General features: G+C 38.6%; 2 protein-coding genes across 2 annotated transcripts; one reads left to right on the top strand and one right to left on the bottom strand.

Annotated features, from left to right (window-relative positions):
* Positions 1-17365: 17365 nt before the first annotated feature.
* LOC118799150 (NACHT, LRR and PYD domains-containing protein 12-like) lies at positions 17366-66487 on the bottom strand. The gene is made up of 10 exons (XM_036558872.1): positions 66288-66487; positions 64414-64503; positions 63738-64277; positions 60663-62573; positions 50065-50238; positions 49373-49546; positions 44582-44755; positions 37688-37861; positions 18137-18183; positions 17366-17907 (listed from the first exon to the last, which is right to left on the bottom strand). The coding sequence occupies exons 2-10, from the start codon at positions 64458-64460 to the stop codon at positions 17366-17368; spliced, it is 3783 nt and encodes a 1260-aa protein (XP_036414765.1). The 5' UTR covers positions 64461-64503; positions 66288-66487.
* Positions 66488-84247: 17760 nt separating this feature from the next.
* On the top strand, positions 84248-90182 carry LOC118799142 (adenosine receptor A1-like). The gene is made up of 2 exons (XM_036558861.1): positions 84248-85565; positions 89197-90182. Exons 1-2 carry the CDS (start codon positions 85234-85236, stop codon positions 89849-89851), a joined length of 987 nt encoding a protein of 328 aa, XP_036414754.1. The 5' UTR covers positions 84248-85233; the 3' UTR covers positions 89852-90182.
* Positions 90183-103116: the final 12934 nt, after the last annotated feature.

The following is a 103116-nucleotide window of genomic DNA, read 5'->3' on the forward strand; positions in this document are numbered from 1 at the left end:
ACGAGCTGAATTTAGCTTCTTTTTTCGCAGCCTCTTGTTTGAATGTTCCGTTCCACCTTAAGGTGCAGCAGCTGTGACTAGCCATCACAAACATTCGCAAACGAGACAAAATACTGACCTGTCGCTTCTGTGAAACAGCAAAAAAAAGTTAATGTTACTCAGCTGTTAAGCGGAAATAGAGAAACCTCCTCATATCATGCCTTTCATCCCTCCATGAAGCTGAAGTCAGCTTCTTTTTTGCCTGCTGCTTGTTCGAATTTCCCCGTTCCACCTTAAGGTGGACCAGTAAAAGTTAAACAAAAAGCTGGCGAATGTCCTGAGAAAACGTCCTCAGAAAAATGTTACGACCATTAAAATAAAAATTAGGATATTCTGAGAGCCTAAATCAGTTTATCAGGGGGTGATAATACAAAAAAAATACAAATACACACTCAATATGTCTGAATTGTGTTTAAGATTTACATATTTTATTTAGGCAGTTAATAAATTATTTCTAAAGGATTTGTGGTGTAATCAATTCATGTATGCTTACCTGTGAACAATTTACGGATGTTGAGCGAACAAGATAAATCTATATATGTACACTAAGATGTAACAATTGGCCGCTGGGGTGTTTCTAGGTTATTGCTAAGGTGAACTAGTTGGTTACCAGATAGTTGCAGGTGGTCATTCGGGTGGATTAGTTGGTTGCTAAGGTGTCTGATTGACTGGAGGCATCTGCGCATTTAAGCTACAAGTTGACGGATGTCCTTTTCTACCTTTCACACCCAAACTTTATCAATTAAAAACGTGACCAGCAACACTGTATCCCAGGTTTCTGGTTTCTCCTATATACATTTTGGAGCCCAGTTTAACAGTAGAAGGCCTTGTGTTTATCTTTGTGTGGGCATCATGCTCCAGCACTGACCAATCTAACTTTGCTTTGTTTCTGTTTTCTAGCTACAGAGAGGGTCATGCCTGTCCATAGTGAACACCTCATGGTCAACATCATGCAGAACTGGTGACAGTACACACTAAGTTCCAGTCATCATCCAACATCATGTCCATGTGAGACTCTATCCCATGTTGAGCCCCCTCTTCGGTCAAGTCTGGACTCTGTGACTCAATATGCTTGATCAACCAGGGCAAGTGGCTAATTTTTTATGTTTATTTGTTTTATTAATATTTATTAATTCCACCATGGATTATCCTTTATATATATATATATATATATATATATATATATATATATATATATAGTCTGTACCTTTATGTTATTCATGTATATTTGTGTTGTTTGTTATTTCCTTTGTAATTTATCATTAGCAGTTGTTGACTGTTAAATCTATACTCACTAATTAGTAATTCCTTATGTGCTGTACAGTATTTTTGCAATGAAATTCTGGCAACCACAGCTGGACAGCAATAAAATACTGTAATGTGTCATACGGTTGTACTGTTTTATCACTGATAGACTGTAATTATGTTAACAGTATATCTGTTGTTTTTAATGTAATTTACTGCATACAGATTTACAGTGTATGCTTTTTTTCACAGTAATTAACTGTAAACAAACAACAGTTCTCAGCAGAGAATTTTACAGTTGCCAAAAAAGCATACAGTAATGTTTTATACATTGTCACTATATTTTTTACGGTGAAATTCTGGCAACCACAGCTGACAGTATTTTACCGTAAATTTCACCTTTTTTTTACAGTGTAGTTTTTCAAGTGTTCTGATCATTCATGACATTAACATCAGTCACCAGTGATGTTCTGGCTAAAATTGAGGATTTTGTAAATTGGCTGACTCGTTGGTGATTAGGTGACATTGTGTAACTATTTAAAATTAGTAATAAAAATGATAAAATGGCATCATTTGACAAAATTTCAATTATCCAGCCATTAAAGCACAGAACACCAGTGACACACAGAAGTTATGAGCTGCCTGATAAACAAAATTATTTATAAATTCATGAAATATAATCAGCAAGTATGGACTCACCTTCTCACGCCTTGAGATGTTTCCTCTCTGATGAGCCTCGACCCAAAGAAGCAGTTTAACAGAGCTGAAAATACTGTGTTAAAATGTAATATAAGAGTTCTGATAACACCAGTGACCAAAATCTCTGAGACAAATGTATTTTTTACAAAATGTAAATATTTAAAATGTAGTATAACATTAATGATATAAAAAGTAAATATGAATGAAAAATGGTTTCTCAAATGTTGAAAATTGGTTTTGTGTTGAGTTGTTTTACACATGCAGAGCGGATTTGAAACAGGATTAAAAAGAAAAACCAGAGAATCATAAGAGAAAAGTATTATTTAATCTTAGGGCACTGTGTAAATGTACATACTGGCTTTTGGAGCTGTGCCTCATATTTTAAGCATCTTTTTAAGCCCTGCAGCCTTTGTGACCTGGTTTCCCCTCCAAATGGAGAAAGACCCATCTGCGCTTCTGTTTCGGCATCAAAAAATGACAAAATGTGGTAAAAATGTGAAGGATTTTTTTTTTTCTTTACACAAAACAAAACTGTATTCATAAAATAATCCTAATTGAATTAAAGTCATAACAAAATAACTCCTCTTTTAGTTACAAATACAAATGTAATGTATTTATGTTTACAGTATTTTCAACAGAATTTCCCCTCTTATTTCAAGTGAGAAGTAGTTAATACTGTCATGCTTTATTATAACTGCTATAACTTATGATAAATGTAATTTCTAATGAGCTCTTAAAATCACACACTGAGACACTTTGAAAGATGTTAAACACCAAAATTTAAAACAACAAATACAACAAAACCCGGTAAATTGACTACCTTAGAGTTCAGTAACTGAACTGCTCTCCTTTTCCTCTCAGTTCAGTCTCTCTGTATAATATCACTGCAGTCATCTGTTCTGTTGTGATTATCGCTGATTATTGTGACGCCGCCGAAATGGAACTCAAGCCGATCTAAACGGTAAGAAAAGCCCGTTGAGCCTCAGTCGGTCACCGACACCCAAAGCAATCAGCTGAGCTTTCTGTCTCTCCGGATAGAGAAGCTTCACTCCATGATGAACAGCCTTGTATCCAGCATGAAGAGCCGTTGGCGCCCCCTGCTGTTTGTGGCTTAACCCCCCAACAATGTCAGAGCTTATTATCTGCTCTCATCGACGTTTGGAGCGGACAACGGTCGACTGCTCGGTCCAGACCACGGCTGAAGGTCAGTTAACTCATTTTAAACCTTTAAAAATGAACAGACACAGATATTCATACATACAGTGTTTGTAAGGGAGTAAATATGAATAATTACATGCTACATCTGCAGCTAACTCAGCTAGCTAAAGTTTACACCCCCTTTAGAGCAGTGATGATGGACATGCCGCAGGACATTTGGACTTTCAGAGGATAGAAAGTGTCGGAAGCTTCAGGTTCAGGAATGTCTGTAACATGTTTTTCAGAGTCGGCTTAGAGACTCCGAGCTGCTTCTCGAGCGTTTTATGTGAGCTGTACGCCGGTTTGACCAGACAGATCTACAGAGAGCAGCCTGAGGTCATTATCCAGCTCCACTCACATGAAATAGACTAATACTGCAGAAACTAACTTCACTGTTCAACATAATGTCTCAGCCTCTAAAATCTACCTTATTCTCCCTTCACTGCAGCTCAGCACAGAGGAGAATGGTCAACTGATGGTAATTCCTCAACACCCGGACCTGTGATTCTGTATGTAAGTGGAGATATACTGTTGATTGATTTGGTGGACTTCAGTTCATTCAGGCTGTCTAAAGATTATGAACTAGAATATATTGTGATTTTTACCTTTTTTCAAAAGTTTTGTGTAAAGAAAAAAAATCCTTCACATTTTTACCACATTTTGTCATTTTTTGATGCCAAATCAGAAGCGCAGACGGGTCTTTCTCCATTTGGAGGGGAAACCAGGTCACAAAGGCTGCAGGGCTTAAAAAGATGCTTAAAGTATTAGACACAGCTCCAAAAGTCAGTATGTACATTTACACACAACCTTATTATAAGTTTTTTTAAACTTCAGAATAATTTCAAAGCTTATTGTTAATGTTAAACATTTGACAGTTTAACTTAAATGTCAGTTTGTAATAGCATTTGTTATATTGTTGCACCACTGTAACACAGTATGACAATAACAACACCACAACATGTTCAATATTCCAAATGTAAAGACATACTTCTGTTTCCTAATCAAGTAACAATCGTTACTGTTTCTCAGACACTGCCTCAGTGTTTAAGTCTAGGCTAAAAACCTACTTATTTAGTTAAGCTTTTGGTAAGTTGGTGATTTGTTATTTGAGGGGTTTTGTTTGCCTCCTTTGAGAACAGTCTCTAACTCTGAGATTCTTGAGGACCACACAGAGGATCTCCTGGACAGGTTTGATCTTTAAATCCATTATTTCTTTAGATTTCTCACCCTTTTGTTTTTTCATTCATCTGTACCAACAAGCACTCCCTACTTTTCCTACACTGTAATTTTTTTCTAAACAGTAAATCATGTTGATGATTTGATAAATGTTTTGATAATCACACAGTTTGGAAATCAGTGGTGTTTTGACTGGCTTTCTCTGATGTGTCATTCTTGGAACTATGTTATAACACAGTTGAAGTATATTGAAAAATGAACTAACAAGCCAGTTTTGACTATTGCAACAACAATTTACCCAGTTTTTACTGTCTATGGCATGCGCCCGTCCCCCGCCCCGATAACTGCCACAAGGGCCAGCATGAAGTCTGGGCCTGAGCTCTGAGTGGGAACAAAGTCCCGCAAGGATGGCGGGAAGAGAACCGTGAGCGAGTGGGGGACGGTGCGCGAATCACGAGCACCGCTGAAGGATTTGAGTGACAGCTGGAGGAGGACGTCAGCCGCCAGAGAGGGGATGACGACAATGATGGCCACGAGAATCACGAAGGCGGGATGATAGTCCTGTTATATATTATTGTAAACACTTCACTGTGTAGTAACAAGTCAGGTGGATTTACTGAATTTACATGACAGTGAAAAACATTAAAGTAGGTTTTTTTTCATTTCAACATTATGATGTACTTATACCTGGTGACCCCTTGTAGCAAAATAAGGGTGGGTATAAAATTAGAGTAATGGCCAAAATTTAATGGTTATTCCTTTATTTTCAAGGACTATTTAAAGGTTCTTAATCTTCAGGGGGATTAATAATGACCTAGAAAGCAGAAACATATTATTTTGTCAGCAGTTTAGAAATGTGATATAAATGCACTTATATGATGCATTAATAAGAGATTTTCTAAACTGGTTATTAACTACTTGTTGAATAATGAGTTAAATGTTAATCAACTGTAATCCTTCTGATGTAAGCATACTTAATGAAGAAGAATAAACAGTAAATAATGATCTGAACTCACTGTGAACAAAAAAGGCAGAAAATGCAAGTAAATGGTCACATTAGTTGCGGACACCTGAACGCAGTAGTTTTACAATAACTTACAATACAACTTGCCACTTTTCCTTAAATTACAATATTTCATTGTACTTTGCAGAGTTCATGTCTATTCCTAACAGTTTATTACATGGAAATATTATTTGTTTGTTATTTACACACTATTTTCTAGGGAATTTGTAAAGATTTGTAAGCTCCTCCTTTCACCATCATACAGATCATATGGTTTGCTTTCAGTCATTTCTACTCTTCTATGCTTGCAAATGAAATGTGACTATTTACTGTCATTTACTACCCTGTTTGTTCATTGTGAATCCAGATAATTGTTGCATGTTCATATTTGTTGATTAACATGTTACAAAAAGATATTTCAAGTCTGCTTGTAACTGAAAGATTACAATTAACTTTGAATTCATTGGTCAACAAACAGTTAATTACTCATTAACAGAAGACCTTATTAACACATAAATACATTTATACCACATTTCTACACCTGCTTATGAATAAAATGGTCTATTTATTAGGTCATTTTTAAGTGTTTGCTAATAGATAAGTAATCATTAAGAAGCAGACCTTGAAATAAAGTGTTACCGGTTAATTAATGGTAGTGATTGGATCACAAACATTTTCACAATATTGTGCTGCACAAAGGTTCAAGTCAAAGGTTCTATTCCCAGTCCAGGAAGGAACGCCACTGTGGTATAATAAGAGTCTTTGGGAAAGACTCCTAATTCTACATTCATGTATCATTGTCACTCAGTATAAGAGCATCTTCTAAATACCTCAGTATATCACTGCTGTCTGAAAAAACCCATATCTCTGTTTTTGTCAGTTTTTTGTGTTTTTCATCAGTTTTTGACATTTACATGGTACATGACCTGCCAGTGATAAGTCTTTTAATATTAATAATCAGAAAATATTGAGTCATTAATCAGGAGCAAATGAATAAGTCAAATATTAATAACCATAAGATTAAATTACTCAGTATTAACTAATGATGTACTAATCAATGATGATGAAGCATGAATTGTGTGTTATTTCAGCATTTAAAGAGAATGTTAGTACACATCGGCCCACTGCTAAAAGCTCTGCTATACCAGCTTCAGAAAAATGAAAATGTGTTTCCCATTATACATCTGTTAATGGAAATGAAACTCTTCAACTGTTTCTGCAGCTGGAAATTACAGCTGTTTTTCTTCGCCAGTAGGTGGCAGTAATTGTCTTAATTGCTGTATGTCAAGCGGCCATAGTCTTGAGGGAATATCTTCAGAGCTGTTTATGAGGAGCCTGGCCACTTCCTGTTTCCCCCGTTATATCAAAAACAGACTGCAAAACACCAGGCACCCGCGATCGAGTCCTCAATGAATGAGTCTAAATGGAGCTCAATGGTTAGAAATGAAAAGTTTAAAATAGTTTCTAATCACTTGACCAGAACTTTCCTTTAATTTTAGAAAGTAGAAGCATGTATTTCACTAAATAAGCATCATGACTCATTTTGGGAATTCAAACCCAGAAGACATTAGTGAGGTAATTCTCCTCTCTACAGGTTCTCTGATATCTCTATGAACCCGTTTGAGAAAAGTGAATGAAAATCATTAAAATAAAAAAAGTCCAAAATGAAAGTATTTTTCTTCCTTTTACAGGTGAGATATTCATACGCAGACTGGATTATATACGCAGTATGCATCGCAGATATAATGTGTACACATGGTATTGGCTGGTTGTCTGAGTGTCGAGTGTTTGCTAGTGTGTGTTTTCGTGCCTCATCTTTTCAGACTAACGTGTAAAACATGCAGCTGTTATCTGTGGTGAACAGATGTGCAGATGCTGTTATTACTGAATTCATTGTAAAGTAGCGTATTAAACATTTGGTGTTACTTTTGCAGTGTTGGGTCCAGCCAGGCACGTCAACGGCGCCGCATTTTGTGGTGGTCAACATCGCTGCTGGACCCCATTCAGTACCATTACAGAGCAGCAGTTTAAGAAAGATACTGTCCAAAATTGCACTATTTCAGGAATATCGCTCTCAGAAAGTGGGACAGGATTATATAACAGAGGGAACTTAGTGATCCACACTCATGTCTGTGTGATGCGTATTGTTTGTGTGATGTTAATGTTTATGGTCATGTGGTCGGTGATGCACAGAGAACCTGTTGATTTGATTGTTTTTCCTCTGGTTTTATATTAAGCTTATTTCATTTAATAGTCTATTCAGGGAATCTTAACTTTATGTAGTAGTTATTTATTCACAATCATGGTTAAAGCTTTGTAGTGGTAAATTATATACTTCAGGAAAAATGTTTTTCAGTAGTGAAATTAAAATCACAAGAATGAAGTTCTTGTTCAGATTTTCCCATTTCACCTTAAACGGTGCAGCAGTTACATTCACATTCTCACGTGAAATATGGCCCCCCATTAAAACATACTGTAAAGCAGATATTACATAACATCCATAATTATTGCTACCACTGAACACAGTGTTAAACACGAGAAAATGATTTGAAGTTCTTAATCCGTTAAACTCATTTTCTTAAAGGGGAACTTCACTGATTTTCCAAATTTTCTGCATCATTAAAAAGTTAACATGTAAACAAAGTCATTCAGAGTGGTTTGGTGTGAAATGCTCCGTTCTAGAGAAACTTACCAAGTCAGAATTCTTTACAATGGTGGTGACAGGAACCAGATGTCCACCTCTAAAACCTCCTGGTTCCTATCAGCACCACAGTAAGGAAATCAGTAAATCAGTAATTTTCTCTTCAAATGAACCATTTCACGTCAAACCACTCTAAAAAACTGTTTGCATCTCAACCACTGAGTTAAACAGAACTTTTGGGAAATTCCCCTTTGCTGCCATCACTATATTCCGCCTATAGATGGCACTGCCAGCCAATGTTCATCATTAATCTGTGTAATCATTGTAAAACAGGACTATCTGACAGATCTATGTGTCTTTTTTTGAACTGCCTATTTTATATACCTGAATAGCAGTGCATTAATAAAATAGTCAGTAGCAAACAGACAGTGGTGGATGAAGTAAACAAATCATGTATTTCAGTTAAAGCAGAGATACCCAAGGTAAAATATTACTTCAGTAAAAGTGGTAGTCCTCCCTTTAGACCTCCACTTGAGTAAAAGTACAAAAGTATTTGCCTTCAAATGTACTTAAGTATCGAAAGTAAAAGTACCAGAAGATTAATTATGACTCTAATGTCCTATTATCATTTTTATAACAAGACTCTTGCTTCATTAACTAGTTTTAGGTGAAAATACTCCAGTGTCACTCTTGGTAAACCAGTCTTTTAATAGAATGTCATTAATTAGTCTGACGCTGATGTCTATTAAATTGATCATAAGCACAAAACAATGAAGGCAAACAATTTCCTTTAGGAAGAACTGAGTGACTCTGAAATAACTTTTTGCAAACAACAAAGTTTCAGTTTAAGATTTATTTGCAACTTAGTTACAAGTTTAATAAAAACTTGCTTTAAACTCAGGTTCACCAATGAGTTTTCCTTTACTATATTGCATTTGTAGGTCTCTGTTCATAAACATAAACCAGCCAAAACAAATTTACTATAAAATGAAATAGTATTTGTATAAATTCAGAAAAAAGACACGTTAGTCACAACTGCATATGTGTACATATTTCTATATTGTGATCTATTTACACAAAGTTAGGTTAGTTCATCATTTATGTTGGAATAGACACTCCCAAAATTTGCTGCACTGATGTTGAACCGTGTGCTTACACTGTGTAGGTACGTCCAACAGGTCAAAACAAGCTCAAAACAAAGTGCGCGCTGTGCCCTAATTGGTGTTCTTGCTTTGTTTTTTTTTTTGACACGTTTTTATACACACATAAGCCAAAAGGAACAATGGATTTCTCATAATGTAGTGGAGTAAAAAGTAAGATAATTGACTTTGATATGTAGTGGAGTGAAAGTAAAATGTCTGAAAAAGGCGTTTGGTTTCAGACAAGCCCACAGTGTTCCATCATTACTTGTATAAGTAGGTCTCATTTCCCCATGAGAATCAATATTCAAACAGTATAAGGTAAAAAGGGACCTTAAATGGAAATGCAAACAAAGTCGTTTAGATTGGTTTGATGTGAAATATTTCATTGTAGAGAAACTTATCAACTCTGATTTCTTTACAGTGGTGGTGACAGGAATTAGGGATCAAACCACCAATGAATCTATATGTCTTCTGAGTTTTAATATGGAATGTTGATCAGAATCAGTGTCACTTTATTTCACCAAGTATGTTACACACACAAGGAATTTGTCTTGGTGAGTCACACATGTACACTGAACAGACCAGATGGCTTTGAAGAAGTGTATTTTTTCTGTAATATTCAATATTTTATTAGAGTAGATGCAAATAAACATAAATGCAGTAAAAAGTAACATTAATTTTACTTAAAAAATTTTAAAAATTGTGTGTTTCAATAAATGATCGTCACTGATAATTCTGTTTAGTGCTTTTCAGTCATTTTCCTGGTCAATAATTTCTTATAGGCTGTAAATTAATAATATATGGATGTATTAACTAATGATTTGTAAATACATATTTGCATCATGACTGTACTTGGCAGGGCACATCATAATGAATTAAAGATGAATTTAAACAAGTTGCATGAAATATAAATGTAATGACTAATGATGCACAGACATGTTAAGCAATGAATTGTATCATCTATCATTATCAAATGTATCGTTACATACTGTCTTTTTTTCCTGGCACATCATTACTGATTAAGTAAAACAGCATTACATTGCGAGGGCATGAAGCTGAGTCCAGTCCTTGTCATGTAATTGTAATGAAATTTCTGATAATTTATTAATTAATATAGTTAGAATTATGTTAGTAATTAATGACTGCCTTTATTAATGGTTATTCCTATTTGATTCAGTTCTTTATTGACATATACACTTCATTATTTCCTGATGTATTAAGTGGACCAGTATTGTAAAGTGTTACCCTTTAAACTTAGTTACCTAAACTTGTAAAGTAACTTAAAACTTTAACTTAACGCTGTAACTTTGACTCATCACCCTCCTCACGTGTTTGACTGAAATCCTGAAATCCATAAGGTTAAGATGTTTTATGCAGCTGACCACTACAGTCCTCTCTGAGGGGAAAGAGGGTTTTGGGAAGCCGAGAAGACAACAAGGCACAAAGTCCAGCCACCTTGGCTTGTATGGTTTGGCAGCGCATCACCAGCCCAGAGCTTCAAAATGATACTGTAGTGGGCTCAAAGCAAATTTAGGAGGTTTGATGTAAATGTTGAATTTGTTTTCTCAGTTTTAATTGAAATGCTTAACATTTCAAACATACAAACAGACTGTTTTATATAAAACTTACATTAAGGAATAATAAATCTTACTGTTCCAGTCTTTGGTTTCTGACAGTGAAAAGATGTTTTTTTGTGAAATTCTCGCAAAACAACATGAACAGAGAATTTGATGATGTCTTCTGTGAATATAACTGAGCTGTAATGTTTTGAGTAATCACTGAGTTTTATTTAACAATGATCATTTGTAAAAACATATTTAAGTACATATATGGAAAATAAAAGGGATTAATAGTGAATAATAAATGTATTAATTGGACTCTGCTGGTTGAAAATGTAAAGAAAATGAAAAAGATTGTACATCATGGAGGAAAAGTATCTTTTATTAATTGGGTAAATTTAGCTGTGCTGCTCTCTCTGAGACTGATCCTCTGTCCGAGATCCTCAGTGAGCTGGTTCTGGTTTATCTTCTCCAGGATCTTCAGGCTGATCTCCACAGCTCCATTCAGGCCATAACTCTCCACCATCCTGTCCACAGTACCGTGTTTGTCAGGGTTCTCCATCAGACCCTTCGGAATGCTTTCAATACCCTCCACTCCTTTGATCAGATAGCGCTGGAACTCTTCCAGATCCGTCACCTACAGCTCTTTTAGAGCGCTGAGTAAGTGACATGTAATGTTCACCATCGTTCATCACTGAACATGAAGAGGCACAACAGACTCAGGTTTAATGGAGAGTTTTCTGTGATCTTATTAATTAAAACCAGAAACACAAAATATTCAGATTTTTAAACACTTCTCTCATCTAGTAATCTCCCACAAATCACTGCTCAAGTTTATTGTACAGGTTAACAGCAGACAGAGTTTATTGTCTTTTAATTAAACTCTGCATTCACATCTCAGTCTTGTGTCAGAGTGTCAGATGACCACTGCCTTTTTATCATTTTTAATTGTATAATAAACCATTTTATAATTATATGGTTAATATATCACTGCTGTGAACAAAACCTCGTATCTCCATTTTTGTTGTTTTTTGACAATGTGAAAATACCTGTTGTCTTTTATATTGTTGTCATTTTGGAGATAAGAGGTTTTGTTACAACAGCAGTGATATGAATAAGAAATGCATAAAAAATGTCTAGCAGAAGTGTTCACTTCATCCTACTAGATAATAAAACGGGTAAATTAACACACACACACACACACACACGCTCAGCCTGAACACTGCAGTCTTTCCACACTGAACTAAAACTCACTGTCATGAAGAACCACAGTAAACTAGGTTAATGTACACACACAGTACCTGAGAGCAGAGTCAGCTGTTGTGGATTCAGTCCTCAGTAAAGAAGTTCAGGTCTGTGTTCATCAGGATGAGCAGGATTAGTTTAGAGAGAACAGTTCAGAACAGCTCTCATCAGACCTCTCTGTTCCCTTACATACACACAGTCTGTGCTTCACCCTGTCCAGACCCAATGATTATCTGATAAGCTTTCTAAATGGCTGGAACCGGTCAGAACACATTCCAGTCTGCTGCCCTGGAGTAGAGGCGAATCATTTGTCCCGCTCCCGCCCGCAACCAAAACATTTTGTCCCGCTCCTGCCTGTGCAGTCTCATCAAGGCAAACTGACATCTAATATCTGACACAGTCTAATCACAGATACATTATTCTCTGCTGAAATAACACAGCAGTCGTGGTCATCAGGCTCACTGTGAGTAACTTCACCAAACGGCATTTATTCACCATTTAAGAGCAGGAATTAAACCACAGTGTTACTGTGAGCGATGTGGGCGTGTTTTTCTCTCTCTCATCTTTTCAGCCTGATAGTGGACTGAAGTGATGCGCTGTCTCCTTTTGACCAATCAGAGAGCTCGAGCGGACCAAGAGGGGGCGGGACTTCGTGCTACAGCCTCTCGGCTCCCTCGTTTAGTGGTTGTTGTGCTGCTCTATTTATTAGTAAACACTGACTTGTTCGTTTACTTTGTTTGTTTGATCTATCAGCTCTTAACTACACTGTCCTGACAGCTCTGTTACTGTCGTCACTGTCACTGTTAGCTCTTTGTTTACTGGGTGACGTTAATGTCTGTCTGTTCTTAATGTTTTGAGGTGGTTTCCTCTGGGAGAATGAATCTGCGTGTTGTTCACGTGATCGGCTGCTTCACAGTTCTTTAGAATGACATTTTAATTGTTTTACTGTTTTCCTTCTATATTGTTTATATATATGATTTAGTGATCATTCTACTTTATTTAGGCTGTTCATTAGTTTGTGGGATTTCTCTTCATGCATGCTTTTTTCCCCGCCTGCTCCTGCTCTTCAGTGTCTCTAATAGTCTTGATTATGTGGTTTCTGACTCTGTATGACTCACTGTTACTAGAAACATGGACTAAAGATCATTAGCATGAAGCTAAAAACAGAAGCCTGAATTACTTTCTGAGAATACAGTGATCAGAGGTCAGACTCTGGTAGGGGGCGTGGCTTTCAGGGTTCATTACAGACTGAACTCAAACACACCAGCAGACTCTTAATGCAGTAGATGTTTTAAGAGGAATCAGCCCCGACCTTCTCTGGGTGATCTGGAGTAAACAGAGGACCTGATGTTCTGAGCTTTTAGATCCAGTTTCAGGTGTAAATCTGCGAGTTCTGTATGAAACACGAGCCTAAAGAACAAATTTACCAAAGTTTTCTGCACCATAAACAGCACCTACTCTGATTTCTCTCACAGTGGGCTGATAGTGAATACCAGTAAATACTGACTGTGTGCAGTTTCAAACTGCTGTTCCTGAAACTTTGGGTCGATTTACACTCAACAAAGTGTCTAAAGAGCAAGTTTTAAAAAATGTTCAATATCTCAGTTTCCAAATGGACTGAACTCAAACTCAAACTCATCTGAGATGAGCAGGTGTTCCAAATCAGAAAGTCCAAATGAATACATATTTTCCAGAATTTTCTGACTCAAATAATCTTATTTTCTCAAAATAATTACTCATTATAAAATAATTATGCGCTTCCTTAATGAGTAATAAGATTATTGAGATGTTACTTTTAAAAATAATTATTTTAACCTAATGAATCAAAATATGAACCAAAACTGATTTTTTTCTCCTACCAGCAGAAAGAGCTCTTTCAGGGGTCTGTATTGTGTTGGTCAGATGTTAATTACAAAGTTGTGCCTGTGTTCATTTGTATGGAAGCTGGTAAACTGGCCACTTCACATTTGACCCTAACCACACAGTTTATGAGCTGTGTTACATACAACTGTATAAAACTGTATAAAATGAATTAACATTAACCTTAGATTAATGTGATGTGTAGGACATTAAAGATTGGATGACATCCTCCTCAGACTCAGTTCAGACAGTCAGAGGATCATCTAAGCCCTGCAGTGCAGCATCAGCTGAAGACGTCATGATCTTGATATGCGCAATGAGGGGAAACAGGGGGACTGAATTTACCGTAACACCGGTCACCACTGAACCAACACAGTCATGTGAGCTTTATCTTACAATTTCTTTATATGGTGTAGGTTTATATTTCCTTCAAAATACTTTATTACTGACTTTAATTTATAATTGATTTAGATTATTTAATAAAATAATAACATTTCTCTGGTGAATGAGATTCATGCGTGTGTATTGTGTGTGTATATATATTAGTGTGTGAGTGTGTGTTTGTATAATGTGTCTGTGCAAATGTGTTTGTGTATAGTGTGTTTGTGTAAATGTGTGTGTAAATGTGTGTTTGTATGTAAATGTGTGCGTTTGTGTGTGAATGTGTTTGTGTAAATGTGTGTATGTGTGTGTGAGTAATAAATGTTTGTGTAATGTGTGTGTTTGTATAATGTGTGTGTAAATGTGTGTGTTTGTATAATGTGTGTGTAAATGTGTGCGTGTTTAAATGTGTGTAAATGTGTGTTTGTGTGTTTGTATAATGTGTGCATGTAAATGTGTGTTTGTATAATGCATGTGTTTAAATGTGTCTGATTGTGTAATGTGTGAGTGTGTAAATGTGTTTGTATAATGCGTGTGTAAATGTGTCTGATTGTGTAATGTGTGTGTGTGTAAATGTGTTTGTATAATGCATGTGAATGTGTGTTTGTGTGTAAATGTGTGCGTATAAATGTGTGTGAGTGTGTGTTTGTGTAACAGTGAATCTGAATGTGTCTCATATATAAACTCATATCTGTGTGTTTTTGTTCTTTTTAGTGAATCTTTTTCTGAATCACATTTTAGAGAAAACAGTTTATTTTATTCTCTTTATTTATTCTGAATAATTTAAACACAGAAAGGTTTGATTTCTCTCATATTTACAATCTGAGATCAAACTGATAAACAACAAACACATTTTCACCAAACTGACCCCACCCCCCCACCTGTATCACTTTCTCTGTCTCTCTCTCTCTGTGTGTGTGTGTGTGTTTGTAGTGTGTGTGTATTGTGTGTGTATATATATTAGTGTGAGTGTGTGTTTGTATAATGTGTGTGTGTGTAAATGTGTGTTTGTGTGTGTAAATGGTGTTTGTATGTGTGTGTATCTATGTGTGTGTATAAACGTGTATTTGTATGTAAATGTGTGTAAATGTGTGCGTTTGTGTGTGAATGTGTTTGTGTAAATGTGTGTGTGATAAATGTGCGTGATAACTGTTTGTATAATGTGTGTGTAAATGTGTTTGTGTGTAAATCTGTGTCTAAATGTGTGTTTAAATGTGTGTGTCTAAATGTGTGTAAATGTGTTTGTATAATGTGTGTGTTTGTGTTTAAATGTGTGTTTGTACAATGCGTGTGTAAATGTGTCTGTGTAATGTGTGAATGTGTGTTTGTATAATGCATGTGTGTGTGTATCTGTGTGTGTATAAACATGTGTATTTGTATGTAAATGTATGTGTGTAAATGTGTGCGTTTGTGTGAATGTGTTTGTGTAAATGTGTGTGTAATAAATGTTTGTGTAAATGTGTTTGTGTGTAAATCTGTGTGTCTAAATGTGTGTTTGCATGTGTGTGTGTAAATGTGTTCGTGTGTTTAAATGTGTCTAAATGTGTGTTTGTGTGTAAATGTGTGTTTGTGTTTAAATGTGTGTTTGTACAATGTGTGTGTAAATGTGTCTGTAATGTGTGTGTGTGAGTGTGTAAATGTGTATTTATATAATGCGTGTGTGTAAATGTGTGTGTGTGAGTGTGTAAATGTGTGTTTATATAATGCGTGTGTGTAAATGTGTGTAAATGTGTGTGTAAATGTGTGTAATGTGTGTTTGTGTAATGTGTGTGTGTGTAAATGTGTGTGTGTAAATGTGTTTGTGTAATGTGTGTTTAAATGTGTGTGTATAATGTATGTGTGTGTGTAAATGTGTGTGTGTGCAACAGTGAATCTGAAATGTGTCTCATATATAAACTCATGTCTGTGTGTTTTTGTTCTGTTTAGTGAATCTTTTTCTGAATCACATTTTAGAGAAAACAGTTTATTTTTATTCTCTTTATTTATTCTGAATAATTTAAACACAGAAAAGTTTGATTTCTCTCATATTTACAGTCTGAGATCAAACCGATAAACAACAAACACATTTTCACCAACCTGACCCCCCCCCATCTATCTGTGTCACTCTCTCTGTCTCTCTCTCTCTCTTTCTCTGCATGTGTGGGTGTGTTTGTAGTGTGTGTATTGTGTGTATATATATATATTAGTGTGAGTGTGTGTGTTTGTATAATGTGTGTGTAAATGTGTTTGTGTGTATCTGTGTGTATAACTGTGTTTGTGTAAACGTGTGTTTGTATGTTTGTGTGTGTGTAAATATGTATGTTTGTATGTAAATGTGTGCGTTTCTGTGTGAATGTTTGTGTAAATGTGTTTGTGTTGTGTGTGTGTAAATGTGTGTTTGTATAATGTGTGTGTGTGTGTGTGTAAATGTGTTTGTATAATGTGTGTTTGTGTTTAAATGTGTTTGTGTGTAAATGTGTGTGTAAACGTGTGTTTGTATAAATGTGTGTGTGTGTAAAAGTGTGTGTGTGTGTGTAATGTGTGTGTGTTTGAGTAACAGTGAATCTGAAATGTGTCTCATATATGAACTCACGTCTGTGTTTTTGTTCTGTTTAGTGAATCTTTTTCTGAATCACATTTTAGAGAAAACAGTTTATTTTATTCTCTTTATTTATTCTGAATAATTTAAACACAGAAAGGTTTGATTTCTCTCATATTTACAGTCTGAGATCAAACTTATAAACAACAAACACATTTTCACCAACCTGATCCCCCACTCTCTCTGTTTTCTCTCTCTCTCTCTCTCTCTCTCTCTCTCTGTGTCTCTCTTTCTCTGTCTGTATCTCTTTCCCTCTCTCTCTATCTGTATCTCTCTCTGTAACTCTCTCTCTCTCTCTTTATATGTCTCTCTATCTGTATCTTTGTCTCTGTCTGTATCTCTCTGTCTCTTCTGTATCTCTCTCTGTATCTTTGTCTCTGTCTGTATCTCTCTGTCTCTTCTGTATCTCTCTCTGTATCTTTGTCTCTGTCTGTATCTCTCTGTCTCTTCTGTATCTCTCTCTGCATCTATGTCTCTGTCTGTATCTCTCCATGTATCTCTCTGTCTCTTTTTCTTTCTGCATTTCTCTTTCTCTGTCTGTATCTCTCTCTCTGTCTGTGTCTCTGTCTGTATCTCTCTCTTTCTCTCTCTCTGTAGAGGTTATTCTTTCTCACATAGACTCACTGAGGAGTTATAATAAACTCCAAATCCAGTGTAGAGCGGTTCAGTGAATGTGGTGCTGAGTGTGTGTAGGTGGGTCAGTATGTGTGTGTTAGGGGAGATGGTGTAGAAAGACAGAGTGCCGGACCCCCAGTCCAGATACACTCCTACTCTTTTAGAGGGGGAGTGGGGGGCAGGTAGGACAGTTCTCTGTTTATTGTGCCAGACAGAGTAACTGTTATTAATGCAGCTCAGACTCCAGGAGTGTTTATTGAATCCAAACACACAGTCTTTACTGTCTCCTTTCCTCCTGATTCCTCTGTATGATACTGATATATCAGCCCTGATTTCGCTCCACTGAACCTCCAAGTAACAGTGTCCAGTCAGACTCTCCACACTCAGAACCTGAGGACAGCTATCAAATCTGTCTGGATGATCTGGATACGACTGATCTTCTCTCACCCACTTCACCTTTCTGTTCCTCTCAGACAGAGAGAGACGACTGTTCACTGTGTTTGAATCCAGAGTGAGATTAACAGCATCTGTACACACACACACACAGAGATACACACACACACACACACACACACAGATATACACACAAAGTATGTATATATATGTCTATATACACGTCATATATGTCATATTTATTTGTGTGTGTACTGTATTATGAGTGTAAGGTGTGTGTGTGTGTGAGTGTGTGTATCTGTGTGTGTGTGTGTGTATGTGTGTGTGTGTGTGTGTGTGTGTGTGTGTGTGTGTGTTTGTTACATTTCTGTGGTCCTGGTTTGATCCTGATCTTCCCTCCATGATCCATCCTGAAGAACAAACACACACATTTATACATTCATTAAACTTCATATCAAATCAAAACTAAACTAAAATGGAGACTAAAACAGATCATTACAGTATAAAACACCCTTCAGACCTTACAGTCCAGATAAAACTAAACTAAAATGGAGACTAAAACAGATCATTACAGTATAAACACCCTTCAGACCTTACGGTCCAGATAAAACTAAGCTAAAATAAAGACTAAAACAGATCATTACAGTATAAAACACCCTTCAGACCTTACGGTCCAGATAAAACTAAGCTAAAATAAAGACTAAAACAGATCATTACAGTATAAAACACTCTTCAGACCTTACGGTCCAGATAAAACTAAACTAAAATGGAGACTAAAACAGATCATTACTGTATAAAACACCCTTCAGACCTTACGGTCCAGATAAAACTAAACTAAAATGGAGACTAAAACAGATCATTACAGTATAAACACCCTTCAGACCTTACGGTCCAGATAAAACTAAGCTAAAATAAAGACTAAAACAGATCATTACAGTATAAAACACTCTTCAGACCTTACGGTCCAGATAAAACTAAACTAAAATGGAGACTAAAACAGATCATTACTGTATAAAACACCCTTCAGACCTTACGGTCCAGATAAAACTAAACTAAAATGGAGACTAAAACAGATCATTACTGTATAAAACACTCTTCAGACCTTACGGTCCAGATAAAACTAAACTAAAATAAAGACTAAACTTCTAAATCACAGTATGAGGCTAGTTAGCTCTAAATCACACTGCTAGCATAATTAGCTGGAAATTGCAGTGATATGCTAGTGAACTCTAAATCACACTGCGAGGCTAGTTAGCTCTAAATCTCACTGCTAGAAAGTTAGCTCTAAATCATGCAGCTAAATTGCTAAGCAAATTAGCTCGAAATCACCATGCTAGGCTACATACATCTAAATCACACTGCTAGGCTAGTTAGCTTTAAATCATGCTGCTAGATTACTAGGTAAGTTGGCTCAAAATCACCATGCTAGGCTACATACCTCAAAATCACACCGCTAGGCTAGTTAGCTTTAAATCATGTTGATAGATTGTGAGCCTAGTTAGCCCTAAATCACACTGCTAGGCTAATTTCCTATAAATAAATCTGCTTGGCTAATTAGCTCTTAATCACAGTGCTAGGCTAGTTAAATCTACTCTACACTGCTTTGATACATAGCTCAAAATCACACTGCTAGGCTAGTTAGCTTTAAATCACAATCCTAGGCTAGTTAGCTCTAAATCACACTCCTAGGTTAGTTAGCTCTAAATCACACTGCTAGGCCAGTTAGCTCTAAATCTCACTCCTACACTAGTTAGTTCTAAATCATAGAGATAGGCTAGTGAATTCTACATCACACTACTTGGCTAGTTAGCTCTAAATCACAGTATTAGGCCAGTTTGCTCTAAATCACATAGCTAGGGTAGTTAGTTCTAAATCACACTGCTAGGCTAGTTAGCTCTATATCACACAGCTAGGCTAGTTAGCTCTAATGTATACTGCAAGGCTACACAACTCTAAATCAAACTGCTAGGCTAGTTAGTTCTAAATCACATTGCTGGGTCTGGTTAGCATCAAGTCTCACTGCTAGGCTAGTTAGCTCTAAATCACACTGCTAGGCTAGTTATCTCTAAATCACATTGCAAGGCTAATTAGCTCTAAATCACAGTGCTAGGCTACTTAGCTCTAATTTACACTGCAAAACTACACAGCTGTGTATCAAAATGCTAGGCTACTTAGTTCTAAATCACATTGCTAGGCTGCTTAGCTCTAAATCATATTGCTAGGCTAGTTAGCTAAAATCATTGCAAAGCTAATTAGCTCTAAATCAGACTTCCAGGCTAGTTAGCTCTAAATCACACAACTAAACTAGTTAGCTCTAAATCACATTGTTAGCGATTTTAGCGTTTAATTATTTTTCCATTGTTGTTTCTTTTGTTTTTACTGGAATATTACTATTACTTTTATGTTGGTGTTAACTGTGTTTCATTATTTCTTTCTTTTGTTTTATCTTGTGTTTTTTAAATTGTATTTATTAATATATCCATTTTCTGCTATTTATTATTTAACATATTTTGTTTTTGTGATGATCTTTTTTCTCTTCTTCCTCTGTTGTTTTTATTTTATATTGTAAAGCACTCTGAACTGCATTTTTAATGTATGAAAGGTGCTATATAAATAAACATTTAAATTGTTATTATTATTGTTATTATTATTATTATTATTGTTCAGTTGTTCAGTTGTTTATGTGTGAAAATAATGGTTAATCCACACTTTTCCTTTACAACAAACAGCACGACAGGACCTAAAGCCCAACATAGAGTCTGGCAGTGACAGTTTAGTTTAATGTACCGAAGGCACTGGTTGTTGGTGCCTCACTCAGAGATGAGTGATGAGAGTGTTGGTGAAGAAGGAGACACAGGAGAGGCTACAGAATAACGCAAATAACACACACATACATTTTAGACTAACAGAACAACAACATGAACAACATTAAACCACAACACCATCCCTTTTTACGGGGTGGAGCCACAGCTCAGCTCTGCATAACAAACCACTAAAGCTCCTTCCCAAAACCGGAGCTGCCACAGTATCATATGAACAATATGAACACAGGACAGCGGAGCTCACAGCTTTAATTCATAAGTCTGGAGCTGTAACAGTCACTATGACGAAGTTTATAATAAGTTTATGTAACTGTGAAACAAAGTTATTTCCTGATTTTTCCACTGATAATAACAGAATAAAAAGGAGAATTGACCCATTTTCCTGTTTTTCAATAATGTTTTTTAATTGAAAATGGAATGACCCAAAGATACACAGACTTCTATAGCACCAAAAAGACTTTGATCATATGTAGAACCATCTGCAGCACATTGTCTATCAATCTGAAGAACAATTTCACCATGAAAAAAGCTCTTTAATCATGCAAATTGTTCTTTTTGTGTTCCCAGTTCTATATAGAACCATTGTCTTTACTAAAGTACCCTTGAAGAACCATCTTTTTTCAAGAGTGAACTACTGCATGGGGGGATGGGCAAATTTGACTATGAGCAAATTAGAAACTGGTAATTTAAATGATAACTCTCTGGGCCAATCAAAAAACGTTACCAAGTTCTCTCAAACACTATCAAACTCTCTCACACTCACTATCAAGAATGCCTAAGAGTTTGATAGTGAGTGTGAGCGAGTTTGATAGTGAGTGTGAGAGAATTTGATAGCGAGTGTGAGAGAGTTTGATAACGAGTGAGAAAGTTTGATAGCGAGTGTGAGAGAGTTTGATAAAGTGTGAGAGAGTTTGATAGAGTGTGAGAGAATTTGAAAGCGAGTGTCAGAGACTTTCATAATGAGTGAGAGCAAGTTTGATAGTGAGTGTGAGAGAGTTTGATAGTGTGAGAGAGTTTGAAAATGAGTGTGAGAGAGTTTGATAGTGGGTGTGAGAGAGTTTAATAGCAAGTGTGAGAGAGTTTGATAGTGTGTGTGAGAGTTTGATATTGAGTGTGAGAGAGTTTGATAGAGTGTGAGAGATTGATAGCAAGTGTGAGAGACTTTGATAGCGAGTGTGAGTTTGATAGTGAGTGTGAGAGAGTTTGATAGGGTGTGAGAGTATGATAGTGTCTGTGAGAGACTTTGATAGTGAGTGTGAGTTTGATAGTGAGTGTGAGAGAGTTTGATAGGGTGTGAGAGTTTGATAGCGTGTGTGAGAGAGTGTGATAGGGTGTGAGAGAGTTTGATAGTGGGTGAGAGAGTTTGATAGTGGGTGAGAGAGTTTGATAGTGGGTGTGAGAGAGTTTAATAGCGTGTGTGAGAGAGTGTGATAGGGTGTGAGAGAGTTTGATAGTGGGTGAGAGAGTTTGATAGTGGGTGAGAGAGTTTGATAGTGGGTGTGAGAGAGTTTAATAGCAAGCGTGAGAGAGTTTGATAGTGTGTGTGAGAGATTTTGATAATGAGTGTGAGAGATTGATAGCAAGTGTGAGAGACTTTGATAGCGAGTGTGAGTTTGATAGTGAGTGTGTGAGAGTTTGATAGCGTGTGTGAGAGAGTTTGATAGTGAGTGTGAGAGAGTTTGATAGGGTGTGAAAGAGTTTGACAGTGGGTGAGAGAGTTTGATAGTGGGTGTGAGAGAGTTTAATAGCAAGTGTAAGAAAGTTTGAGAGTGTGTGTGAGAGAGTTTGATATTGAGTGTGAGAGAGTTTGATAGAGTGTGAGAGTTTGATAGCAAGTGTGAGAGAATTTGATAGCGAGTGTGAGTTTGATAGTGAGTGTGAGGGAGTTTGAAAGGGTGTAAGAGTATGATGGAAGAGAATTTGATAGCGAGTGTGAGAGTTTAATAGTGAGTGTGAGAGAGTTTGATAGGGTGTGAGAGTTTGATAGCGTGTGAGAGAGTTTGATAGGGTGTAAGAGAGTTTGTTAGTGGGTGAGAGAGTTTGATAGTGGGTGTGAGAGAGTTTAATAAAAAGTGTGAGAGAGTTTGATAGTGTGTGTGAGAAATTTTGATAGTGAGTGTGAGAGATTTTGATAGTGTGAGAGAGTTTGATAGCGAGTGTGAGAGAGTTTGATAGTGAGTGTGAGAGAGTTTGATAGTAAATGCGAGAGTTTGATAATGAGTGAGAGCATGATAGCAAGTGTGAGAGGATTTGATAGTAAGTGTGAGAGAGTTTAATAGCAAGTGTAAGAGGGTTTGATTGCGAGTGTGAAAGTTTGATAGCGAGTTTGAGAGTTTGATAGCAAGTGTGACAGATTTTGATAATGAGTGTGAGAGGTTGATAGCAAGGGATAGAGGGTTTGATTGCGAGTGTGAGAGTTTGATAGTGAGTGTGAGAGAATTTGATAGAGTGTGAGAGTTTAATAGCAAGTGTGAGAGAGTTTGATAGTGAGTGTGATAGAGTTTGATAGAGTGTGAGAGTTTGATAGTGTGTGTGAGAGAGTTTGATAATGTGTGTGAGAGACTTTGACAGTGAGTGTGAGAGTTTGATAGTGAGTGTGAGCAAGTTTGATAGGGTGTGAGAGAGTTTGATAGTGGGTGAGAGAGTTTGATGGTGGGTGTGAGAGAGTTTGATAGTGAGTGTGAGAGAGTTTAATAGCAAGTTTGAGAGAGTTTGATAGTGTGTGAGAAATTTTGATAATGAGTGTGAGAGAGTTTGATAGTGTGAGAGTTTGATAGGATGTGAAAGAGTTTGATAGTGAGTGTAAGAGAGTTTCAACATTTATATTAATGTTTTAATTAATTAATTAATTAATTAATGTTATATTAATTAATTAATTAATATATTTATTCAACATTTATATTAATGAATTGGCCACAGCTTTAGAGCGCTCTGCAGCACCTGGTCTCACTCTGCACGACTCTGAAATCAAGTTCCTGCTCTACGCAGATGACCTGGTTCTGCTGTCCCCCACAGAGCAGGGCCTACAGCAGAACCTGGACCTGCTGGAGTAGTACTGCCAGACCTGGGCCCTGGCAGTAAACCTGAAAAAGGCCAAAACAGTCATTTTCCAAAACAGATCTCGGGGAAACACATCCAGTTTCACACTAGGGACACACAGATTAGAAAACTGTAAAGAGTTCAGTTATTTAGGATTCAAGATCAGTTCAACTGGAAACTTCAATCCAGCAGTCAATGAGCTGAGAGAGAAAACGCGGAGGGCTTCTTACGCAATCAAACGACAAATTCACTTTCAACACACTAACACTGTTACCCGGCAGGACCAGCCTGTAATACACACAATCAGACCAAACCACATTATAACACTTCAAAAACAAAACTACCCCACCCATTGGAAAGCACAGACACACACACAGAGCACAATGCAGTGCTATCTGGCCCTAAAACGTCAGTACACTGTAGCGGATTACCTGAACACAGTGACTGACACTAAACACAGAACCACGCTGACAAAGTACAGACTCAGTGACCACAGCGTGGCCGTGCAGACCGGCTGCTATAAGAGATCCTGGCTGCCTAAAGAGCAAAGACTCTGCCAGCAGTGGACAGTAACACTGTAGAGACAGAGCTGCACTTCCTTACTGAATGTAGCAAATATAATACACTACAGAACATTTATTTTTCAGTAATAATGAGAAGCTGCCCATCCTGCTAGGCGAGAAGAGAGAGAGCAGCGCCTTAGCAGCACAATATATATCAGCCTGCCACAATATGAGGGACAGTGAGTGACCCACCCAAACACACACACACACACACACACACACACAGAAACACAGACACACACACACACACACACACACACACACACACACAATATCCAAAACTGCCCTGTTTGTAATCTTTATGTATCTATTTAAATTTCTATTATTTATTTATTTATTTATTTTATTTTCCTCTTAATTTTCTTTACAACTTAATTCCAAATGACTATTTTACTGTTCTTTTATGTGATTCTTTCATAATTATTTTTGCATCAAATGAAATTAAGAGTTCATACACTCTGTTCTAAATGTTCATTTTTCTTGTTCCTTATTGATGATGATGGAAAAACTGTAACTGAATATGGTCATGCCAATAAAGCTTACTGAATTGAATTGAATTGAGTTTGATAGTGGGTGTGAGAGAGTTTGTTAGTGTGCGAGTTTGATAGCGAGTGTGAGAGTTTGATAGTGAGTGTGAGAGTTTGATATTGAGTGTGAGAGAGTTTGATAGTGAATGTGTGAGTTTAATAGAGAGTGAGAAAGTTTGACAGTGTGTGTGAGAGAGTTTGATAGTGAGTGTGAGAGTTTGATAGTGTGAGACAGTTTGATAGGGTGTGAGAGAGTTTGATAGTGAGTGTGTGACAGTTTGATAGTGAGTGTGAGAGAGTTTGATAGTGTCAGAGTTTGATAGCGAGTGTGAGAGAGTTTGATAGTGAGTGTGAGAGAGTTTGATAGTGAGTGAGAGTTTGATAGTGGGTGTGAGAGAGTTTGATAGTGAGTGTGAAAGAGTTTGATAGATGCGAGAGAGTTTGATAATGAGTGAGAGTTTGATAGCAAGGGTGAGAGGATTTGATAGTGAGTGTGAGAGTTTGATAGAAAGTGTGAGAGGGTTTGATTGCGAGTGTGAGAGTTTGAAAGCGAGTTTGAGAATTTGATGGCGAGTGTGAGAGAGTTTGATAATAAGTGTGAGAGGTTGATAGCAAGGGTTAGAGGGTTTGATTGCGAGTGTGAGAGTGTGCTAGCAAGTGTGAGAGAGTTTGATAGTGAGTGTGAGAGTTTGATAGTGAGTGTGAGAGAGTTTGATAGAGTGTGAGAGTTTGATAGCAAGTGTGAGAGAGTTTGATAATGTGTGTGAGAGACTTTGACAGTGAGTGTGAGAGTTTGATAGTGAGTGTGAGCGAGTTTCATAGGGTGTGAGAGAGTTTGATAGTGGGTGACAGAGTTTGATGGTGGGTGTGAGAGTTTAATAGTGAGTGTGAGAGAGTTTAGTAGCACGTTTGAGAGAGTTTGATAGTGTGTGTGAGAGATTTTGATAATGAGTGTGAGAGAGTTTGATAGTGTGAGAGTTTGATAGGATGTGAAAGAGTTTGTTAGTGAGTGTGAGAGAGTTTGATAGTGGGTGAGAGAGTTTAATAGCAAGTGTGAGAGAGTTTCATTGTGTGTGTGATAGATTTTGATAATGAGCGTGAGAGTTTGATAGTATGAGAGAGTTTGATAGCGAGTGTGAGAGAGTTTGATAGTGGGTGTGAGAGAGTTTGATAGTGAGTGTGAGAGGTTGATAGCAAGGGTTAGAGAAATTGATAGCGAGTGTGAGTTTGATAGTGAGTGTGAGAGGGTTTGATAGGGCATGAGAGTATGATAGTGTGTGTGAGAGAATTCGATAGTGAGTGTGAGTTTGACATTGAGTGTGAGAGAGTTTGATAGGGTGTGAGAGTTTGATAGCGGGTGTGAGAGAGTTTGATAGTAAGTGTGACAGAGTTTGATAGTGTGTGTGAGAGATTTTGATAGTGTGAGAGAGTTTGACAGTGAATGTGAGAGGGTTTGATAGTGAGTGTGAGAGTTTAATAGCGAGTCAGAGAGTTTGATAGTGTGTGTGTGAGAGAGTTTGATAGTGAGTGTGTGAGTTTGCTACTGAGTGTGAGAGAGTTTGATAGTGAATGTGAGAGAGTTTGATAGAGTGTGAGAGAGTTTGATAGAGTGTGAGAGTTTGATAGCAAGTGTGAGAGAAATTGATAGCGAGTGTGAGTTTGATAGTGAGTGTGAGAGGGTTTGATAGGGCATGAGAGTATGATAGTGTGTGTGAGAGAATTCGATAGTGAGTGTGAGTTTGACATTGAGTGTGAGAGAGTTTGATAGGGTGTGAGAGTTTGATAGCGGGTGTGAGAGAGTTTGATAGCAAGTGTGAGAGAGTTTGATAGTGTGTGTGAGAGATTTTGATAGTGTGAGAGAGTTTGACAGTGAATGTGAGAGGGTTTGATAGTGAGTGTGAGAGTTTAATAGCGAGTCAGAGAGTTTGATAGTGTGTGTGTGAGAGAGTTTGATAGTGAGTGTGTGAGTTTGCTAGTGAGTGTGAGAGAGTTTGATAGTGTGAGAATTTGATAGTGAGTGTGAGAGAGTGTGAGAGAGTTTGATAGTGAGTGTGCAAGAGTTTGATAAAGTGAGAGAGTTTGATAGTGAGTGTGCGAGAGTTTGATAGCAAGTGTGAGACAGTTTGATAGTGAGTGTGAGTTTGATAGTGAGTGTGAGAGAGTTTGATAGTGGGTGAGAGAGTTTATTAGCAAGCGTGAGAGAGTTTCATTGTGTGTGTGATAGATTTTGATAATGAGCGTGAGAGTTTGATAGTATGAGAGAGTTTGATAGCGAGTGTGAGAGAATTTGATAGTGTGAGAGAGTTTGATAGTGGGTGTGAGAGAGTTTGATAGTGAGTGTGAGAGTTTGATAGCAAGGGTTAGAGGGTTTGATTGCAAGTGTGAGAGTGTGCTAGCAAGTGTGGGAGAGTTTGATAGTGAGTGTGAGAGTTTGATTGTGAATGTGAGAGAGTTTGATAGAGTGTGAGAGAGTCTGATATAGTGTGATAGTTTGATAGCAAGTGTGAGAGAAATTGATAGCGAGTGTGAGTTTGATAGTGAGTGTGAGAGGGTTTGATAGGGCATGAGAGTTTCTTAGTGTGTGTGAGAGAGTTTGATAGGGAGTGTGAGTTTGACATTGAGTGTGAGAGAGTTTGATAGGGTGTGAGAGTTTGATAGCGGGTGTGAGAGAGTTTGATAGCAAGTGTGAGAGAGTTTGATAGTGTGTGTGAGAGATTTTGATAGTGAGTGTGAGAGTTTGATAGTTTGAGAGAGTTTGACAGTGAATGTGAGAGGGTTTGATAGTGAGTGTGAGAGTTTAATAGCGAGTCAGAGAGTTTGATAGTGTGTGTGTAAGAGAGTTTGATAGGGAGTGTGTGAGTTTGCTAGTGAGTGTGAGAGAGTTTGATAGTGTGAGAGTTTGATAGTGAGTGTGAGAGAGTGTGAGAGAGTTTGATAGTGAGTGTGCAAGAGTTTGATAAAGTGTGAGAGAGTTTGATAGTGAGTGTGCGAGAGTTTGATAGCAAGTGTGAGAGAGTTTGACAGCAAGTGTGAGAGAGTTTGATAGCGAGTGTGAGAGTTTGATAGTGAGTGTGAGAGAGTTTGACAGCAAGTGTGAGAGAGTTTGATAGCGAGTGTGAGTTTGATAGTGAGTGTGAGAGAGTTTGATAGGGTTTGAGAGTATGATAGTGTGTGTGAGAGACTTTGATAGCGAGTGTGAGTTTGATAGTGAGTGGGAGAGAGTTTGATAGTGAATGTGAGAGATTGATAGCAAGGGTTGGAGGGTTTGCTTGCGAGTGTGAGAGTGCGCTAGCAAGTGTGAGAGAGTTTGATAGTGTGTGTCAGAGAGTCTGATAGTGAGTGTGAGAGTTTGATAGTATGAGACAGTTTGATAGGGTGTGAGAGAGTATGATAATGAGCGTGTGAGAGTTTGATAGTGGGTGTGAGAGAGTTTGATAGTGTGAGAGTTTGATAGCGAGTTTGATTGTGAGTTTGATAGAGTGTGGGAGAGTTAGATATTGCGTGTGAGAGAGTTTGGTCATGAGTGTGCTAGAGTTTGTTAAAGTGTGAGAGAGTTTGATAGTGAGTGTGCGAGAGTTTGATACCAAGTGTGAGAGAGTTTGATAGAGTGTGAGAGAGTTTGACAGCAAGTGTGAGAGAGTTTGATAGCGAGTGTGAGTTTGAAAGTGAGTGTGAGAGAGTTTGATAGTGGGTGAGAGAGTTTAATAGCAAGTGTGAGAGAGTTTCATTGTGTGTGTGATAGATTTTGATAATGAGCGTGAGAGTTTGATAGTATGAGAGAGTTTGATAGCGAGTGTGAGAGAGTTTGATAGTGTGAGAGAGTTTGATAGTGGGTGTGAGAGAGTTTGATAGTGAGTGTGAGAGGTTGATAGCAAGGGTTAGAGGGTTTGATTGCAGGTGTGAGAGTGTGCTAGCAATTGTGGGAGAGTTTGATAGTGAGTGTGAAAGTTTGATTGTGAATGTGAGAGAGTTTGATAGAGTGTGAGAGAGTGTGATATAGTGTGAGAGTTTGATAGCAAGTGTGAGAGAAATTGATAGCGAGTGTGAGTTTGATAGTGAGTGTGAGAGGGTTTGATAGGGCATGAGAGTTTCTTAGTGTGTGTGAGAGAGTTTGATAGGGAGTGTGAGTTTGACATTGAGTGTGAGAGAGTTTGATAGGGTGTGAGAGTTTGATAGCGGGTGTGAGAGAGTTTGATAGCAAGTGTGAGAGAGTTTGATAGTGTGTGTGAGAGATTTTCATAGTGTGAGAGAGTTTGACAGTGAATGTGAGAGGGTTTGATAGTGAGTGTGAGAGTTTAATAGCGAGTCAGAGAGTTTGATAGTGTGTGTGTGAGAGAGTTTGATAGTGAGTGTGTGAGTTTGCTAGTGAGTGTGAGAGAGTTTGATAGTGTGAGAGAGTTTGATAGTGAGTGTGAGAGAGTGTGAGAGAGTTTGATAGTGAGTGTGCAAGAGCTTGATAAAGTGTGAGAGAGTTTGATCGTGAGTGTGAGAGAGTTTGATAGCAAGTGTGAGAGAGTTTGATAGAGTGTGAGAGAGTTTGACAGCAAGTGTGAGAGAGTTTGACAGCAAGTGTGAGACAGTTTGATAGCGAGTGTGAGAGAGTTTGATAGTGGGTGTGAGAGAGTTTGATAGTGGGTGAGAGAGTTTAATAGCAAGTGTGAGAGAGTTTCATTGTGTGTGTGATAGATTTTGATAATGAGCGTGAGAGTTTGATAGTATGAGAGAGTTTGATAGCGAGTGTGAGAGAGTTTGATAGTGTGAGAGAGTTTGATAGTGGGTGTCAGAGAGTTTGATAGTGAGTTTGAGAGTTTGATAGCAAGGGTTAGAGGGTTTGATTGCAAGTGTGAGAGTGTGCTAGCAAGTGTGGGAGAGCAAGTTTGATAGTGAGTGTGAGAGTTTGATTGTGAATGTGAGAGAGTTTGATAGAGCGTGAGAGAGTGTGATATAGTGTGAGAGTTTGATAGCAAGTGTGAGAGAAATTGATAGCGAGTGTGAGTTTGATAGTGAGTGTGAGAGGGTTTGATAGGGCATGAGAGTTTCTTAGTGTGTGTGAGAGAGTTTGATAGGGAGTGTGAGTTTGACATTGAGTGTGAGAGAGTTTGATAGGGTGTGAGAGTTTGATAGCGGGTGTGAGAGAGTTTGATAGCAAGTGTGAGAAAGTTTGATAGTGTGTGTTAGAGATTTTGATAGTGTGACAGAGTTTGACAGTGAATGTGAGAGGGTTTGATAGTGAGTGTGAGAGTTTAATAGCGAGTCAGAGAGTTTGATAGTGTGTGTGTGAGAGAGTTTGATAGTGAGTGTGTGAGTTTGCTAGTGAGTGTGAGAGAGTTTGATAGTGTGAGAGAGTTTGATAGTGAGTGTGAGAGAGTGTGAGAGAGTTTGATAGTGAGTGTGCAAGAGTTTGATAAAGTGTGAGAGAGTTTGATAGTGAGTGTGCGAGAGTTTGATAGCAAGTGTGAGAGAGTTTGATAGAGTGTGAGAGAGTTTGACAGCAAGTGTGAGACAGTTTGATAGCGAGTGTGAGTTTGAAAGTGAGTGTGAGAGAGTTTGATAGTGGGTGTGAGAGAGTTTGATAGCAAGTGTGAGAGAGTTTGATAGCGAGTGTGAGTTTGATAGTGAGTGTGAGAGAGTTTGATAGGGTTTGAGAGTATGATAGTGTGTGTGAGAGACTTTGATAGCGAGTGTGAGTTTGATAGTGAGTGGGAGAGAGTTTGATAGTGAGTGTGAGAGATTGATAGCAAGGGTTGGAGGGTTTGCTTGCGAGTGTGAGAGTGCGCTAGCAAGTGTGAGAGAGTTTGATAGTGTGTGTCAGAGAGTCTGATAGTGAGTGTGAGAGTTTGATAGTATGAGACAGTTTGATAGGGTGTGAGAGAGTATGATAATGAGCGTGTGAGAGTTTGATAGTGGGTGTGAGAGAGTTTGATAGTGTGAGAGTTTGATAGCGAGTTTGATTGTGAGTTTGATAGAGTGTGGGAGAGTTAGATATTGCGTGTGAGAGAGTTTGGTCGTGAGTGTGCTAGAGTTTGTTAAAGTGTGAGAGAGTTTGATAGTGAGTGTGCGAGAGTTTGATAGCAAGTGTGAGAGAGTTTGATAGAGTGTGAGAGAGTTTGACAGCAAGTGTGAGAGAGTTTGATAGCGAGTGTGAGTTTGATAGTGAGTGTGAGAGAGTTTGATAGTGGGTGAGAGAGTTTAATAGCAAGTGTGAGAGAGTTTCATTGTGTGTGTGATAGATTTTGATAATGAGCGTGAGAGTTTGATAGTATGAGAGAGTTTGATAGCGAGTGTGAGAGAGTTTGATAGTGTGAGAGAGTTTGATAGTGGGTGTGAGAGAGTTTGATAGTGAGTGTGAGAGGTTGATAGCAAGGGTTAGAGGGTTTGATTGCAAGTGTGAGAGTGTGCTAGCAATTGTGGGAGAGTTTGATAGTGAGTGTGAGAGTCTGATTGTGAATGTGAGAGAGTTTGATAGAGTGTGAGAGAGTCTGATATAGTGTGAGAGCTTGATAGCAAGTGTGAGAGAAATTGATAGCGAGTGTGAGTTTGATAGTGAGTGTGAGAGGGTTTGATAGGGCATGAGAGTTTCTTAGTGTGTGTGAGAGAGTTTGATAGGGAGTGTGAGTTTGACATTGAGTGTGAGAGAGTTTGATAGGGTGTGAGAGTTTGATAGCGGGTGTGAGAGTGTTTGATAGCAAGTGTGAGAGAGTTTGATAGTGTGTGTGAGAGATTTTGATAGTGAGTGTGAGAGTTTGATAGTGTGAGAGAGTTTGACAGTGAATGTGAGAGGGTTTGATAGTGAGTGTGAGAGTTTAATAGCGAGTCAGAGAGTTTGATAGTGTGTGTGAGAGAGAGTTTGATAGGGAGTGTGTGAGTTTGCTAGTGAGTGTGAGAGAGTTTGATAGTGTCAGAGTTTGATAGTGAGTGTGAGAGAGTGTGAGAGAGTTTGATAGTGAGTGTGCAAGAGTTTGATAAAGTGTGAGAGAGTTTGATAGTGAGTGTGCGAGAGTTTGATAGCAAGTGTGAGAGAGTTTGATAGAGTGTGAGAGAGTTTGACAGCAAGTGTGAGAGAGTTTGATAGCGAGTGTGAGAGTTTGATAGTGAGTGTGAGAGAGTTTGACAGCAAGTGTGAGAGAGTTTGATAGCGAGTGTGAGTTTGATAGTGAGTGTGAGAGAGTTTGATAGGGTTTGAGAGTATGATAGTGTGTGTGAGAGACTTTGATAGCGAGTGTGAGTTTGATAGTGAGTGGGAGAGAGTTTGATAGTGAGTGTGAGAGATTGATAGCAAGGGTTGGAGGGTTTGCTTGCAAGTGTGAGAGTGCGCTAGCAAGTGTGAGAGAGTTTGACAGTGTGTATCAGAGAGTCTGACAGTGAGTGTGAGAGTTTGATAGTATGAGACAGTTTGATAGGGTGTGAGAGAGTTTGATAATGAGCGTGTGAGAGTTTGATAGTGGGTGTGAGAGAGTTTGATAGTGTGAGAGTTTGATAGCGAGTTTGATTGTGAGTTTGATAGAGTGTGGGAGAGTTAGATATTGCGTGTGAGAGAGTTTGGTCGTGAGTGTGCTAGAGTTTGTTAAAGTGTGAGAGAGTTTGATAGAGTGTGAGAGAGTTTGATATCGAGTGCGAGAGAGTTTGATAATGAGTGAGAGCGAGTTTGATAGTGAGTGTGAGAGAGTTTGATATTGAGTGTCAGAGAGCTTGATCGTGAGTGTCAGAGAGTTTGATGGCAAGTTTGAGAGAGTTTGATCGTGAGTGTGAGAGAGTTTGATAGTGCGTGTGAGAGAGTTTGATAATGAGTGTCAGAGATTTTGATAATGAGTTTGAGAGAGTTTGATAGTGCAAGAGAATTTGATAATGAGAGAGCTTGATAGCGAGTGTGAGACAGATGGACAGTGTGAGAGAGTTTGATAGTAAGTGTGAGAGAGTTTCATAATGAGTGAGAGCTTGATAACAAGTGTGAGAGGGTTTGATACCGAGTGAGAGAGCTTGATAGCAAGTGTGAGATGGTTTGATAGCGAGTGTGAGAGGTTGATAGCAAGCGTGAGAGGGTTTGATTGCGAGTGTTAGAGTTTGATAGCGAGTATCAGAGTTTGATAGCAAGTGTGAGAGACTTTGATAGCGAGTTTGTGAGAGTTTGATAGTGTTTGTGGGAGAGTTTGATAGGGTATGACAGAGTTTGAATGTGAGTGTGAGAGGGTTTGATAGTGAGTGTGAGAGTTTGATAGTGTCAGACAGTTTGATAGTGTGTGTGTGAGAGATTTTGATAATGAGTGTGAGAGTTTGATAGTGTGAGAGAGTGTGAGAGAGTTTGATAGTGAGTGTCAGAGTGTTTGATAGTGGGTGTGAGAGAGTTTCTTAGTGTGAGATTTTGACAGCGAGTGTGAAAGTCTGATAGCGAGTGTGAGATAGTTTGATAGAGTGTGAGGGAGTTTGACAGAGTGTGAGAGAGTTTGATAGTCTGAGAGACTTTAATAGTGAATTTGATAGAGTGTGAGAGAGTTTGATAGTGAGTGTGAGAGAGTTTGATAGTGTGAGAGAGTTTGATAGTGAGTGTGAGAGAGTTTGATAGGGTATGACAGAGTTTGAAAGTGAGTGTGAGAGGGTTTGATAGTGAGTGTGAGAGGGTTTGATAGCGAGTGAGAGAGTTTGATAGTGTGTGTCAGAGAGTTTGATAGTGAGTGTAAGAGTTTGATAATGTGAGACAGTTTGATAGGGTGTGCCAGAGTTTGATAGTGAGTGTGTGAAAGTTTGATAGTGGGTGTGAGAGAATTTGATAGCGAGTTTGATAGTGAGTTTGATAGAGTGTGGGCGAGTTTGATATTGCATGTGAGAGAGTTTGATAATGAGTGAGAGCGAGTTTGATAGTGAGTGTGAGAGAGTTTGATATTGAGTGTCAGTGAGCATGAGTGTGAGAGAGTTTGATGGCAAGGTTGAGAGAGTTTGATCATGAGTGTGAGAGAGTTTGATAGTGCGTGTGAGAGAGTTTGATAATGAGTCTCAGAGGTTTTGATAATGAGTGTGAGCGAGTTTGATAGTGAGTGTGAGAGAGTTTGATAGCGAGTGTGACAGTTGGATAGTGTGAGAGAATTAAGTGTGAGAGTTTCATAATGTGTGAGAGCTTGATAGCAAGTCTGAGAGGGTTTGATAGCAAGTGAGAGAGCTTGATAGCAAGTGTGAGATTGTTTGATAGCGAGTGTGAGAGGTTGATAGCAAGCGTGAGAGGGTTTGATTGCGAGTGTTAGAGTTTGATAACGAGTATGAGAGTTTGATAGCAAGTGTGAGAGACTTTGATAGCGAGTTTGTGAGAGTTTGATTTTGTTTGTGAGGGAGTTTGATAGGGTATGACAGAGTTTGAAAGTGAGTGTGAGAGGGTTTGATAGTGAGTGTGAGAGTTTGATAGAGAGCAAGAGAGTTTGATAGTGTGTGTGAGAGGGTTTGATAGTGAGTGTGAGAGTTTGATAGTGTCAGACAGTTTGATAGTGTGTGTGAGAGATTTTGATAATGAGTGTTAGAGTTTGATAGTGGGTGTGGGAGAGTTTGATAGAGTGTGAGAGAGTTTGATAATGAGTGTGAGAGTGTTTGATCGTGGGTGTGAGAGAGTTTGATAGTGTGATATTTTGATAGCGAGTGCGAGAGTCTGATAGCGAGTGTAAGATAGTTTGATAGAGTGTGATGGAGTTTGACAGAGTGTGAGAGAGTTTGATAGTGAGTGTGAAAGAGTTTGATAGTGGGTGTGAGAGAGTTTGATAGTCTGAGAGACTTTAATAGTGAATTTGATAGAGGGTGAGAGAGTTTGATAGTGTGAGAGAGTTTGATAGTGAGTGTGTCAGAGTTTGATAATGAGTGAGAGCTTGATAGCAAGTGTGCGAGGGTTTGATAGTGAGTGTGAGAGTTTGATAGTGAGTGTGAGTTTGACAGCGAGTTTGATAATAAGTGTGAGAGGTTTATAGCAAGTGTGAGAGGGTTTGATTGCGAGTGTGAGGGAGTTTGATATTGAGTTTGAGTGTTTGGTAGAATGTGAGAGTTTGATGGCAAGTGTGAGAGAATTTGATAGGGTGTGAGAGTGTTTGATAGTGTGTATGAGAGATTTTGATAATAAGTGAGAGTTTGATAGTGTGACAGAGTTTGATAGCAAGTCTGAGTGTTTGATAGCGCGTTTGAGATAATTTGATAGTGTGAAAGAGTTTGATAGTGAGTGTGAGAGAGTTTGATAGTGAGTGTGAGAGTTTGATAATGAGTGAGAGCTTGATAGCAAATGTGACAGGGTTTGATATTGAGTGTGAGAGAGTTTGATACCGAGTGTCAGAGAGTTTGATAATGAGTGAGAGAGCTTAATAGCAAGTGTGAGATAATTTGATAGAGAGTGTGAGAGCTTAATAGCAAGTGTGAGAGAGTTTCATTGTGAATTTGAGAGATAAGTTAGAATTTGGCTTAAATTGCCTCTCATAAGTGTGTAAGACATTAAACTCAGTTTGTAAGATGTGTTCAGTCTGTAAGAAGTTAAACTCAGTGTGTAAGACGTGTCCAGTCTGTAAGAAGTTAAACTCAGTGTGTAAGATGTGTTCAGTCTGTACAAAGTTAATTTTGTTTGAAAATGTCGGGCAGAAGCGCTTCACCAAGCAGCGACGTCATCTTCAAATGTATGTTATTCTGATTTTCTGTGGTATTTATCTGTTTTCTAGTCATAAATGTGCACAAATAGCCTATAGTTTGCAATTTATCTCCGTCAGTGACCATTTCACAGTTTTTGAACCCCAATCCATTAGCATGCATGCTAGCGGATTTTGAAGCTTTAGGCTTGTTTTAGCCAGTTAGCTAACAAACTTGCTGGCTAATGACCAAGTAGCTTAACTGGCGGCAGGTTTCGTCAAACGTTAACTAATGATGAGGTATCGCGATCTAGTCATTGATCTGGTTGTTTGTGTTTTGATTGATTTGGCAGAGTAATGAGGGTTAAATGGTGCTTTTCAGTAAATTGCTAACGGTTAGATGGCTAGCCAATTTGTTGTCCATGTTTGTGTACACAAGTTGTTTCCCCCTTTTCAGCGACCAGATCAGCGCTCGAAGCCTTCATAAAGGTTCATATAGACAGAGAAGCTGTGTATTGGGGAGAAAAACTCTGCTTTGTCAGCTAGGAAGTGAGAAAGTTAGGGTGTTCATTCACCAGTTAAATCAGGGGTTTTCAAATCTTATTTACAAAGGCTGTAGCTGCAGGTATTCATTGGAAACACGCAGAAACTCCCCTGATACCTCTTAATCCGGAAAACAATTAATCATGAAAATCTGCAGCCACACTCTAAGGATACGATTAGACACCAATGAGTTAGTCATGCAGACTCAGTTATAGTACAAAATGTAACATTAGCTATTCATAACTTAAAACCAAGTAGAAATAATTTGCTTGTGTGGTTAAGCTCTTTCCTATTCTGGTTAGAATTTAAGTTGAATAATGTTGGATATTTTAATCTCTTTACTTATTCTCTAAAATAAGGGAAAAAAAATTGATTTTGTTTGCTTGTTAATAGGACTATCTTTTGGAATTGGGGCTACAGAAAAAGGTGGCACAACCTAAAGAAGAAATACAAGGTAAGTTCCAAGAGTCAGTACTGTAATTAAAAACTGAAAAAATGAATTTCTCTTTTAAACCGTGCATTTTAAACATAATTTAAATACTTTAAGATGCTTGAGTATAATACAGCTAGGAAAAAGAAAGCAAACTGAAGTTAGATTACAGGTTTGCATTTATTTTAGGAACTGAATTCTTCACCATCCAGGAGTGGGAATGACAAACATCATCAGGGATCATACTCAAATAACACCTGCTCTGTGGGGGTCCTATGGGAGTCCTGACCATTGAAGATCAGGGTGACAAAGTATGTAGAGAAACGGATGGACTACAGTGTGTAACTGCAGAACTACAGAGTGAAACTATATGGTCAGTGGAGCTGATAAAATGGACAAAGAATGAAGATACAAAGAGGCGGATTTAAGGAAGTGGCTGGTCCATGTGTATGTATATGAATATTTATGTAATTTCATTGTAAATTAATTATTTAAATAATTACTGTATCATTGTAGCTGTATAAATAGTTTTTTTTTCTAGTGAATGACTAACTGTATATTTATTTATTAATGTGTGTAGATGTGTATATCATTGTTCTGTTTGGTTAATGCATGTTATCATCTGCATTTGTGTGTGGTTTGTGTAGATTTTAATTTGATGTATGTATTATTGTGTATATCTTATTAAAATATTCAAAACAAATAAAACTGTATCTGTTTTTAAAAATCATTTTCTCAAACTGGCAGCTAGAAGATTAATGAAACTTGTATGATGTGGAGAAAGGGTTTACTGTTGACCCCCCTCCCCCTCAGAGTGCTTAGAGGAAAGTTTACATTTGTAAATTTTAACTGTTCAAGAGCAGCAAGTAGTGTTTGAATTCTTTAATTTCCACATTGACCACAACTATTGTCTATCTTGCTGTTTCATTTAAAATCGCTACATAAACCGCCAGAGCAGGATCCATGTTGGCTAAATATGATTCTGATGGCTGAGGTAAGTAAACGCTGGTCTCGTGCAGTGGGCGGGAACAAGCAGTGACGTCACTGCTGTCTAACTAGACCATCTCATTTATTTGTCTTATAAGGATAGATGACGGTTGGAATGCTGCCTACTTAGACAGCTGCCTATGTAGACAGCGGCTACTTAGAGAGCTCACTAGGTTTTGAGACATACCCAGTGTGTAAGATGTGTTCAGTCTGTAAGAAGTTAAATTTAGTGTGTAAGATGTGTTCAGTCTGTAAGAAGTTAAACTTAGTGTGTAAGATGTGTTCATTCTGTATGAAGTTAAACTTAGTGTGTAAGATGTGTTCAGTCGCAAATCAAAAACAAACACATATACAGTAAAACATTACAGTCAATAATGTGGACAATTACTGTCTGTGTACAGAGATAGTAAGTCAGTAACTCACTGTAGTTTCTCCAGTTTACAGTGTGGATCCTCCAGTAGATCAGACAGCAGCTTAACTCCGGACTCTCGTGGGTGATTATAAGTCAGATCCAGTTCTCTCAGGTGGGAGGGGTTTGATTTCAGAGCTGAAGCCAGAGAAGAACAGCCGTCATCTGTAACCATACAGCCACACAATCTGCAGAAAGGAAAGAAAAAGAGGGACAGATGGCATTTACATACAGCAAAACCCAGCTGCAGTATAGAATTGGCCTCCAGCCACTTCATAACAAACAATTGATGGAGACAATGAGTGAAAGTTTAAGTAAAAATCATGTTTTTATTTTCAAACTAATCAATTTAAAAATGGGTTGCAAACCACAAAGATAGCCCTACTGAAGCCCACTCGCTGGGCTCCTGACAGCATTAGCCCCAAAATGGCCAGAAAATGAACCTGCAGTAAAGAAACAGAGAAAACTGACTCCAGCTCTCTACTTTGGAAAGCCTTTAAAGTAAAAACCTGTGTCTCAGTAGCCAATTAGGTCAAAGCTCCCCCTCTCAATTCCCCCGCAGCCCACAGGGTCATCACACCCTCTCCCTAACATAACATAACCCCACATAAAAAATAAAATTTATATACCACCACCCACTAAATACAGGACAGAACACCAATTAACAGGTATAAAGATTAAGAGACTCGTATCTGTGACAATGTATCCACTATCACATTGTCAGTAGCTTTGACAAATATCAAGAACATAAGGCTACAAGAAAAGGCACCAGCTCATCACAAACCTGAGACAAGGAGGAGTGGGTGTTACCAGTAAAGTTGGTGACACATCACACTATGCACACCCCCCAGCCAGGTCATTTCCCAAAATTACTGAAGCCCCATCCACAGGGAGCCCAGGGCAAACCTCTAACACGACCTCAAGTTTAATGTGGTCTGCAAAATGAGAAACTCTATGCAGTGGAACCAAAAAATAGCTAAACAACAAAAAGAGGGATACAAAAGTGATAGAAAAGACGTCAAACATGTTTGTGAAAGTCTCTCGGTACCTGACACTCATAAGAGACAACTAACTAAGTAGACCTTGATCTTCAAACAGTTACTAGTGGCAAATATTTATGCATAGAAGGCCATTAGTGCAAAAAAATGAAAGTAAATAAATAAATAAAAAAATAACAGTCCACACTCAGCACTTTGGATGTGCCCCTGAGTAAACTGCTTCATGTATGATTATCATTCAAAAATAACAAACTAAAACAAAAAAGGGCTGACATGACCAAATGGACATGCCACTGTACCAACCAAGGGAGAAGGCTTCCAATACACAAAATATGAATGAAACTGACACCAAAACAAAGCCAAACTAATTATTTGCTAACAGGAAATATTTTCAATTTAACCTTACCACACTCACCCCCTCTCCTAAAATGCAGGAAGTATATTAGTCAGGAAAAAGTGCAGCCAAAAACAAAAAAGTCCCCACATTGTTACAGACTAGCTTCCAGCCAATACATAACAAACAGTTGAGGGAGATGATGAGGCTCCAGCTCTGCACATTGGAAAGCCTTTTAAAGAGACCCAAACACTTGCACACCGGCGTGTCTCAGTAGCCATGTAGGTCCAAGCTCCAGGTCCCAATTTCAACTGCAACACATTCAGTGCAAAACAAACCAAACGGCCCGGAGCGTCGTCACAATACACATCAACACTCTGACAATGAACAAGACGGAACAAAAACACAAACTGACTCAACATCTTCACACAACTAATTACAACATGATAAAAATTTCATTATGATTCAGAGCTCCAGGAGATATGATTAGCAAGAGATTGTGAAGAACCAAGACTCCAAAGCAGAAACTATTTTCCTTCTGGAAGCATCACAGAGTTAATATATAGATAAATAGGCATCCAGGAAATTACACAAACACCATTAAAGTAAACCAAAGGAATAAGTGGCTATAATTAAATGTGATTACATTACTTATTACCACCTGAAAAAGTGATCTCAGTAGACTTTACTTGTATGTTACTCTGTAACCTATTTCTGCTCCTCCCTCTAGTTCACCCCGTGTCATGACTTTCAAACCCATAGTTCCACAGTTCACATCTACCTCAGAGTGACAAAGTTTGTTTTTTGCAGTGATTTAAGTTTGTTCCTTTCCCTTCTCTAATTTTCTCTGTTAGTTTAACCATTTCTTGAGTTCAGCTCTGCACTTGAGTTTGTGTTTGACTACAGTAGGTGATGTGCCTTGTTGTATATTGGTCTCTAGTATTAGAGGCCTAAGTTTGATTCTTGCACAGAGCCAGTCAGGACCACTACAGGAGCTCACTCTGCTGGCCTGAGCACTGAGACATTTAGCTTAAATAAAGTTCAAACCCTGTTCAAATTCAAACACTGTATTTTCATTACAATCTTTCATATTTTTCTTCTCCTTCTTATTTAATGTCCCATAAACATCCCAACTCTATCTTCAGCCCAGGTGATTGAGAGGAAAGAGAACATTGTTGTTTTCCTCTGATTTTGCATATTTGTCACACTAAATGGATTAGGATACTCATATTAAATGTAATATGTAAGACAAGGAGAACTTAAGGAAAAAGAAAAAAAATCAAAAGATCATTTAAAAAATTAACTGTCCCATAAACTTAATTAACTGGTTGTGCCACCTTTTGCAAGAACAACTGTAACCAAACACTCAAGTCATTTGTTCCACTCTTTTTTGCTTTAACTCAGCCAAGGCTCTTGAGCATGAGGTGTCACAGCATGTCAATGAGTTTAAGTCAGGACTTTGACTAGGCCACTGGATAACTTTAATCTTGTTTGAGCAATCCGAAGATAGACTTAATCTTGTGCTTGTGATTGTGATTGTTGTCTAGCTGTATAACTCAATTATGCTTGAGCTTCAGTTCATGATTGGTGACTAAACATTCTCCTGCAGGATTTTGTAGTAAATAGCAGAATTCATGGTTCCGTCAATTATGGCAAGTCACAAGCAGCAAAGCACCCCCACACCATCACACTACCACCTCCATGTTTCACAGTTGGTATGATGTTCTTATTGTGGAATGCTGACTTCGCTTTACACCAGATGTAATGGCGCCCCTGTTTTCCAAAATATTCCACTTTTGACTCATTAATCCACAGAACACTATTTCAAAAGGCTTGAGGGTCATCAAGGCGTTTTTTGCAAATGTGACACAAGCCTGTATGGTCCTCTTGGTTAGCCATTATCTAAGACAAGTGAGGCCTGCAGTTTCTTAGATGTTTATCTGGATTCTTTTGTGACTTCCTGGATGAGTTGTCATTTGGAGGAATTGGGGTAGCCAGAGCACTTTCTAAGAAGACTGACCACAGTTCAAAGTTTTCTCTATTTGGAGATAATGGCTCTCACTTTAGTTCACTGGAGTCCCAGTACCTTAGATATGGCTTTGTAACCAGACTGATTTCACATCTTTTCTGAAATTTCTTTTGATCATTGCATAGTGTGCTGCTTCTTGAGATATTTTGGCCTACATAACATTGTTGAAGGAGTTATATTTAAGTGATGTTTAAATTCAACAGGGCTGGGGGTAATCAAGCCTGGGTGTGTCTATTTTAATTGATCCCAAATATCAAGTAAATATCATTAATTGACTTAATGAGTAACTCAGTGGGCAATTACTTTCTCACATAGAGCCAGTTGCTGTTGGATAACTGTTTCCCCTCAATAAATGAAATCACTTAAAATCAGAGTTTTACATGTAATCATGTTCCCCTTGTTTTATGTTATTTTTTGTGTGGTTATCTAAAACTGTTTAGTGTCAAATATTAAAAATTGAAGAAATCAGAAAATACTTTTCCACAGCACTGTACATATGTAAATGTTTTGTGTTGATATTATACTGACAGCCAATACATATTAAACTAATTGCTGAAACAGAGCTTTGGTGCAGCAAAGTAGTATATAGCAAATTGAATGAATGTACTTTAGAGATCCGCCCAGTATAAAACTGTGAAAACAGTGTTTCCCATAATGTTGAAAAGAAAGTAGCATGACTGCCTTTTTGAGTGTGCTGAATCTCAAACTGTGAATTATCAGATCAGTTCTTTATATCTTAGATCCTGTTAGCTTTTCAATAGAAATGTAATAAAATCTCCAAAATAGGGCAGCCACGTTAATGTAAGTTAAAACTAATTCCTAATTTACTTGTGGTTTGCTCATGTCTTTACAAAGCCTTCATGAATGAGGCCCATTTCTTTATTTAGATTAGAGCTGATCTATCTATATTTAATTTTTAGATTAAATATATTCAATTTCTGATCTTATTAGGACATTCTACTCCATTTGTACTTTGTATTATTCACATTGTGAAGCTGTGAGCATTTTAAATGTATGCTGTGTGCAACTATAATAAAGCAGAACATCAATGCAGAACAGTAATTAGTAGGCTAGTGAAATGGAGAACACATCACTGGGGCTCTCACAGGCCTTCAGCACCTCCACTGATTCTCAACAGTATTAGGATTTGGGTGAGGATTAGTATCAGGGTTACATTCATCCTCAGGGTGAGAGTTAGTTTTAGGCTTTGGGATGATATTAGGATTAGGGTTAGGGTCAGAGTTAGTTTTACATAGACTAAAATGAATTTAATAAATATTTAATTGAATGTAAATTAAATGAAAGATAAGCATCTACAAGTCATCTACAGTGGGATCTCCAAATAAAGTGTTACCTAATAATAAATTGAAATTGATAAGTAAAAGAACGAACATCATATCAACAGTTGCAGGCTGAGTGGAGATGGTTAGAGTTTAAAAGTTTTAAATGGTGGAGTGACACCAGCAAGCAGAGCTTTAGAGTTTTCTGTAATGTATTCCAGTTCATTGGTGCACTGAAGCTAAAAGCAGATTTTCTCAGCTCAGTACAAACTGTAAGAACATGACAGGTGATCACAAGAGCTGAATATTTTCTGCAATTCATGAGGAGCTGAATAAACCCTGTTACATGTAAATCATTTAGTACCCCCTGTGGCAGCCCATGAATAATGTTATTAGGCCAGGCCTGTTCATATTTTTTTGTGATCAATAATTTTTATTTGTATTTCATCTTTCCCATCAAGACATTTCAGTAAATCTATGTACATATCCAGGGTCTGCCCAAAAAAAGACTCACATCAGACTTGGTCTACCTTGATGAGTAGAGAAAGTACAGAATAGATGATCCATACATCCCTATCATAACTGACAGCCTACAGACATTGGAGCATTGGAGTATTCTCAAGCATCCCCACACCCACAAGTCTCCAAACATATGCCACACCCTACACCTTATAACTTACCAACTGCTGTCCCTTTGAGTCAATAGGTTTCTTCCATCAGTTACAGCACTGTTTCACTATACATGTGTGTTTATGTGTTTTTATATATAGTTGTAGCCATAGTCTGGGTTCACTATGGAGAAAAGTATATGTCCTTTCATGCTTTCTTCTATTCTCCAACATGTTCTCCTTTTCTTGCTGTATTTACAGTTGTATGTCTTTTTGTATTTGCTCCTCCTGTGGTGAGGACATTGCTTCTTTTAACCTTGACTCCTTCACCTTCCCTCCTAACTTTTGATCCTCCCTCCTTTCAACTTTTTCTCCTCCCTATTTGCTCCCTTCCCTGACCCTTAGTGTCTCTACTTAAACCACATCAGTCTGTGGGTTCATTAGACTGGTGACAGACTGATGATCAAGCTGTGTCTGTGCATGATTCTCTGCAAACATATGAATAAAACTCGAGATCTGAAGATCCAGTCTCCTGACTATTCCTGCTGAATTTCTAACACTAGGTGCTAAAGCTGCTAGTAACAGCACAGCAACAGTAGCACGCTGTGATGACGGCAAACTGAACCAGACGCTCGCAGCAGAGGCTTGAGAACAATGCTTTAATAGCTGTAGGGCAATCCAAACTCACAGTCGATGAACACAGGCAGAAGGTCGAAGGTCGACCACAGAAACAATACAGTACAAAAGAGCCAGACTTGAATTGTGGTCACAAACAAAACATGGGTCATACACAGAGAGACAGAAACTGGCACAAAGGAAACGCTCAGTATGCACAAGTGTGACAGTACTTGACCAGGTTTATATACTAAACTAATGAACACTTGTAACAAGCGACAGGTGTGAGTAATCAGTAGTCAGGCAAACCTGAACAGGGATGGGTGGATCTGAGAGAGTCCTGAGTCATGTGCTGCAGTGAGGGGTTCTGGGAAGCGTAGCCAAGAGAAGCCACTCCATGGTGTTGAGTGTTTTTTTTTTTTTGGAAAAACATGTGCAGGGTTTGTGGTATACAAAACTTCATCTGCTCAATATAAATTATCTCCCACTTTATGTGCGAATCATTTCCTTAGAAAATTAATTCTATCATTCTATCAATAGTGTCTTCAAATCTGTTTCCTCTAATTTCAAAACTAACATTATTACCAAACCATAGAGAAATTCCTTCTCCACTTTTAAACTGAAGTAGGTTTAAATAAGTTTCAGTGCCAAAACACTTCACTATACAATTAAATTTAGAGTTGTTTCATGTATTCTGTGATCATTAGTTAGCCTATCACAGTGTATGCTAAATATTAGCTATTACATTAATGTTTCTATATGTAATTGCAATTAGCTTAACAGTGTAAACAAAAAAAGTGACAACTAAATCTAAAAACTTAGTGTTCATCTTTATTGGTGGTTAGTCTAGTTTATTACAACAGACTCAAAGAAAGATTTCTGAATTGAATGAGAGAGAAAATGCCATGACAACTCACTACACATTCATTACAGGAATGAGAACAGAGAGAGATAATAGAAAAAATTATGTTCTTATTGATTTACCAGTTGATTGATTCTTTTTTTAACTGTTTTCATTCAAGAATTAATTCACAGAAAGCTCACCTGAGTGTCTCCAGTTTACAGTGTGAGTTCTTCAGTCCAGCAGAGAGCAGCTCCACTCCTGAATCCTGAAGGTCATTGTTACTCAGGTCTAGCTCTTTCAGAGATGAGTTACCAGATTGTAGAGCTGATGATAGACTCCCACAGGAATTTGTGGTGAGACCACACCCAGCTAGTCTGTAAAAGTCCAAATAAATATAGTACATGGTGTAATCAGGGGAACTGTAAAGGAATTACCTTACTCTCCATTTTCTACTTTCACTTTACTTTCAGGAATAAGTACACAAGATATTCATAACTTGATTATTCATCCATGTGATCCCATTCAAACAGAAAGGATAGCTACTGTTTTTCTAAGTAGAATCTACCTGTTAGCAGCATAAAACGCTAACTGGCTATTCAAAATTTGGCTATGAGTTTGTGAGAGTGACAAGAGAGTGGATTTTTGGTTTGCTGTTCCAACATAGACTGATTTCTTATTGCTTCCACACCTCTAAACTAAACAGTGAAGATAAACAGTGATACCAACTGCTGTCCCTTTGAGTCAGTAGTGTAACAATATCATTGTTAATGAACTGAGGTTTATGTTTCTGTACGGACCTATTAGAGTGTGACACACATACACAGTGAGTGCAGACTTGTAGAGAAGTAGTTAGAGACACACACGAGTATTCCAGTTATAATTCTTCCAAATAAAACTAAAGTAAGCAAAAGTAAGGCTTTAATCATCTATTCTGTTAATTGTGAATGTGCAAGAGAACAGAATGAAACATGGTGGCAGCGGTGTACAGGTAAATTAACAGAAGAGTGATACCCACTAGCTGACAAGCTAACACTGCTAGCAAACTCCACAGTGAGGAGAGAGAGTGCTACAACTGCTCAAGATGGAAGGTCTCGTTCCACCAAGCACTTTAAATCTGGATTCAGACAACTTGGCAAAGTCCTGGAAGGCATGGAAGGAGGAGTTCACGTTGTATTTTGAGCTTGCCATGCCAGACGCAGAGGAGACCATGAGAGTAAAACTTTTCTACTACTTAATAGGAGAAAAGGGCAGAGAGCTGTGTAATACACTGAGTGCAGATGACACAGGCAAAAACAACCGTGAGTAAACTGGTCAAACTGTTCGATGAGAACTGTAATCCAAAAGTCAATGAGACTGTGGAGAGATATAGATTCTTTGTGAGAAACCAAGGACAGGACAAATCCATTGACAAATATGTCACAGACTTGAGGGCGTTAGCCAGTACATGCAACTTTGGACAAATTAAAGAGTTACTAATACGGGACAGGATCGTGTGTGGAACAAATGATGCTGCTCTGAGAGAGAGAGAGATTACTTAGAGAAGATAAACTTACACTGGATAAATGTGTACAACTTTGTAGAGCTATGGAGCTGTCGAGAGAGAACAGAAGAACCCTGGAGGGAAGAACAGTAGAGGAGATGCATATGGTTAAAAAATATACATCGAAGGACAAAGATGATGACATTTCATGTAAATTCTCTGGGAAAAGGCACGAAAGAAATAAGAAAAAATGCCCAGCATTTGGAAAGAAATGCAAGAAATGTGGACAAAACAATCACTTTTCTGCTATGTGTAAGACCAGAGCTGAGATAAGTAAACAAAGGAAACCTGTACATACAGTAACAGAACTGGACAATGACACATATGAAGACATCCTAACAGTCACAGTGAGAGAGAATGCAGGCACAGTGCATCAGGTGAATGACAGTTCAAAGACAAAACAGCTTTACGCAGGAATGCTGATTGGTAAAGTGTTGGTGAAATTTCAAATAGACTGTGGAGCATCATGTAACATAATACCTGTACATCTCCTGAACCCTGACACGAAGTTAGAGCAGACAGACAAAGTGCTTGTGATGTATAACAAGACAAAACTGCATCCCATAAGCAAATGCAAAGTCAAGGTAAGAAACCCCAGAAACCAAAAACTGTACAGATTAGAGTTTCAGGTGGTGGACCAACAGAGTGGGATTCCCCTGTTAGGCAGAAAAGCAAGTGAAGCAATGAAACTGATCAGAGTACAGTATGAGAACATACTTGCTATAAATAGCATTGTGAAAAAAGTGGAGAGTGAGGGAGGACAGTGGACACTGGATGATATAATGATAGAATTCAGGGATGTGTTCACAGGAGATGGCTGTCTGGAAGGCGAATATGCCATTGAGATTGACAAGTCAGTGGAACTGGTCAAGCTCCCAAAACGCAGAGTACCAGTGGCTATGATGAAACCCCTAAAAGAAGAAATTGCAGACCTGGAGCAGCGATAGATCATGGCACCTGTTGAATGCAGTACAGACTGGATCAGTAGTATGGTGGCACTACAAAAACCATCAGGTAAATTGAGAATATGCATCGATCCAAAGCCTTTGAATAGAGCTCTCAAACGCAGACATTTTCCTTTTCCTACCATTGATGACATTTTACCAGACTTGTCAAATACCAAAGTCTTCACAGTCTGTGATGTCAAGCAAGGGTTTTGGCACGTGAAATTGGAAGACAAATCAAGCTATCTTACAACATTCTCCACACACTTTGGCAGATTTAGATGGCTGAGAATGCCCATGGGTATCAGCCCTGCACCAGAGGTCTTCCAGAGGAAGTTAATGCAGGCACTGGAGGGCCTGCCAGGCATTTATATCATTGCTGATGATGTTCTTGTTACAGGTGAAGGAGAAACTATGGAAAGTGCAGCCAAGGACCATGATGAGAAACTGAGACACTTTTTAGAGAGATGTCGTGAAAGGAATATCAAACTCAATGCTAACAAGTTCAACCTGAGAAAAGAGGAAGTTTCATACATTGGACATTTGCTGACATCAGAGGGATTGAAAATTGACCCAGAAAAGGTGCGAGCAGTCACAGAAATGCCAAGGCCAACAGATGTAAAAGGAGTACAACGTCTTGTAGGAATGGTGAACTATCTGTCCAAGTTTTATGCTCACCGATCTGATGATTGTGAAGTCTTGAGACAACTCACTCACAAAGATAGCAGGTGGGACTGGACTCCAATGCATGAGGAAACTTTCGTAAGGCTGAAAACTAATATTGCCAAGACACCAGTTTTGAAGTATTACAGCCCTAAAGAGGAGCTAACACTGCAATGTGAAGCATCGAAAACAGGATTAGGAGCTGCTCTTACACAAAATGGAAAGCCTGTAGCTTTCACAAGTAGAGCACTTATGGCAACTGAAAGAGGCTATGCCCAAATGAAGAAAGAGTGTCTTGCAATTGTCTTTGGAATGGAAAAGTTTCATCAATACACCTATGGTCATCAAGTGACAGTTCAGTGTGATCATAAGCCACTAGAAAACATAAGCCACTAGAAAACATTCTCAAAAAGCTGTTACTGAGCGCTCCAAAAAGACTTCAAAGAATGTTACTTAGATTACAGAAGTACAGTATTCATGTGATCTATGTGCCAGGCCGAGATATGCTGCTTGCTGATACTTTAAGTAGAGCGTACTTACCTGAGAGTACCACTGGCTCAGTTGAAGCAGAGATTGAAACTGCAAATATGGCACAGTATTTGCCAATCTCAACAGAGAGACTGAAAGTGATAAGCTTTGCAACAGAGACTGATGCAAATCTGCAGAAACTGATCCAGACAATTCAAACAGGATGGCCAGCGAACAAAAGGAATGCACCTGCTGAAGTAGCACACTACTACACCTTTCAAGAAGAACTGACCTATCAGGATGGGATAGTCTTTAGAGGAGAGTGAGCAGTCATTCCAGATGCAATCAGGGAAGACATTATGCATAGAATACACTCTTCACACCTAGGAGTAGAAGGATGTCTCAGACATGCAAGAGAGTGTGTATACTGGCCAGGGATGAGCAAACAAATCAAAACCTATGTAGCCAAGTGTGACTCATATAGGTCAATGGATATCCGCCAACAAAAAGAAACATTACATCCACATGATGTTCAGGACAGGCCATGGGCTAAAGTAAGGACCTATTTGTCTTTGAGAACAAAGATTATCTGGTAACTGTGGACTATTACTCCAATTTTTGGGAAGTGGATTACTTACCTGATACTACGTCCAACACAGTAATTAGGAAGCTAAAAGCTCACTTCACTAGTCATGGGATTCCGGATGTTGTATGTTCGGACAACGGACCCCAGTATATCTCTCAGGAATTCAAGCAGTTTAGCCTGAGGTGGGAGTTTGAGCACAGAACATCGTCACCTGGTTACCCCCAAAGCAATGGAAAACCAGAGTCTGCTGTTAAAATGGCTAAGAGGATATTGAAGAAAGCAAAAGCCTCAGGTCGAGACCCCTACCCCCTGGCTATACTGGACCACCAGAATACACCAAGCCAAGGTCTAAACGCAAGTCCAGCTCAAAGACTTTTTAGTAGGAGAACAAGGACTCTTCTACCAATCACTGACAGTCTTCTTAAGCCAGAGATACAACAGACCACACAAGGACTGAGAGACAACCAGCTACGACAGGCTAAATACTACAACCAAACAGCAAAGGATCTGTGTGCTCTGAAACAGGGAGAGAGAGTCCAGCCTTTTGAGCCACAGACAGTCTGGAGACTAGCAACAGTGATCAAACCAGTTGATCACCAATCCTATGAAATCAAATTGGAAAACGGCAGAGTTTTGTGGAGAGAGAACATGCCATGACAACTCACTACACATTCATTACAGGAATAAGGACAGAGAGACAGACAACAGAACAAGTGATGTTAACTTATTGATTTGCCAGTTAATTGGTTCTAACTTTTTTCCGACAGGACTGAATTCACAGAAAGCTCACCTGAGTGTCTCCAGTTTACAGAATGAACTCCTCAGTCCAGCAGAGAGCAGCTCCACACCTGAATCCTGAAGGTCATTGTTACTCAGGTCTAGCTTTTTCAGAGACGAGTTTTTGGCCTGTAGAGCTGATGATATATTTTCACAGGAATTTGTGGTGAGACCACACCCAGCTAGTCTGTAAAAGTCAGAATAAATATAGTACATGGTGTAATCAGGGGAACTGTAATAGAATTACCTTACTCTCCATTTTCTACTTTGACTTTTCTTTCATAAATAAGTGCAAAAGATATTCATAGCTTGATTATTCATCCATGTGATCCAATTTAAAACAGACAATACAGCTATAGTTTTTTCTCTCTAAGTAGAAGCTATCTGTTTATTAGCATAAAAAATTAAGTTCCACAACAATCCAGCCAATATCTGATACAGTTAAACTTAGAACAGATCTTGCAATATACTTAAAAAAATCATTTCTGAATAAATAAAGAGAAAAAGAATATCATGTTTTTTTCAGCAGCACATTATACTGTTTGTGTTTTAACATTTCAAGGATGGCTACAGAAAGAGATTCAGTACTATTCTAAACCCATGTGAAACAAATATTAAAATTACACATACATGTATTATTATAAAGATACATTTTATTATAGTTTGTAAATTTTTTTATTAAAATTGAATTTACACAAAGTTCACCTGAGTATCTCCAGTTTACAGTGTGAGTTCTTCAGTCCAGCAGACAGCAGCTCCACACCTGAATCCTGAAGGTCATTTTTACTCAGGTCTAGCTCTTTCAGAGATGAGTTAACAGATTGTAGAGCTGATGATAGATTCTCACAGGAATTTGTGGTGAGACCACACCCAGCTAGTCTGTAAAAGTCCAAATAAATATAGAACATGGCGTAATCAGGGAACTGTAATAGAATTACCTTACTCTCCATTTTCTACTTTGACTTTACTTTCAGGAATAAGTACACAAGATATTCAGAGCTTGATTATTCATCCATATGATCCCATTTAAAACAGACAATACAGCCATAGTTTTTTTCTCTAAGTAGAAGCTATCTGTTTAGTAGCATATAAAATGCTAACTTCCACAACAATCCAGCTAATATATGGTACAGTTAAACCTAGAACAAATTTTGCAATATACTAAAAGAAGCATTTCTGAGTAGATTAAGTGGAAAAAAAAAATCATCTTTTTTCAGCAGCACCTTATACTTTTAGAGTGTGTATATATTTCAAGGATGGCTAGAGAAAGAGTAAATAAATCCGAACATATTAATTCAGCTCTGCAGCCCTGCCACTGGCTGCCAAACAACCACACAGCATAAAAGATCCACCCCATACTTAACAGATGGCAAAAAGTTCACTTTCTTTCTTTCTTACTTTATTTATTTATTTATTTCCAAACATGAATTTGATGGTTGTAGCAAGTTCTATTACATTTTACATTTACAGTTATGTCTCTTTTACCCTCCTGATGACCCTTCCATGTATATGTTGTTTGTGCAACAACACTGTACAGAGGACTAGCATCACTATTTCTGTACCAGCCAAATTTTCCTGTAAGCCCTTGGCAGTGATTTAGGGCTTTTACTCTGCATAGCTGACTATTTTTCTTGGGCTTTCTGATCTTGTCTTGACTTTAACTGTTCTCTTTAATGTCTTTTCCTTAATGGCATTTCAGACAGTACAAATTGCAAACAGGAAATGTTTCATTATCTTTTACAATCTTCTCTTGCTGTGTATGATTCAATTATCTTTAGAGATTAAGATCCTCTGAGGTTTAAAGGGTTAGAGAATTTAGTATACAATGGAATTGTCTACACCACAGTAGAATCAAATGATCCCTTTACAAAAATTACAATAGTGGGTTCACTAAAAAGCCACATTTTTATTCTCAATATTTTGAGTTCAGCAAATAAAAGATAATTTAATATTAAATTGTAAGACAGTGTCAAAGATTTTCAACCCATATGTTGTAGTAAATTCTTTTCACTTAGATATGATCAGACTATGTTCTCATATACCTCATTATGTACCTATCAGAAGTATACTGATCAGATATTACCTAATTTAAGAGTTTAGTGTTAAACCAATAATCTATTTAGTAAATCAGTTGTGGAATCACCCCTCTCTGGAAGGATGTTGCAAATTTTTTCTAAAAAACCTCAAGCATATAGGACCTCTATTCCCAGAAAATCTAGGGAAAAAGTCTCAAATAGAAATATTACATAAAAACAAATAGAATGTTTGTGCGTCACAGCAACTTCACAATAACAGCCTTCAACATTGCACAGTTTGTTGATTTTTGAATTAAAAAAAACACATCTACAGCAAACTATTTAAAAAATATATTGCTAATGCACAGTTACTTTATATTTGAATAACGCTAAACATAGAAACAAGTAAATAGTAAATATGGAATGTTTAAAATTTGGATGCTATACTAAGTCAGTACTCAGTACCATCCCTTTTGGCAAATATCACAGTGTTTTTTGTCCAGTTAGGTGTCTTTCTGTTCATGTTTTAGGAACTTTCTTACAGGTTACTTCTAGTTCTGTGATATTCTTGATCCGTCTTTCATGCACTGCATGTTTTAAAACCTACCCACAGATTTTCAGTGATGTTTGAGTCAGGAATGTGAGGGCCATTCCAAAAGGTTCAGCTTCAGTTTGTTAAAGTAGTTCATGATGTGTTGTAAGGTATGTTTTGTGTCACTGTCCTGTTGTAGAAACCACCAGCCTCTTTTCAGCTTCCATTTCACAACTGACTCACATTTCCTACCAAAATGTACTGACATTCAATGGAATCCATTCTTCCATTGACTGTGCAATGTTTCCTGAGCCACTGGCTGCCATACAACCCCAAAGGATACTAGATCCTCCACTGTGACTAACAGTTAACATCATCAAATGCATCAAATGCTGCTTTATTTTTCTCAAAACATTTGATGATTGTAGCCAAAGTCGTTTTTTTTTATTTCACCAGTCCAGATATATATATATATATATATATATATATATATATATATATATATATATATATTAGCCCCCTTTTACCCTGTTCTTCAGTGGTCAGGACCCCCATGAACCCTAACAGAGCAGGTACTATTAGCGTGGTGGATCATTCTCAGCACTGCAGTAACTCTTATGTGGTGGTGTGTTCGTGTGTGTTGCGCTGATCCGAGTGGATCAGACACAGCAGTGCTGCTGGAGTTTTTAAACACTGTATCCACTCACTGCCCACTCTATTAGACACTCCTACCTTGTCAGTCCACCTTGTAGATGTAAAGTCATGATAGCTCATCTGCTGCTGCACAGTTTGTGTTGGTCATCCTCTAGTCCAGAGAAACTGTGCATTGGCAGACAAATAATATTTAAAAATTGATGATTGAGATTGTTTACTTCGTCTACTTCCAAAAAAGTTGTGACAGAATGCAAATGGAAGATCAAAAGAGAAAACGTTGATTTGTAAATTTCACTTTGACCTATATTCAAATAAAAGCAGTAAAAAGACAAGATATTTAGGATGTGTCTGAAAACCCAGTGATCTCCCTCCACAGACAGCATTTACATCATAATATGTGATCCTGACAACAAGGCTCTCAATTCATAGATAGCTCAAATATGCTGCCTACTGAGGTTTCTTATTTTGACCGAATATCGAGAAAGAATTTTCCACCATATCAGTGATCAGAGCCTTCAATGAAGGATCATAAATAGAGAAAGTGAAGCTGTTCACCAGGGAGAAAAACAAAAAAATCTGCTATGTCAGTTTGGAAGTAAGAAAGTCAGGGTGCTGGTTCACTGGTTAGATCAGGGGTGTCCAAACTTATCCACAAAGAGTGGCTGTAGCTGCAGGTTTTTATTGGAAACAAGCAGGAGCTCATCTGATTCCCCTTAATCAGGAAAAACAGGTAATCATGAAAACTTGGAGCCACACTCAAATACAAGGCAAGATCCAAGACAGAGCTGAAGATTAACAGTAGATTAGTAGATTAATTGAAAGATTAAGGATTTATCTATTTTTAACCTTTGAGTTTATTTTGAACATAAATGCCTTTGTTGTAAACACAGATCATTTAGCCTTACACATTCGCTGTAGTGGTAATGTACGTTCATCACCAGCTATCGTGTTAAGCAGACTATAACTTCCTCCACAGCTGGTAGCTTTATCAGAAACCTTCCACAATTATCAGCTTCTATCAGCTGTCCATCTAATCCTACCGAATTAGATATTATGACTGAGAGCATAGAGGCTACTTTTCATTCTACTCTAGATAATGTGGCTCCATTAAAAAATAAAATAATAAGGCAGAAGAAGCTGCACCGTGGTACAATGATCATACTCGAGCTTTGAAACAGACTGTCTAGAACTAGAAACTAGAGCGAAAATGGCACCTGACTAAACTAGAAGTGTTCCAGTCCACCTGGAGGGATTATAGCCTTATGGACTATAGAAGAGCACTTATTGCAGCCCGCTCAGCCTTTCTCTCCTGTCTCATAGAAAACAATAAGAATAATCCTAGATTATTATTTAGCACTATTTCTGAATTAACTAAGAACCAAATAGTTACTGAACGCCAGATGCCATCAGCCTACAGCAGCAATGATTTTATAAAATTTAAATAATCAAGGCAAAAAATTCAAAACGCACAGTTAAACTCTACAAACCTGCTGCCTTACAAAGCCAATGCAGATCTTGAGAATATTGTAAATACTGCAGAGAGACTGGAATCCTTTACCTTCAACAAACTGAGCTAGTTAAATGATCCCCTTCTCAAAATCTTCTGCTTGCTGTCACGCTTCCAGGTTCTCCTCCCTTGCCTAATACTCTCCAGGACTCCATTTCCCATGATTCCAATCCTGATGTCACTCCTTCCACCAATCACACACATCTTCCTCGTTCTCAGTCACCCGAGTATTAATGCAACTCACCTGTGTTTGTTTGCCTCAGACTTTAAAAGGACTCTGGTTTGTTCTCCTCATTGTGAGGTATTGCCCTTCACTGGACTACTGAGTGGTTTTCTACTGGTTTCCTGACTTGTGTATTGGACCCTTTGCCTGTTTTTTGGATATTGCGTTTTTGTGTTTACCCTTTTGCTCTGGTAGCTTGCGTATTTTGTATTTTCTGGTTTCTTGACTTTTTGCTAGGCTTTTGGTTTCTGATTTTGGATTTGCCCTGAAACTGTTTGACCATCTTTCTGTTCTCTCAGTAAATCACTTCATTTTTAAGATCCGCGAGCGTCTTTCTGTGCTTGTGCAGCATTACACTTGCATATTAGATCCAATACCTACAACTTTACTCAAAGGTTAGATTACAGTTTAGCATTTATTTTAGGAGCTGAAGTCTCCATCGTACAGAAGTGGGACTGACAACCATCACCAAGGATCACACTGCCTGCTGGTAGAGAGTTCTGTGCAAAGGACCCTGCACTGTTGCAGGAAAAGCCTATAAAAACATCCAAAACTTTGTCTGATGATCACATACAGCCTACAGCTGCACAGGTTCTCCAGGAGCTTTAATTCAAACACGGCAGCATCTATAGCACAAACTACACATCAGAAAGCTGCATGATTCCCCAGCCTCACAGAACCTTTTACATGCTTTGTAAATCATTTTTTGGATGCTGGGAGAATTCACCTCATTTCATGAGAAAGGGGTTAAAAAAATAGAGAAACAGATGAACGACAGTCTGTAACTGTGGAACTACACAGTGGACTAAATGAAGTAGCTAGATGATTAATGAACCATATATGATGTGGATAAATGGGTTTACTGTTGTTTTTTCTCCCCAAAGTGCTTAGAGGAAAGTTTACCTTTGTAAATTAGCATCACATAGCGCACGAATTATTAAATTTCAGTGTCTGACCACTATTCCTGTCTGTTTCATTCAGAGAAAATTCAATTACAATCGCTATATAAACAGCCAGATCAGGATCCATGGTGGTTAAAGGCAGAGGTGATTCTGACGGCTGAGGTAAGTAAACGTTGGTCGTGTGCAGTGGGCGGGAACAAGTGGCTACATCATCACTGTCTGACTACAGTGTCTCATTTATCTGTCTTATAAGGTTCAGAGACAGTTAGAATGCTGACTATTTAAACAGCTGCCTATGTAGCCAGCAGCTACTAAGAGAGCTCACTGGGTTTTGGGACACACCCTTAATGTTTTATCTTATCAGCTTCATTGTCTTTTGTAAATATAAGCTCATTCTGAAACTGATGCCTGCAACACATTCCAAAAAAGTTGGGACAGGGACGAATTAACACTATGAACATTGTTAAATGTTCTAAAAAACATTTTAAAAGAGGAGATGTAAACATGCTCGGTATAAACGGAGCATTCAGGACAGGCCTAGTCTTGTATAAGCAAGGAAGGGTCAAGGTTCACCACGCTGCCGAAAATGCATCAGCAAATTGTATTAAAACAGCATGACTACGTAATCAGAGAGTGAAGGTTCTAGACCGGCCTGCCTGTCTCTTACCGAAAATGTGTAACACATTTTGAAGAGTGAAATACAACAATAAAGGCTCCACACGACTGCACAGCTGAAGACTGGTATAATGGAAGAATGGCAAAAAATCACTTTCAAAACTGGACCAGTTTGAGTCTTCAGTCCACATACAATTATTTTATGCAGGCAAAAGGAAAGGTGATGTACTAAAGTGATAAACCTACTTGTGTCCCATCTAAATAAAGGTCAGAAGGTAAAACATGAGGTAAAATACCATTTTTGGGCTATTTACAATTTAACAGCTCAAACAGAATTCACTCATCACTGCTTTCTATGTTATTGGCATTTCACACTCTGTTACAAGATTTTATGGAATTGGGTTTGTAATTTGGCCAGGGGTGCCTAGACTTTTGTATAGAACTTTATCTGCACAGACAGTACCATTAAACCACAGTCCAATTTAAAATAATCCAAAGCACTGCTGAAATGAGACGTGTAAGACTGTCACTTATGGTGTATGAATTCTCTGAGTTCTGTCAAAATATTGGATTTTTAAATTTTGATAACAGTTTTAAAAAGTTCTGATAATTGAGACTTTTTTCAAAACTATTATTTCAAAAAAAAAAAAACACTATTTTCATAACACTGACTGATCACACCAAATGTATTTTTTAAACAATAACTAATAAAAGCTTGCAAACAGAAATCAAGGCTTTCAGTGACCAAATTACAGCTCAGGTTATCTTGGCCTTACAGTAAGAATGTTCAGTCTTATGTGTGGCTGTAGGTTTTCAGTCCAACTAAGCAGAATCACCCCTTAACTCAAGCCCAATGTGAGAACTGTCCAATAGGAACGTCCCTTATCTTTCGTTTGATTGGACAGTGCTTACTGTGAGTGTAAGTTATCTGGCTAGCTGAGAAAGTCTGCTTTGTAAAACACCCCCTTGATCAGATGTTTGAAGACTAAAACAAGTAGAACAAAGGAGGACATCAGTTGAGCTCCTGCTTGGTGGAAATGAAAAACCTGCAGCCACACAGTTCCTCTGTATATAAGAGTGAACAGTATTGAGCATCAGAAACAGCAGTTTGACCAACAACAGGACCATATGTAGCAGGACTAACACTGACTAGAATGTTTCACTAGATTTTTACTAATGGGCATAAAATTAATACCACATAATACATGTTTAGTCTTTGCTGCACTTAATTCACCACTTTATCAAGCTGTAAGAGACTTTTATTTTGAAAGAGTGGTTGTACAGACTGGGCGATTGGAGTCTAAAATAACAAAGCAGCATCAGTCCATCCTTTTTTCTTTTCCACACTGATTATGAGGTGGATCTGCAGTGTGATGACTAGGGGTGGGAATCTCTAGGAACCTCACGATTCGATTCAATTACGATTCAGAGGCTGCGATGCGATTATAAAACGATTATCGATGCATCTCGATGCATCTTTTTTCTATACAGCATTTCTATTTTCTCACTGTCTGAGGACTTGGTACTTTTAAAACAAAGTATTTGTAATGATCCATAATGAATTTACTTCCAATATCTTTTATTAATAAATCAAATGGAAGTGATGTGGCAAGTGAACTAGAAGGCGCATTCACTGCTCTTGTTCAGAGCACATGAGACGCTGCTGCCACTCATCTGTGATAAAATGCGCTGTTAGGGTGACATAAGATCCAGTGGCAACGGATGACCACCACAGCACGTTACAGCCGTCCTACCCGTTTAATTCAGTGATTTTATAACTTTGGTTTTGATCTTGTTGTAGTCGTTGTGTCAGTAAAATATCTTTGAGACAGGACATGTAAAACATTGCGCGAAAGCCCTGTTTCGCAATGTGCAGACTGCAGGTCACATAGCAGCGATGCGTTATTCGCATTCATAAGCAGCGCAGTTGATTCCTGGTACGTTAAATCTGCAACGACAGATGGTCAAACACTAAAAAGTTGCGAAGCTTAAGTCGCTTCTCTTTCGAATTTTCCCGTTCCACCTTAAATGGTGCCGCATTTACATTCGGCGCCTCAGTCAGAATTTAAGGTGGAACGGGAAAATTCGAACGAGAAGCTGGAGAATAAGAAGTGACTTCACCCTCGTAAAACAGTCAGATGTTGAGAGACATTTTAGAAGAAACTATTGAACTTTTGAGGAAAAGTTTCCTGAGGGAAAGGGGAGGAAAGCAGCTACAGCAAACTAAAGCTTAAAGCAGAGCAAAGTAAATCTGCGCTCTCGTTTATATTGTTTAGCCTATACTAGGACATTATCACATACTGACACATACTGGACATTAAATGTTGCGGCTCCCAAGGTGGTTTGATTTTTGTTGAAAGGACAAAATGTCTCTTCTTCACATTTGGGTTGTGAGTCCTGACCTAACCTGGCTTTTAATGCAGAGGGTGCCGGTCGGGTTTCTCCCTCATTCAGTTGTGTCTTTATGTGCCGCCACAGACTGTCCGGGCGCTGCACTTCCCCACTTCCATGTTCCGGCCTTTACGTTCCGTTAACGTTATAAATTAAATATTTAGAAAATCGATTTTTGACATTTGTGAATCGATTCAGAATCGTTCACGTCCGCATCGCGATGCATCTAAGAATCGATTTTTTCCCGCACCCCTAGTGATGACTATAATTCACAGGTTCAGCATTAGTTTTCAATGCTATGCTGATGACACGCAGCTCTACATATCTGCTAAACCAAATGAGGCTCTGAATCTAAATAATCTTAAAGAATGTGATAAAAATATCAAAAGCTGGATGAACGACAATTTCCTCCTTCTTAATCCTAACAAAACTGAGGTCCTGCTACTTGGACCCAAAGCAGAGAGACCTCAACTCTCCAAATCTGAACTAAAGGCCATACTGTCATTCCAAGCACTACTGTAAAAAATCTAGACGTCGTCTTTGATTCCGGTCTCTCTTTTGATACATGTTTGCAACATTGTTAGTACCACATTCTTTCTCTTGCTTAACATCGCTAAACTACGTAATATTCTAGCCTTAAACGATGCGGAAAAGCTGATGCCTTTATAACCTCCAGGCTGGACTAATGTAACACCAATTCAGCTGGATACTCCTACACTTTACTGGAATACGCTTCCAACTGGTCCAGAATGCAGCTGCTAGAGTCCTTACAAGGACCAAAAAATTTGACCATATATCCCCAATCCTGTCGTCATTACACTGGCTACCTGCTACCTACTCCACAACTGATAATACGTGTTGCTGGTGTTTCTGTTTAGTCTTCAAAAATCTGTTCAAGGAGTTTTTCACAAAAATAATTTCTCAGCTAAATAACTTCTACCCAAAATAACCACTATTGAATAAATTTGATAGAATTTTATTACAGAAATTAGATAGAAATAAAAGATTAAACATAAATTTAAAAAAACAATATGTATTATACAGTTATATAACTACATAACTTATATTCTTTATTTCAGCAGTAAAAAATAACTGAGACTGTTGTGTCCATAAAAAGTTTCAGTATCTGGTGTGGTTTAGCAGCACATTCAGCATGACCCCACCTCAACAACGACAACGGTATAAAACTAGAGTCATACTTAGCGTGACCCCTCCCCAAACACTATAACGCTATAAAAACTAGAGCCACACTTAGCGTGACCCCTCCCCAAACACTATAACGCTATAAACACTAGAGCCACACTTAGCGTGACCCCTCCCCTAACACTGTAACGCTATAAACACTAGAGCCACACTTAGCGTGACCCCTCCCCTAACACTATAACGCTATAAACACTAGAGCCACACTTAGCGTGACCCCTCCCCAAACACTATAACGCTATAAAAACTAGAGCCACACTTAGCGTGACCCCTCCCCTAACACTGTAACGCTATAAACACTAGAGCCACACTTAGCGTGACCCCTCCCCTAACACTATAACGCTATAAACACTAGAGCCACACTTAGCGTGACCCCTCCCCTAACACTATAACGCTATAAACACTAGAGCCACACTTAGCGTGACCCCTCCCCGAACACTATAACGCTATAAAAACTAGAGCCATACTTAGCGTGACCCCTCCCCGAACACTATAACGGTATAAAAACTAGAGCCACACTTAGCGTGACCCCTCCCCTAACACTGTAACGGTATAAAAACTAGAGCCACACTTAGCGTGACCCCTCCCCTAACACTGTAACGCTATAAACACTAGAGCCACACTTAGCGTGACCCCTCCCCTAACACTATAACGCTATAAACACTAGAGCCACACTTAGCGTGACCCCTCCCCTAACACTATAACGCTATAAAAACTAGAGCCATACTTAGCGTGACCCCTCCCTGAACACTATAACGGTATAAAAACTAGAGCCATACTTAACATCACTTGAATTATTTAAGAATTCTATTCACTGTTAATACGTTCAATTGAAGAACATGTAAATGAGCCTTGTTTTATATTATTTATTAGATGCTGGCATTCAAATAAGCTACTGTTTAACATTGCTTCTTCAAGATTTACTCAGTTATATGTTTTATAAAAATGTTCAAATATTTACAGTGTAAAATTTAATGTTATAATTATTAAACTGAATGATTTCATGCTTATGCTCCTAAAACTGAAGAGCGCTATCACAATGTACCACAAAATATACTGACAATATAACAATCAGTCATAACTCCAAAAATAGGGGTTTCTATTAAAGTGGCCAAGCAGTGAACCTGCAGTTCTTCATAATAACTAAAACTATAATAACTAAAATGTATTTTTAATTGTCTGAACTGAAGATCTAATGTGTTCAGCCTTCAATCATCAATAATCTGATATTAATCTGCTGTATTAATGTAGATGTAACACTCACCGAGCTTTTCTGCAGACAGTCAGAGCTGGGATCAGTCTCCTATAACCCTCCTCTGATGTGTTGTATTTCTTCAGGTCCAGCTCATCCAGAACCTCCTCTGAGGTCAGAAGCATACAGGCTAGTGCTGAACACTGTCCAGGAGAGAGTTTCTCCTCTGAGTGTCTCTCTGAGATTAAAGACTCCTGAATCTCTCTGGAGAGAGACTCGTCACTCATTTCAGACAGACAGAGGAACAGATTGATGGATCTCTCAGTGGAGATGATGGATCTCTTAGTGGAGAGGTGATATTTATCTGCTCCTTTGATTAATCTCTTGATGTACTGTCTGGTTCTCTCTGAGCTGCTCTGTGTTGGGGTCAGTAGACCCTGTAGGCATCTCTGATTGGACTCCACTGAGATGCCCAGCAGGAAACGGAGGAAAAGATCCAGGTGTCCATTTTGACTCTCTACAGCTTTATTCACTGCTCCCATCAGAACCTCATCCAGAGGAACTTTCTTAGACCACCCACTGTACTGTGGGTTAAATATCTGCAGTTCCTCCATGTTTTTGCTCTCATAGCAGTGAAACACATAAACAGCAGCCAGGAACTCCTGAAAGCTCAGATGAACAAAGCAGTAGACCTTCCTCTGGTAAAGCACACATTCCTCCCTAAAGATCTCAGTGAAAATCCCAGAATACACTGAGGCCTCAGTGACATCAATGCTGCTCTCTCTCAGGTCCTCTTCATAGAACATCACATTGCCCTTCATCAGCTGTTTGAAAGCCAGTTCAGCCAGTTTCAGAAGAATGGTTCTGTTGGACTCCAGCAGGTTCTTTGGGTCTCTGTCGTCTTTTTCCTCATACTTCTCATTCTTCATGTCTGTCTGAGTGAGCAGGAAGTGTGAGTACATTTCAGTCAGAGTTTTAGGGATTTCTGCATGATGCTGTTTGATGATTTGCTGAAGAACAGTGGCTGAGATCCAGCAGAAGACTGGAATGTGGCACATGATGTGGAGGCTCCTCGCTGTCTTAATGTGGGAGATGATTCTCTTGCCTTGGTCTTCATCACTGATCCTCTTCCTGAAGTACTCCTCCTTCTGTGGGTCACTGAATCCCTGAATTTCTGTCACACGCTTGATGTATTTAGGAGGGATCTGATTGGCTGCTGCTGGTCGGGAGGTTATCCAGATCAGAGCAGAGGGAAGCAGCTCTCCTTTGATGAGGTTTGTCATCAACACACCCACTGATGATGTCATGGTGATGTCAGATACTTTCTCACACTGTTCAAAGTTCAGTGGAATTCTACTTTCATCCAGACCATCAAATATAAACACAGCTTTGAGCTGATCATAAATCTTTGTGTCCAGATCTTTGAGCTCAGGATGGAAGTCACACAGAAGTCCATGAAGACTGTATTGATCATCTTTAATCAGGTTCAGCTCCCGGAACGGAAGCACAAACACAAGCTCTACATCCTGATTGGCTTTTCCTTCAGCCCAGTCCAGAATGAACTTCTGCACAGAGACAGTTTTTCCAATTCCAGCGATGCCTTTAGTCAGAACACTTCTGAGCTCTGGCTCTTTTGGTCTGTTATCTTCTTTTCTTTCTTTGTGTCTGAGACTGTCAGCCTTCACAGCTCTAATGTTCTCTTCTTGTGTTTCTCCTCCAGGACCTGGTAGAGGTTTAAACATGTCTAAGCAGTTGATTGGAGAGTCTTGTAAGTGTCTCCTGGATGTTTTCTCCATCTGTAGAACCTCATGTTCTTCATTCACTCCTTCACTCTCTCCCTCTATGATGTAGAGCTGTGTGTAAATCCTGTCTTTATTCTCTTCTGTTCTGATTCCCTCAAATAAGCTCTCGTACTTGTTCTTCATGATGGTTTTGTGTCTCTCTAAGACTCTGTGAAGAACGTCATCCACTGTAGAGTGCTGGCTAATTGGGGTCAAACAACAATAAACATCAATAAAACAAATACCCATATTAATCTTCTGATCATTTTTTATACAAAATTTGACATTTTTAATTCAGTAAATGTTTCATTTGGTTTACCTCAGGCTCCCAAGACAAACTTCATGTTTAATATTCTTAGAAAACTGTAATACAGCATTAATAGTTTAAACTCTTATTTAAGGGGCTCCCGAGTGGCACAACTGTCTAAGCGTTGACCCTATCATCAGGAGAAAAAAAAACCTCTTATTTAAATATTGTGTATGTGGGAATTCCTGTAGTTCTTCATGGTTAAAGTTTAGTAAACATGCACTGTTTTCTATATATTTACACAAAAATCACACTTCACATTTTTCCAGTGCTCACAAGTCAGCACTTGTGACATGATTGGAGTTTTATGTGGCAACATCACAAAATGTCATTGCACATAATGTTAATGCCCTAAATTGCATGTAAGCACATGGTCCATAGGTGACTCCACTTACTCCTGTGGAATTCCATGAGTTATTTGTTTACTAATGACAGTTGATAACCTGCACTTCACTGGCTGCCTGTTACACAATAACAGACATCAATAATTTACATAACGTTAATATTCTTCTGAATATTTATTGCATTACATTTGAGCTACTTCATTTAGTATGTGTTTCTTTTGGTTTACCTCAGGCTTCAGACTTAATGTTACATGTGTTGCACTCTTGATTTCTCCTGTCAGTTTCTAATACTAACAAATATTCCTAGACAAGTGTAATATTACACTAACAGTTAAACCTTTGATTTAAATATTGTGCATGTGAAAATTAATGGTCATTCATGGTTAAAGGTTGACAAACACACATTGTTTCTTTAGACTTACTGAAAATCTCACAATTTTTTTTTACATTTTCCAATGTTCACAAGTCAGCACACGTAGCTTCATTAGAGCAACATGAGAAATGGCATAGCACATAATGTTAAACCCTAAATTGCATGTAAGCACGTTTTCATAGATGACCCCCAAGTACTCCAGTGGAATTATATGAGTTTTATGTTACTATATGTGATTACATGATTACATGTGGTAACATAACCTGCATTTCACTGGCTGCCTGGAAAATGTTTACAATGATTCACTGTCAGAGCTGCTGTTTACTGGTAGCAGATATTTACCCTGAGTCAGAGGATCCTCTCCCTCCACTGGACTGTGCTGGTAACATCATGGACCGGTCACTCCCCATAGACACACAGCTGGGTTCTCCTCCTCCTCTGCTGAGTTTAAGAGGTTCCCCCATGGACCGGTCACTCTTCATAGACACACAGCTGGGTTCTCCTCCTCCTCTACTGAGTTTAAGAGGTTCCTCCATGGACCGGTCACTCTTCATAGACACACAGCTGGGTTCTCCTCCTCCTCTACTGAGTTTAAGAGGTTCCCCCATGGACCAGTCACTCTTCATAGACACACAGCTGGGTTCTCCTCCTCCTCTGCTGAGTTTAAGAGGTTCCTCCACGGACCAGTCACTCCTCATAGACACACAGCTGGGTTCTCCTCCTTCTCTGCTGAGTTTAAGAGGTTCCTCCATGGACCAGCCACTCCTCCTAGACACACAGCTGGGTTCTCCTTCTCCTCTGCTGAATTTAAGAGGTTCCTCCATGGACCAGTCACTCTTCATAGACACACAGCTGGGTTCTGGAGATGCTGCACGCTTCACTCTGAGAAAAGTTCATCCACAGTGAGATTAAAGTGCTGAGTAATTATGTTCTTCACTAAGACTCATTTATTCTGATCATAAGTCACGATTACCTCTTTCTGTTTAATCAGGTTAAGAGCTGATATAAAGTTACTCACTTTGAATCAGAGGTTCTTCCTCCACTGCTGGAGTGATGAAGCTCCATCACTGAGGTTTTACTCTCCACACACAGCTGGACACTGGAGATGCTGCTAAGAACAGTTATATTTCATAAAAATGCATAGTTACTCTTTGTTGACCAGTGAGTTTGTTGTTGACACGGCAGGAAATGTTTTTTTATTAAAATGATCCAATCCATATTTATCACTATGGAAGGAGATGAAGCAGACAGAGGAAACAGGTTCTAGACCTACGGATCACATCTTCTGCTGCTCCAGTCTTTATTAATCATAATCGGTCATTATATGATACTGATCTGTAGTGAAGGCTGTGTAGAGCTCATACAGTCCATCATACAGAACTGCACATTAGAAGGTTTTTATCACTTTGTACAGGAATTCTGGAAATTAGAAAACTTCAATGTACAAAACACCTAAATATTATAAAAGATGATTTTACATTAAACTGAGGTGAATAAAGTCTATTAATACACATGAGTTGTGATACAGGGTGATGGAAACAGAGTGTTGAATAAACAATGACGTAGTGGAGACGTAAATCTCATATCTCAGCTTCATCTGAGCTCCATAATCATAAAATGTATCTGTGTAATATTGATCCAGAACTGTATGATCATTCTCAGGTGGACGGTGTTGGAGTGGAACAGTAATCTGATCTCTCAGTAAATGGTCCATCACTCTGAGCTGCTGTAGTTCAGCTGTGTGCAGATGACCACTCTACTCAGAGCTAATATAGGCTCAGACTCTCCATTAGGCTACAGTTGGGTTCTCTTTAGTTCCACAGGACTAATCCTGTTATGGCATCTTCAGGACCTTCATATAAGAGTAAGAAACACTCAGAGACTGATGAACTGAGTTTTTAATAAACTCTATTAACTGTTAGAATCTCAGTATAAACAGACAGTAGAACTGATCACCTCTATAATCCTGATAATCATTATCAATAATGTTACTGTCTCTCTCTGATCTCTCAGTTCATTATTAATAAACTGTATTTACTGATAGAATCTCAGTATGAACAGACAGTAGAACTGATCACCTCTATAATCCTGATAATCATTATCAATAATGTTACTGTCTCTCTCTGATCTCTCAGTTCATTATTAATAAACTGTATTTACTGATAGAATCTCAGTATAAACAGACAGTAGAACTGATCACCTCTATAATCCTGATAATCATGATCAATAATGATACTGTCTCTCTCTGATCTCAGTTCATTATTAATAAACTGTATTTACTGATAGAATCTTAGTATAAACAGACAGTAGAACTGATCACCTCTATAATCCTGATAATCATTATCAATAATGTTACTGTCTCTCTCTGATCTCTCAGTTCATTATCAATAAACTGTATTAACTGATAAAATATATACTGTATTCAAGATGATCTGTGTTTATTCTAACACAAAGTATAGTGAATCTCATCTGTGATGAGAAGTAATGGCAATAATGCTGATGTTATCTGCACTTCTAATCACTTTTATTGATCTATGAAAGCTTCCTGGAGGTGTTTTATTACAAACTGAAGAAAACTGGTGCAGCTGCTTTAGTTTCTACACAGGCAGCATCAGGAATTCACTTCCTCCTAAAGTCCTTCACCCTCAACACTCACACTTAACAAGGACATTAACTCCTTATTTACTCTTATTTAGTCTTTAATAAACTGTCTTATTAAAATTGTATTTATTTACTTTAGTAAATTAATTAGTGTCCTATTGTTTTATGAATGTTGTGCATAATTTCTCTGTGATATGCTAAGTTTAAAGCTGTTATTATAATAAAGATAGTTATTAATGCAGATCAGAGGACTCCTCAGTGATATCTGTGAGGAACTGAAAGCACTGTTACCTTTTCTGAGGTTTGTCTAGACGTCTTCAGTGAGAAAGTTCAAGTCCACCTTCATCTGTGTTCATTTACAGCAGATCTACAAGAGAAACATCACTGACCACCAACACAGACACTTCATCTCCATTTCAGTAGAGTCTCTTCTCCCACTGGAGCCTTTAGAACATTACAGAGCTGAACTCTCTCTGTCTCTGTCCAGACTGAACCAGAACACGGCTGAACTTTGTTTCCTTTAGAACCAGAGAAACTGGTTGGAGCTCATTTCAGTCTCATTACATCACCAAAGAATGTGACACTACACTCTGCTGCAGATCTCACTGATTGTCCATCACCAGCAATGCTCTGAATATTACATTATTATTATTAATTGGGTGTAGAGAGGGGTCCACATTTTTTGTCTCCAGTTAAAGTTCAGACTAAAAGTTTCAGTTACTCTGACCTTTCACCCATAAACTGGTTTAACTGGTCTGACTTCTGAGAGTAACACATTCCAGCAAAGAACCAAACATATTTTAAAGGAGTCCCATGGAAGTTCCAGTATTCATGAAGTCCAGTCCATGTTTCAGCCAAACACTCATGAAAGAAGGCAAAAATAATAATAATAAATAAAAAGCAAAAAATTAACTGAACTTGATTTACTGTCACACAGCCTGAAAGAACTGTGTTGCTCTAGTGTCTGTTGCAGCTCTGCAACTGAGCAGACTAATACATTACTGCCCCCTAGTGGAGCACAATATTAACCAGAACCACCAGTACTTTCTTATTCATTCCAAACATGCACTACAACTTATGCTGAATGTTTATGTTCGCTCAGTATCAGTATTTCCCTTATTGTGGCTCTTGTATCATCAACCTCTGTCTGGTCAGGCAGGGACATTAAGCAATTATCAAAATTAATACTAAGAACCACAAACCAATAAACTGAGAATAACTATTTAACTCTCAGCAGTCAGCTGTTGTCTATATGATGTCCTGTTGTAACAAACACAGCTTATTCACAGGCCTCTCCAGCATGTATGTCTTGGTTTGCAGCTGGACAATGGTCAATGCAATGGTCCACTGAAGTCAGGTAAGGCTTGGTTTATTTTGTCTATTATTTAGGAGTTTTGTGGGGATGAACTACATACAACTATTACAGTATCTCTATGCTTGAAGCTTCTTCTCGGTCTGGATCATTTCTGGTGCTCTTGTAAAAGTGGCAGGTGGTCCCAAGTTCATCTGGTCCATGTAAGAAGCACTTTAGTCAGAGGATCATATTTATAGTCTACACCAAACTTCCTTCCAGCCTCTATAAACACACTGTTCACCTCAACAGCAGCAAGTTCTCCTCAGTATTATGCATTTTAATGTGTTTGGGCTTCACTGAAAAGGCTGGAGCAGCTTTCTAGCGCATACTAATGTAGAGGCCCACCAATGCACGTGCACCACCTGGAGGACCACCATATGTCCTGGGGTCGTTGATGTCAAGGTGATGGATGTTTTGCGCTGCCACGTTTCCAGGGTTTTCTCCCTCCGCCTGATGTCTACCTGAACCTGGAGGGGTGATCAAACAATAAAAAAGAACAGATTCAGAGTGATGATGTCATTCACATCAGCTCCTGAAGGAATGACCCATAGCCCACTTCCCCAACGTCACCTGACAGGCGTGTCCAATGGCCTTCTCAGTTACTTGGCAGGTCAGACTTCAGTCTTGTGTATATGAGACGCTCCATTTATGTCTCCTTTATATTTACAGTGATGTGTATATATAAAGTTTTAAAACGCTCTGAGGTGTTAAAACTTTTCATGCTCACACAAAACTCTGCACACTTTTTGGCTCGGCATCGGCTGAACAAAGACCATTAAAACCATTAGAGTCCTTTACACTGTGATATCAGCCCATCAGGAGAACACTAAACACCATCAGTGCCTACTGGACACCACCAGGAACCAGCAGGCCCTCTTCATGGTTTGTGTGGCTGTTTTCAGCGGGGGGCTGCTTTACTGTGAGTCTCAGCGAGACCCCTGCAGTGAGAAGGTAAAGAAGCGGCGCTCCAGCTCGCTGTTTATTCACATGCGCTGCCTCCGCGCGGATAGTCTTGTTTTTCATTTCGGCGCCCAGGTTAACAGGTCAGCGCGTTCACACACGCAGCTAAATACACTGAAATAAGCCGTGAAGATCAGTGAAGGTCAAACAGAGAACCAGGCCTGAAACTCTCTCCTCATCACAGTCAGAGCGCTGTGGAGGACAGACAGACAGACAGACAGGTAAACAGACAGACAGGCCGTGCACTTTTAAAAAGTATGTATTTATTGATCAGAGTGACTGATGTGTCCGTCTGTCCGTCTGAAGCAGGACTGTCTGTGTATCCGTCTCTCTGCAGCTCACACGCTGTCTGTGTGAAAGACCAGTGCGTTCAGCTGTAGGAAGGCGCAGCTGGACATCCAACCCCGCCCACATCCGACCCGGCCTACCGCACGTCACCTCACGAGCCTGTCAATCATGCTGTGCGTTCAAGAACCACAGCGTAGCGCTTGATCTACGCATGTGGCGCAACTTTGTTTACAGGTTTTCCCCACTGGCTTTCATTGTTAGACTGAACACTGCTTCTCTTTTCAGTTAGGATATCTACTGAACACATATCGACTCTCGTTATCAAAAATCAGTGGACTATTATATTGAATTGTAGAATCTTTAAGTAATTGGCAGCCAAAATCCCCAAACTTGTCAGTACACATTGTAAAATGGTCATTTCCAATAGTAGTCCATAAAACCAACAGATATCAGTTGAGTTACTACTATACATGTACATATGAATTATGAAGTAATTTTACTCTGGCATTTTTCAGTAATTTGTAGTCAAAATCCTCATAACTGTTAGTCCAACTAAATAGTAATTGAAATTTGAAACTAATGCATACCAGTTAAGAGTCTTTTCTATTATGCACCTAAAATTATATGAAGTGATTGTACTGTAGTATTTCAAGTCATTAGCAGTCAAAATCCTCACCTTCATCAAGAAGTCATTCTGCATGTTTGACTGCAAAAGGACAATGAGATGATCAACTCAGCCGTCCACTTCAGTTGCAGGAGAACGCGGAGTTGCCAAACCAGCAGCTGGTCTCAACCACTTCTATAAAGAATCTTGGATCTCCCTCAGTCTGACACTGTATGTACTTAATAATGCATAATGAATAAATTAATAAATGGTTGATTTATTAAAATGTTTATTTGTTCAAGTAAAAAGTTAAATTGTATCCAGTGGATTGGTTTTGGTCATTTCAGATGAATACAAGCTCAATACATGCAATAAATAATACTTTACATTTTTTCTGATTCCTTTGTAATGAAACAAATGTTAAAACTCTCTTTGGTTCAGGTCATTTTACCTTGTTGGAAGACTCCATACTTAAAATGCACTCTAGACAAGCACCTGTTGCACAGTATTGTTAAAAGATTGTGGAAATTTGATTTTGTAAATGCATTTCAAATTTGCTTATGTAATAAAAAAAGGAGATTAGTTGTAAACTGTGTGTGTTTGGTGAACTAATCATAATTCTACTGGTTTCATTTTCATTGAAAGGTATTTTTTTAACATTTTACGCTGTTTCTGGTTTACAAATACAAATATTCTGTCTAATCTTACTCTTATTTCATGTTACGAATCTGTGTTTACACTATCCTTTAGGATCATCGACAACTTTTGTAAAAAGAGCAAGTAGTCCATGAAACAAAGACAACAATGATCTCTTAAATCTTCTGAATTTATTTATTTTTTTCTCTCCAATACAAACACATCCCAGATTTTGGCACACTTGCATTACACAACACTGAATTTTGTTTTTTGTTTGATTTCTCATCAAACTGTGCATTAATTCTGCAGATGTCCAGCTCTTTTGGTTGGACCCCATGTCCTTTTAATGACATGTATTGGTGCTGGGTGGATGAAAGATTTTGCCACTGCAAACACTCTATTTGCGTAATCAACACACTGAGCATTGAGGCACTTCTGTTCTGGTGGTCTTTGTTTTACTGCTTCATTGGGATAAGTGATGTTTAAAAATATGCTTTGCATATTGTTGTTTGGCTGCAATAAAGATAATGAAAGTGCGCTGTGGATCTGCACTCATTGATGCATTTGCAGATGAAGTAACCTGTAAGAAAACAACGCCAAGACCAAAGTTAGCAACACTGCAGGTACAGAAACGTATACAAAACACGCAAACAAGAAAATTAGCTTATAAATATTCACATCACTTTAGTGGCTCCCGCTAAGAAATTAGCCTACAGCTCATCTTGTTTATCTTGATAGTAAGATGCAAGTGCATTTCTGTATATCTATCTATCTATCTATCTATCTATCTGTCTGTCTGTCTGTCTGTCTGTCTATCTGTCTGTCTTCTACAAACATTTCTGAAAGAATGGGTCGCTCTCAGGAGCTCAGTGACTTCCAGCGTGGTACCGGGATAGGATGCCACCTGTGCAACAAGTCCAGTCGTGAAATTTCCTCACTACTAAATATTCCACAGTCAACTGTCAGTGGTATTACAACAAAGTGGAAGCTATTGGGAACGACAGCAACTCAGCCACAAAATGTTAGGCCACGTAAAATGAAAGAGTGGGGTCAGCGGATGCTGAGGCACATAGCGCGCAGAGGTCACCAACTTTCTGCAGAGTCAATCGCTACAGACCTCCAAACTTCATGTGGCCTTCAGATTAGCTCAAGAACAGCATAGAGAGCATCATGGAATGGGTTTCCATGGCTGAGCAGCTGCATCCAAGCCTTACATCACCAAGCGCAATGCAAAGCATCGCATGCAGTGGTGTAAAGCGCCGCCACTGGACTCTAGAACAGTGGAGACGTGTTCTCTGGAGTGACCAATCACGCTTCTCCGTCTGGCAATCCGATGGACGAGTCTGGGTTTGGCGGTTGCCAGGAGAATGGTACTTGTCTGACTGCATTGTGCCAAATGTAAAGTATGGTGTGGGGTTGTTTTTCAGGAGTTGGGCTCGTCCCCTTAGTTCCAGTAAAAAGAACTCTTAATGCTTCAGCAGACCAAGAGATTTTGGACAATTTTATGTTCCCAACTTTGTGGGAATAGTTTGGGGACGGCCCCTTCCTGTTCCAACATGACTGCGCACCAGTGCACAAAGCAAGGTCCATAAAGACATGGATGAGCGAGTTTGGTGTGGAAGAACTTGACTGACCTGCACAGAGTCCTGAGCACAACCCGATAGAACACCTTTAGGATGAATTAGAGCGGAGACTGCGAGCCAGGCCTTCTCATCCAACATCAGTGACTGACCTCACAAATGTGCTTCTGGAAGAATGTTCAAAAATTCCCATAAACACTCCTAAACCTTGTGGAAAGCCTTCCCAGAAGAGCTGAAGCTGTTATAGCTGCAAAGGGTGGGCCGACATCATATTAAACCCTATGGATTAAGAGTGGGATCTCACTCAAGTTCATATGTGTGTGAAGGCAGACAAGCAAATACTTTTGGCAATATAGTATATATGATGCATCATAGCTATTTTAAGACTCCATGTAATGCAGTAGGTGCCCTTTTTTATCCACCACTGGTGAAAAGTGAGGGAAGCCAAGATTTCCTGTGTCAGCATTTTTACAGATGAATATGAAGTGAATTTGTAGAAAAAAGCTGCTAATTTCTTTCTATAACACTGTGTTCTTTTCCATTCTGTTTTACACGCTCCTCTACTGGCTCTCCTGCTTTCAGACTGAATCTGGCAAGAAGAACAACTATAAATGCTGAGACCCCTGGCGAGCATCCCACCCCACACTGCCTCCACACTGAACACAGCACCTTTATCAGTACTAATAAAACCAGCACAGGACACCACAACCTTTGGATTTTAGTAGAAAAATCCAATAATATTCTATTTTATGTGGTTAACGATGTGATGGATTATTAGACTGAGAAATCTTTCCTGGCTTGTCTGTTAACTTAGTGACAGATTTGCACCGTCTTCAGTTCATCATTCTGCTTCAGGAAATCATTCCTGACTAATTTGGCAGCTTCTCCAGTGAAAATATATTCAGAGGGTATTTCGTGCTCAACAGTGTAGATGATCATCTTCTCTTACGGTGTACAAAACATTTAAAGAACATGTTTGGAAATAAAACTCTGACACAGACGTTCTCGCCTCAACCACAGGCTGTATGATCTGAGGGCAAATTTTCCTCTTAGTTTCTTAAATAGAGAGTGACTTTAGTGTGAGTTTTTTTAACAGTTGTTTCTGCATATTTAGGACAGCAGATACCGCACAATCTCAGGAATCTCCACTAGGGGGCGACAGACAGCTAATAACAGAACAGGAACAAGTTCTGTTTTATGGTGAAAGTTATTGAACTAGTTTTACCTCCAGTTTAAATCAGAGTCACGTTCTTAATAAATTGTGCTGAACGTTAATTTTACCTAATGAATAAAAATGTAATTGAAATACTGAAATTTTCTGACTATATTTATTGATCCATAAAAAGGTTCAGAAACTGTTCATTTTTTGTCTCTACAGTGTGAAAGAAGGCAGTGATCAGTGACCTTTGTGTTTTTTGGCTATATTTTCATGTGATTCGGTAGAGAAATCTGTAAATTATACACAGGTTTAACTTCAACTTTATCTCAGTTAAGCTTCAGTTAAATTAAGCTACTTTAAAACATTCTTCTTCAGCTGGACTGAAGAATGATGGACATTCACCTTAAAAACTGTAATGTGACCCACGTGTTTATAACTTAAGAGCACAGCAGCCCACAAAAATAAAGAATAAAAAAATGTTACTTTTCTTTTATTAAGTGCAGACATGAAAAATCTGAGAATCAGGTCGTCCATTTGTATCCCAGAAACCCAGTAATGAAACATGAAAAAATTGTAATGATGTTTTTTTAAACAAACAAAAAATAAATAAATAAATAAAAAAAAAAAAGAAAGAAAGAAACAAGTTTGACTATGAAGTCATTAGTTTTCATGGCACATTCGGACTCTGATATTATGGAAACATATGTCTGCTTTAGAACCTGCAGACCTTCATGTTAGCGTGACAGAAAGCAACAAAGACTTGTTGAGCTGTATGAGATAACTGCATATATTGGGCCATGTTGGCCACTTGGACATACCTGAAATCCATTTGTGGTCAGGAATAGTGTAGGGATCTGATCATTTCTGGCCATTACTGGGAACTAATTTATTGAGATAATCAATGCGGTTTGAGCTCTCTAGGCTTTCTATGTAATCTGTGCCACCCACTTCCTCACCATCCCAGACCTAACAAGCTGTCATGTGTCTCACGTCTTGTACAATACGTTTACAGTAGCCTGCGTGGGTTTCCTCCCACAGCCAGGCAGATTGGACCCGCTAAATTCTCCCTAGTGTGAATGTATATGAGTGTGTCTGCCCTGTGATGGACTGGCGACTTGTCCAGGGTGTTTCCTGCCTTCTACCCAATGACCACTGGGATAGGCTTCAGAAGGATAAGCGGCTGGATAATGTGTGCGTATGTAGAGCTCCTAATAGCTAGACATTAAGTGAACAGCAAATGTAAGAGGGCGTTCACAGAGACCTGATGACTAGCCGATACTGATAGTTAACTAGGGTTAGCCAAAGTTTTACATTGTTATATTAAAATGAAAATGAAAGACAAGAAACAAATCCAACTCTGAAATGGCATTTTATTATTGAATCAACATAATGCAGAATCTCCATTGATTACAACAGTTGACTAATGTTACAATTTTGTAAGTTACCAAAGCAGTTTTGCCCCCATCCGTGCACGCACCCAATAATGTTTGTAAACAGCAAACCTGAAAATGATGTACAGACTTAATTCAGTCCAATCCAATGATGTATCACAAACCACCCAGACATTTAAAGCCCACTCATTATCAAATAAGTGGTGATGAAAATGGGAAATTTCACAGGCTGCAGACAATAATCTTTGACATGAGCTTTGAGACCCACAAGTCTCACAAGAAATTGAACTTTGTCATTGTACAGACTGGTATCAGTAGGTATTCTCTGCTGATATCTGGTTGGAGCTGATGGTGTACAAGACATAAATCAGCTGTGTTTTAACCTCTTTCTCTGTTTCTGACAGCAATATCTCAAAATTCTGACTGATTATGTTGGATGTTTGGGGGGGTCAGGAGAATTCGTGGTGGTCCAGTAACGCTGGACTGATTACAGAGTGGGCTAAAAACATTAGTTAATTGTAATTGTTAAGCTAATTAGTCTAGTAGAGTGGATAGAGATGATCACATTCAGTGCAGTGATATGAATCTGTTTAACTTTGGGAAAAGCGTAACACCCAGTTTAGCCAATTTACATCAGACTTTGTATGCTGTAAACCAGTGGTTCCCAAACTTTTTACAGTCCAGTGCCCCCTCAGACATTAAACTTCTTGCTGCATACCCCCTCACACCTTATACGTACACCCTTGCATACAATTCGTTCATATGTCAACACAGAGGCTGCAGCATCACTATGAGGGCACATATGTGTGTGAGAGAGTCTGCGGCTGTAAAATGAACAGTGAGTAATGAAATGTTCACCAACCTGAGCCACAGATCTCATATATCACTGTGACATCATCATAATTTAACAGCGCTACAAATACATAAACTACATGCTAACGGCTAAGCGCTAAACACAGCAGCTACAAACCGATATTTCACTACAACCACCAACAAAACTGCGTCTGTGAAACTCCCTCAATTAATCAACTAACAAGCTTCATCCAGGCCTCAACAACAGAGAGTACAGGATATTCACTCCATTCATGCAGCGCCCGATAAACTGAACTAGCTCTGCTGTTGTCAGTCTGTCCTGAACGTGCGGCGCTCTGAAGAGGCCACAGTGAAACACTTTGTTCTCTAGTACAACCTGTTATAATAAGAGAGTAAAACACTGAAGTACTAGAGCTCCAGTTTGGCCTGTGCTGGAAGCTGTTTGTGTCACTATTATCAGGAAAGTACCTGTATAACTGTGCAGTAGATTTGTAGGTAGATCCTACATAAACCTGTAAATAGGATATTTTGGTAGCTTAAATCACTGTCTCAGAAAATGCTACCAGCATTAAAATTACATTAGATCATTCTGATAGGGAGATTTAGTCTGTCAGAAAATGCTCCCAGCTTTGAAATGTACAGGAAAGATATTTGGATAGCCTACATCACCTTATTGTACATCACCTAATTTAATTGAAGATTAATGTTGGAATTTGTTGACGTACTTAGTGTCATTTGATGTATTCCCGGGGATACACGTACCACAGTTTGGGAACTACTGCTCTAATAGATTTCTATTTGGTGTTATAGTTCAGACTTTGGTAGGTTGAATCTGATTGGTTGGTCATGGGATTCAAACTCTGGTAGACGGAATCAGATTGATTGGTGGCAGGGTTCAGACTCTCGTAGACGGAATCTGATTGGTTGGTGACAGTGTTCAGCCTCTGGTAGACTGAATCTGATTGGTTGGTGGCAGGGTTCAGACTCTGGTAGACTGAATCTGATTGGTTGGTGGCAGGGTTCAGACTCTGGTAGACTGAATCTGATTGGTTGGTGTTTTCTCTTATTTGGGGAGTTGGATCATTCTCATAATTTCCATCAGTCTGAAATGAGTTAAAAGGTTTCATTAAAAACTAGTAGTTGTAGTTTGTCACATTATTTAATAGAACAAATGTGAGGAAATAGTTTGGTCATGTGGCTTTATACCCACCTCTCTGGAAGATTTTGTTTCTGGGCTTGGTGGGAAACTGTTGGGAACTGTTAGGAGAATCATTTAAATTTGTTGTGAATTGGGTATAAACATACAGTGCTGTTCATAAATGTGTGGATAGTAATAATTTTGTAACAGATTTTCTTTGAGCACTTGCATTAAAATGAAAAATGAAATTGTTGGCTTTAGTTTGTACGTTCATAACAAGTAAAACAACAAAATATGAACAACAGCACTTTTTATACATAATCATTTGACTTTAAGGAATCAGATGAAAAGATAAAGAGTCATTAAAGTAACTTTGAGTTCTCTGAGGTTCTCTGAGTTCACTGTCTGTCCTTCTTTCTTTAAGTGGTTATAAATGAAGAAATCAGTCTACTGTAAAGGTAAAAAAGATCTATATTGATTATTTTGAAAATGAAGAAACATGCAGTGCAACACTTATAAGAATGAGTTTGTTTTATGTACTTCTTTTAGTTTTTCTACTTGTTTCATACTTGTCTACTTGTCTGTCACATCTGTCCAGCTGGAGCAGAGAGTGTTTTTTAAATAATGAATGTGTTTAATCTACGTCAACACATCTATACTCTCATCTGAACATGCAGAAAAGCTCAATCTGAGTAACTCATCGTCTTGTCAGTGAGAGTGTGCACCTGACATGAGAACAGTAAATCTCTTCTATATACAGGAAGACCTGTAATAATGAGCTCACGCATACACTGACTGTATCTTTGGCTTAAGTAGAGGAGGGCAGCTCATTTAATAGATTTTTTCAGGAGTTTAGCCATGTGTTTGTATGGGCCTGATCAGAGGACTGAAACTATCTTTACTAAATGCATCATGGCCTTTTCTATTGTGATTTTAATAACTCAAATAAACATGTTTGTGGGATGTGTGCATGTAGTGTGTGTGTATGTGTGGTGTGTGTGTGGTACCTTGTGTCTGGTCTCTCTTTCAGAGAGTGAATATGAGGAACAAGAGTCCAATCAGAAGCAGCAGCACAACCACACACACAGCAGAGATCAGATAGGAAGCTGGAAATGCTGGAGATGGAGAAACAGATTCAATTTCAACATATGAGATTTCATATGTTGGAACATAAAAACTACTATAACAATAATAATAATAACAAACCTACAAATACAATATTTTTTATTTAGTGTTTTACAAATGTCACTGCACTAAATCCAGTTAAACAGGCCTAATTATGCTCACTTTGTAATGAAACATGTAGTTAGTCACACAATAACAACACAATATTGTCATATCATCCACCTCTATGTTCATCATTACTGAATCAACCATAAATAACAATCTTATCATTCAGAGTGTCTGATCAGACTGATCATATCTGAGTAGGTGTATGTTGTGTGTAGATTACATTGTGAGTTGTGTTTTGTGGACAGTGAACTGATGCATGTTGTTGACCTCATTAGAATATTTGGATATAATAAAAAGTTTAGATATAATACTGACATTTAATTCGGATCTGTTTTTCAGCAGTGTACATCAAATGAAAACCAAAGACAAATGAGGTCAAATAGTCTTAGAGCCCACCAGCTCAGCTTCATCATTACAATGCACTAACAATAGGGTTTTCATGGTCATATAACCTGCTCTGAATGATTGCTGTAATGATAAAATGAGTTGATTTGATATCAGTTATCTAAACAGTACAGACCAGCCTTGGTCAGACTGCAGACTGACTGTAATTCACTGACAGGATCTTAAATTAGTGCTGTTCACATGCTGCCTCTAGACTGTCAGAACACAGAGGAGACAATGTCTGATATTAAACAGGTTCATTTAACATGATATCTACTCACCAGTAACTGTCAGACTGATCTGTGTGATATAAACTCTGTATCCATCATCAGATTGCCAGTCTGATTCAACTCCACACCAGTATTCACCAGAGTCTTCCTCAGTCAGACTGTCGATGGTCACAGTGAAGATCTGCTGTTCTGGGTCATCAAACACTGAGAAGATTCCTTTATTTATCCATTTTCTACTCTGCCTAACAAATATTTTAGAATACAGCGAGCATTGTTCTCTCTCTTACAGAGAAACTTGGACTCAGTCCTGTGGGATTGTGGGTATTTGCAGCTGATGTTCACACCTCCTCCTGCACGACCAATCACACTGATGCTCTTCTCAAACAGCAGATCTGTTAATCAGAAACATTCAGGTTAAATTCAGTCTTAAACAGGTACATAAACTAACACTGATTACTCAGTTTCACTCGTTACTATATTATCATGATTACATGTTTGTTCGGGTTAATTTATCAGAAACAGCAGCAGCTCAATGTTCTGATCCAGTAACATCTAAAATCTCCCTTCATAAACACTGAAGAGAAGCTGCGATTCTGTTTTTCTTTAATCAAAACGCCACTGATTTGTTCTGACTTTACAGAAATATTTGAGTTTGAGTTTGTTCAAGATCTCATATCTTGCTTTTGACTCCTCCCCCTTCACAGTCTGTCACTTTTGTGGGTGCCTCACCACTGGCTAAAAGATGAGATCACACTATTGAAGGAAAGCAGACAGAAGCAGGAAGCATGTACAACAGGAGAGACAGAGAGGGAGAGAGAGAGAGAGACAGAGAGTGAGAGAGCAAGAGAGAGAGAGCGCAAGAGACAGAGAGAGCAAGAGTGAGAGAGAGCGCAAGAGACAGAGCACGAGAGACAGTGAGAGAGAGAGTGTGAGTGAGTGAGAATATCTGTATAAAAAAAAACCTGCTACAAAAAAAACACTCATTTGAAGCCCAGCCTGAAGTTAATGTTGAAGGTGAAAACGTTTACCTGATATTTTGCTGGACTTGTCCTGCTCAGGTCGGACTACAGAGCTCTAACAGTGATTATGAGGACACTGACAAAATCACCCAGATGGAATGGAGTTTGAGCGAAATCCTCCATATTAAAATATAGTTTCTTGTTCAGTTTTAGACCAGAAGAGCTTCACTGAGTGACTATTTAGCATTTTAAATGACATAAAACCTGTAGATGAAATGTTTGTGTGTTAGCAGGACTGTAGAGAGGAGATGTGTAGAAGAGATGGTTGATCTGGAGAGGAAATGTACAGAGGAATGTAATGATGGCATTATTAGGGACACATCTCTGCTTTCATTTCTCCTTTTACAGTGTTTTCATTCTTCTTTTCTTTTGTGTTTTAATAATTTTGTTTATGAGACATCAGTAAATATTGCTGAATCACTGTACGTTTTGTTGATGTGCAAATCCTTACATTAAATAAAGAAGAAGCAACTGACTAATTACAGCAGAGGACGTCCTCATTCATACTTACAGGAAACAAGCTAAATATGTCTACTGCTCTGTAGTAGAGACCTAAACATACATACACAAGCTCTGACGACTGAGAGAATTAGAGAAACATCCATCTAGATCTGCTACACCGTAAATTATTCGGCTTTACAGAAAAAAATAATGGAAACTTCCCTCAAAAAAACTGAGCAAAGTTCCTCAACAGGTTTGAGCTTAAATGACTGTATTTTGAGTTAATTTCTAATTTTCAGTGTTCCACACTTCTTCTGCAAGTAAGATCAACTCAAACAGCCCAATCATTTAAAAGAGTTTCCGTTGAGTGGACAGTCTGTACTATTTTGAGTTCTGCTCACTCTTGAATGAGTTACATTAACTTTACTCAGTGTGGTTAAATTAACCTCTCATCACCCCAATTCATGTCAATAACACTGTTCAAACTCATTAACTTAACCTCAACACAAACACCATCATGGTGAGAATAAAACATGTAAAATGCATCTAAACCTAACATTTTAGCATGATAATATACTGTAACACAAAAATAACATCATTTTGCGAAGAGAATGAATGAAAAAAAAATGTAAATCAGCAAACCTGCAAAGAATGATGGGAAGCTTTTTGTGCAAAAGTCTCTTTAGTCTATAGAACCTATAGAACTGATTCAGTCTATCTGAACTAGATTTACATCAGTACTAAGGATTATACAAGAAGTGTTACTAGATTTGCATTAGAAACTAACATATAAAGACCTCTATAATGCTGTTCTGGAGAATATGTACATTAAAAATGAGTGTTGAGTGTAAATGGGGGAATATGGAGTTCTCTCATTAATACTTTAAGGAGGCTTAGTTGTAATGCTAGTTAAATGTAACCCCACTATGTGGAGGCTGTACTTTAGCCTGGCTAGCTTTCACTGTGAGTTGTTTACATGCTTCAAAACAGTATTATAGACACCAAAATAATACAGTGAATTCTGTAACTCAGAAATTAAAAAAAAACAAAACATTGTGATGAAAAAAGTTACTGTTATGGTATAAAATGGTCTTCAGGGTGAATCCTGAGGAATATCTGTCTGATTGATGTCAAAAGATGCAGATGACACTGCTATGGCAACAGAAGATCACTGAAAGCACCTATTTGTACAACATGGATATTTTAACTACAAACATATATATGTTCACCTTCAGTGTAGCTGATGATGATGATGCTGGGGGTTTTGGGGAATAAACAGGTGCAGTGGTGGGAGATACTCACCCTTCTGTACATTTAGATCCACTGATGTGCTGCTGTCTTTATCAGCTCCACACTGATACCTTCCAGAATCCTCTACAGTGAGCTCTGTGATCAGCACCCACAACACTGCAGTAGTGCTGTCATCAAACAGTGAGAATCTTCCTCTATTTATCCACTTATCTTTAACTTCTGTCTTCAGTTCAGCACAGTTTGAACCTGAACTTCTACAGAAATACAGTGAGTTTAGTTCTGATTCATTCTGATATTTGCACTTGAAGAAACTCCTCCTCCTGAATATCCTGTCACTTCCCGAGAGGCTCCATCACCTACTAAAAGAGGACAAACGTCCATCAAAGCAAAGCCTTCGTTTGATGCTGCTGATGCTGATGATTATTTACAAATCCATTTTTTACCTGACATCAGGCAGAAGATGAAGATGAGGAGGATCTTCATTCTGAGTTCAGACTCACATCCACACTCTACTTCACTTCAGATGGACAGCAGAGCTTCTGACACTTCCAGCTCGTCTCTGCTGTGTCTGCAACTGTCTTAACCAGATAGTGATATAATACACCCTTCCTCTTTTAAGTCTAGAGAAAGCTACAAAACTCACAGCGTGATGATGTGTGAACTTTGTCATGGAAATTTGCAGAACAGATGCCTAAAATAAATTCATGACACTACAGTGGTCAGTGAGCTCGACTTGTAGTGAGAAACAAGCTTTTGGGTGAGCCTGTGAAAAAGTTGGCCCATGTTGGTAAATACAATTTCCATACATGCATAACATCAGGCTACAGCCTATTCCGGACAGCTGTGCAGTCATCACTCTACCTATTCCAACACTTCTATCCTATGGTGATAAAACACAATAGCAGGACTGTGTACAAATAAACTGGACGGCAGGATTCAAATAAACCCAACCAGCACTTCACTTCACTAACCAACCAACCTTTCACTATAAAGCATGAACTTAAAATGAAACATTGGCGCACAGATGAGAAACTGAAAACTAAAGTCAATGGCAGATAACGACGGCTGCTAAACAGTGATTGAAGGGCTCAGAATATAAGGTGGAACCTGATGGAGAGCATAATGATATGATTGGCTGTAATCAAATTTCAATCAAATTTCATTATGTTAAAAAAAGTTTAATAAATATTCTGTCTATATTTGATTGTGTCAACAAGTGGTCAGTCTAGTTAGGCCCAGGCCTACCTGTGGCTACACCCCTAGTGTGGGAGAGCATGCTTTGCTTGTAAGTACTCCAATATTCAGTGGTAAACTGTTGCTATACAGATGTTGTTCTGTAGTTCTGCCTTCAGTTCTGGACATACATGTCAAAACTTAATGGAAAAACTTGGATCCCTCTTTGATAAAGCTAATTTCTGATACCACTCCTATGGGATTCTAGTAGCCTTATAAGGCTAAGCTAGCTATTTTAGTGTGACTGTTAATGAAGAGCTCTGGCATAGAGCTGTTGCTTTGTTCCATTACTAACATCTGACTAGAATGCACTGGTCAGGCTTCTGCTCGTATTCACAGACAGTGATGGATCTAGGACTTCCAGAGAACTTCCATAAGGCAGAGAGTGGCTTTTTCTCTCACAGTGTTGGTCCCATTCATTGGAAATCAAAACATGATTGGCTGATTCCCATCATTTACTGTTTATATTAGTAGTTAATCTGACATATTAGGCTAAATTCCCTACCAATGGAAGAGCCAGCTTAGCTTTAACAACCTAGAGACCATAGAGAATAATTATCCACTGGATGGTTAAAGAATTTTACTACTAATATTACTACAGCACTTGCAAAGTTTTAATACAATAACCTTGATGAACATATCTAAATACAATATTAACAAAAATTACACGTTTATGTTTGATTTTACAGAAATCTTTAGGCCTTTTCTGAAGACAAAATAAAGCTTATGAAGTTAAAATTCAAGTTATCACATTTAATGTGAAGTTATGTAGTCATATACAGAGGTTTAAACACCCCCACTTGAATTAAGTGACCCACATACCACATAACACTTTCTACAAGGAACAAATGTAATACTGTATTTGTCTGCAAAGTTTAGTGTACAATTTCTATTTTTCCTGAGTTTAACATGTTGGAAAAAGAGAACAAATTCATGTAAAATGGGTCAACTTTTGCACAGACCACATTTTGTTTTATTTTTTTTCCCCGAATATGTTAAATTAAGTAAATAAACAGTAATTGTGCATTAAATGTGCAGAAGTGTGTTCTCTGTAGAGGATGTGTTAACTTATTTTCACAAAACGTCATTTGACCAGGGGTGTACAAACTTTTGCTACAGACTGTACATAGATATAATCTTCAGTAGTTTGATCAAAAGAATACTATATTCTAGTATCTATTTACATATATGTGATATGTAAATATGGATATGTGCATCCAAAATAAAACAGTTCATCAAACATATTTAATGTGTTATTTTATTCTATTAGTTGCTTCAACTGATCATTAATGTTTCAGCATTTAATGGTAAACGTTGTTGCAACAAATCTGATGTAAGCTTTTGTTGAACACTCACAGTAGCACAGTGTAGCAATGCTCTACAAACAGTCATAACCTAACTCAGGTTATTTTGTGTTAATGCTGATTATTACAGGTCATCTGAAAAGTTGCAAGTGTCTCCACTGAAGTTCTGTTAAAGCCTGGTTTGTGACTGGAAGACATTTAATGAAGACACCCATTTCACAGACTACATCCTGAACATTAATGCGCTGCCCTGATTTCCTATTAATATAGTCAGCTTCATGGTCTCCCAGTGATGCTGTAATAGGAATGTGTGTACAGTCTGTTTCTCCAGGAAATCTGCTCTGTATATTTAGTAGTCTAGCTGCTGTTTCATTAAAACTGCATTTCATTCACTGCCCACTGTGCACTTTACATGCTGCCTCTGCTTCAAAGTTAAAAACAACTTGAAAAGAAACACCACCAAAGCTTATTTATTAACTATTTTAAAACTTGTGTACAGCATGCAGCAAACATGCATGTTAGACGAACTCTAAGCATCAACTCAGTAAACAACTGCTGTTCCTGCTAAAGCCTGAGTCGACTGATAAATCAATGTGATCAGTTGTGTAGTATCTGAGCTCCATGTGTTATCTGACATTGCAGGTTTGGAATGTTTAAGTTAGGGGGCCCCTGGTCCAAAGGTCCAAGGGTCAAGGTCCCCTTCCTCTTTAGTTTCAGATGAATGAGACTTTTCCTTATTAATTAATCAGTTACTAATCTCAGTGTTACTGAGCTCTGCTAAAGCCTGAGTCGACTGATAAATCAATGTGATGATCAGTTATTAATCTCAGTGTTACTGAGCTCTGCTAAAGCCTGAGTCGACTGATAAATCAATGTGATGATCAGTTATTAATCTCAGTGTTACTGAGCTCTGCTAAAGCCTGAGTAGACTGATAAATCAATGTGATGATCAGTTATTAATCTCAGTGTTACTGAGCTCTGCTAAAGCCTGAGTTGACTGATAAATCAATGTGATCAGTTATTAATCTCAGTGTTACTGAGCTCTGCTAAAGCCTGAGTAGACTGATAAATCAATATGATCAGTTATTAATCTCAGTGTTACTGAGCTCTGCTAAAGCCTGAGTAGACTGATAAATCAATATGATCAGTTATTAATCTCAGTGTTACTGAGCTCTGCTAAAGCCTGAGTTGACTGATAAATCAATATGATCAGTTATTAATCTCAGTGTTACTGAGCTCTGCTAAAGTCAGTAACAAAAAAACAGTGTTGATTAAGTGTAAGTCCCACCATATGTGCCTTATCAATATGTATGGTAAATGTATCCAACCAAGCAGTTAAATAACAAACCCTTCCTTAGTTAAAGTGGGTGTTCTAGAGCGGGGCCAGGGTTGGCAACCTGTGATTTAGAGTAAGAGAATCAGGTTTGCTTTAATCACAATAAACTCTGCTGTGATTTATTTATTTTTTTTATATTATTAATTTTGTGGTCATATTTGGGGGAAGAAGCTGCCAACCTGTGTCACCCATTTTGTATCTGACTGTATGTGTATTTTATGTGAATCCTATTTTATTAATGATTCATCTTTAGATCTTCAATTAGTACAAAAATGTCTCAAGAAGTTTTAATCAGTCCCTGCCTTACACAGCTTAACTGGGACTTATAAACGGCTTTGGTTAATTGTCTGAATTTTGGTCTGATTACAGACCCTGCAGACACTGAAGAAACAGCACTGTCCAGGCACCAGACTCTTCTAACTACATGGATAAAGTCTGCAACTATTTTTCAAATAAGGAAGTATTTTTAGATATTGGAGAGGCCTACAACTGACTAACCTTGGAAGAGTCTGATAAATGCCAGTCTATAGTAATGTTTGGTTTGTAAGATTCCTTATGTTCTCTTTGAGTCGTGTTATCTCAGCTCTTACTGTAGTTAAACAGGTTGTGCTGTAGTTTCACTTTGAGCACCTGCCTCTGCAGGATATCTGCACAACCATGCAAACAACATGAAATGCTAAAGTACTGATATTAAAGGAAGTTCCCCTCCGCGTCTGTCACCGCCACACGCCCCTCTGTGGTCTGTAAGGTCAAAACTTTCTGTCTTTTCAGTTCTGTTAGTGTTTGTGCAGCAAATGAACGAGTGACTTGTGTGGAAAGCTTCCTGTAATCACAACCAGACAGCCAGCACGTTCCTCTGACGTTCTCCTCCTTCTAATTCGCAATGGCTGATGTTGGGGAGGTGATCTACACAGCACTGGAAATATTCATTGCTGTTGCCTGTTGTCTGGGCAATGTGCTGGTCATCTGGGCAGTGTGGACATCTGGAGCCCTCAGGCAGCCCACCTTCTGTTTCATTGCGTCCCTCGCAGTGGCTGATTTCCTGGTGGGGGCTCTGGCTGTCCCCCTGGCTGTGCTGGTGGATGGACGGGTCGAGATGTCTTTCCATGGCTGCCTTTTCATCAGCTGTGCGGTCATCGTGCTGACCCAGGCCTCTGTGTACTCCCTATTGGCCATTGCTGTGGACCGGTATCTGCGTGTTTACATCCCTCTCAAGTAAGATCAAGTACAGTTTGTGTTCTGAGAGTGCAGAGATAACTTACTGAACTGCAGGCAAAATGAGTTCTGAAGATCATATAAAGCAGTGCAAAGCACTAGATTACATTTATTTCAACCGTATAGTTGCTTCCTTCTAAAATAAGTGTAAAAAGTAAATATGCAGAACTGTGAAAAAGTGTTAAGTACCTAAAAAATTGTTTAATCATCATTTTCATCAGCAGTCAGTGGGTTTTTGCCAGTAAAACCACTGTATGGGTTGTTCTACCAAATTAATGCAAAGTCAGAGTTGAAAACACATTTTAGACTTTTAACTGACTTGGAATTTAGACTAAAATTCTTTTGATTTGAGTGACCTACGATGCAATGATTGGGAGTTCTCGAGTGGCGCAACCATCAAAGCGTTAGCCCTATCAGGAAATCGCGAGTTCCTTCCCCGCTGATGCTGCAGCCATCCGTGGCTGTGAGAGCACAATTGGCCTTGATCTCTGGGTGGGTAGGATGCCTCCCCCCATCACTCAGCACGATGCTAGTCAGCGCAGGCATCTGTTAGCTGTTGTAACAGATCTGGCGGTTGGCAACTTCTTCCGAGCGTGTTTGGCTGTCCAGTAGCATTGCATAAGTGGCAGTTCAAAAACAATACAGTGGTGCTTCACAGGTCTTGAAGGAAGCCTGTGCTGGCCTTCACCCTCCTAGTGCTGGTGGTATTGTGTGAATGGGGAGTGCTAACTAGTGGGTGGAAATGGATACCACTAAATTGGGGGAAAAATAAAAAAAAATAATAATAATAATTTTTGTTGAATGTTCCATTTTGCCACTAACAAAACAATAATAACATCTCCAAAACTTGGTAGTGAGCCAAACTCAAAAATGTTAACCAGTACATGACTAGCAAACACATTTGCACAGATGTACACAAATAAAATCATATGTAAAAAAACAAAAAACACGGATGAGGGACACGGATGAGGTCTCAAAAAAAGTTGTCCAATTAAGTGTTTTTGATATAGTTTTGTAATTTTGTTGTCTGTAACTTTTACAAAATACTGTATATTTGGTTGTAAGTCAAGTGGTCAATAAAAAAATCTTGAGTCTACATAAAAGCTGAGCTGATTAACATGAACTGCATAAACATTACAATAACAGTATCAGTGAGCATACCTTTTATTGTATTTTATTTATTTTTGTTATTTTAGTCCTGTTTGGTTATGAATCAAGTTATACATGCGTACAATAGGTTACGCATGTTGCCGATTCTCTTCACAAGAGTAAAGAGTTCAGGAAAAAGCCTTCACCTATGTCTGGTACCAACTTGCATTTGAAGATGTTTACATTTGACTGGAATGCAGGTATTTTGTTGTTATTGTTTTGCAAATTCTACAGTTTTTCCCCCAAGATCATCTCATGTCAGGTCAGTATCAGTGTGAGTATCAAATCTTGAGAAGTCTGTCTAGTAGCAGTGAATCAAGTTTCATTACTTCGTCTTTTCCAATGAAGTTATGTGCATTCGCCCCTGTGATACCTAAACCCACAAGGTCACGTGACCATCTTTGTGGTCAGAATGAAACTGCCAGAGTAAGCGGTGTCAGAGTTCTGGTGTGTATTTCAGTTTGACATTCTTCACACCTCCTACAAAGCTGTTGGTCTACTTGATGCAAAATGTGTAAGCAGTGCTTCATTCTTTGGAAGTACACAGACTGAGTCTTGATTTGAGGAGAAAACTCGCATATTTTTGACTTTACAGCATAAAATGCAATATGTTCATCATAGCATTTACAGTAAATGACATTTTACTTAAAATACTAAACCAGATTCATAAAACCCTGTGATAACAGTGCTACGGCATGCAAAATGTGCAGCTATGGCAAATAAGAGCTATTCTTGAAGTCACTGTGGTGATGATTAGCGCATCAGTGTTTTGTAATGCTGCGATAATTTAACAGAAGTTCTAGGCAAGAGCCAATTAAAATCTATATGCAAATTAGGTTAAACATACTAAAAAGCCACCAAGTGAAGCTCTGGTTGGCTGCCAAAAGCAATGAAAACAAAGAAACTAAAAATTTTACATTTTACATTTTAAATTAACAAGCTAAACTGTAGGGCTGAGTGTGGTTGCAGTGAGAGCAGCGTTTTGTCCTGGAAGCACACCATACACGTGTTTTTGTTGTTTTTGCTGCTTCTCACAACCAAAACACAGGCCATATTTACAAAAATGGCTTTATAGAAATAATTTGCTTTGTGAACTTGATGCATTCAAGTACAGTTAGAAGTTGTGCAGTTTGAAACAAAATACAGGCAGAAATTAGAAGCTGCTACAGTTTGAGCCACCTTAACTGCGAGGGTTGCAGCTAACATTCCCTGCCCACTGTCGTGAACTTGTGGCCTGGTATCAAATGATCACGGCCAAGTAGCGGTCCACCAATCTGTGGTTAGAGAGCTCTGGTGTAGAGAATGGAACAACAGCATCAGCACATGACTGCAAGATATCTCTCATGTTGTAAAGTATACAGTGCCCAACTCTGTAACACACACTAATACATTTTAAATGGCTAGATGGAGTTACAAACTTCCCAAACACATGTAGAGGTAGTGATTGACCCAAAACCAACTAAAATGTGCAAAGTAAAATGTAAACTCATCAAAAAAGTACACGTTTAGTAAATATACTGTTCAGGTGGTATACTTGCAAAACATTGAATATTTCTTTATTGTGTCTACACTATATGAATTATAGATCAGTATCTGTGCTCTAGGCTAACTCAGCTTAAAGGAGCTGTAAGTTTCTTTCATAATGTACACTCACCTGAGATGAGGACTCAGTTTGCTTCGTAAGCTTATATAAACCATTTTATCAAAATGAGCCGCAGGTCCACACATAGGCAATGCCATGTTTCGGTCATGTGACAACAGCCGGGCAAACTTGCTGTAGAAGAAAAAGAATTGCATGCTCAGATTTGCATGGTGAAAGCTTCACTAGTCACTTTCCCATCGGCCATTCAAAGTAGTATCTAACAGGTACGCTACACGTTTCTGAGTACTGTATAGAAAAACTACTCTATGCTACTCTTTACAGGCAAAAACAGTCGAGGGGTCACGAGGGAACAATGTCAGATCATGTAAAAAAATCCAAAAAACAAAGGAAGAGAACTATGAGATCAGCATCGACAAAGAACCAGAACTAAGGTAAACACTGGCATTACGTCCACTTTGATAGCCTCCATGAAGGACAGAGGACTTCAGAGTAACACTGGGAGGGTATACAGTTCCAAGAACACTGCCATACTTTATAAGGCAAAGAAAAAATTGCTTATTGCTCCTTCAACTCTGGTAAGCCTACTGCATGCTGTGTTGAGGCAACAAAAATAGATTCGAAGCTTTAAGCACAGCAAGCATTCTCTTGTGCAGAAGCGGTGTGGTTACAGCTTCTGATCTAAAATACTCTTCCTTATAGCTGTACTCTTGTTCTAAAAATGCATCAATGTGGTTTCCTCACAACCCACTCGGGCCCACACTGCAACCCACATGACGAAAACCACTGACCTAGACAATTAATATTTTTCAGTCATATTCAGAAATCTATAATCAACTACATTTTTTTCTCCCCAGTAATTCAATTTAATCTCCTTTTCAGGTACAAAGGACGAGTCAAACGGACACACTCTTGGGCCATAGTGGCAGTATGTTGGATGATTGCTGCTGTGTTGGGCTTCATTCCTACGTTTGGATGGAACAACTACAACTCTTTACAACCTTCCAACTCCACCACCATTGTGTGCCAGTTCCTGACCGTCATACCAATGTCATACTTGGTCAACTTCATCTTCCTCAGCTGTCTTCTTCCTCCCATGATGATCATGACTGTTCTGTATGGCTTCATCTTCTGCACAATATCTCAGCAGCTGAGAGGAGGTGTTATCAGGGCCGCCAAGTCCAGCACATATTATGTTAAAGAGAAGAAGCTGGCCAGTTCACTGGCTCTTGTTCTGGCTCTGTTTGCAGCCTGCTGGCTGCCTATACACATCATGAACACCATTGAGTTTTACAGCCAGAGCAGCCTTGTCCCTCACATCGCTTTCTATGTTGGCATTCTCCTCTCACATGCCAACTCAGCGGTGAATCCTGTAGTTTATGCTTTCAAGATACCCAAAATAAAGAAAGCATACACAATGGCCTGGAGGAAGGCTCTCCCATGTCAGAGAGAACAGCAAACAGATCAGAGCAGATCAGAAACCAATGCTAGCAGCAACACATACAGCACTGCTAAATCTGCTACAGTTCTTACATGAGCTGCATATGTGCTACATAACTGCTTAGAGCTCCTCGCTTTCATTAGAACTGGACACGATAAATGTGACTGAATGAAATAAGCTTACTGGGCCTACTGAGATACTAGATTTGGGTTGGTTGACTCCCCTTAAAGTGTTTTTACGATGGCTTTTGAATCATATTATTTATGTTTCCTGGATGAAAAGGCAAATTTATCAAGGGCTCGGGTTCCAGCCACACGGTTTAACACAGACAGTCTTATTCTCTTTTACAGAGCTGTTGGAAACACAGCCTTGTTTACATTATTGTTTTGTGACATTTCCGTAATTTGCTTGACTCTAATTAGACAGCAGGATGGAGATGAGTAGTAGACAGCATGCAAACTTCTCAGTATATTTCTTTTCATTCTAACATGACACAGTGTATGAGAAGTTTCATTTTCCTGTTTGTTTAACCAAGGCGTTCACAGTCTCACAGTTCTTTAAAAAGTAAGCCACAGACAAATCAAGAACATTGTTGACCCAGTACGCATATTTTCTACAGCACTGAATGAACTTTAAAGGCTAAATGTTTTTCCAGGCTTAAGCCGAATTTTTGTCTTATCAAAGTTTATTCTTCTTTCATTCCTTCTTCATTGGGGACCCCCACCTTCATTGTCCATTCTATCAGCTCCACTTACTATATAGGAGCACTTTGTAGTTCTACAATTACAGACTGTAGTCCATCTGTTTCTCTGCATACTTTGTTAGCCCCTTTTCACCCTGTTCTTCAGTGGTCAGGACCCCCACAGGACCACCACAGAGCAGGTACTATTTGGGTGGTGGGTCATTCTCAGCACTGCAGTAACACTGACGAGCAAAATGGCCCAAAAGGTTAACCCAACAGTGTAGATAAAGCAGCAGGTAGAATAACATGGTATTTGAGCAGCCTTTATTTACTATTTTACTGCTAGTAGCAGACTGACATGTATTTGAGTCAGATTTTCTTTCCCCAAATAGGAAGAATATTGTTGTTATTGTGTTTGTTTTGTTTGTTAATATTTTTACTATTTTATTTGTGTGATATTTTTAAATCTTTTTATATAACATACAGTTTTTGTTACTTGTTTTCTTTATACATCTACTTGCACATGGCTAGGCACTTTGATTTTCTAAAATGCATTTTGTTTCTTATACATAAATAAAGCTCACTGTATTGTTATTAATGCCATTATTGTAGTTGTTCTATTACTAACAGACTAAAGCTAACAAAAACTCTAGAATGCAAATACAACGTCCCACCCAGGGAAAGATTACTGAGGGGGCCAGTTGGACCTCTGACTGCCAAGTTTTTGTATCATGATTGGGTTTGGTTTTCAAAGAAAAAGAAAAGTAAACATGATTCAAGTTTGTCTTTAGATCTAAAAATCACAAAAAAGTTATGATGTAGACACAATAAGATATTGCACATTAGTAGGGATAATTTGGTTTATTTTCAAACAAAAAAAATACTTAAAATGTTGCATTACTAAAGTGCAGTACACACGTGAAATATTGTTTATCTTACTTTTCAGGTCATTTTGTTTATTTATGTATTACATGCTATTATCAGAGTTTGGGGGGCCTCCAAAGATGGTTGTTCCTAGGGGCCTTGCCACACCATGATCCACCCCTGGTACTACCCTCAACCCCTAAACCACTGTGGCCTATCAATGTTCTAATGCTTCTAATAGTATGTGACCGAAATGTACCACTCTATGCATTTTAGGGCACTATTATGTACAGTGAGAAGCAAAATATGGGAAAAATGAGGTGAAATAGTTTTGTTATATTTTTACTAAATTTGTATAAGATCAAATAATATGCTTGACCCTAAAGCACAAGACAGCTTTTGGGCAGTGTTTGTCATATAACATAAACCATTTAGGAAAAAAAACATAATTTGTGTTCTCCATTTTCAGCTGAGCATAAGAGTTGGGGCGAAAAACTTTAATGCAAAAAATGTTAGTTTAAAGTAGTATTTAGTCCCAAAACCTTTACAGGCAATAACTGCCTCAAGTCTGTGAGCCACTGACATCACCACAGTAGCTGATGCTTATTTTGGGGGCGTTTCTGACTTCAGTTTACTTCTAACAGGTGATATGCGTTCTGCTGCTACCATCACTGGTTACAAAAAATACAAAAATATAAAAATATACATTCTCTCAAAGTTTCAGTGGAATATCAAGCTGATACACAATCAAACATAGTATCAAGCATCCCATTCCTGCTATTACAGTCCTAATTTCTATATTGTGTAACTAGTTCATTCTAAGTAGCCTTAACTTTAACTGAGCTGTTTCATTGTTATTGATGTCTTCACTGGTAAGACCCTCAGAGGATGGAGATCCCAAATCCAGAAAAAGGGTAAAACCCTCTCAGTAAAAGTGTTATAGTGTGTTAACTCCTCTTTCCTCTTTCTGTATGTACCACTGCTTTTACTGTAGCCCAGCATCCACACTGAACCCCAGAAAGTGTTTCCTGTTCTTGCTGCAGACTTTTATCACACCCAGTGTCCGGTTCTCACTATGTCCGACCTCCACATCCCAGCAGTGTGACCGTATGTTAAAGCCCTCAGACCCACAACACTCGGATAAATCCCTCTTTATTATTAGGATAATCAGGAAGTGGTGATTCCTGGTATGTGCTTTCTACAGTAGTCAGGACATCAGACAGGTGGAGGTATGAGTGAGCAGTGTTGGGGTCCAGAGTAACAGGAGCTGATTGGGGAGAACAAAAGGAAACACCATGTTATTGCATTCATTTAGTTTTACAGCATTTTAGGCAAATTCCTTTTCTTCATTGTAAGTAAAACATAATCAGAATTTTAGGATACAGATTAATTTCACTGTTAAATGTACTAACTCACTAATTTCAGTATAGTAGATTTATGGTATTTACCTATATATTTATCTAACGCTGCCCTTATATGATTCAACATCATTGGTTTATCCATTTGACTCAGAATGAACATAGTTGACCACCAGTGGGGTGGCACCAAAAGGGTACTTCTATAGTAACAAGCTTGACAGTGTAAGAACTAAAGAACCCTTTTTGGTGCTATATAGAAACCTTTACAAAAGATTCTATGTAGAACCATCTACAGCATGTTGAACAACAATCTGAAGAACCCATTCATGCTGCACAGCACCCTTTAATCATGCAAAGGGTTTGTGAGTGTTCATGGTTCTATTTAGAACCATTTTCTTTACTAAAGAACGCTTGAAAACATGTTTTTTAAGAGTGTATGTAGGATCTTTTTCAAACTGTTCTCTATAGAATCATCTCCAGCACATGCTCTATCAATCTGAAGAACCCTTTCATGATACACAGAAACTTTTAATCATGCAAAACGTTCATGGTTCTATTTAGAACCATTTTCATTTACTAAAGAACGCTATGAAAACCATCTTTTTCAAGAGTGTCCTTAAGTATTTTTTCCAGTATCTGTACTTTGATGAAAACCATTTCTATTTTTGAGAATTTTATTTTCACTCCACTAAAATAGAAAAATATTCTGCTTTTTACTGCATTTTATCTGTCATTACTTGTATTTTATACATACACATTTCCAATAACAATTCATATAATAGACTATAAAGAAGATGTGCTGTATCTCCAGCAGCTCTGCCTTTTTAATGTCACCAACGTAGGATGTGTGACTAGTTTTGAAAGATTGGACCGCAGCACAGAGCAGCTTCGGACAGCTAGAGTGTCAAGATACACACCCAAGGATAAGATCGCTCTGAGACCGCTCCATCTTATGAGCGTAACACATGCTAACTTCCTGTGTTACATGGTTAGTAATGGTCAGTTGGTTGATCAGTTTGGCCTGTTGCACCAATGTAGAAGCTGCAAAACTAGCTATTGCCACACAGCTACAGGAAAGTGTCAGGTGGTTCTACGCTTGTGTTGTCTGTGCAGGTGAGGTGTGTGCGTATCAGTGCTGTGTGTCTCTGCTCTTCTGTGTTGTGTTGCTGAAAAAGAGCTGTGTGGTTAACTGGACCACTGATCTCTATCAGTGTGCAAGACTAACAGAAGCAGCGTGGAATTAAATTAAATGTGTGACTTGTTTCTTGTTTCTGATCAATGACTGTTTTGAATTAATAGTTAAGTTTGCCTGTTTTTAAACTCTCATTTTCATTTCTGGAGCTGCACACTTCTTAATACACTTAACAAAATCTTTTCAATAAACTCAGCTTACTGTACTGCAGCATCTCCTGCATGTTCTCCCCGACTCTGAAGTTCAGGTTAGAAAGGTGTTCTGCAACACTGAGCTCCTGATGACTCCTCTGGATCCTATGGTGCACGCTGAACTCTGATGGATATATTTATATTCATAACATACATTTATGATCATTTTCAAGGTTTGCGGATTATCCATAAAAGAACGTAGATGTTTGATGTCTCTCACTGACAAACATCTTTTTATTCCACGGTTATAAACACTATATACTAATAACTTCAGTATTTTTGCAAGTAAAATGGCTCATCATGAAGACAGAAATCAGCCATTTACTTACTCTTTCATTGTAGACTTCAAATTCTGAATGAAAGCAAAGAGAAAATTGAATCATAGTTACAGTTTAAATGAATGTTCAGTGATCTTGTATTATCTTATGATGTGTTCACTTGTGACATACAAGGTCTGGATACAAACAGTTGATATGCGTCTCACATTAAGCAAAAAGACCACATGTAAGTGTAGCTAGGATGAAATATATAAAATATAAAAATGCATTACAGTCTAAGTAAATTTGTATTGGGTTAAACCACTTACAGCTAAAACAACAAAATATACCAATAATTTGACTGAAATATGAGGAACACTTATGTTAACCGCATTCAATAAACAAACGGTAAACCTTCATTTTTTAGACAAGGACCTCATATATATCTTATATCTTGAAGACTCAGGAGATTAGCATTAACCATCTGATATAGACCTGTCAGAGATGTCTAAGCAGTGTGCTTATCTTAGACTTCTCCTTCATATCAGTTTTGTATCACTAGTCTGATTAAGGTCTGAAAACTCTGAAAACGTTTGAAAACTCTCAAAGCTGAAACGTCACCCTTGTAGCCTAGTAACTGCATTATTTTAGCTTAGCCATGAACTGACGTCTTCAAATGCAAACAGCATGCAAACATCCTTCTGGGGGGCACGTCATGCAACCAGATAAACAGAAATACAGAAACTTACCAGGTGTTTACTTGCATATAGACCACTGTAGTCGTGTAGTCAGCTCCATGCCCTTATGCTCATATTAGGGTCTAAGCCCTGATGTCTCTATGGCCAGAATGAATAGGGTTTTCAAAAAAATCGGCTCTATCGCACCCTTCACTTTTCACAGTTACAAGTAATGCATATGTGAACTGGCAGTGACGCCAGTTGTAACTGCACAAGTGTATTCTCTACTAAGTTACCCTCTATTTTTGGCATTTTGGGACCATTTTCCTGTTTTCCTGTTAAAAAACACATCACACGTCCCTTAAACTAGCTCTGACACTCAATGAGAACGTAAACACTCTAACCAGAGAATCTCTAGTGAGGAGAACTGCTTTGGGACTTTCTAACTGTACCTTATGTTAATATTTATTGAGGATTCACTCTCGGTTCTGTGTCTTTTGGTCATTTGATTTTCATTGCAAAACCAATATTGAAAAATGGGAAAATGAGTTAATTTTCTAATTTTATAAACCCAAGGCGCAGCTCTGCATGACATGCCTCTAAAGCTTCTTTCCCAAAACCTGTTTTTAACACTGTTTTTAATGCAAATATGTTGCTGTTGGTGAAAACTTGATCTTGATCTGATCAGTAGAACCCCATGATTGAAAGACTGTGGACTGAGGTCAACAATCATGCTAATTACCCACTGAAAGAAGCTCTCATTAAATTAACAGACCAAGAAGTTCTCAACCTCATGGACAACTTGGTCAGATTAGGTCAAGTTAGCAGCCTTGGATTAAGCAGAGTTGTGAATGCATGGAACACACAGAATACCTGGTATGTTTTGCAAGTTTCATATTGTTGCAAATTTTTATGCTCATTATTTTCCTGTAATGCACCTGTTTTCACTGTTTATCATTTCAGGCAAAGGGATCCTAAATCTCTTAGCAAAACATGGCTGTATAAGGAAGATTGCAGCAGATGTCTTGCGCAGTGCTGAAGCAGCAGCAGACCTGTACCAAGAAGAGGTGCGGTCATCACTTACCAGGCATTCTGTATTTGGAATGGTTCCATTCACCACAGAGGAAGACCGAGTGAGAGCAGAGGAAACATTTGCAGAGGGGTTTCCAGATATGACTGTGTTGTTTGAAAGTGCTGTGAACTATAATTACAGACCTTTTCAAGAAGCAGTGATTGGTCTTGTTGATGTTTCTAGGAGATAAATAGGCCAAATAGGCATTTCTTGCTCTTGTTTGTTTTAATTACAAATAAAAGTAGCAACTCTCTTTATGCCAAAGAAATAAAAAAGCACAATATGGATTTCAAAAATTAATTGCATTTGTTTCCACTTTGTTTCAATTTACTTTTTCACATTCTTTCCACTTCAAGCAGGGGTCATCAATTCCAGTTGAGGTTTGGAGTCTGGCACAATTTGATGACTGTCCTGCTCAAGCACATATTATATATTTTAACCAGCTGTCAAGTGAAATCAGATGAGTTTCAGCAGATAAATTACTGAACTGGGCCAGACTCCAGCCCTCCATGACTGGAACTTATCCCTGAACATATTTGTCATAGTGTTAAAGAAAAAAAATAAAAAGTAACATTAAAAATGCAAGTCAAAAGTCTGAACCCTTTTTTCCTTTCAAACATTTTACACACTCTTAAAAAACAAAATGTAACAATGTCTGACTTGAACACCTGGAAAGTCACTTAAAAACTGGGAACATTTAGGTGCTTTAATCGCATCTAAAGCCTGAGGATCAAGTTTTTTGTTCAATATGAACCATGGACAATAATGGCTTCCATTATATCCAAAACAATTTAGGTTTTCAATCCAGAATTTCTTTTAAAACTGCAAAAAGCATCAGACAGACCATTCACTCTCTTTATGCTATCTAAGGGCCATTCTGCACGACATTTCATGCTCTGTGAGGAATTCTCTGCCCACTGTTCAACACAGGCTCTACAGCCCAACAGGCTCAGGCAGCATGCAGAATACATAGGCTCGTCCATAGTTCCTGTTGTATACAATGCAAACAAATCCACAATATTTTCACTAGGAGCTTCATTATTAGACAAATCTTAGCACAGGCAAAGAACAGCATCAACTACTTACATTTCCCAAAAGTATGTACTGATTACTCACTGTCAAGTTAAAAATGCACACACTGTTGAAGCAATGTTGGAACAGAAAATCATTTTCATATTTGTATGCCCTTAATGTGTGTTAGTGTGATCTGTTTCAGATAAATGTAGGTCCTAAATAACTTTAAATAACACAAATATAATACAACACATACTTCTGCACACAGAGCATGAGAATGCCTCTTATTGCAGCTGTTATATCTTGCAGACCTTCAGAGGCAAGTATTAGCTCCTCTATTTTACTGAGCACTCCCTGCAGGCAGGTTGGGTCATCATCCCTACAACTAGACACACAAAACTCAAGTTAGTGGGCTCAAGCCTTACCCTGTTCTTCGGTGGTAAGAACTCCCATGGACCCTCACAGAGCAGGTACTATTTGGGTGGTGGATCATTCTCAGCACTGCAGTAACACTGACGTGGTGGTGGTGTGTTAGTGTGTGTTGCGCTGATACGAGTGGATCAGACACAGCAGTGCTGCTGGAGTTTTTAAACACTGTGTCCACTCACTGTCCACTCTATTAAACACTCCTACTTTGTTGGACCACCTTGTAGATGTAAAGTCAAAGACTCATCTGTAGCTCATCTGCTGCTGCACAGTTTGTGTTGGTCATCCTCTAGTCTTTCATCAGTGGTCACAGGACACTGCCCACAGGATGCTGTCAACTGATTATTTTTGGTTGGTGGACTATTCTCAGTCCAGCAGTGACACTGAGGTGTTTAAAAACTCCAGCAACACTGCTGTGTCTGATCTACACTCATCATCTATTTTGTCACCTCCACTTACTGCATATGTGTAAACTTTATAGTTCTACAATAACAGTTTGCAGAGCTTTTGTTTCTCTGGTCTGAGTGGATCAGACACAGCAGTGCTGCTGGAGTTTATAAACACCTCAGTGTTGCTGCTGGACTGAGAATAGTCCACCAACCAAAAATATCCAGCTCACAGTGTCCTGTGGGCAGCGTCCTGTGTCCACTGATGAAGGACTAGTGGATGACCAACACAAACTGTGCAGCAGCAGATGAGCTACTGTCTCTGACTTTACATCTACAAGGTGGACTGCCAAGGTGGGAGTGTCTAATAGAGTGGACAGTGAGTGGACACAGTGTTTAAAAACTCTAGCAGCAAAAAGTATGCAGATCAACAGATGGATTACAAACTGTAATGGTGTAAACATGCACCTATATGGTGAACAGACTTGATAAAATGGACAGAGTGGAGATATAAGTCAACAGAAAACAAATAGAAGCACAGTAAAAAAAAAGGTTTAAATTTTAATGGTAATTTTGCAATTAATGAACTTCCTCAAAAGTAATTCTTATTCTCCACCAAGGTGAACTAAGAGCAATTTCCTTTTAAACTCATATTTAACAGGAAATTTCTATCAGCACGGCAGCACAGTGACTGCTGTGATATCCCCCACCCCACATTAGAACTATTAGTACCCCCTAGGTAAATCCAGAGCGTGGGAGGAGTTTGGAGAAGCCATGGAAAAAGACTTTTGGTCGGCTTCAAGAAGGTTCTGGACGACTGTCTGGCGACTCAGGAGCGGTCGGGGTGGCTGCGCCCAAGCTGTATTCGGCAGGGGCGGGGAAGCTCTGACTTCAAATGAGGATATTGTCGGTCGGTGGAAGGAGCACTTTGAGGAACTCCTTAATCCGGGAGATATGCCTCCCTCATGGGAGTCAGGGCCAGAGGCTTCTGGCGTGTCAAGCTCCATTTCCCTGGTGGAGGTCACTGAGGTAGTTGGCAAGCTCTTCAGTGGCAAGGCACCGGGGGTGGATGAGATTTATCCGGAGATGCTTAAGGCTCTGGATATTGTGGGGCTGTCGTGGCTGGCACGCCTCTGCAATATTGCATGGACCTCGGGAACAGTACCCTTGGACTGGCAGACCGGGATGGTGGTCCCTATTTTTAAGAAAGGGGACCGGAGGGTGTGTGCAAACTATTGGGGAATCACACTGCTCAGCCTCCCTGGGAAAGTCTATGCCAAAGTGCTGGAAAGGAGACCTCGACCGATAGTTGAACCTCAGATTGAGGAGGAACAATGCGGATTCCGTCCTGGCCGTGGAACAATGGACCAGCTTTTCACCCTCTCACGGATTGTTGAGGGGGCATGGGAATTTACCAACCCAGTCTACATGTGTTTTGTGGATTTGGAGAAGGCTTACGACTGTGTTCCCCGAGATATCTTGTAGGAGGTCCTCCGGGAGTATGGGGTGAGAGCTGTGTTCGTATACTCGGCATTAAGTCGGACTCTTTCAGTGTTAGCGTTGGACTCTGTCATGGTTGTGCCCTGTCTCCACTCCTGTTCGTGATATTCATAGACAGGGTGTCAAGGCGTAGCCGTGGTCAGGAGGGCATTATGTGTGGAGGCCGAAGGGTGGCATCTCTGCTATTTGCAGATGATGTTGTTCTTTTGGCTGGATCACATGGATGCTAAGTGTGAAGCGGTTGGTATGCGGATCAGCACCTCCAAGTCTGAGTCCATGGTCTTAGCCCGGAAAAGGATGGCATGCCCACTCCAGGTAGGGGGAAAGGACTTGCCCCAGTTGGAGGAGTTAAAGTATCTCGGGGTCTTGTTCACGAGTGATGGGAAGAGGGATCGTGAGAGGGATTATATCTCCAAGTGTACTTTAGGTAGTTTCCACTTCTTGCTCTGGTTGAGTTGATTAAGGGTCGACTCCATTACAGCCAAAATCTTTCTGGAATTTTGTTTCCAGTAGACAGACCCTAAATTGGAGAAAAGGAAAAAAATACAACTCCTTAGTGTGGTCAGCTATAAACTACCTATCCAATAGGAGGAACAAGTGAAAAACAAAGTGAAAGCATGAAGCACTGGATGCTCTCCCAGGACAGCAATGCAGGACAAAAGGCCATTTCAATGACTGTGTGACTGTATCGCTGGTCATTCCCTTATGCAGTTGTTTTTTAATAGCAAATTTCTCCACTAATATGTTTTAAGAATTCTAATCCAACTACAACACAGAAAATGAGATTGTCAAAGAAACTGAAATGATTTGGTGAGTAACTTTTGACGTTCAAAGACAAATGAAGACAGGCTTTAACTCTTGTCCCTTCAGTGTCAAGGGTTTCATTGCCCTGTGCATCTGTCAGGACAAAGGAGTCTTCACTGCCCAGAGCTTCTCTGACAATTAGAAATAGGTTTAAGTTAGGTTTTTAGATTTGTGAAGCTAGGTTTTAGATTTTTAAAGTGGAAACCACACTGAAAACAGAAGCATTATGACAACCAGAACAACGACTGCAGTTTAACTAGATCAAGAGTTTTTGGAAAAACGTAGCTGCCAACAGCTGTAACTGTTAACTTACCTTTGAAATGATCTTGCTATTGGTGTTCTTGGGGTGCCCATATATGCTGTTGGCCCAGATGTAGCTGAGGGTGCAGAGCGCATAAAACTAAACTGTGGTCTGCTCAAGGTCGTTGGAGACGGTTCTTACTGTTCTACGCTCACCCCATGTACTTCATTATGTCCTCGAGGATGAAGGTCAATGACACTGAATCTCCCACTTTTGTTAGGTAAAATTGCCAAGTGGTTATCATCCGTGATATACAGAGTGCTGGTGTTGACCTACGACATGATTCATAGACGACAGCAAGGGTTTAAGTTGAAATCTTTACTAATAGAGTCAAAGTAAAACCTCGAAAGACATTGACTGGCAACATCAAGTACACCTCCTTGTATCTACAATCATTGTCTGCTTTATCGGCTCCACTTATCATATAGCACTCTGTAATAGGTATTCAATTCCAGATTGCAGTCCAGGTTTCTCTGCATAATTTGTTAGCCCTCTTTCACCCTGTCAGTGTCACTGCAGTGCTGAGAATGATACACCACCCAAATAATACCTGCTCTGTGGTGGTTCTGTGGGGGTCCTGACTACTGAAGAACAGGGTAACAAAGTATGCAGAGAAACAGATGGACTACAGTCTGTAACTGTAGAGCTACAAGCTACAACATGCTCCTATATGGTCAGCGGAGCTGATAACATGGACAATGAGTGTAGATACAAGGAGGTGTACTTAATGAAGTGGCCAGTCAGTGATTGTTGCGTGTCACAGAAGTCTGTAACAAGCTTAAAAAGTCTATATTTATGCCAAATTTCCATTAATTGCAAGTTATATAACACAGTAAAACCCTATACCCTGCCAGGAAAGGTGTGTAAGGAACCATTACAGTGAGCCCAGGAAAAAAAGGAGTGAAACATCTTTAGTACATGTTACATCTATCACTGGGAATGCATACATTATATACTGTATATGTGCAAATATTGCCTATACAGACACCAGTGAAAACAGTATTATTGCAGTGTGGTAACTGAAGAAAAAAAAACACATTAGGTTTCTGAATTAAACACACCTGTAAATGGCTTTCAGTATAAACAAGTTAGCTAGCACAGTTATTTTAGCTTGAAGACCCATAGCCCTCGTCTACACTGTTAGCTAGCTAAAACAGACTTATTGACAGATTTTTGTTCTCTAAGCTCAATTTTCTGAACACTTTGCTAATATAAGTTAATTTCTACCACATAAGGAAATCAGGCTGAAAGAACTAATTTACAGCAACACTGTTGATTATGAGCTAGCTAGTTATATTAGTTAGCTAGTGATCTAATATGTTATTAATGAAAAACGGCACTTTGTTTTTTTTTTTTTTTTTCAAAGAGATAACCAGAGAACCTGTAGGGAGGAGAATTCCCACTCTGCAATGTCTTCCGGTTTTCTCAAACGCTAGAGGGCGCTCCCGAGTGAGTCCAAAATGAATGGGTTGATATGGAGCATTTGAGAAAAATCATAGTTTATAAATTCTTAACCATTTTTAATGTAAAAGAATGCTATCATTTCCTGAACACAGAACAGCATAAAACATTTTAACACAGCTGTTATATTTTTAAGAGCTTTTAAACTCGAGTTAAAAGAGTTTAAAATCATCACCCTCTAGCAGTAATGCCCGCCTCCTGCTGCCCAAAACCTGTTTGCTGTAGAAAAAGAAAATATATTGTTAGTCGTTGAGCTCCATTCACTCTCATTCATTGAGGACCCACTCGCGAGCGCCCTCTGCTGTTCAGCAATACTGTTTTTGATGTAACAGGGGAAATAGGAAGTGGCCAGGCTTCTCATAAACCAGCTATAGATTAACTGCTTACCTGTAAAACCCGGCTGATATTTTTCACAGTCACGTCATCCTCTCGTAACATGACTCGAGTATTAGCCCTAAAGAGCACAAACGAATCCATAATTCCCCTCCAGCTTCTCTTCTTCTGGAGCCAGCTTGGTGCGAAACCGCAGCAGAACGGTGACGTTTACATGACCCATAAATGTCAATAACTTCCTGTTGGGTATGAAGGAAGAAAATATCAATATATAGTGAACTAAAATCTAAACATGGCCGATTCTGATATTCCCCATACTTGTGTTTTGATGCATTGGAAAGATAAGAAAAATCAAATAAAGTCTGCATTCTCTAGTGCTTTTGATAAAATTCAAAACAGTGCCGTTCTCTGTTTTCCCATTGCTGGATTAGAAACGAAAACCAATTAACGAAAGGTACACGGACCCAGTGGCAGCTGCCACAATATTATAATAACAATATGAACAATATAAATACAGGATAGTTCACAGCTTTAATTCTTAAGTATGAAGCCAATAACAAGTTGCTATAAGTTCACCTCTGAAGATGTAACATTACAGTATTATTCTTACTCATCATTACTGGGCAGCGTGACTTTCATTTCTCTTTGATTTCGCTGCTAAATGATGGGAGTCCTGTAGAGTCTCTTCCCCATATCGCTTCAGTTTTTTGCTGACAGAATAGCTGCATCAAATATTAAATTTGGATAAATAAACTGCGACCCTTTATTCTTCTTATGTTGATTTTATAATTTGTTTATGAAACTGTAAAACAAAGCTGTTTCTTGTTTTTTTCCACTGACAAT

The sequence above is a fragment of the Colossoma macropomum genome, unplaced genomic scaffold, assembly GCF_904425465.1.
Source record: "Colossoma macropomum unplaced genomic scaffold, Colossoma_macropomum, whole genome shotgun sequence".
In the NCBI taxonomy this organism is placed as follows: Eukaryota; Metazoa; Chordata; class Actinopteri; order Characiformes; family Serrasalmidae; genus Colossoma; species Colossoma macropomum.

Excerpts from the sequence above, each read along its gene's own strand:
- LOC118799150 (XM_036558872.1), bottom strand. The coding sequence starts at position 64,460 with ATGGAGCTTCATCACTCCAGCAGTGGAGGAAGAACCTCTGATTCAAA. Across the intron at positions 64,278-64,413 it reads GGAAGAACCTCTGATTCAAA|AGTGAAGCGTGCAGCATCTC; the intron begins GTGAGTAACTTT and ends AACTTTTCTCAG. Across the intron at positions 62,574-63,737 it reads AGAGGATCCTCTGACTCAGG|CCAGCACTCTACAGTGGATG; the intron begins GTAAATATCTGC and ends GACCCCAATTAG.
- LOC118799142 (XM_036558861.1), top strand. The coding sequence starts at position 85,234 with ATGGCTGATGTTGGGGAGGTGATCTACACAGCACTGGAAATATTCATT. Across the intron at positions 85,566-89,196 it reads CGTGTTTACATCCCTCTCAA|GTACAAAGGACGAGTCAAAC; the intron begins GTAAGATCAAGT and ends TCTCCTTTTCAG.